This window comes from Episyrphus balteatus, chromosome 3, assembly GCF_945859705.1.
Source record: "Episyrphus balteatus chromosome 3, idEpiBalt1.1, whole genome shotgun sequence".
NCBI lineage: Eukaryota > Metazoa > Arthropoda > Insecta > Diptera > Syrphidae > Episyrphus > Episyrphus balteatus.
This window is the reverse complement of record NC_079136.1, coordinates 85195242-85339420: the sequence shown is the minus strand read 5'-3', so window position 1 is coordinate 85339420 and position 144179 is coordinate 85195242. Positions and strand designations below refer to the sequence as shown.

General features: G+C 32.1%; 2 long non-coding RNA genes across 2 annotated transcripts; one reads left to right on the top strand and one right to left on the bottom strand.

Annotated features, from left to right (window-relative positions):
- Nucleotides 1–3614: 3614 nt before the first annotated feature.
- On the bottom strand, nt 3615–4473 carry LOC129917191 (uncharacterized). Its single transcript, XR_008772602.1, has 3 exons — nt 4392–4473; nt 4039–4207; nt 3615–3984 (listed from the first exon to the last, which is right to left on the bottom strand). It is a non-coding gene; the product is annotated as an uncharacterized LOC129917191 (long non-coding RNA).
- Nucleotides 4474–37480: 33007 nt separating this feature from the next.
- Nucleotides 37481–134531, top strand: LOC129913799 (uncharacterized). Its single transcript, XR_008772093.1, has 4 exons — nt 37481–37575; nt 37640–37781; nt 132979–133388; nt 133446–134531. It is a non-coding gene; the product is annotated as an uncharacterized LOC129913799 (long non-coding RNA).
- The last annotated feature ends 9648 nt before the right edge of the window (nt 134532–144179 follow it).

Sequence of the window (144179 nt, the reverse complement as noted above, 5' to 3'; positions counted from 1 at the left end):
ACATAAGTTGTCTTGAAACAAAGTTTTTATTAACAATAACCAAATTAGAAACTAAAAAAAAACAGTCTTCATTTTAGGATTTTAATAGGCTATTGATTATGTAGTTTAGAAAGGAACTAAGACGTTCACGGGTTTTTATTGCAGAAATCGTTGAATGGGTTATAAAAGAAGATAAAATCGCGGAGTGCTATTAAATGAGAGGGTGGAAACTGAAGACAGGGGTGCAAAAGCCCCCTTTTTGGTTTTTTCAATATACCTCGTAAACCAAGCAAAATTTTGATATATTGCTTATAAAACTTTTTATAGAGAATTAAATTTCCTATTGGAATAATGTTTTCTAAAAATTGAAAAAAAAATTTCCATACCACAATAGTCGAAACAATCATAAAAAAAATATCAAAAAAATCGATTTTTTGAGTTTTTTTAGTTATACATTTTTTTTTTGGTTGAGATAGACATAAACATTGCTCCAAAGAAAAAAAGAAGATTAAATTGCCTTCAAAATGCTGTGATCACTAAATTTTTTCATTGAAAATTAACATTTTTTTTTCATTGCATTAACATTTTCTATATCTTTTTTTCAAAACTATGACCATATATAAAAAAAAATGTTTGCAAAAAAAAAGAAAAAAATGTGAATATCAGTCCCTTTTTCGATTAACAAAAATTAAAGGTATGATATTTGACTAAATTTTTGTAATAATCCAGTAAGCATTTAACATATTAAATAAATAAATAGGCATTATTATCTTTCAATTAAGCAATCGAAACCTAAAAAAATATTTAATGGAATATTTTTTACAAATTTTTAAAAATATGTTACATGAGAGTAAGGCTGGGTCCAAAAGGGTTAAATAAAAATAAAAAGCTAGAACGACTACTACACTCTTGCGCCATTATTTTATTTGTTTGAAATTTTTTTCAATATCACTTGCTAAATGCTTGTGTTCAGCCTTCAGCATTCAACTCGGTCTGCTCAGTTATTTTATTCTGAGTCCATCGATGGTGCTCTGAACTAGCTCAGAATACGTTCAGAACGAAAAAAGAAACACAAATTTGAAGCTCTAAATGTTCACAATTAAAAAAGAAATACAATTTTTAGAAAGAAAAAAAAAGTCGCTATTATGAAATTAGTGAAAAGGTCGCTTTAAATAAAAAGTCGTCGCTTGGTCGCTAAGGCTTCAAAAAGGTCGCTAATAGCGACTAAAGTCGCTTAACGGTAACGCTGATATCCAATCTTTAAGAAGTTTAAGTGAGGATAAAGAGGTGCCATTTGCCTTCGAGCAAAATAAAAACAAATTTTGAGATAAAATATAAAAAAAATATAGAATAATATAATAAATAAAAAATAAAAACTATTACTTAAATGAAAGAATAAATTGGATCCTTAGGAAACACTCGAGTAAAAAAAGTCAAAGCTCAAAAACAAAGTCAAGGAGAAAAATGCAGAATTTTGACCTAGATCCTCTTACGTGATATTCCATCAAACTAACCATTAGGTCATTAATTTTAAAGGACGAATGTTTTAAGTAAAACTGAAAACTTAGGATCTTGAAAATAATTTTCAAAATTATACCTTATGCAGAAGGCATAAAGATATGATATAGAATTCATTTATTACATACCACCAGCACTTTAAGACTAAATAAAAAATGAATTACAAATAATTCTATTTCTCCAAACAACTTTTTTTCTATAAACGTATTCCCAATGTTCACACGTATATACAATACATATTGTGAGGATATGAAGCAAACTAAATACTAACACACACAACACAATCAAATTAACTTCATTCGTAAATACACCTAAAACTAACAAAAATGTATCACCACAAACCTTCTACTGTTTTTTTTTTTTTTGTGCAACTATTATTTAATACTTAATTAAAAATTTACAATTTTTGTTATAAATTGGTGTTAAATTCATTGTGGGAAATTAAATTTGATAATATAAACAATTTTTAATAACATTTAACTTACTTCAATCAATTAAAATTAAATTCTACCATTTTGACCTAATTCAATAGATACCCAACACTTGAATAAAAAAGAATAAATTTTTTAAATAAAACCACTAGGGGAGAGTGGGGCCAAATGTAACACTTTTTTCTAAAATCGATGGTTCTCCTACAAATTTGAAAGTGGGTCAACCAGACCTTTTTTAAATTAAAGAGCCATGTTTTAGCTCCAAGATCCATCATCCAAATTTACCAAAACATAACGGTAATGTTGAAAAATAAAGCTCCCAAAAAAAAAATCGTGTTGTTTCAACTTACCCCACATACGGGGCAAAGTGTAACACATACCGGGGTAGGTTGTACCAAGAACTAAAAATAAGAGAAAATACCTTTATTTGTTTATATTTATTTATTTTTAATTAATAACAATAAAAACAAACCTCAGTCATGAAATTTTGGTGCAAATTTGTAAAAAGTGGAGCAAATCCAAGATTTCCAGAGAAACTTTGACAGTAGTCTTAAATAAAAGTTATTCGAATTCATAAATTGTTTTATAAGCTTTATAAATTCAAGTGGTGGTTCAAAAATGTGTTTCCAATTTCAAAATAAATACAAATTCAATTACAAGCATTCATATTCAGGGTTGTTAATTATATTAGGTAAACAATTTTTCAGTATAGGTAGGTTTTTACATGGTACAACTTGCCCCGGAAAAATGTTACAACTAGCCCCAGCATGAAATTTGGCACATAAAATCAATTTAAAAAAAAAGCGAAACTGATATAGACATAACATATACACGCAATTTGAGCCAAAACACAGTTGCATATAACAAAAAAACACTTAGCACTCTATCTTTTTCGGGTAAAGAGGTAGACCAAAAATAAAATTAAAAAAAAAAGTTACAAACATGCATTTTTTGGGCACCACTAGTGTAACTTCTCACCCTGTCATCTAATCTTCATCTGAAGAAAATGTGCCGGTAGATATGCAAAAATTGAGCATTTTTCTCCTTTACGCGTTTCTTAATATTGAAAGGAACATCGCTTTTTTTAGCTGTTAATTCTTACCCCTGTTACATTTAGCCCCACTCTCCCCTACATTTTTCATATAGTTTTCAATATTCCAAATGAATTTTTATATAAGCTCCCATCAACACAACACAAAACACATATACATACTTAATGAGTTGCTTTCATTTATATATAATTTTCAAAATCATTTTGCACGCAACCACAAATTTGATGATATTCAAAATTCAAAAAATATATAATAATAGGATTACCAGCTTCAACGCACATAAACAAAACAGGCTTAAATAGAACTCTAAAAAAAAAAGTGAAGAGAAGTATCCCCTCTCACCGATCGACACTCAAAAGGCATCCATTTCAAGTGCGTGTCGGTGGCACGCAAAATTGTCGGTTTTGGCATTTTTGGTTTGGTTTATAGTGTATGGCTTTTTTGAATTTCTCATATTCACACACACATACAAAAATATAACTACCATGAATATATATTTTTGAAGAGTTGAAATTTCCAAATAGGAAATATGCAATTAGAACGTCTCTCTCTCTCCCAATAACGGGAGTCCTAATACCCAAACTATCCTTTAGCCAGTTTCAAAAGGATAAAACAATAATTTTTGGAAAATGTTTATGTGAATTTCTAGCATCCCTGAAGCCGAGTGCTTTATAAAATGTGTGAGTGAGTTTGGTTAAAATTCAAAATAAATTGATTCCTATAATATTCTATAGGTATATAGTCCACGTTGTCGGTTTTATTCACACTTTTCACAATACCCAAAGTGAATCTCTATTGTTGATGGGTTAACACAGATACGTAACATTAGACAAAAACTTCTGAACAATGTAATTTTGAAATTTCCGATTGACCATCGAGATCCAATTAAAATCGATTTACCGCCACATTGAGGTTTTACCTTCCTGTATAATATGTAATCATCATTCTTTCTATACACACACATAAACACACAATTGAACAGGTTACAGGTAGGTTATATGTATCTATATTTGAGGAAGGATTTTACACTATGCCAAAACCAAATACAAAATTTATACGTGGAATCTGTATCGCCTTTCAGAGTTTAAATAACTTTGTCCTTCTCAGATAGGTATCTTGTTATTGTTTAAACTGATTGATTTCGGTGTCACACATCTTAGGAATTCATCAAAATTGCGTCTGATATGCATTTGTTACAATACAAATGTGTGCATAGTAATTGTGTGGCTAAAGAAACAATATTTGATTAGAATTGACAATCCGAATTATAAGATCTTTGAATTTGAATTTTGTGTAATGCTTGGGTAATTTCAAATATATTTGATTTGGAAGGACATTAAAAATGGAGTATGCGGTTATTATTTAGATTTTTATTAATTTTTGCTCATAAAAAGCCGATTTTAATGAATACCTTATAGTTCAGTCATGATGAAGATAATATAGATTTGTCAGAAGAAGTTGAAGTTGCTTCTGTTTTTGTTGAGCAATTGACAACCAAAAATATTGTTTTTTTTTTTATTATCTTTATTTTCTGAGAAATCTAAAATAGTACAGGTAAAATAGGCATTTAAAAAGAAAAAATGGTACAATCAAAAACTTGGCAAAAAGTTTGCTTTTGGGATTAGAACCAAGGACAAAAAAAAGTCTATAAAAAAAAGTTGGGTGGAAGGGTGTTTTTTCGCGGGAGGGGGTGAAGGTCAAAAATATATTGAAAAAAATTGTTTGTCGAATATCATCATATGACACATATTTTCAAGGTATTTTTTGATGCTGAATTTAATGACATAAAAATAAAGTCAATACGATTGCTCTACGAAAAGTTATTGCCGATTAAAAACAAGGGTGCTTGTTTTTTTGACTTCAACAGGTAAAATATAACCGAGACCCATGTGAAAAACATGTTACACAGGATTCATAAAGTTTTTAAAAATATTTTTGGTTAAAGGGTGTTTTTTTTTTTGGTGGGTTGAGTTGTGTGTGAGAAAGGTATCATAACAGCTGACTTATATTTTATTAATTTTTAAAACTTGGTGTAAATGTTTTGGTTGGTATAAGAATTAATAATCTATAAAGTATAAAAAATTATCTTGAGTGAAAGGGTGTTTTTTTTTTAAAGATATGATGAAATTCGGAATTAGTACCACAAAAACTGGGAAAAAATTGTTACACCAATGAAAATTAGTACAAATGTAGTAGTCTTAAAAATATTTTAGGTTAAAGGGTGTTTTTTTTTTTGAAAATAGGGAAAATCCGCAATAAAATCAATATGGTAATAAAGGTACCCTTATGAAATTCACTAAATATGTTCTCTTTCCCATGGGAATTACGAATAAAATAAATCTAAAAATTTTTTTCATGTGAAAGGGTGTTTTTTTTTAGGTGTAGAGGAAATATTTTGAAAAAGTGTGTAATACTAGAGTAATATTAGTGGTACCCTATTGAAATTTAGCAATTATGTTACTTTTAAGATTAGAAACAAGAATCTTAAGTGTCTATAAGAATTTCATGGTTAAAAGGGTGTTATTTTTTTAGTGAAAACAAAAATGTTTTTGGTGAAATTTGAAATTTGGTGAAAACGTTGAATTTGGGATAGAAAGCAAGAATAAAGAGTTTTTATAAAAAAAAATTTGGTGAAAGGGTGTTTTTTTTTCGAAGAGACAGTAAAATCTCTAATTGGTCCCAAAAAGCCAATGATTCTTGTAAAACATCTAAGAACTTAAGTATAAACGTTTAATTTGTCATCACAAAACCAAAAATAAAATGAATCATTGGCTTTTTGGGACCAATTACAGATTTTACTGTCTCTTCGAAAAAAATTGTAGAATTTTTTTATTTTTTTTTTTGAGAAATCAAGAATTTTAGTAGAGAACTGAGGAACCCAAATCTATAGTGTGACCACTGACCAAAACACTTTGACGCCTGTCATGAAAAGACAGGTTGCACATTTTTTTATTTGAATTTTTAGCATTGCCAATTTCGTCCATAACCTGACTGAGCCCTTCGTTGTTATTACATACATTTAGCACTTAAGTCTCCAAATATCATATTGATGTACCGCGTTGTGTTTTTGTTGGATGTTACATGTTGGACTTTGCATGACATGGGCGACATGTGCATCATGTGCAAGAAGTGCGACATGTGCAACGTTACGACAAATGCGATAAGTGCTACATGTGCGATATGTGAGACCACATAGAGGCGACATATTGCCATATGACATGCCATATGACATGTGACATAGTAACATGTTCGATATGGGCGACTGTTTTTTTCTTCATATTTTTGATCTTTTCAGTAATTTTGTAAAGCGCCTTGTGTTTAACGTTTAATCCTTTCTTACACCCTTTACTGACTCCTAAAAAAATCCAAAAGCTATTATAAGCTTCCTTTCAAGAAATTCAGTGAGACTTATACTATAATTTCAGTTTCAATCAGTATTAATTTCGGTATCATTGTATCAATTGCAGTATCAGTATCAATTTCAGTTTCAGTATCTGTATCAGTGTAAGTAGCATTGCTTCTTAATTGCTATAAACCTTAATAAAAAAATAATAGCTGCTCTTTTTTAACGTCCCTTACTTTTGCGGACACTTTGTGGCGGAATCAAAAAAAATTTATCTTATTAATTGTAGCTAATTAAATGCTAACTTGTTGCTCAAACCAAAAATTTGTAGCTCGCATAGTTTTTGAATTATTGAATTTTCCGCTAAAATAAGTCTGAAGTTAGCGGACAAAATCTGAAATGATTAAAATTAATGAGTTTAATTGCCCTCCAAATTTGTAGCTTTTTAAATGCTTTTCAATTACATTAACTTGGTTTTTGTAGCTTGAACAGTTTTTTTTGCTATTCAAAATTCCGCTAAAATAAGACTGAAGTTAACGGACGAAAGTAAGAAAATTAATATTTTTTTGATGCCCAAAATTGTAGCTAATTAAATGCTAATTTGTTGCGCAAAAATTAATTTTGTAGCTTCACCCAGTCATTTTTTATTGCAACTTAAAGTTTCAGAAGTGCACTTCCGGTTTGACGAGTCAGTGGAGACTTTTTTAAAAAATCACTTTTTTAAGTTTTTTCTTTTTCCATTAATTGTAGCTTTTGAATACATTATTTTTGATACAAACCCCAATTTTGTAGCTCAAACCGTTTTTTGAAAATATTCAAGATTTTGTTTTAAAAACATAGCGATTATGATTATATTTTAATTGTATAAATATGTATAGGTACAGGAAGTTTCAAAGCACAAAATATCCATCTAATGTATGGAAAATACCATGTTCATCATGTAAAATTCATTTTTTCATATATCAAAAAACCTACATTATGTCCAGATATAAGCTTTCTTCTCTGATTTCAATTATAATCAGATTTTCAAATTCCAATCCTTTATTTTTTTCAACTTATGGTTCAATCAACTTATCATACAAGCATGTCTTTCCTCCTCCTTCCACTTCATAACGGATCTCAATTATTCTTTATGCTAGATTAGTCCCACTGTGCACAGTAGGGATGCAAAATTCCAACATAAGGTTCTCATTTTTGCTTCAATAGAGTTTATTCCACTATTTCGAGCTTGCGCATTCCCAATCCAATGCAGCAACAATAACTATAACGTTGCAATTGCTCGAGCTGGGAATTCAATCACACGTTCTTCATTTAAATTTTCATTTTGTTGTTATTACCTGTTTTGTGAATAGTTTTTTTTTTTTTTGTATTAATTGCATTTTATTGCTACTATTTTTGTTGTTCACTTGCCCCAATTATTACAAGAGCCCTTATTGTCTCCACACATAGACAAAAGCAGGTGTGTATGTGTGTGTAATTGGCATCAATGGATTCGGCTAAATGCAGTTTTTTTTTGTTGTTGTCATTCCATGCATCGAATTATGCCATTCTGATGGGAAACCTTCTTTTTGGATCTACAAAAAAAAAAAAAAATTAAATTTTAAATAATGAAGAGTACTCCCCTCTCCTATACCCTCTTTCCATTAGTGTGAGAACTGAATATTACAGCATTTTCACCACATTTTCACTATAACGGTTAAGTTGTCTGATTTTTGTTCTTGTTTTAACGTTCATATATGTAAAGCAAGCATGCATATGCGTCCCGTTTTCGCCCTTCACATTAATGGAATTTCGCACATAAAAATTGCACTAATGGAGTGGTCTGATATAGCAGTAGGTGTAGTGGCACTGGTTCCTGGTGTTGCTGTTTCTGCATGCACTCGTGCTCGTGGTTAAGGACTTTTTTGTTCTTGGAAAAAAAAGGACCTTTTTACCTTGTCGTTGCCGTTGCAATCAATAAAATCCATAATCTCATCCGCAGTATGCTTAAAGCTTATTGGTTTGTTCCTAGTATGATGGTAGCGACCATTCGTACTTGCATGTCCCGTTCGGCAAGGGAAAATATATATAAAAGGACTTTATTTTGTTTTTAAATCGTAAATTTCCTTCTTTCAGGCCATTTACGAAAGTTTAATCATTAATCAAAAAAGGTCTCCGTTCAAGGATGTACTTTTCTTCCACCATTTTAACCAGCAGCAGCGTCAACTATCGCGTACATCCTTCTACCGACTGGTAAGTATGTCTCAGCCAGAACCGGTAAGGCATGACATCCTTTTATAATAATTTTCTCTTTGTCTTTTAATACATTTTTCATTTTGTTTTTAAAATTTTTTTTGTTCTTTTTTTTTGACATAAAAAGTTCAATCAGAGATAGCAAATAATCATTGCATGGCACAATGGGAGACAAACGATAATGCCAGTGCTTATCATTCTTCATGAAGGTGCTTCGTTTTTTAATCCTTCTTTTTTTTTCTTTATTTTTTCTTTTTTTTTGTTTTCCTTGCACTCATTTAAATTGATGTACTTGAACCTTCTTTAGCTCGATTTAACGAATTTAAGCCTTGAAGAAGAACATAAAATTTATTGATTATTTATTAGGAAGTAATCAGCTATCATCAGTACTATATTATTTGCTTGAATTGATGATGTTAAGAACTTGTGTAATGAAAATCAGGAATTATCGTGGTTGCCCCATGTGTTTTTTCATAATTTTTCATTATTTTTCAAATTTGAATGTATGTATGTAAAATCAACAAAATGCATCACTGGGCCAAACGATGCAGTTAAAAAGGAATCTTCTTAGCTCCAAAAATGAGAACTCTATACTGACAATTTTGAAAGGAAGCAGAAGGAGCAATAATAACTACCAGAAGATTCTGAGTGAGATAGAATATGAAGTCATAATGAACAGAAACTTTGTGTAACCGCATAAAAACAGGAGGGTTCAAGAAAATTAGTAACTTCATTGGAAAGATCCCTTCTATGCCCAAAAACTTCCCTAAGATTAAGAAAAATTTCGCTTTTCTTTGTAGGCGCACGATATCGTTTCACCATTTTTATAAGCGTATAATACAAAGGAGAAACATTTTTTCTTCAAGATGAATTGAATGCATAAGCACCACATTTAGATAACCATCCCGATAGTATCCCAAAAGCCAAAGTCTAAATAAATAGCTATTCCATTGTGTTCAACACGTCAAAGCCCTTTCTTAAGAAACCAAACTTTGATTTCCACTGTATCCATTGATGGATACGAAAAAGCAACGGGATCAGTCTAGGAACAATTCATAGGGCCCATCATTACCTAGAACATCCTATCTACATCTACAGCGGACTTGAACATTCTATGTCATGTATTGTTGAAACCGCGGAAGTTTTCAATTTTTTTTTTCAATTTTTTTTTCCAAAACTTTTATAAAGGCATCTACTAAAACTAGAAAATACTTAAAACTGTTGATATTTTTTAGACTGCGTTCTTATTTCTTTCTTAAGTAATGTATAACAGTTTTAACTATTTTGGTTGAGATTTTTCTTTTAATGAAGAAATAAGTTTTGAAATAAGTAACTTATTTTTTTTTTGCAATATGTATATGCATTTTGTAAAATAAAAAAAAAAGTACACTTGGGCGTATGCGTTCTTTTTTTTAACCCTCTACTGCATGAATTATGAACGAAGTGATATAAATTTTTTTTTTACAATTTTTTAGTTTTATTATTATTATTTTTTAGTTTTATTTTTTTACATATACATACATTTTTAGAAACATAAACCATATATGGGTTAATATGCAGTAAGGCGATTTCCTGCAGAAAATTAATAACCCATATATGGTTTAGTACGCATTCAAGGTATGTTTTGTAAAGTATGTTTTTATTACAATGGACTTTTCTTATTCATGGAATTTATTCAAACTCTTTGTTTTATCATTGTAGCAGAAGAACACATTCCATTTTCTACATATTGGGTACGGGTTCATTCCATAAATTTTATATATTTTGGCGTTTTTTTTTTTGCCATTCAGGGATATGGTCGATAAATACATACGAAACATATTTTTAATTAGATGCAACTAACTTCTTTATTACAAAAAAAAACACTTGAAAAGTACACACTTTTATTCACTGATTTGCACTTTACACATGCTCTTGAAACAATGAGTTTATTTCAGAATCAGGACTCTCTTACTGATAATAAAAACCGGTTACTTATACAAAAATAGACAAAGTTTTATTATAGTTTTTTCTTTTTGACATTTGGTGCAATATAACGGAAATAAATCGATATGTAATCGATAAACCATATATGGGTTAGTATGCGGTAGAGGGTTAAATTTGATTTTAATATATTTTTTTTGTGATATATAGGTACCTGAGTAGCATGGATATCACAACTAAGAAATATGAATAGCAAAGTTTTCTAAAATAATAAGTAGTAAAACTAATATGTTACTCTCATTACATGTAAGTAACATGCACTGCCTATGACCACCAAAAAAAGTCTTACAACTGAAAATAACTTTTTATGGAACAATAATGTATGCTTCTTCTTCTAAGCCAAAAAAAAAACAAAACACTTTCATGATTAACATTTTTAATATCTTTCCCCTTTCTCGATAAAAAAAATCAAAAATATTATATTTGACTAACTTTTTTTAATAATCCAGTAACTAGGCATTATTATCTTTCAATTAAGCCATCGAAATCTTAAAAAATTATTAAGTGGAATATTTTTTGCGATTTTTTAAAAATATGTTACATGAGAGTAACGTTGGGTCCGAAAAAGTTTATAAAAAAATTTCAACCCGTTTTCAAAAAGTGAATATTTTAAAAAAAAGTTTTTTTTTTTGAATCCAAAAAATGTGTTTTATTTTTTGAAATTTTACTTTAATGCTGCTTCTGTACAAAAATTATCCTTGAAATCAAAAAAATTGTTTAAAAATCTGTTATAGCGTTTAATAACGACTCAAAAAAAAAACCAGGTAAATCATCCTTTAAGTTTCATATAAAATTTGTATCTTAAGTTCAATAAATGGCAATTTCGTAAAATCAGCAAACACTCGGGTGTATACGTACTTTTTTTCAATTTTTTTTTTTTTTTTAATATGTGATATTAACAATCAATCCAATTTCAATAACCATTCACACAATCCTTCATTTTTCCATTACTATCCATCCTTCATCAAAAGCAAAAAACATTTTGAAAAATTTATATTTTCAAAATGGCAATCCTGCCCGATAAACAGGATTTGTTTCAAAAAAAATTTCGTCTCCAAATTCGAGCTTGGTATGATTGGTGATGGCACTATTTTAATTAATTTTCAATCTTATAACAGAGAATATAAACTCAACCAAAAAGCTTTTTCCAGAGAAGGCAAGAGAAGCAATATTGTATAATACCAAGGGCAATTCTCTGCTTCGCTTGATGTGGTACCTTTATCGAGAGAATTAATTTGATTATCGTTCACGCTAACGACGACATCTACTACACAAGCATACACACACAGACCTAAAGACAAAATAATTTCCTTTGCTTTTTTGGTTGTAAGTCTTAAGTTTTAACTTGGCGTGTTTACGCTTGGGGTTGTTTTCCACCAGATTGATAGTTTAATTGTTAATTTTCGTTTAAGCGTTACATTACTCTGATGAGATAACAAGATTCGGTCTTAGAGAGGCAATCAGAATAGTTTTTTTTTTTTTTTTGCTTGTTATTGTGGCTGGAAAAGGGGAAACGTCTACGATGTTGATAATAGTCAATCAGATAATGATTGAAAATAATCGATTAACCTTTTTCGGTTTTTGCTTGTCACATCGAAAATCACAAAAGGACATAAAAAGTGCATGGAATGTCCTTGTTTACATTTTGCCACTCAATATTGGAAGGTGATGCGCTCTTTGTAAATATTTTTCAATTCCTTTTTCTGGCTCCGTTACTTTATTATTCTTGCAATTGGAGTTATATACATTTATTATCTATGTACCTACCCAGATATTTATGTGCTGAAATTTGAGGACACAATTTATTGTAAAGGAATTCACATCATATAGCTTTAGAGTTCACTTATAAGGAATCTAGGTCGACTTAAAAGATATTTATCTTTTCTCTTAGCCCTGTTCATTTTTTTCATTTTTTTTTTTCAATGTTTTCATTCCTTCGTGATACAATTTTATACTCTTTCTTTTTTTGTTTATCTTTCTTCTAATGTAACAACAATATATCTTCTTTATGGAAGCTGGTGTTTTTTTCTTCTTCTTTTTAGCTTATTTTGATGTTGAACGGAAGCAATATACCAACAGAAACAGTAGCATGTACGAGTAGCAGAAGCAGTAGCAGCAACAGCAATAGATAGAAGAAAAAGAAAAAAGTACAGAAGGAGAAGAAGAGTATCTTATAGTAATTGGAAAAAGGTTGTTGGAGGTATCTATGGCTGCTTTTTCGAGAGTATACAACGAGTGCACTCCCGGGAATGTTGAAAATGCTATTAAGATTCCATTTTCAATGGCAACCGACAGTAAGTGTGGTGATGTAAGAGTGCAGATAAGAAATATACAGTTGTGATTCTTCATTTTAAATTTGTCATGCTTTCGTGGATTAAAATATATAAAAATGCATTTAGAAAATAGTTTTAGTACTCTTGTTTTTTTTTTTTTTTTTTTTTGTTTTATTTAAAATTCATGTCGAGGTTACTTATTTGAATAAAATTCAATAAAAAAATAAGGATAGTTCTTTACTAAGGATTTGCTTTAAAAGAAATAAGAAGGAAAGTCAATTTAAATGTAGGTGGCATTCTAATGGCTTTATGATATTGTAGGTTTAAATGGTTTGACTTTTGTTTCAATTTTTGTAAAATGTGGAGATCTTTGACAGATAAAATAAAGGAACAGGATGTCTTAATTTAAATGTACTGAATCACATTTTGACATCCATAATCCACTACTCATTGATTACTTAAATTTTTGTAACATTGGAGATTTAAAAAAAAAACGTCAACTTATAATTCTTTATTATTTTTATACTACGTTTTTTAAGTGAAACTAAAAAAAATAACTTGACTTCAGGAAGAAAAAAAAAAAAGTGTGTCTCAGGGCTTTTTTTTAAATAAAAGGGTACACTTGGGTGTATGCGTACTTTTTAATTTGATTTGATTTTATTTTTTTTTTCTTAGTGAAATACCTAGGTAGCTAGACACTTAAAAATGGTAAGTCCATAATAGGTAAAGAAGAATTTTTTCAAAACATTAGCACAATGTTTAGTGCATACATATTTAAGAAAAGCTTTGATAAAAGATAACAAAAACAAAATATTATTTTATTAATAAAAACAAAAAATAATAAAATAATACCTAATAACAATAAAAATTTTTCAAAACTCATTAATTACTATTTTTGTCCAGACTGTGAATTTCTACTCATGTAGAAAACTGCCTCAATTGATTCCTTATCGAACAGTGACACCTATATTTTTCTATGCCTTCTAGGTTTTGAGAAAATTGAAAAATAAAAAAAAAAAATTATTTGAAAAAAAGAAAAATCTGATAAAATTTTTTTTCAATTTTCTCAAAATCTAAAAGGCATAGAAACATATAGTTTTCACTGTTCGATAAGGAATCAATTGAGGCAGTTTTCTACATGAGTAGAAATTTACAGTCTGGACAGTAATAGTAATTAATGAGTTTTTTTTTTAAATTTTTTTCATCTATTTTTAACTTTGAAATCGATTATTTCAAAAACAATTGGTTGAAATATATTGATTTCAAAATTCGAATTAAATGTACAATTCTGCCTTTCGGAAATGGTATCACTTATAACTGTTAGTGTTGCAGTTGTTTTTTAATAATTTTTTTTTATTTTAAAAATTGTTTTTAGAAAATTACCTCTCCCTCCTAAAGGGGGGGAGATAGACCCCCTGCCAAAGTAAAAATGGTTGTATTGAACTTCTCTTCAAAAAACCGTTATCAAGTCCTGGCGCCCAAGATCGTACTACGCGCCAAAATAACATTTTTGTTTGGTGCCCAAATGTTCGAATTTCTGTGCCTGGGTTGATATCGTAAATTTTTTTTTCTAAGCCAATTTTGAACTGATTTTCATAAAAAAATACCTCGTTTTATTTGAAAATGAATGTTATTTAAGAATATATTTTAAAAACACCATGTTGTTTTGAAAACATACATATAGGTACTATAAATTGATGTCGAAATTGGGAAAATGACAAAAAAAAATGGATTTTTTGAACTTTGACAGCTTATAAATACTAGGTAGCTTAACTGAATCACATGTTTTATACATTTTTGAAAATAAATATTTATCTTCTATTTATCTAACTATAAAAAAAATCAAAAATGGGTAAAAATTTGACGAAGCTAGAATTTTTTCAATGGGTGAAGGACCAAAAAACCATTTTTTGCCCCTAACTCCAGATTTAAGGGGTGTTAGGGACTTTTTAAATACCGTTTCGTAATCAGTGCGACTAGCTCTACAAAACGTGATAGGTCTCCGCTCGCGTATATTTTGGAGTGTTACACAGTGTAATCAGTCAAATAAAAATTTTAATTAAGCCCGTATGATACCTACTCCTTTTTTACCGACTTCCTAAAATTAGGAGGTATTCAATTCGTCTGTTTTTTTTATGTTTGTTACCTCATAACTTTGGACTGACTATACCAATTTTGATAATTCTTTTTGCTGCTGCCTGCATTGTGGTCCCATTTTAATTTCGTTCAGTTCTGGCCATAGAAACTATTTGAAAAACCATAAAACCCAGTTTTGATCCATTGAAGTCGGTTTTGTTTTTTTGATAAAAATGATTATTTTCACATTTTTCATCCAAAAAATCAGATGATTGTGTGAAAAATACAGCACTTATTATATTTATAATATTTATAGTGACCTATACACAAAATTACACTAAATCTGCCTATTTTATAAAAAAATCTAAATATTTTATACAAATTAAATGAAAATAATCAAACTTTAATTGATTTGTCAACTTTGATTTGCCAAATTAGAAATTGGTTGAAAAAAAAATAAACTTACTTTGATTTTAAAAACATTTTTAGTACTTTTCTTGTGACATTTTTAGATTTTTACTGGTATTGCTTACGCAGTTTTGCATTCGAAACATGTCAAACTGCTCTGTGTAATTTTTTTTAAGTTTTAAAAATAAAAATAGAAGTATATAAATTTAAATAGGTACTGTAACTATACAATTAGTTTTATTAAAAAATGCAATTTCTGTAATTTGTTTGAAATCGTCCATATTTTTTTCAAATTTCTCATAGAAATTGAAAACAAAAATTATTTTAAAATAAATTGTAAAACAAATATTTTTCGATATGAAAGTTCACAAAATAAGAAAAGAACATATTTTTTTAAAAATTCCTAACCTTATAGAATCAAGGTTTATGTATACTTTATTAGAAAGATAGAAAGGTCTTAATGTTGTTGTACTAACTGATAATGCATTTTCAAGCATTTTTTGAGTATTACACATTGAAACAGAGAACAAATAAAAAAAAAAAACAACACAACTTCACATTAAGTTCTAATTTTTGGATTGGGGTCAAAATCGTGAAAACAAAAATTCCGAGAACTCAGAATCTCAAAAATCCAGAAGCCGGAAAACCCAGAATCCCGAAAATCCATAATCCCTTAAAAACCCTTCTTCGAATCTGAGTTCTAACTTTTGTCCGGAGGCCTCTTAAGAAGTAAAAACATAAAAAACAATAGGTACATCTGTATAATTCCGTTTAAATATTTCTGGACATAATTTAAAGTTCTTATTGTGCTTACAGCAGTTTTGTGATGTAATTGAGTTAAGTGGAAAAAAACGTTCAACTTAAATCAATAGAATTGTGAATTTTAATATTTAAGTTATAATTGTATGTTTCATTGGTGTTTTATTTTATGTTTCAATTAAAGTTTCATTGAAACACAATGTTGAAAATTTTTGTTCTTTCTTCTTTTTTGTCAGCTTTTTATTAATTATCTAGGTATGTATTATTGATGACTTGGACACAAACAAAGCCCGAGAAAAATCTCGAAATTATTTAATACACTTTGGGCTTCTTCATAAAACAAATAGTTATTGGTTAATTGGGACCGCATATACTAGTCATGTGGTCATCATAATGACCGAATTTTTGGAAGCGTGCGTTCAAGCTTGTGGGTGGGTTCTTATGTATATATTTTTTCTCTCAACTATTTATTTGAAATAATTATATTTACTAGTGTCTGACATTATGTAAATTTGAAGATATTGTTTCCTAAAGTCCCTTCTAAGCATTTTTAACTAAAATAAAAACTTTCAAAACATCCAATTTCATTACCAATACCTCCATCTACATTTCTGTTACTTTATCATCTTCTATTACAAACAGAACAGACACTAGCTATAACAAAATTGCGTAGCGCCTTAAGCAAATAACTTGAGGTGCCAAGCAAAAGCTCATTTTAAATAGGCATTGTGTGTGAAATCCTTTCAATATACCATATAGCAACAACCTCAAGTACCTTTTCCTATTGCAATACCTAGAGCTTCATTGCAAATTGAAAATTTATGTTCCTTATGTCAATGTACTGTCGCTAAAGGCATTGAATGTAGTTGATTTGTCGTCAGGACTAAGCCAATGTACAAAGTGTTATATACCAATCATTATACGGAGAAAAGCAACAAACACAAACAACAACAAGAAAAAAAAAATTCAGAACCCTTTTCCTTGAGACTATGTTCACCGTGGTAAATATTTGTCGTTGCGGAAATTAAAGGGAGTAGTCTTTCATGTTTGTATTTGTATTTTTTTTTTTTCATCTTCTTCTTCTTACTTCAATATTCAGATTCTTTCTTTTTTTTTGCCACAGACGACCTCGCTTTTCCGATTTCCGAAGAAGGTTTCAACACAAAATGAAAAAGGAGAGAAAAAAAAAACGTCCTCCGGTTGAAATAAATTATTGTGAAAAATTAAATTACGTTTTTATCTCGAACATGACACACAATTTCAGACCAAAACGAAGAAGAAGGCAATGAATTTTAAAATAAAATTAAAAAAAAATAAAATAAAAATAAATAAAAATGATGGTCGTGAAGGAAAAAAAAAAATATCAAACAGCATTCCGACAACCCAATGTCGAAGTTTGCCATTAAAAATGAGTTTCTACCTACGAGTAGAGAGCGACACGACATCGACATCCATCGGCACCCGGTTGAACTGGCCACAAGCAAAGAACAAACTTTTCCATCGTTTTATCATAAGAAACGGTTTGTGTACACTCACTCTCCATGTACAATGCACTGTATAGATACTATTGGATGGGGTGAATTGGGGTTAGGTGGAGGTTTGAAGAGATGTTTCCGTGGTTCGAATAAAATAAATTTGGAAAATTTCAAAAAAGTAGTCAGAGGTATGGGCACTGGGCAGTGTTGTTATAGGCTAAAGGGTTCTACTCCATTTATATAAATTGTTTGCCCCTTATCAACTTTTTATCTTAACTGAACGCTTTAAAGAGACTGACTTATTTTTTTATATGATAAAAAGATTGAGGCCAGATCTGTATGAATTGTTTTTTAATGTTAATTTTAAATAACATTAGCACGAACTTGCTCTTAGAGTTAAAGTTGCTTAAATTTTTAAGACTTTTTATATAGAAATTTGGAAAAAAAAATAAAATTCATTTAAAAAAAAAAAAATAAAATAAAATCTGAAATTAAATTGCCCTCCAAAACAAGTATGCAGTTTTGATTGATATATTAAGATGCATTTTTAGAAAAAAAATTTCTAAATCGTTAGAGCCGTTTTTTAAAAAACTAATTTTTTATAAATAATTTTTTGGAAAAAAAGTTTTAAAATAAAATTGGTATGCCATTCTGTAGAAATCACTAATCAACATCTTAAAACAAAATTTCAAAAAAATTCAATGTCCCGTTTTCGAAAATTTGAAAATCCAAAAATTATTTTTTTCAAAATTTTATTTTTGGCTTATATTTAAATTATATAAATGCTTCTTCACAAAAAGTTTCGTTGAAATCGAATAAGCAGTTTCGGAGATAATCGGATTTGAAAAAAAACGGTTCTATGGCAGGTACCGTTAATAATGATTTTCAAAAAATTTTTTTTTGTTGAAAGATAGACCTTAGTTTAAAACTAACATTTGAATTTTTTAAACAAAATCGTTGGAGCCGTTTTTGAGATATTTCAATCTTACTAAAATCGGTATATGACAAGTACCGTTATTTTTGGTCCAAAAAAATTAATTCCAAAAACCCCTCTGGAGAGTCGCCAAATAACGCTACATACGAAGTTTGAGATTAATCGGTCCATCCGTTTAGGCTGTAGCTCCTTATACAGACAGACAGACTGACTGACAGACAGACAGACGGACTTCCGGGACCCACTTTTTTTGCATTGTCTACCATCGTATTGTCATGGAAAAATGTTATCTCAACTTTTTTTTTTTTTTACGAATGCATAACTTGATATATAGTACCTACCTATATCGCAAGTAAAAAGTATAAGTATAGTTAGATCATAAATAAATTTTTAGAGATATTCTTAGATTTCAAAAGGACCTCTTCACAGGACTAGCCTTGACATTATTAGATCAGCTACAAGTCATATTATTCAATTTATGTAATTTTTCGGGACTGCGATATCCCATCCGGAATTTGTGTTTTTAAAGTTTCTGGGCTTTTGGGTTTTCTGGATTTTGGGATTATGGGCCTTCGGTATTTTCGATTTTCTGGATTTCGGGTTTTCTAATTTTCAAATTTTCCTTAATTTGGGGATTTCGGATTTTTGACGCAAACCCCTTTTTAGAACATTTTTTTTTTAACCTACCGTTTTTAAGGTATCCCATCCGGAATTTGGGTTTTCGAAGTTCTTGGTTTTTGGGTTTTCTGTATTTTTGACTTTTGGGATTATGGGCCTTCGGTATTTTGGATTTTCTGGATTTCGGGTTTTCTAATTTTCAAATTTTCCATATTTGGGGATTTTGGTTTTCGGATTTTTGACCCCAATCCCTTTTTTAGAAGGTTTTTTAAAACCTAAGATACTAGTTTCTGTGAACTTTGACCCCATATAACAGCTCTACAAGGTGGATTTTTCACAGATTGTAGACCACCACAGTGCTAACCTGAGTACCAAAAATCAGCCATTTATAATTTTTTTTTTTCTTTGACTATTCTACGTTTGTTCTTATTGGGTAATCAGTAAAATTGCTTAAAGTTACTTTTTTGGGTCTCCATTACCAAGATATGCTATGTGGTCTTTAGACACATTATATTTTTTCGGCTTATGGGCTTTAAGATGGATAAACATACAAATTTAACAATATGCTCTTAAATTTTGTTAATGTTAAATTATTTAACTCCTTATATTTTTAATTTAAATTTTTATTTTTATATGCGGTTTTCTCTTTGCCGTGTTAAATCACTCTCGCATACTTCTTCAATATTTCCAGCCAACAAAACACCTTCACCCACTTCTACTATATCGTCTAGATGTCTGACATTTTATATAATATCATAACAATTGTCTCAAACAATGTTAATTAATATCAATGCAAAATCTAAGCGCCCGTGTTTTATAATGTTGTCTCTCATCACCCGACCGTGCTAACAGTTTTAAAGGTAAAACAATATATAATGAGCGTGAAACACTAAACTCAAAGCATTGTGGAAAAAATATAGAAAATGAAGATGTGAAGAAATTCTAGACATCTTGTGGGTGAATAAAACATGTATAATATTTCTTTGAAAATTAAAATACAAATACATAAATGCGTGTATAGTATAAAAATTCATTAAATACAAAAAAAAAATTCAAGTCTGGGTCGATCCGTTTGTAATAAAAAGATGATTTTAATACGAGTTAGATAATCGTATCCATGAAATAAAATACGTAAATGATGATTTTGTTTCTTCTTATCTAAAATAGTGCTATAAGCAACTTTAAAGGTGTGTTGTAATAAGTTATACCTAACTTCCTTCCTTTGACCACATGAACAAACTATCATCTTACTTTCCAGCTCGACATTCAGCTCAAACACATACAAAGAAACATTTGGAGAAACTAAATTATTTTACCATCAAGCAAGTTAGTACTTACCCAAACAAGAGTTCCTGCAAAGCCTTGTGTTTTACAAAATGTAAAACAACTTACAAACAAAAATATCCAATTGCAATACGTGACTAGCTTACAGAGCCACAAATACCTGTGTGTATAAGTACACATTAGATCCTTGTTTAACATACAGAACTCTCACAGCTGATGTTTCAAAGTAGTGCTTCATCTTCCTGTGCGCGTCATTGAGAGAGTGGTCCATCTCTATTTTAGGTAAATAAGTTCGGTCCTTTCAAAGAAACATAAATTATTCTTTGTACATCCTAAGGATGAGAATATCTCTAATGAGAAGTAGAATCAATACAAAAAAGCAAAAAAAAAAAAAAAAAAAAAATACTGTTTATCCATTCATCCTTGGAGGAAGTATTTTAACTTCATATAGAATTCCACTCAAATCATGTTCAAATTTTGATATTTATACGCTCTAAGTTCTAAAGTGTGCTTCAGTTGATTAGGCATAACATTGGACTTTGATGTACATGTCTACGTGACGAAATAACAAATGTACGTACATACATAGGTTTAAAAACAAATTAAATAGGCTGTTTTTTTTTAACTAAGTTGAATTCTTGAATCTTGATGAAGGAATTAGTGAAAATGAGAATTCAAACCTGCAAGTAGATGCAAAAATCACTGAAATATTCGTGGTTTACTTCCTTTTAAAAATAAAGAATATTCTGTGAATTATTTAGAAGGGATCTATTTTTTCACAAAAACGGCTGAAACGGCCAAAACAATTTTTTTTCTCTTAATCAAGTGAGACATCAAAAGAAAGATCTCTTTAAGCTTTATTCATAAATAAAACCCAAGACGTTCTTTGAGATCTGAGTTATGTTTTATTTATGTATACCTATAAAGAAGCAGAAGTCTTTACTATAACAATATAATTTCAAGTAGGGCCCTGGCATCCGTTGGGGGCCCCTAGACTGCCTCCATAGTATGTTTCTATTTATTTTTCCATAAAAACGGTTCAACTTTTTTTCTATCAAAGAAGACCTGAATTTTTAAAAATTGTTTTTTTTTAAAATGCCTTTTTTTCAAAAACCGCTCAATTTAATTAAACTTAACTTTTTACAAAATTACCTGTATTTTTTTTCTAATCTGTGTTTTTGAAAAAAAAAAATACCCAATTTTTATAAAAGAGTTATATTTTTATTTATAAGAACTATCCATATTTATAGTCATGAGCATGTCCCGAAGATGTCATGAAGATGTCCCGACCATGTCCCGAGCATGTCCCAAACATATCCCGAAGATGACCCACAATGTCCCGAAGATTTCCCAAGCATGTCTCGAGCATGTCCCGAGCATGTCCCGACCATGTCCCGAAGATGTCTAGAGCATGTCCCGAGCATCTCCTGAAGAAGTCCCGAGCATATCCCGAAGGTGTCCCGAGCATATCCCGGGCACGTCCCGAAGATGTCCCTAGCATGTCCCAAACATGTCCCGAAGATGTCCCGAGCATGTCCCGAAGATGTCCCGAGCATGTCCCGAAGATGTCCCGAGCATGTCCCGAGCATATCCCGAGCATGTCCCGAAGATGTCCCGAAGATGTCCCGAGCTTGTCCCAAAGATGTCCCTAGCATGTCCCGCAGATGTCCCGAGCATGTCCCGAGTTTGTCCCGAAGTTGTCCCGAGCATGTATCGAAGATGTCCCGAGCATGTCCCGAAGATGTCCCGAGCATGTCCCGAAGATGTCTTCAAGATGTCCCGAGCATGTCCCATAGATGTCCCGAGCATATCCCGAAGATGTCCCGAAGATGTCCCGAGCATATCCCGAAGAAGTCCCGAGCATGTCCCGAAGATGTCCCGAGCATGTCCCGAGCATGTCCCGAAGTTGTCCCGAGCATGTCCCGAAGATGTCCCGAAGATGTCCCGAAGATGTCCCGAGCATGTCCCGAAGATGTCCCGAGCATGTCCCGAGCATGTCCCGAGCATGTCCCGAGCATGTCCCGAAGTGTCCCGAGCTTGTCCCGAAGATGTCCCGAGCTTGTCCCAAAGATGTCCCTAGCATGTCCCGCAGATGTCCCGAGCATGTCCCGAGTTTGTCCCGAAGTTTCCTGAGCATGTATCGAAGATGTCCCGAGCATGTCCCGAAGATGTCCCGAGCATGTCCCGAAGATGTCTCGAAGATGTCCCGAGCATGTCCCATAGATGTCCCGAGCATGTCCCGAAGATGTCCCGAAGGTGTCCCGAAGATGTCCCGAGCATGTCCCGAAGATGTCCCGAGCATGTCCCGAAGATGTCCCGAAGATGTCCCGAGCATGTCCCGAAGATGTCTCGAAGATGTCCCGAGCATGTCCCATAGATGTCCCGAGCATGTCCCGAAGATGTCCCGAAGGTGTCCCGAAGATGTCCCGAGCATGTCCCGAAGATGTCCCGAAGATGTCCCGAGCATGTCCCGAAGATGTCTCGAAGATGTCCCGAGCATGTCCCATAGATGTCCCGAGCATGTCCCGAAGATGTCCCGAAGATGTCCCGAGCATGTCCCGAAGAAGTCCCGAGCATGTCCCGAAGATGTCCCGAGCATGTCCCGAAGATGTCCCGAAGATGTCCCGAAGGTGTCCCGAAGATGTCCCGAGCATGTCCCGAAGATGTCCCGAGCTTGTCCCGAAGATGTCCCGAGCATGTCCCGAAGATGTCCCGAAGATGTCCCGAAGATGTCCCGAAGATGTCCCGAAGATGTCCCGAGCATGTCCCGAAGATGTCCCGAGCATGTTCCGAAGATGTCCCGAGCATGTCCCGAAGATGTCTTCAAGATGTCCCGAGCATGTCCCATAGATGTCCTGAGCATATCCCGAAGATGTCCCGAAGATGTCCCGAGCATATCCCGAAGAAGTCCCGAGCATGTCCCGAAGATGTCCCGAGCATGTCCCGAGCATGTCCCGAAGTTGTCCCGAGCATGTCCCGAAGATGTCCCGAAGATGTCCCGAAGATGTCCCGAGCATGTCCCGAAGATGTCCCGAGCATGTCCCGAGCATGTCCCGAGCATGTCCCGAGCATGTCCCGAAGTGTCCCGAGCTTGTCCCGAAGATGTCCCGAGCTTGTCCCAAAGATGTCCCTAGCATGTCCCACAGATGTCCCGAGCATGTCCCGAGTTTGTCCCGAAGTTTCCTGAGCATGTATCGAAGATGTCCCGAGCATGTCCCGAAGATGTCCCGAGCATGTCCCGAAGATGTCTCGAAGATGTCCCGAGCATGTCCCATAGATGTCCCGAGCATGTCCCGAAGATGTCCCGAAGGTGTCCCGAAGATGTCCCGAGCATGTCCCGAAGATGTCCCGAGCATGTCCCGAAGATGTCCCGAAGATGTCCCGAGCATGTCCCGAAGATGTCTCGAAGATGTCCCGAGCATGTCCCATAGATGTCCCGAGCATGTCCCGAAGATGTCCCGAAGATGTCCCGAGCATGTCCCGAAGAAGTCCCGAGCATGTCCCGAAGATGTCCCGAGCATGTCCCGAAGATGTCCCGAAGATGTCCCGAAGGTGTCCCGAAGATGTCCCGAGCATGTCCCGAAGATGTCCCGAGCTTGTCCCGAAGATGTCCCGAGCATGTCCCGAAGATGTCCCGAAGATGTCCCGAAGATGTCCCGAAGATGTCCCGAAGATGTCCCGAAGATGTCCCGAGCATGTCCCGAAGATGTCCCGAGCATGTTCCGAAGATGTCCCGAGCATGTCCCGAAGATGTCTTCAAGATGTCCCGAGCATGTCCCATAGATGTCCCGAGCATGTCCCGAAGATGTCCCGAGCATGTCCCGAAGATGTCCCGAAGATGTCCCGAGCATGTCCCGAAGAAGTCCCGAGCATGTCCCGAAGATGTCCCGAGCATGTCCCGAAGATGTCCCGAAGATGTCCCGAGCATGTCCCGAAGATGTCCCGAAGATGTCCCGAGCATGTCCCGAAGATGTCCCGAGCATGTCCCGAAGATGTCCCGAGCATGTCCCGAAGATGTCCCGAAGATGTCCCGAGCATGTCCCGAAGATGTCTCGAAGATGTCCCGAGCATGTCCCATAGATGTCCCGAGCATGTCCCGAAGATGTCCCGAAGATGTCCCGAGCATGTCCCGAAGAAGTCCCGAGCATGTCCCGAAGATGTCCCGAGCATGTCCCAAGCATGTCCGAAGCATGTCCCGAAGATGTCCCGAAGATGTCCCGAGCATGTCCCGAAGATGTCTCGAAGATGTCCCGAGCATGTCCCAAGCATGTCCCGAAGATGTCCCGAAGATGTCCCGAGCATGTCCCGAAGATGTCCCGAGCATGTCCCGAAGATGTCCCGAGGATGTCCCGAGCATGTCCCGAGCATGTCTTGAAGTGTCCCGAGCTTGTCCCAAAGATGTCCCGAGCATGTCCCGAAGATGTCCCGAGCATGTCCCGAAGATGTCCCGAGCATGTCCCGAAGATGTCCCGAGCATGTCCCGAAGATGTCTCGAAGATGTCTCGAGCATGTCCCAAGCATGTCCCGAGCATGTCCCGAAGATGTCCCGAAGATGTCCCGAGCATGTCCCGAAGATGTCCCGAGCATGTCCCGAAGATGTCCCGAACATGTCCCGAGCATGTCCCGAAGATGTATCGAGCATGTCCCGAAGATGTCCCGAGCATGTCCCGAGCATGTCCCGAAGTGTCCCGAGCTTGTCCCAAAGATGTCCCGAGCATGTCCCGAAGATGTCCCGAGCATGTCCCGAAGATGTCCCGAGCATGTCCCGAAGATGTCCCGAGCATGTCCCGAAGATGTCCCGAGCATGTCCCGAAGATGTCCCGAGCATGTCCCGAGCATGTCCCGAGCATGTCCCGAAGTGTCCCGAGCTTGTCCCAAAGATGTCCCGAGCATGTCCCGAAGATGTCCCGAGCATGTCCCGAGCATGTCCCGAGCATGTCCCGAGCATGTCCCGAAGTGTCCCGAGCTTGTCCCAAAGATGTCCCGAGCATGTCCCGAAGATGTCCCGAGCATGTCCCGAAGATGTCCCGAGCATGTCCCGAGCATGTCCCGAAGTGTCCCGAGCTTGTCCCAAAGATGTCCCGAGCATGTCCCGAAGATGTCCCGAGCATATCCCGAAGATGTCCAGAGCATGTCCCGAAGATGTCCCGAAGATGTCCCGAGCATGTCCCGAAGAAGTTCCGAGCATGTCCCGAAGATGTCCCGAGCATGTCCCGAAGATGTCCCGAAGATGTCCCGAAGATGTCCCGAAGATGTCCCGAGCATGTCCCGAAGATTTCCCGAGCATGTCCCGAAGATGTCCCGAGCATGTCCCGAAGATGTCCCGAGCATGTCCCGAAGATGTCCCGAGCATGTCCCGAAGATGTCTCGAAGATGTCTCGAAGATGTCCCGAGCATGTCCCAAGCATGTCCCGAGCATGTCCCGAAGATGTCCCGAAGATGTCCCGAAGATGTCCCGAGCATGTCCCGAAGATTTCCCGAGCATGTCCCGAAGATGTCCCGAGCATGTCCCGAAGATGTCCCGAAGATGTCCCGAAGATGTCCCGAAGATGTCCCGAAGATGTCCCGAGCATGTCCCGAAGATTTCCCGAGCATGTCCCGAAGATGTCCCGAGCATGTCCCGAGGATGTCCTGAAGTGTCCCGAGCTTGTCCCAAAGATGTCCCGAGCATGTCCCGAAGATGTCCCGAGCATGTCCGGAAGATGTCCCGAGCATGTCCCGAAGATGTCCCGAGCATGTCCCGAAGATGTCTCGAAGATGTCCCGAGCATGTCCCAAGCATGTCCCGAGCATGTCCCGAAGATGTCCCGAAGATGTCCCAAGCATGTCCCGAAGATGTCCCGAGCATGTCCCGAAGATGTCCCGAGCATGTCCCGAAGATGTCCCGAAGATGTCCCGAAGATGTCCCGAAGATGTCCCGAAGATGTCCCGAAGATGTCCCGAGCATGTCCCGAAGATGTCCCGAGCATGTCCCGAGCATGTCCCGAAGATGTCCCGAGCTTGTCCCAAAGATGTCCCGAGCATGTCCCGAAGATGTCCCGAGCATGTCCCGAAGATGTCCCGAGCATGTCCCGAGCATGTCCCAAACATGTCCCGAAGATGTCCCGAAGATGTCCCGAAGATGTCCCGAAGATGTCCCGAGCTTGTCCCAAAGATGTCCCTAGCATGTCCCGAAGATGTCCCGAGCATGTCCCGAAGATGTCCCGAGCATGTCCCGAAGATGTCCCGAAGATGTCCCGAGCATGTCCCGAAGATGTCCCGAGCATGTCCCGAAGATGTCCCGAGCATGTCCCGAAGATGTCCCGAGCATGTCCCGAGCATGTCCCGAGCATGTCCCGAAGTGTCCCGAGCTTGTCCCAAAGATGTCCCGAGCATGTCCCGAAGATGTCCCGAGCATGTCCCGAGCATGTCCCGAGCATGTCCCGAAGTGTCCCGAGCTTGTCCCAAAGATGTCCCGAGCATGTCCCGAAGATGTCCCGAGCATGTCCCGAAGATGTCCCGAGCATGTCCCGAGCATGTCCCGAAGTGTCCCGAGCTTGTCCCAAAGATGTCCCGAGCATGTCCCGAAGATGTCCCGAGCATATCCCGAAGATGTCCCGAGCATGTCCCGAAGATGTCCCGAAGATGTCCCGAGCATGTCCCTAAGAAGTTCCGAGCATGTCCCGAAGATGTCCCGAGCATGTCCCGAAGATGTCCCGAAGATGTCCCGAAGATGTCCCGAAGATGTCCCGAAGATGTCCCGAAGATGTCCCGAGCATGTCCCGAAGATTTCCCGAGCATGTCCCGAAGATGTCCCGAGCATGTCCCGAGGATGTCCTGAAGTGTCCCGAGCTTGTCCCAAAGATGTCCCGAGCATGTCCCGAAGATGTCCCGAGCATGTCCCGAAGATGTCCCGAGCATGTCCCGAAGATGTCCCGAAGATGTCTCGAAGTTGTCCCGAGCATGTCCCGAAGATGTCCCGAGCATGTCCCGAAGATGTCCCGAGCATGTCCCGAAGATGTCCCGAGCATGTCCCGAGCATGTCCCGAGCATGTCCCGAAGTGTCCCGAGCATGTCCCGAAGATGTCCCGAGCATGTCCCGAAGATGTCCCGAGCATGTCCCGAAGATGTCCCGAGCATGTCCCGAAGATGTCCCGAGCATGTCCCGAGCATGTCCCGAGCATGTCCCGAAGTGTCCCGAGCTTGTCCCAAAGATGTCCCGAGCATGTCCCGAAGATGTCCCGAGCATGTCCCGAGCATGTCCCGAGCATGTCCCGAAGTGTCCCGAGCTTGTCCCAAAGATGTCCCGAGCATGTCCCGAAGATGTCCCGAGCATGTCCCGAAGATGTCCCGAGCATGTCCCGAGCATGTCCCGAAGTGTCCCGAGCTTGTCCCAAAGATGTCCCGAGCATGTCCCGAAGATGTCCCGAGCATGTCCCGAAGATGTCCCGAAGATGTCCCGAGCATGTCCCGAAGAAGTTCCGAGCATGTCCCGAAGATGTCCCGAGCATGTCCCGAAGATGTCCCGAAGATGTCCCGAAGATGTCCCGAAGATGTCCCGAAGATGTCCCGAGCATGTCCCGAAGATTTCCCGAGCATGTCCCGAAGATGTCCCGAGCATGTCCCGAGGATGTCCTGAAGTGTCCCGAGCTTGTCCCAAAGATGTCCCGAGCATGTCCCGAAGATGTCCCGAGCATGTCCCGAAGATGTCCCGAGCATGTCCCGAAGATGTCCCGAAGATGTCTCGAAGTTGTCCCGAGCATGTCCCAAGCATGTCCCGAGCATGTCCCGAAGATGTCCCGAAGATGTCCCAAGCATGTCCCGAAGATGTCCCGAGCATGTCCCGAAGATGTCCCGAGCATGTCCCGAAGATGTCCCGAAGATGTCCCGAAGATGTCCCGAAGATGTCCCGAAGATGTCCCGAGCATGTCCCGAAGATGTCCCGAGCATGTCCCGAGCATGTCCCGAAGTGTCCCGAGCTTGTCCCAAAGATGTCCCGAGCATGTCCCGAAGATGTCCCGAGCATGTCCCGAAGATGTCCCGAGCATGTCCCGAGCATGTCCCAAACATGTCCCGAAGATGTCCCGAAGATGTCCCGAGCTTGTCCCAAAGATGTCCCTAGCATGTCCCGAAGATGTCCAGAGCATGTCCCGAAGATGTCCCGAGCATGTCCCGAAGATGTCCCGAAGATGTCCCGAGCATGTCCCGAAGATGTCCCGAGCATGTCCCGAAGATGTCCCGAAGATGTCCCGAGCATGTCCCGAAGATGTCCCGAGCATGTCCCGAAGATGTCCCGAGAATGTACCGAGCATCTCCCAAGCATGTCCTGAGAATGTCCCAAAGATGTCCCGAAGATGTCCCGAGCATGTCCCGAAGATGTCCCGAGCTTGTCCCAAAGATGTCCCTAGCATGTCCCGAAGATGTCAAGAGCATGTCCCGAGTTTGTCCCGAAGTTGTCCCGAGCATGTATCGAAGATGTCCCAAGCATGTCCCGAAGATGTCCCGAGCATGTCCCGAAGATGTCCCGAGCATGTCCCGAAGATGTCCCGAAGATGTCCCGAGCATTTCCCGAAGATGTCCCGAGCATGTCCCGAAGATGTCCCGAGCATGTCCCGAAGATGTCCCGAAGATGTCCCGAGCATGTCCCGAAGATGTCCCGAGCATGTCCCGAAGATGTCCCGAGCTTGTCCCAAAGATGTCCCGAGCATGTCCCAAGCATGTCCCGAGCATGTCCCGAGCATGTCCCGAAGATGTCCCGAGCATGTCCCGAAGATGTCCCGAGCATGTCCCGAAGATGTCCCGAAGATGTCCCGAGCATTTCCCGAAGATGTCCCGAGCATGTCCCGAAGATGTCCCGAGCATGTCCCGAAGATGTCCCGAAGATGTCCCGAGCATGTCCCGAAGATGTCCCGAGCATGTCCCGAAGATGTCCCGAGCTTGTCCCAAAGATGTCCCGAGCATGTCCCAAGCATGTCCCGAGCATGTCCCGAGCATGTCCCGAAGATGTCCCGAAGATGTCCCGAAGATGTCCCAAGCTTGTCCCGAAGATGTCCAAAAATAGCCAGATTTTTCGATATGAAAATTGCTCATTTTTGTTTAATAGTACCTTATATTAAAAAAAAATAATGACTCTTTTTTTTTTGACAAAACTTCTAATTTTTTTTCACAAAAACTTCCAAATTGTTTTACCGATTACAGTTTTTTTATATTGCCAAATATTTTTTTTACAAAATCGGCTAAAAAATTAATTTCTTCTATAAGGAATAGTAAAAAAAAAAAACACTTACTGGCTGAATACAATGGTGTAGCTGTGTCTGTAGCTAGTAGTACTCTCAAAATTTTACTGAGGGAAACAACAAAAAAAGTTGGCGGCAGCTGAGCAAAAAGTTGAGAATTCTTTAACTTGCGCTACAAGCTACAGCTACAGCTACACGATTCAATTCAGGGGCTATCCCCATTTGCTACAACGAAACTTTAATATTTAATTAGAACATAAAATCGTATTCCCTACTATTTCCTCTGCTAAAACTGTCACATAAGGTTTTATGTAGAGCTTAAATCCTTAAATTTCGTTTCAGCAAATGGGTCTTAAATACCTACGAATCATTAATTTGTTCTTAGGTGCATACAATTTTGGAAGAACCAGCATAAAATTTTACTACGCAGTAAATGATGATGAATCAAAAGGGTTAAAAATCCCGAGTTTTGTCAGAAGAAGCATTTGTACAGAATTTCACAATAATTGTAATCCAACTGTTTGCTTAACAATGCTTTTAATACCTATCCCAAGCGTTTTGTGAACTGAGTACTCCTCATAAAGAGCACCTTCCGCCTTCCTTCTTTTGCATGATCAATTAAATATTCATGACAAATTTAATAAATGAACCAACGCATTTCATACCTTTAATGTAATAATTTAACTGTTTTACTGACAACATAAGTGCAAACGAATTCCATTTGGTCTTTTTGGATTTTTTAATTATATGAACCTGCAGTTCTAGTCAACAGGACCCTAAAAATTGAAACTTATACGTACATGAGATTTTTCTAGGTTTTGACGTAAGATGAAGATTGTCCAAATGTAAGTCTATAAGCATTAACCCCGAGATTTAGGTACTATTTTCGTATTTTACTGAATTATAAGAGAATTTGCAGTACTTATATTTAACATATTGACATATTGAGTATATAAATACTGGAGAATGAACCATAATCTATTTCTTTATACTTATGCCAATTTCTATTCAAAAAAACATTTAGTGTCCCTTTGTAGTATGTATTTTCATTCTCATCTTTGTCCACTCATTTTCTGGATGAAATTTCACTCCTTAAGTTCATGCCCCCCAATTTTCATATCCCTGATGAATAATTTAGATATTTCCCTGGAGATTTGTATCAAATAAACAAATAGTCTGAATTTGACCAGCGTTCGTTGTCTTAAGAGCCTCCTTGAAGCCATTTACCTTACAATTTATAATATCTTCCTTTTCAAACACTCATCGCCATGCGCGTAGGAAGGGGGGGTCCTGGGTGGGCCAGGCCCACCCTAGAAAATCAATGGCCCACCCTAGAAAAACCGAAACATTTCAAAAACCTGTTTTCAAAAAATTGATTTTTCAAGTTCTACGGAACCTTTAGTCTGGTATTAGCTCCCAATAACATTTTTTTTTAATATCGCTTGCTGAGAATTATAGGGCTGTATGTATGTTTAAAAATTTAATTAATTTTTAAATTAAAATTAATTTTTCAATTAAATTTAATTTTTTACAAAATTAAGATTTTTGGACGTCAAATATCTTTTAAACGGTTATAGAAACGAAAATGGTGTCCAAGGCCTTTTTTGTAGAGCGTTCAATTTCATACAAGAATATGTAAAGAAACCTGCTAAAAAGCCGATTTATAAAAACATGATTTTTTTTAGTAGAAGGATAATATAAAAAATGGAATATTGCAAAGCGAAGGACCTTTCCATTAATACAAAGATTTCATATTTGGTGAGTATATTCTAGAGATGTCTGGCAATCTATCGGAGTATAAAATCAAAAAAAAAATTCGATTTTTTTGAACCAGCCTTGTGTTTATGTATATTTTTCTTAGTCAGCGATATGTATAAATACCCCGTTTATATGAGCAGTCTAAAAGGTCGGATTCAATAATTAGCTTTTTCAATTTAGGCCGTGTGTGAATTGCGTTAAATAGTAAACAGCATGTACAATTTTTGACACTATTGAGGTTAATAAAAAATTTTCAGCTGTTAAAAATTTATTGGGTTAAATTTGAGTTAAATTTTTTTTTACTGATGCTTTTTTTTTTTTTATTTAAAAGGAGTATCATGGCAGAAAAAAGGCAGACAAAATTCTAAGCAATAATCCATACAGCTGAAATTTTTTTTATTAACCTCAATAGTGTCAAAAATTTTACACGGTGTTAACTATTTAACGCAATTCACACACGGCCTTAGACCGTGTGTGAATCGGGTTAAATACTAAGCCGAGAATATATTTTTGATACTTTTGAGGTGAAAGGATAATTTCAGTTGTCAAAAATTTATCCTGCTCTAGGAGCCGGTTTAATTTTTATTTTCAGAGAATAAATTTTTTGCAGAATTTTTGGAGTATTTTTTTCAATAACTAATCAAAAACTGAAAATAAAGAAAGAAAATTGAAAAAGTAGTACAAAATTATGAGTGTATATTAGGAAAAATTTATATTTTTCAATATATTTCATTTTATTGATGATGAAAAAAATTGTTAGTTACCCATTAATGGCAACACAAAAATAAAATTCACATGACAACGCGTGTTGGAAGTTTGTAAATTGTTAATATTTATACTTTTTTTTAAATCATTATTTCTTTCGATTTGCAGAAAAAAAATATTTATCTACGTTAAAAATGTATCCAAATTCACACAGCTAAATTGAGCCAAAGATAATGTTTTATTCACCATACATTCAAATGTCAAAAATGTATCCTCTGCTAAATATTTAACATATGGATTTAGAGTCACATAGTCACCCGCATACAACAACTTTTATTTACAAATTTTTATTTTTATATGTACATACACTTCTGGCTTAAGTTTCAAGAGCACCTTAAACAAAAAAATAAAGCAAATAAAATTGAAAACTTGGTAAGGTTAGTTTTTAAAGCCAATCGCTGTCATAAATTGCGCCTGAATTCAACTTTTGTGTAGCTCAAAATAAAAGTGATGTTACTCCATCCAATTGCATTTCGATATATCAAGCTTTTAAAAAACGGAATACCATATATCACTACACAATATAAAAAGAAAAACCAGTAACTTTTTATATTGAAAGATATTAACATACGATACCATTGAGCAAAAAAACACACATTTTTCAAAAAAAAAAATGAGTTACCCCACTATTATTTTAAAAAACGCATTTACCGATCGAATATATTATTAAAAATAAACTTTTGGCAAATTTTAAGTTATTAAAAACAACAGAGAGTGGCAAATTATTTGCCAATTAAAGGCGAAAATTAAATAAAATGCACGACTGTGTCACGTAGTTGCTGTAAACTAACACTTATGTTAGTTTACAGATTTAAATTTCAAAGAAATTTTGTTGATGTTGGGGAAGAGCCGACATTCAGGGCAAAGTTTTGTTAAATATTTTTTTTTGTTATTAGACTTTTTTGAGAAAAACTAAAAATGCAGTTTTACGCCTGCAAAGTTTAATCAAAATCGTTAGAGCCGTTTCAAGTTCAAGTTATTTGGTATAACTTGAAGAATTTGTATGGGGGTAATTAAGGTAGAAAAAGAACAAAAAAAAAAAACAACTTTCAGAATTCTATAAAAATCATCTGTACCAAATTTGAAGAAAATCAGTCCACTGGCTTATGGCTGTGGAAATGTGTACAGATGGACGTACAGACGCACGGACAGAATTCCTAGATCCACTTTTTCTTAATTCTCCACCATCGTAATGTTGGTTTTGATTAACACCTCGACACGAAACCAATACTTGCCTTATATAGACCTAGTAAAAAAAAATTGCACACTCATGGTTATGGCTTCAGGTCGATGATAACATCTGGCCCACCCTAGATGAAATCTCTAGCTACGCCCATGCTCATCGCTACTTTGCAAAGACCTCAATAGGAATGTTCTTAATGTAATTTTCTTCACCCTCCACCAAAATGCCTCTACTTCTATCTCCTTTCATTATGAAACAGACAGAAAATAGTTTCAGAACTTATGTATATACCTAAGTGTAATCCGTGCAATTTATTTCACCACAAGTCATCAGCATAGTAAATACCGACCAAATTGCCATCATATATTCTTCTTTCAAAGTTAAGTTCTTTCACTTTGTAACATCTGTTTTCAAAATCAAAAGTCATCTCATGAACGAACCGAACGAAAAAAAAACTACCTCAATATACATGTTATATACCTTACATCCATCTTAATAGCGTTCGTCACATATCCTTTTTTTTTTTTTGCTGGCTAAAAACCTCAATAAACCCGCAAACCATTCATAGTTACCGCAGAGGCTTACCTTAAAAAAATATATACAAACAAAAAAAAAAAAAAGTTCAAACTAATCCGGATGTCCATCCTTTTTAACATTAAATAATAATGATTGTCCTTTGGAAAAAGGGAGAAAAAAAAAAACATTAGCCTGATATATGAGCCTTATCAATATCCTGGCCAAAGATATACCAAAGGTTATAATGGAACAGTTTTTTTTTGTCTGTAAATGTGGGAAGGACCTTCGCCCAGTGCGTTAGCTCCAAGTTTTCGATCGTTTTTTTTTTTTTTTGTTAACTATAAACCTCACTAAGACCATACACCATCGAAAAGAGTTGCCTCATTGATGCTGTTTAAAGTACCTTATAGGACTACTAACAAAAAGCTTATCAAAGGGTTCATACTTAAGACTGGGCTGTACAAAAGGTTGACTACTTAATGGATTTCCTTGCCCACTCAACCATTTTAAAGCAAAACGCAACTATGTGTCCATAGAGATTTATACAGTGCTGTGAGTACGTATAGTTTAACAATCCTTCTAAAAATGCATGGGAGAAATTTATTTTAAACAGATAACCACTTTGTTATGAAAATGTTTCTGTTATAATTTTTGAATTTAAGACTCTCATGATCTAAAACCTTTCAAGCCTATGACGAAGAGCTTCAGACTTTGAAATAAGCAGAATGGAGAAGTCTGGTACCTACATATGTAGTAGGAGTGGGAGTGTCCAGGTAGCTTATCGAGAGCTCCGTTGCCAACAGCACCAGGGAATCGGAAAAATCCTTCGACTTAAAATGACCTCAGAAATCCATGGTTTGCATTTGGGACGGTGACTTACATTTTTGTATCAAAACGAGCAATTTGAAGCGTTTTAAAGGCCTGAATGGGCCTTTAGGGAGAGGAACGTCTCGGACTTATCAAGAAAATATTTAATAATGCTTGGATTTTTTTTTTTGACGTGATAACGTCTTATAAATCGATGAACCATGTCAGCCACCACGAAAAAGTGACGCCATTTTCTCCCGTTCCACTTTAAATTTTTCGCAGTGCGCCAAAAATTTCAATTCAAATTTGTCATTTAATAGGGTAAATAGGGGTAAAAAAAATTGAAAAAAAGTGGCTATCTATACGCTACGTTGTAGAAAGTTGAAAAATTTTTAATCAATAGATAAATTTATTGCAAGACTGAAAAAAGTATTGAAAAAATTCTAAAAAATTTCAAAACCAAGTTATAAATGGTATATTAAAACTAAAACATGAGATAGAACTTTGACAAAGTAGTGATTATAGGTAGGGGAAATTATTTTTGACAATTTGAAAAACGTCATTCAAAAGATAATTTAAAAAAAGTTAGGGGTCTGATACAGATTTTTTTTTAAGTCTCTGCGTTTTGAAATATTAATTTTTGAAAAACACCAATTTTTGTCGGGGTATTTTTGGGTGAGTTTTTATTTTTTTAAATTTTTCGTAGCGTTCAAAAAATCTCAAACTCATAGAATATGTAGTCTTTAATATGTTTGCAAATGCATGTGCAAAAAATTGGTATTTTAAAATGATTTTTGACCGAAAAACGAGAAAAACAAGTTTTTTGTCCCAAGTTTTTTGACCGTTTTTAACCTTTTTTTATTTTTATCTTTTTTTCTTCGACAGATAAATTAATGAAATTTATATTGTAGATAGATAATAGACAAGACTATATCTGTGCAAAATTTAATTTTGTAGTCACAATTTTTAGATAACAGTAAAATAAAGTTCTATTTTTCAACAGGTTATATCTTTTGATTTAGAGCAGATACAAATTTGATTTAATTTTACTGAGCATCCTGATAATATTACCTTTCATTTGATATATCACACATAACTGTACATTCACTACAAGCTACACAATGTTAAATTAAAAAACTTGCGAAATACCTCAAAACACCTGTGGAGATCTGTTGATCATGAACAGTATGGGATGTACCGTTTTCTCAGTTTGGAATTTCGAATTTTCTAGGCATCGCAGAAACAAGATTGAAATTTGAAACGTCATATGAAAGGTGAAATAATGAGCTTTCACATGATATAAAAATTGATCGAGTTCAAAAAATTCTAGCTCTTTTTATAGATGTCTAATAGACATGATTGATATATCTTTGATGCCGGGTACAAATCGATTTTCGGATTTTTATTGGACTTCAGTCAGTTTTTTCTCTCTTTCGTTTGGTCCTATCGCCATAGCTCTAGAGTATCTCCTTCCGTTAGAAATGATTCGGTACAAAGGGTTTAAGTCAAAATTTTTTTAAATTATATGGTACTAAGGGCGTAAGTTGACTTAACTTTTTTGTTTTTGCATTAATTTTTAATTTTTAAATAAAAAAGTTGATCCTAAAGCGTTAAGTTAAAAGGAAGAAAAAAAAAAACGAAAAGCCATTTTTCTACTGTATTATATTATTTCCAAAAGAATTTTCACATTTGGTAATTATTCACATTAATATTTTCAACTTTCTTTTATAAATTAAACCTTGTTATCAATGTAAACAAAGATTTTTCTTGACTTAACACCTTTGGACCAAGTTTATTTTTGAAGACTAAATGGCTCTAAAGTGTTAAGTCAACACAATTTTTTTTTTTTTTAAACGGCCATTTTCTGGTCAACAGCATATGGATATTAAAATAGATCTTATAAATGATGTTTCTACATCATTACTTTTTAAAAATAATAATATTCAGATTTACCAACAAAAATTGAAACTTCAATTTCATTTTTCTCAAAACTACATTTTCTGACTTAACACCTTTGTACCCGGCGCCAAAGATATATATTTTGAGTTTAAGCAATAAGCTCTTTCAGGTAGTATAAAATTTATTATAGGATATAGGTTGTTATATCAAAAAAATGGATTTTTGGGTGATGGAAGTGATTTTTTTCAATTTTTTCATAAGAAGTGATTGTTTTTAATAAATAATTTTTATACTTTTTGCGCATTGTAAAAATTTAAAAATGGTTTTATTCTTTAGAAGAAATATTTGGCTTTTTAATAGTATAATTTTTTTTGTAAGCTTTTAAAATAAAAAAATAATATAATGAGAAAAGAAAGGAGGTATTTTTTTTTTTAGCTTTTTCTTGTAAATTATGATTGTTTGAGATAAATAAACGCTTTTAAACAAAAGCACACAACCTGTTTTACGACGTTATCACGTAAAATCATCGCCCGTAAACCAGCTTTACAGACACCCTCTTTTTTTTTGAAAAACATTCTTTTGAATATGAATCTGAAATCTGAGAATCATGGAATTTTTTCGGATTTTATGATGTACCACTCATCTTAGCCACATATTATAAAAAACTGATTTTTGACCATTTTCGGGAACGCTTGGCATGAATAATACCGCCTCATAAGGAAACTACCTCACTTGTCGATTAAGTACTGTTTGTACATTTTGTACTTTGAAAAATTTATAATTTTACTTTTTTTTAAGAAAACATAGTTTAAAAAAAACTGTCACTTAAAATCAAAAAATATATTAAAAATTTTCATTCAGAGATAAAATAAAACTTTTATACAAGCAAAAAACCAGGTCGACACGGACGATTATTACAAATTATAATTTCTAAAACCTCTGCAGCAAAATTGAGAATGATTTAGGAATTAAAAATTAAATAAGTGTATTCAAAGGATGTTCCCAAATCATTTCAATGATGGTTTTAATGATGAACTAAAAAAAGGAAGGAAAATTTTCGAAAATCAGGTACATATGTACTCATAATTTTGCTATCTACATAAATATGTACTTAATTTCTTAACATTTTTAGTCATATTTGGACTTCTAATTATGATTCTATTTTTAACATGGAATTTGTATTTTTCAAAACATTATTGTAAAATAAGATACTGAGGTTCCATTCTCTTGTTCATAAATAAATTCAAACCGTTTGGGTCACAGAAAAATGTGGGGTAAGTTTATTATTTAACATTTAGTTTGATTCCTTTTTACAATGTTACATATTTGTGCTTAGATTATTTTAAATATTTCACAAAACAAGGTAAATCGTAAATTTCCTGAGAAGCTTTACCCTTAGTAATTATATATACTCTTTTACAAAACCACTTTATTATATCAAAAAATGAATACCTACATCTCTCGAAAAAATGAATGACGAAAACGAAAAAAAAAACCGCCAACAATCTCTCCACATTACTGTTTGTTTTATATTTTATAGCTAAAATCTAGTTCGTTTCCATGGGAACATTAAATTTTCTTTGGAAATCAATCTCAGTGTTGTTGTTGTCGTTGCTGTTGGTGTAAGCCAATACTGATGAAAACAGACTTTTATTTCCAAAAAAGAAATCAGATCGACGGACGACCGACACGAGAAAATACTGTCAGAAGAGCAAGGTTTTTGAGATTGAAGACCAGAGTGTTTAATGTCCTGTCATCTTTGGTGTCATGAGCTATAAAATTGATTATTAATTTGGGTCTTTTGATTTAAATTCAATTAGTCATTAGGTTAAGCTTTCGAATGGATGGTGTGTGTTTGTTTTGTTCTGACAGATACAACAAAAACATCCTTAAATGGTTAGTGTTTTGTTGTAGTTGTTTGTCTAATGATAGATAGATATCTTTGTGTATACAAAATAAACTCAGGAAGGAAATATGAAACTATTCCAATACAGAAAGTTACCTATAGAATAATAGCTATACACAAAATATTGAAATGGCTAATTGTTTTGTCGTCATTCTAATTTTGTTTTAATTGCGTTTAAGTTAGGTGATAAATGATTACCTATGATTTGGGTCACTTTAAGCAAATCGGTATATTTTCTCTTTCGAATAATTTTCGTTGATGCCTAAAATTGTCAAAAAAAAAGCTTAACTTCGATACCAATTAAAATAAGGCCAAATAAGAAGCCTGAAGTTACCGAATGTGTGAAATATTGTATAAAAACATTTTCCACAAACAGGGTTTTAAAAAATCATTATTTTTAATGCATTTGCTTTCCATTAGAAATTTAAAAAAATATTTATTGCAAATAACAAAAAATTTGCATTGAAAAAAAAAATATTTATTGCAACTGAAAAAAATTTGCATTAAAAAAAATTCGACGAATATTAAAAAAAAAAAAAATATTTAATGCACACATTTTGCATTGAATTTTTTTTCAATGCGGAAAATTTTATATTTGCAGCAAAATTTTTTTAATGCAAATATTTTTATTTTCAATAAAAATTTTATGTTCAATACAAATATTTTTCAGTTGCAATAACATTTTTTGAAGTTATACTTCTTATGGGAGGGTGGGTATGAAAATTTACTTTTTGACAAGAATGTCAAAGGGATTATGACGCGATCACCCTGGGTAGCAGGGCTGTCGTTTCACCTTTAAAGTAGACAGTACTTTAGTATTTAAAAATGCAGTACGCCGCAGTACGGCAAACATAAAACACACAACACGTTGCAAGTTACATGTTTCATGTGGCAAGTTGCATGTGGCAAGTCGTATGTTGCAAGTTGCATGTGGCAAGTTGCATGTGGCAAGTTGCATGTGGTAATTTCCATGTGGCAAGTTGCCAGGGTTGCAAAAAGCTCACATTTCAGCTCAGCTCACAGCTCAGCTCAAATTTGAGCTAGGTACCATAGCTTAGCTCATTTGAGCTGAGCTGAAAGTGAGCTCCCCAACTTCCAACGCCTATATCTCGGAATTTGGAAGAAAATGAAAAAAAAATTTTTGATGCCGAAAGGTAGCGGGGACTCTAACCTACATTTGGGTACAACTCTGATCCCTGTAGGTCCACGCGTTCTCAAACCGGGAGAACTTAAAAGTAAAAAAAAAATAGGCACGATTCTGAAAAAATAGGCATGATGTGGCGGTTTAACATGGAAGGCGATTTTTTAAAAATCTGACAATGTGCAAAGCGTAGGCCCATGACACAAGCTATCATTTGGCATCACTCCCAAAAATTGCTCTCAAGCGGTTTAGCTTCTAGGAGCGTTCAAAGATTCGGGGATTTTTCGAAAAAAAATTTTACCCCAACTTTCAAACGCGATTTTCTCGGAATTTTGAAAAAAATCGAAAAACCGGATTATACCAATATAGGGTAGCTGAGAATATAAGCTTTCATATGGCACCACTGCCCTGTCTGTAGATCAAAGCGTTTCAACGCGGAATTTTGAAGAAAATGAAAATAAAATTTTTTGATGCCAAAAGGTAGCGGGGACTCTAACCTATATTTGGGTACAATTCCCATCCCTGTAGATCCACGCGTTCTCAAACCGGGAGAACTTAAAAGTAAAAAAAAAAATAGGCACGATTCTGAAAAAATAGGCATGATGTGGCGGTTTAACATGGAAGGCGATTTTTTAAAAATCTGACAATGTGCAAAGCGTAGGCCCATGACACAAACTATCATTTGGCATCACTCCCAAAAATTGCTCTCAAGCGGTTTAGCTTCTAGGAGCGTTCAAAGATTCGGGGATTTTTCGAAAAAAAATGTACCCCAACTTTCAAAAGCGATTTTCTCGGAATTTTAAAAAAAGTCGTAAAACCGGATTGTACCGGAATTTTTTTTTATGATAAAAAAAGAAATATTTTACTAAAAAAATAGAAATATATTTACTAATAAAAACCTATTATTTATAAAAATATCCATGTGTTAAAATAATTCCATTAATAACTAGAACCAAACATCTTAAGCTATGGTGTTTTATAAAAGTTTAAAATATCTTCATATTTCATTATACTTTCCAAATAAAAATCAATGTATCCTCTCACCCATCACAGCTTAGTTCACTTTACCTTAGCTCACCCAACAGCTCAGCTCAACCATCAGCTCAGCTCACTTTCAGCTTAGGTCAAAGGAGCTGAGCTATGGTACATACCTCAAAAGTGAGCTAGCTCAAAATTTGAGCTGAGCTGCGAGCTGAGCTCAGCTCACTTTTGAGCTTTGTAGCAACCCTGCAAGTTGCATATTGCTACTACTAGTGCTGAAGCACACACAATCCTCATAAAATTACCATATAGCATATTTTATGCGCAATTCGTTTACTTTCGTTAAGCATATACCGTACGTTCTGAACCGCACAACATGAGTAAATTTCACAGAATAAATTGAAAACTACATGGACGCAAGGAGGATGAAAGAATTAATTTATTGTTCACTTGATAAAATTGTAAAAAACGAAGAGTGGATTAATTAATTTAATAATAGAAATTAAAAATATCAAATGAAATTCATTTACATATACTGAATGAGAAGTATAACTTCAGTCGCGTGTACATGTGTACACACACTCTTTTTTTTTAATGCAAAACATTTTCAATTGCAATACAAATTTTTTCAGTTGTAATAAAAATTTTTTTTCAATGCAAATTTTTGTTATATGCAATAAATATTTTTTATAATTTGTAGGTAATGGAAAATAAATGCATCAAAAAAATGATTTTTTACAACTCTGTTGTGGAAAATTGATTTATTTTTTATTTGATATTCTGTTCATAAATCAGTCGTTATAGAAAACTGAAAACTATAGTTCACTCTTTTTTTTTGTTTTTGACACTCCATCTTATTAGACTAATAATGAAATACGAGTTGCATCTTAAAATTGGTGAAGGCAAATCGAAATTTCGTAATAACGCAAAAAGTCATTTCAAATTGAAAAAAAGTAACGTATACGCCATAGTGACCATATTTTTGATTGATAATGTTAATATTTTCTGTAAAGATATTAAAAAAGTGGAAGTGCTGCAATTTGTTGGATAGCAATATTAAGGAGAGTTACGTGATATCTACCATTTTATAAAATTGATGTCAACCAGCAATAAGCGAGTCTTCAAAGAAACGATTTTCTTCGATTTGATTTTGTGATTGAAAAATAGAAATTACATTTAAAGCTATGGATACCATGCGCTTGATGGTTACTGTCTCTTAGTAAAAACTGTCAACAACGGTATTTTCAAAGACAATGCTTTAGACATACTGTCCATCATCCTTGAGAATAGGTATTCAAGAAACTTCATACCCTTGGAGTAAATTAAAGTTCAGTTCATAATAAATGTCTTCATTTTCTGTCCTATCCTCAGTTAAAACATCAAACACACTATACTTGTCAGTCAATTATATTCAAAACAACACAAAGCTTATCCATAAAATGTTGACAATATCTTGAAAATTATAATTAATGTCAGGTTACCATTGAACATGTGACAACAACATTTTCAGTTCCACATTCTATAAGGATATTCGAGTTAATTTATTCCGACAAATTATTCTGTTAGCGACCATCCTTCGTATATGCTATATTCTACTTTGCTTCCCCACGTAAAATGATTTATTTAATCTACGCTTAATGGATTTACCATAAACTCTTCTTTTTCTTCTTATAACAAGATACTAAACATTCTGCTTACCAACACAAAGTCATCTTGTGTCGTCGTCGGTCGTTTCTCCATCTTTTGAGCATCAAAAAAAATAAAGGACGAACGAAAATAACAAGCTTTATAAAAAGAAGAAAATAAAAAAAGATTATCTATATGTTTGTCTGTATATATCTTTTATATACCAAAATAATTATATACAGATACAAGCTTAATAATCACGGCGTGCGTGAGGGCAACGATAGTGATTAATTTTTTTTGATTAAGAATACAATACCATAGCCCAACCCAGCTCAGAGCTCAAAGTTTCCCATTTAAACATATCCCCCTAGAGGAACAAACTCTCAAGACTATACTCTTCTATGAGATGGCAGGATTTTATACAAGGATGAGAAAAGATTGTCAGTTTAACAAGAATTCGCCGCATCTCCTTTCTTAGTCTTAAGAGAAAGGCGGAGGATGGCGGAGTAGAAATATGTATAATTTTAATATAAATATCATGAGCGCCTTTCATTTTAACGGCCATTCCCGTTCACATAAACTGTCGTTTGGCATTCCTCCTCGGGCGGAAATGGGTGCCAGCAAAAGACTATACACGAAAAAAATATACAAGGAAAAACCAACCATAAACAGGATCAGGGCAACCAATAACTACATTTTATTCGCAACCATAACTTATGTAGTTCCTCGGGCTAAGCAAGTTTGTGTACCCGTCATCCAGCAGACAGCTCACAAAAAAAAAAAAAAACATTAAATAAAACAGCAAACTAAAAAAAAAAACAAAAAAAAACTTCTTAAAAGGATATGAGAAAGAAATATCCTCCTTCGAAGGTTGCCGCTGTCGCCCGCCGTAGCGCGCCGCATAGCAAGACAAAAAACTTGCAAGGAATGAGGATGTCACGATGAGAGATCCGGGTGCGGCGCGTCTTTTATACACGCATTGTTAAGCCGTAAATCATTTTCTTAATCTCTCTTTCGCCAATATGCTATAAATTTATCACGCGTCGTCCTTTTTATACATTTTCATCCTCGTCGACTTAACTTCGAATCGGACTTTCTCTCTCTCGACTCCAACTCAAACTTTATAGCTACAATACTTTTAACAAAACAGTAGCAAGGCACTACCTTCACAGCCCCAAAACCCAATTCCATTTCTGTCATTTGCAAGAAGAATTTGTAAACAAGTTAGCATTGTGTGAGGAGGCAGAACTCAGGAAAGGAGGGTTGGAGTTGTTGGACACTTTGAACGTGAATTTTAAATTAAATTCAATTTGACTTAAAAGTCGAGCAATATTGAATACCTATATTTAGCAAGAAGAGAGAGATCCTTTCGAAATAAAATTCACAGGTTTGCTTGTAGGTACAACAAAAAAAAAAAAATAACAATATACAAGAAACAGTAACGTTTTTGTAATGCTTTGATGAAATCGTTATGAAGTTGTTTTATTTATATTTTTTTTTTCTTTGTGATGATATCCCCTCCTCGTTCAAAAAGGAATAATTTAAGAAAATTTTGTGTCCCTTGTCATAAAAATGGAAATATTTTATTTTTTTTTTAGTTAATTGAAAGTTTTTATATCGATTATTGTGAGCCACTTCAACTGGAACCTTTTAGAGATGTTTTGGTTTGTTTGTTTTCTTCGTAGGAACATAAATAATTTATGTGTTCCCAAATTTAAGACTACTGAAAAATATTGCTTCCGAAAGTGAACGAACTAAATTTATTTGTACATAACGCAATAATTTGTTTATGTGAATATAGATTTTTCTATGCTAAAAAAAATTATTGAACCACACAGCCTAATATTGAGTTTCAAGGTAATCCATTCAATATGTTTGATATGTTTTTTTTAACAAAAAATTATATTTAAGGTGATAGCCATAAAAAGCCGGCTCTGGCAACACTGGATAGAATCTGACCCGAGTTGCTTACGCTTGATAAAATCAGTTACCTAAAAGAAAAATAATGATGACCAACCTTAAATAAAAAAAAATCACATGTGCAATTCACACGTGGTGAAACCTTAAAAAATCATTTTTCTTGCAAAAAAAAAAAAAAAAATAGAAAAAATTTACCTATTTTTATTCTATCACCTTCAAATCCATGTTTTTTATATGACAACCTATATAAATTTAATATCATCTAAGCTCAAAATATATATATTGATCAGGTCTATGAGACATCTACAAAAAGAGCTAGAATTCGATCAATTTCCATCAAAAAAAAGCGAAAAAACACGTATTTTTATCTTCTCACGCTATTAAATGCATTTTTTACCTAACAACCTATAAAATTTTTTACACCATTTGAAAGCTTATTGTCTTAGCTGAAAATATATATATCGATCAAGTCTATGAGATATCTACAAAAAGAGCTAGAATTTTTTAAACTCGATGAAATTTCATCCAAAAAGCAAAAAAAAAACATTTATTTTTATGTTCTCATGCTATTAAATCAATTTTTTTGTTTGACAACCTATAAAAAATTTTATACCATGTGAAAGCTTATTGTTTCACTTTGTATAATGATGTATAAATCTTATTTCAAAGATGTCTACAAGAGAAGTTAGAATTTTTTAAAGTAGTCTAGATAATGATCCAGTTTGACTTCATGTATAATACATTTTCCTACTATCTATAAAATAAGCTACCAGAATATCCTCGTCTCTTTTTGGATCCATAATTTATGGATCAAGCTTTCGTCAGTGGAGGTGTTGTGGAACCTAATATTTTTACTTGCGTTATAGCTATAACAATTTTACTTCCACAAGGGTCTAACGAAGCTGTTTCGATTTTAGAAATATTGCTTGTATACCACCATAGAGAAGCCCATTTGGCCCACCCGAGAAGCTTGATAGGTTTTAGAAGAGTCATATGCAAGTTGATTGGAGAGACTTAAAACATGTGTTTAATGCCTTATAGAAACAAGCAACATTCAAAATTTGAAAATGTGTATTATTGTTGCAGGCTTTTAATTTTATTTAGAAGCTCTGAGCAGACTTGTCGAAGGCTTGTGAAAGTCTAAACGAGGTATATTCCAAATAGAATAAAGAAAAAAATATTTTTTTTTTCTCATTTTAATTTTTTATATTTTAATTTTAATTTTAATTTTTTTATTTTTTTCATTTTCTTGTTGTTTTCCCATCCAGTCAAAGTTTTCTTCTGAAATTAAATGCCCAAACACAATTATATTAAGAAAAAAACTTCTTTACTTACTTGACGCATTTTGCGGGATTTGAACCTCGTACGTCCTGATTGATAGTCCGGTACCGTACCCTTCGAGCTACCTAGGTATACTCTAAAAGAGTTTCAAATTTGAACTAGTTGAAAATAAAGCTTCCTAAGGGCTTCGATTTAATTTCCTGATGAGTTGCACTATCTTAAAGAATATGGTCACCATTTGTTTTTTTTTTTTCAAAGGTATTAGGTACTCTTTGTTATTTTCAGTTTTTTTTTTTTTATGTCTTGTAAAAAATTATTTAGTAAAATTTAATAATATTTTACTGATTGCCATCACTTGGATGCCGTCAAACCGCATTTTTCTTAAAAATTAGAGAATAAGCTTTGTTTTGACCTTAGATTAAAAATCTAAAATGTCCATTTTATATCATCATATAATAAAACGGCAAACACTTATTTTGTGGTACAAAATACGCGGCCCACAAAAACCGAAGGGACATAAATTATATACCGAACGATAGGAAATTTTATTTAGATGTGCAGAATGTATACTTTTTTTATTTTTTTTTACCGAAATAGATAAAAATAATAAATTAAAATTGAGAAAAAAAAAAACAAAAACAAATGTGCTGAACCACGCCCTCTCCCTTCTGTAAGTGGAAACTTCTAAAAGCAAAGACGAGAACCTTCGAAGACATTCTCGAATTTCGAATAAAATTAAGTGTTGCATATTCTTAGTAGTAAATAAAGTGATTTATATAGTGTGCTTATTTGATCATAAATAAAAGTTACAATTGGCACTCGAATTTTGAGTGCGGGGTCGGCTAGTTCGAATAAGTGGAGAAGATTTAAATCTTGTTTTCCTTTCTTCTCCGCTTATATACTCCAAATTGGTAAATAAATCATCTTTAATATCACTATTTTAAACCAATTACCGATATAAAAAGATTCACTTTTTCATTTATTTATTTTTAACAATGAATAAGAAAACCAAAAATGGTCACCATAATCGCACTTATCCAAATATTTCTTATTCTCATATGTTTGTCTGACAGTTTACAAAATTTAGCTTGTACTCACAACTCACTTTCACAGGGCTTCTACAAATAAAATTAGCGAACCTAACTTCGCTTAGGCAAACTCATAAAACTAAATGCTTTTTTCAATGTTTTGCTTGTGATTAAAGGGCTTCTACAAATATAAATAGAAAACCCTTAACTTCTCTAAGGCAAAAATATAAAACTAAAAGCTTTTCGCGCATGCGCCTGAAATTGAATTTCTTTTTTTCTTATACAGAGATACAAAATATAAATCGTTATATTTGAAAGTGATATAAATCATATTTTATATTATTTTCAATCAAAAACAACAATTCAACAATTTATTTCGATCAAATATTAAAATGTTGTAACTATAACACATCTTTTTGTGGAGTATTTGTTTAAAAAGGCAAAACTGTTTAACTGCGGTTTATTTGAAATTTAACGTAATGTTTTTTTTTATAAATATGTTTAACGGCTCATATATTATTGAGATAGTTTCGGTTATATACAATTATAAAAATAAATGCATTTAAGGCAATTGTATAATTTGTAGTTCAACCATACTTAAATACCTACCTAAGTCATTTTGAATCTGATAATTTTCGGACTGGATTAAAAAAAGAAATACATAGCATTCATAAGGATTTTGTAAGCAGTTCTAAAACAATTTCATTGGCAAAGCCATTTAAAGGAAGTCATTTAATGGCTTTTATTTCTTGTGCTTCTACAATGGAATTTCATGTGGCCTTATTGAAATTTAAACGAAATGTTTACATTAATGCTTGTACAAATTTTTAAATCCCACTTGCACTAGGTTTCTAGGAAGCGTTTAACGAAAGTTTAGCCTCGAAAGTTTTAATTTTCGATTCACAAACTAAATACAAGCCCTGTAGAGATAATAACTGCGAGAAATTAAAGATCCTAACCTTAAGGAAGAAAAATTGTTAGTTGGGAGAGAATGCCAAAAAAGTGGAAGTCCGTCTGTCTGTCTGTCTGTCTGTCTGTAAACGAAGCTACAGCCTAAACGGATAGACCGATTGATGTCAAACTTGGTACGTAGCGTTATTTGGCGACTCTCCAGAGGGGTTTTTGGAATTAATTTTTTTGCACCAAAAATAACGGTACTTGTCATTTACCGATTTTCGTAAAATTGAAATAAAACGGCTCCAACGATTTTGTTTAAAAAATTCAAATGTTAGTTTTAAGCTAAGGTCTATCTTTTTTTTGAAAAATAAAATTTTCGAAAACGGGGCATTGAATTTTTTTGAAATTTAGTTTTTAGATTCTGATTAGATCTACAAAATGGCATACCAATTTTATTTTAAAACTTTTTTTCCAAAAAATTATTATCAATCAAAACTGCATACTTGTTTTGGAGGGCAATTTGATTTCAGATTTTTTTTTTTATTTTTTTAAAAAACGAATTTTATTTTTTTTTTCCAAATTTCTATATAAAAAGTCTTAAAAATTTAAGCAACTTTAACTCTAAGAGCAAGTTCGTGCGACCCAGTCCCAGTCGTGCATTTTATTTCTGTGGCAATCTGGCAATTTTTCATAAGATGTTTTGGGTCCATTTCATCATTTGAAGGATTTTTCGCATGTTCTAAAAATCATACTCTAGAGTAAGAAGGTGTTGTTTTGAGATTGCAGTTTTCCGTCGATTGCAATATGCTCGGTTTGTTGCAAATTCTTAGATCAGGGGAAAGCGGAAGGCCAACCTCCTTTGTGAAATACAGGACAAAGAAATCTAGTACCATTTACCTCTCTAATTCAAAGACCGGTTGCGGGTATGATGTCGTGTAACGGTGTAGGTTCATTCTACCAACTTTCTACCAAAAATTTAACTCAGAACCCTTACCTTGTTCTTGGAGAACTGCTCATAGGTTTTTGCGAAGTAGTCGTTGAAGATTTTTTTATAGTGTTAATATGAACCAAATTAGCCTTAATCAGGATTTTCATATTTTTTTGGCTGAGAATGCAGAAAATCGAGAGTCTTCCCATCAAATTGGCATTTATAATAATAAATATCGCAATCTTTCAATATTGAAAAGGATTTATTCTATCGCACTTCCTTGAGAATGTCGTCTTGGCGTTTATTTTAGTGAGGCGCTAGTTTTTCTTTCTTGGCTAGCAAGTTAAATTAAATATTTTGTGAACTAATACAGGAAGAATGTGTTATCTTTAATTTTCCTTCTTGAGAAAGTCACCCAAGTGTCAACCCAAGTTATAACATCCGATGCATCCAACTTAGATTACCTTTTGGCGTTTTACATGATGTGTTTTTACGTATGGAATAATGTTCATCTGTTCCATTATAACTCTTAACTTATCTACTAATCCTAATTCGACAAGTGAATCACTAAAAGCATCTTATTTCTCCACAGGCTTACAATATATTGGCTACATATTAAACTGATTATGGTGCCCTATTATAGCAGAGGAAACAAACAAACAAAAGTGGTCTTTCAGGAAATTATAACATCAAACTAATTTAAATAGGTACAAAAGTTGTTCAAAGTTAAACAAGACTACTCTAAAACGAAACATTAAAGTATGAAAGCGGAAAAAAATTCTAACCTGAAATTGTTTTGCACAAATATTTTAACACTTAACGTCTGAAACTTTGAAGAAATTTACCAAAAAATTTTTAAAATGGCTTTCATTTCCAGAAAAAAAACACGTAAATTACAATAGAAGATAATTCAAACAACGTACTCGTAATTTCTCCTATATACAAATACATAAATTTATTATTAAAATTTTTGTAAAGGAAAAAAAAAAAACTTTGAACGACACACCATTATAAGTATAAAGTATTTATAAATACACTTGAGAAACAAGCTGTTTCCTTTAGAACACGTATTTGTCATGTGTCTTCGGGGGTGTTCGTTCGTTCGTTCGTTCAGTGTGACAGCATTTTCGAATGGCTTATTTTTGTTTGGCTGTTAATGTCACCGCAATCCATCTTTTTCAGTTTTTAACAAGAGAAGAATCTCTTTGCATATACAACAGCTTATGAGCTATTGAATACGTGTTTGTGTTTATGCTCATAATAACGTCTTCATTACGCCATTAAACGCGTTTCTTAACGACTCTCCAAGAAATTATCAAACAATAACTCCCCGACGACATCCCAAAGAGTCCTCTTTCTTTTCATACACAAAAATATGTATAAAACATAATACATCCTCTACAACATTCACTTATAATATATATTGAATGGAAAATCACAGTCATAAAAAGGACGAAAACAACAACAACAACAATAACGACAGCGAAAACGTACATAAATGAAAGTATAAGAGTAGTACATACAGGGTGTCCCAAAAGTAATGGATCAAACGAAATATGCTGATAGGTGAACTTAAGGGCTCTCAGAATTTGGTAACTTGTTCATCCCAAATCCTTACGGTTTTCGATTTAATGCAATTCTTGTGAAATTTCGAAAAATCCTTACTTTGCAACAGTATTTTGCTTCCTGCGCCCATTATTGATTTTTGTTTTTTAAAATTCTTTTACAAAAACATTGGCAGATAATTAGGAACAATTAATTGATCAAAATGTTTTTTATCCCATACGCCATTTCGCTGCAAATTAACTAACAGTTTCAAGTTTTATAAAAAATCAATTTCTAACTTTTATTTGAGAGCAACACCGCAAAAAAAATTTGTACGGTGTGAGAATGGTTTATTATTTTAAAAAGTTGCCCTGTTATTCTAGTTTTTAAAAATGTATAAAAGTTCGCAAAGTTGCAGTTAGATCGCATAATATTACAATTTGAATTTAACAAAACAGGGTTTTTCAGAACAAAAAACAACCAAAAATAAACACATTTTCTCGAACTGTTATTTGTTTATTTTTCTTTGAACAAAAGCCTCTATTTTTGTTTGTATTTTTGCTCTGAAAAACCCTGTTTTGTTGAATTCAAATTGTAATATTATGCGATCTAACTGCAACTTTGCGAACTTTTATACATTTTTGAAAACTAGAATAACAGGGCAACTTTTTAAAATAATAAACCATTCTCACACCGTACAAATTTTTTTTGCGGTTTTGCTCTCAAATAAAAGTTAGAAATTGATTTTTTATAAAACTTGACAATGTTAGTAAATTTGCAGCGAAATGGCGTATAGGATAAAAAACATTTTGATCAATTAATTGTTCCTAATTATCTGCCAATGTTTTTGTAAAAGAATTTTAAAAAACAAAAATCAATAATGGGCGCAGGAAGCAAAATACTGTTGCAAAGTAAGGATTTTTCGAAATTTCACAAGAATTGCATTAAATCGAAAACCGTAAGGATTTGGGATGAACAAGTTACCAAATTCTGAGAGCCCTTAAGTTCCCCTATCAGCATATTTCGTTTGATCCATTACTTTTGGGACACCCTGTATAAAGAAATTGAAGGGATATGTGCGTATATGGGTTAACCTTCATTTCTTAATTTAAGCGGCAATTTAAGCACATTTAAGCCCTTCTTAACGTTTTTGGCTTTCAAACACATATTCGGTTCCAAAAATGTGTCGTTTTTGGTCGTTTTCAGTTTCTAGGAGCGTGTTGTAGCCCCAAAACCATCCGGTGCTCTATCAAATGCATAGAGAGAGAATATATGTATACAAAGATTGTCAGGCTTCAGGGCTAATAAAAAACATTTGTAACAGGCAATTTGATTTTTAATGGGCCTTAAATTACATACCAACCAATGTTGTTATTATTGTGATGGTAGTATATTCTCCGTGAAATATTTCATGATACTTTCCTACTCATTTTACTAGACCAAAGTGTCAATATATGAGTTGGGTACGTTTTTGATGGTAGATCCTAGAGGATGTATGATGTATTATTTGTCTTAAGAACTCAGTTAACCAATTAAAAAGTAGTTTCAAGTTTGTGCAATTGTTATTTGAGTTGTATATATGTTATTTGAGTGTATATAGGCATTCAGGTAAAAAAATATACAATTTTATTTTTAAAGATTTTCTAAAATTATCCTCGTCTAAAAAACAGGTATTTTCAAAAATTTTCTCCAAATCCATTGAAAAAGACATCAAAAGAAATGACTTTGAAACTCTATTCACAACTTAAAACCAACAAAGTTTTTAGGAGTTCGTGTTGCTGAATTATTTGCAACCAAAATATTTTTTTTTTCTTCTCCTTCATTCAGAAGCAAATATTTTCGGATCAAAGTCTCGAAACAAGTTTTGATTAACAGATACGAGTTCACAATGAACTGGCCTGTCTATTTATGTAAGCAAAATACAAATTTATTTTTTTCGGATTTTCGAGAAAAAATACATTTTCAAAAATTTACTCCAAATCCATCCAGTGAGACATCAATAGAAAGGTCTCTTCAAGCTCTTTTCATAGTTGAAAACCTAAAGTTCCTTGAAGGTCTGCTTACTGAGTTATTAGCATCAAAATATTTTTTTTTTTAAATTTTCGGAGGCAGATTACTTGGAACCAAAGTTTTGAAACAAGTTTCGGTTTACAGAAATTAGTTCACAGTGGACAGATTTTCGTGAAAAAATCAAGGTTAACTTACTTGTCAAAAAAATATTAATTGTCAAAAAAAAGTACATATTCAAAAATTTCGTCCAAATTCTATTCATAAATGAAACCCAAAATTTTTTTTGAGGTAATGTAGGCTGATATAAAATTGTGCGGTCGATAAGAGTGCACAAAGCGATTTACTACGAATTAAAAGGGATTATAAGACTGAATTTATTCTTATTCTAGAGAGATCTTAGCGAGTTTGATCTGCTGTTAAAATTTTTTTTTTTTTTTTTTTTTTCAAAAGTTTTGATAGCAGGCATAAACCTGAAAATGGGCTTTTTGAATTATTAAACATTAAAATTTGTGCGTCTTGCATTTCGAATCGAAAAGTTCCGAATGTAGTTCTAAAAATAACCAAACAAAAACGGTATGAGATTCGTTTAAGTTAAGCGTTCAGCCTTAAAGCTTAAAGAACGCTGCTGATGTGAAATGCAATTTTTCGTCGGTCTCCACATGGACAACGAAATGCTTGCGAAATCTGGACCGAAAAATACTCAAAAATTGCAAAACATAAATGAAAAAAAAAAAGCAAACACGCATCGCAGAAAGACATGCAATGACAAAATGAACAACAAAAACAAACAAAAAAAACTCAAAATGTCATTTTTCCACACACAATGAATGTCCCCGGCAATTGTTTGTGTGCGAAAAAGAAGTTTAGACTTTCAATTTCGTTGTGCCGAACAGCGTACAGCGTACTACAGAACGAAAAGTTGAACGAAATTTTTGGTTTACCATTTCGTTGTTTCATTTTTGTATGGGATTTTTCGTTTCTTATCAGCAGCGTACTAGGCTTTAATTTTGACAAATTGAGGCTATCCTCTCCTTAAAATAAAATGTACTGTACGAGTACTTCGATTGAATAATTTGCCTTAAAACAACTGTTCATTGTTTTCCGCTAGCCCAGAAAGTTAAAATAAAAATCGTTTTTACTTAATAACAGTTTTAACTTTTGAATTAAAAGTCTTCCTAACCTCAGGCAAACGAATCGCAAAGTTTTGTAAAAAAAAATTGCATTGAAAATATAATTTTTTTTAAATTTTGTTTTAAAATTGTATGGGAATTTAAAATACCTCTATTAAAATAGTAAAGACAAAAAAAATAATTTTGGCGATATTTTGGAATTCGTCCGTTTTCAAGTATTAATCAGCGGTTTACAATATAAAAAACATTCAGTTGTATTTATTAGATTAAGCCCTGCTTTTTCAATCGTCAGATAGACTATCAGAAGAATAAATGTCACTATAAAAAAAAAAACTTTTATTCCTAGGAATAAGCTCTAACTTAGGTTTATCTAACTATTCAAAAAATTAGCCCTAAGTGATATTTAATAATAATATTTAAATTGCCTTAGATAAGGTTGCTTACATTGCTTCTATAATTGGCTGGTCATTGATGATTAACAAATCGATAGTTGTTTCAAAAAATGCAATAGATCTAGCAAATTTAGTAATACTGTTATATTCTGTAAGCAAACAAAATTCACCAAATTTTATCAGACGAATGTATTGAACTGGAACATTGCAAAAAACTAAAAAGATTTGAGAAATGATATCCTTCTTTAACATTTTGCCGATGACGAATTTTATCAACAGAATTGACCTCCACACAGCAAGGCCACAGAAAGCTTCCCTATTTAAAACATATTTTATTCACTTCATCATATAAAAAAGTAGAAGATATGGCTGCTTCTTTTATTTGCTGGTAAGCAGTGTCTTGCCCTTAAGATATTATTTTTGTGTACCTACTAGATTCAATTTCTTTTAAAAAGCTTTGAATATAATACTTATCCGGATTTTGTTTCCATACAAAACTCTACAGCTCAACTAATATTATCGAACGAATCAAAATAATTCTAATCCAGCATAGCGTTCGCTAAAAATATGACCACATACCCAAAATATGGTAAAATTGTTTGTTTGAATACCAAAAATTTTGTTTACTTTTAATTTTCGTTCGTGTTCTAAAACTTCAACATTTTGAAAATAATCTTACTCAAGAGATTTCAGTATCACATAACAAATTCTTTTTTAAGTTCCGAGTTCTTGGGGGGGGGGGGAGGTCATGACCCCGTGACACCCCCCCCCCTTGTATACGCCGTTGGTCTAAAGTGCGCACTCTTGTACCACCTTACCCTATGTTTGCTAAGTTATATTTTATTTATTTAAACAGGTTTCTTAACTAGGTTAAAAATTTTCTCGTGCGGCCCAGGCATCCGTTGGGGCTCAGGCCTTGCGGCGGTGGTTCTGCGTTCCATTTTCCTCGTGAGGCCCCTGGTCAAAAAATAATTTTTTTTGGGATGGTCAGCAGAATTTGTCTAACTGGATAGTATTGCACTTTTCGCAAACAAAGTAGGTAGTTTTTTTTCAGTTTTTGTTCACACATCTATTCACATCCCTTACCTTTAAAACAAATAAATATCTATTGTATTATATTATATATCTAGCTTTTGATTTTAAGTCAGTTTCAATATTTCCGCCAAAGTGCACCTGTTCGCTCATCAGTACATATTTAAAAATAATTAACAAGGGTTTGGCGCGTGGCGGTCTATCGAAAAAATGTTTTTAAATTGTATGCAACACATCTCCTCAACCGCATCTGCCTCCTCCTCCGTTGTCAAATTTATGGAGTGGAATGCGATTAATAAATTTTAATGATCCCGTATCCTCATTACCTTGAAAGTTATTGGATGTAAATGTGTTTTCCGTAGGGGTCGTAGAAAACAACTTTTTTTTTTTTATTTTTTTGCTTCGGAAAAAGTTCAACATATTATAATAAGAGCAGGATTTGATGGAAAGGGGTGGCTCGTTAAATTCCAGGCATCACAGTACAGTCCCTAGGAGGTTTTTGTTAAATGGAGAAAACTTCATGCAGCCTGTCCCTGGAGATGATTGGTTTTTCTTATAAAATTTTGTACGTGCTTGTGAAGTTTTGCAACAACGTACATTTGAGAGTTTGTTTGAACATGCCCTTGGGGCAGTAACGAACGGTGATGGCGGTCGTGGTTTGGTATAGTTGTTAAGAGAGAGAGAGAGATAGTGTAAGGGAATGTTGAGCAGGTATCAATTATTTTACCCATCTACTCTCGGTTCGCGTCCAGTTTTGTGGGATAGTCATTAGGGTAGAAAGAAAAAATAAATATAGAAAATAAGAAACACGACTAAAAGGACTTAAAGGGGAAAAAAATAGGTTAGGTTGTTATAATTTTTCATTCTTAGGCATTCGCTAGATAAATTTATACTGATGGCCGGCCTGTCTTGCCTTGAAGAGGTAAAAGATATATAAAGATGAGGCAGTTTTGGCAGTCAAATTGGCCTTTCGGGAGAAACAAGATACACGTCTGAAAGTTTTACTTAAAACACACTGGATAGGCTTTCTTTGCTGCAAATTTGTTTATCTCTGGAAAAGACGTTAATGAATGTTTGTTTTTATATACCTAATCCCAGCAAAAGGGGGGAAATGGTATTTTTGTTGGCATTTCTTTTTGGTTGGTGTGTGTGTGAAGGTATTTTCTTGTTTTTTTTTTTTTTTTGTTTTTTTTCTTGTTTTGTTTTGTTTTTTTTTTTTCAGGGTTAGAGAAATTTTTTTCTGGATCACATAAAACTTTTATGGAATTATAAGAAAAGTTAACATAATTCTTCTTAGAATTATGACTGCTGATAGAAGTTAAGGAATATTAGGAATTCAGTCAGGAAAGCAACTGTCAGTGTTAAGTAGAATGGAAAATAATTGGAGCAGATGGAAATCTTTGATGAATGATTAGTTAATACAAAAAAAATATTGAAAACAATAGGTATAATAAAAATGTTTTTTGATTCAGTTTTAGCGAAAATGATGTTTAAAGAAGGAATTTAACTTGAATTTAAAAAAATTAAATTTTGTATAGGTAGGACTTGCTTCCTTCTTAATAGGTATGAGAATACCCGGCTGGTTTAAACCGGTTTCGTTAATTTTTTTTGCTTCAGCGAATTTGTTGTTCGTTTGTTTTGCTTTCCAGGACTGGGAAACTTTACATAACCTAAACGAAGCAACGAATTCCGCTTAGACTTTATAAATTGCCTGGCAGTACAGTTTTTTTTAACTTAACAGTACAACAGACAGAACCAGAATCTTAAATCCTTTTTCGGGTTGCCAGGAAGGATCCAATATAAACAGTTTTGTTTTTTTAATAAAAAGGATATTGGCTGGCACGCTCTATTCTCAATGCAGCCGTAAATGGGAAAATGAAACTAAACTCGGCAAGTATTAGTTCAAAATTAAAAAGGAATTAATACCCTAACCTAACCTAAGTCCGATCTACTTAAGTGGATTTTTAAATGGCTCAAAAGATTTTGATACAAAATTCAAGTATTAGTTTTTAGGTAAGGTGTATCATTTGATGAAATTTTTTTTCGAAAATTACTACCATAATGTCATAGAATCGTTTTTTTTCTAATTTCTGAAGTTCTCCAAAACAACAAATTCAGTTTAAAATTTTTGTATACGAAATCATTAACATAAATTTAATATAAATAAAATAAAACATTAAAAAAAATGATTTTTTTTTTTTTGAAAAATGAATTTTTTGAAATTTTGGATTAAGTTGTTGATTATGGTTTTCTTTTAACTATTCATAAAACATTTTTTTTTTAAGAAAGCGTCTCCAACGATTTTAAATTTGTTTTTTTCCTAAAATGCCTTAAATTAAATTGCATACTTTCTTTTGAGTTCTAAAACCAAGTTTGTACGACCCAGACGTGCATTTTATTCTAATAGAAGTTGTATAAATTTATCATTGTTTAAATATTTGTATGAATAAATAAATTAAATAAGTGAGCTAAAGCTTATTTTAAAGTAGAAAGTAGATCTTTTAGTTCATAATTTAATTTTAGATTATAAGAACCTTCTTTCTGCTTGGAATACTATGTGTGTCCATTAGGGTGGGTAAAAAAAAACCTAATTCTTTTTTTTTTTTTTTGATTTTGTACTCCGAAAAATCGGTTGCTAGACACCTCTAGAATATACACACCAAATATGAGCTCTTTATATTAATGGGAAGGTCCTCCGCTTCGCAATTTTCTATTTTTACATCAAGCTTTTACAAAAAAAAAATCATTTTTTTATTAATTGGCTTTTTAGCAAATTTCTATACATATCCCTCTGTCGGCACACGGGTAAGAATTTGGCAGGACAAAACTAAAAAAATTACGACTTTTCAAAAAAGTGGTCACAAAAAAGTCTCTTTATTAGGGTGAAAATATTTTTTTTTCGGAATTGTGAAAACAATATTCGAATTCATAGGAAAATTCTACATCATTTTCATATATGATTCTCTATAAAATATTGAGACCGAAAAAAGTTGTAGTGACATGAAAAAGTATGAACCAAATTCGCACCCGTGTGCCTATCACGTCACAAAAAAGAGGTGTGCCTACAGAGGGATATTCTTGTAGGAAATTGAATGCTCTACAAAAAAGGCCTTCTAAACTTTCTTCATTTATCTAACCGTTTAATAGATATTTGAGGTCCAAAAATCGAGAAAATCTTTAAAAATTCGTTTTTTGTTCTTAATTTTGTAACAAATTGAAAAATTGTGGGAAACAGATTGCTCCACAAAAAAAGTCTTATTAACTTTTTTTATTAATCTAACCATTCCACAGTGGGTCCCGCCATAGGTCAAAAATAAAAAAAGTAAATGTCAATTTTTTAAAATCCAATGATTAAACAACGTTCTACAATCTCCCATCGAACCAAAACCAAAAAAAATTTGACGGTTACCCTTTTTTTCATTTCTTAATAGCCATTCAAAGTCGGTATATAAAAAAAGGTACAGTTTTTTAATCGCTGCAGTAATAAGGTGTGAACTTGCGATAGTGATAGCGGGTGTTAAAAATTGTGAACAGTATTAAATTGTTATGGATATTAAACGAGAAGGTTAATACTTTCTAAAAACATAAATTATATTGTTAAATAACATTAAGGCTAACTGTAATAGGGCTCGTTAGCGAAGCAATTTTAACCATTTTTATTTAGCTCAATTTTCATTAAATTAGAGATTTAGTTGGTTTGCCTTCGAGTGCCCTCTACAATTTAAGTTCTCAAATGAAGAATGCCGTCCTACCTTTCGAAATAATAGCGTCGTTTTTTCCCCTTTTTTCCCCTTTTCGAGTAATACGAGTTTAAATGACGATACACGGAAAAAAAAAAATTACAACGTAAAACTAAAAAAATTCCTTTTTGGCACTATTATTTTTATAAAAGACTGAACTAGAGGGTAAGGGTAAAGTGCTCGACTGACAGGCAGGTCCATTTCCGGCATTAACCATTTTTTTTTATATTTTCAAAAAAAAATTTTTTTTTACCTTTTTTTATTTTTCTTGAAAATAACCAAAATTTTTAAAAATTGACTTCATGCATTTTTTTGCAATAATAAATCATATAAAATGATAATACAGGTGTTTCATTAAAGAAAAAATGGTCATTATATTTTTGACCGCACTTTGTATGGGAGGTGACCCACTGTGCATTCTAAAGATATTCGAGGTCAAAGTTAAAAAAATTTACTAAAACATTTTTTACTTTTGAAAATTTTGCAATATACTGAAAATTCATTATATTCAAATTAGCAAGATATGTTCTTGTTGGGGTTTAAACGTTCTACAATTAATTCCTTGACATCAAATAAATTGCTTTAACCGTTTAGAAGAACATTTTTCGAAAGGAAAATACTAATTTGAAAGGAAACACGTGTACTTCGATATATTAGAACAGAAAGTAATAGAAAAATCTGTACGTTTTAATTATAATAAAATTCAAATTTACAATGAAGAAGTGATTTAGAAAAGCAGAGTGTTTCTGAGCAAAGTGAATTATTAGAGTTTAGATACAATTTATTCTATTGTACGATAATAGATTATTATCACGAAAATATATTATTATATCATTGATTCGCTTATTTAGAGATTTTTAAGATATTAACTTTTGTTGGAACAAAGCAGCTACTAGTACACTGTGACGTATGAGTGATATTTATTCCTTACAAAAATTAGGTTTTACAAAACAACGAAATAAAGTTATTAGTACATATATGGTTTTTAAAGTGCAAGATACTATGTTTCAAATTTATTTTAAATTACATTTGGCTTGTGGTAACCGCCTGTATTTTTGTAATCAGTGAGAGAATGCCAACAGAATGCGACTAATTTTATGTCTAATACCCTCTTTTTAGTAACTTTTCAATAGCTATTTAAAAATATAACGAAAATTTGAAGAATCGAATTTTCCGCTGTAAAACAATAAGAAATAATTAATTCTTAGCTACGAGTACCTACCTAATTAATATTTGAACAACCATGCCTCTTTTCTTCGTACATAAACATTCCCAAAAAAGAACACATGAATAATGACTTGAAGAGCAAGAAGAAGAGAGACTTTTACCCTAGCTCTAACCACGAAAAATAATAAAGTATGTAAAAGTTTGCAATGGTATGGTAGGTATTATTGCGTAAAATGCGAACACGCAGCAGACAACAAATTATTTCCCATCTCTTATAGTCTTCTCAATTCGGGACACTGTTTTTGTGTATTTTTGCGTATGACAAAAGACTGAAGTGGTGCAAATGTTATTAAAGCACCTTAAGCACATTTCTTCTGCGTCTAAAGGAGGAAGTTTTATTTACATGTAAATATTTTCCAAGACATATTGAAAAATGCTAAATACACGGATAAAAAATTGTCTCTAGCTTCAATTTTTTTAACCAAATTTTTGTTTCAACAAGCTTGTTTTTGTTTAGGGTTACATCAAGCGAAAAAACAAAATCGCTTGAACCAGCTTAATAAACTCTAAATCTCAGTTGTTAGCTGCCACCGATGTATTTTTTTCTGTGTACTTACTAAAAGGAAAAAGTATCATTTTCCAGTAGGTAACTTTGAAGTCAGTTTATAACTCATTTTCTGATATTAAAATGGGGTTCTGTTTAAGAGCGCGAAAAATTTAACAACCTTTGCCAACTGAGACGGAACATTTTTTTGCATGGTTATGTTCCTTTTTTTTTAATGAAACTTTTAAGAAAATAATTAAGGCAGCATATAGGTAAATATTTTCTCATTAATTGAATCCCTCAAACAGTTATTTGTGGTCTAAATACCTTTTTGACAATATAATTTGAGGTAGTAACATAAAAGTGTTTATCAATAGCTCCACACCAGTTCATGCAGATGGTAATACCAAGCTTTAGTGGTTTAATATTGATGACAGTTTTTAGGACACTGTGGTTCATTATTTCTCCTACCGCTGTTTCTTAAAGTAGACGGGTTCAAAGGCTCTCCTGCGATAATAAATGTTTTGTGCAGGAATATATTAATTTTTCGAAAAAGGGCCAACTCGTAGTAGCAGCAGAGTCATTCAATATTTTCACGTTCCAGGTGGCTTTGTCAATACTTTCTCGAAGACAACCTATTGGTTAGAGCATACCTTCTTGATTATGCCTTTATTGAAGTTATACTTCTTATGGGAGGGTGGGTATGAAAATTTACTTTTTGACAAGAATGTCAAAGGGATTATGACGCTATCACCCTGGGTAGCAGGGCTGTCGTTTCACCTTTAGAGTAGGCAGTAATTTAGTATTTAAAAATGCAGTACGCCGCAGTACGGCAAACATAAAACACACAACACGTTGCAAGTAACATGTTTCATGTGGCAAGTTGCATGTGGCAAGTTGTATGTGGCAAGTTGCATGTGGCAAGTTGCGTGTGGCAAGTTGTATGTGGCAAGTTGCCTGTGGCAAGTTGCATGTGGCAAGTTACATGTGGCAAGTTGCATGTGGCAAGTTGCATGTGGTAATTTTCATGTGGCAAGTTGCCAGGGTTGCAAAAAGCTCACATTTCAGCTCAGCTCACAGCTCAGCTCAAATTTGAGCTAGGTACCATAGCTTAGCTCATTTGAGCTGAGCTGAAAGTGAGCGCCCCAACTTCCAAAGCCTATATCTCGGAATTTTGAAGAAAATGAAAAAAAAAAATTTGATGCCAAAAGGTAGCGGGGACTCTAACCTACATTTGGGTACAACTCTCATCCCTGTAGGTCCACGCGTTCTCAAACCGGGAGAACTTAAAAGTAAAAAAAAAAATAGGCACGATTCTGAAAAAATAGGCATGATGTGGCGGTTTAACATGGAAGGCGATTTTTTAAAAATCTGAAAATGTGCAAAGCGTAGGCCCATGACAAAAGCTATCATTTGGCATCACTCCCAAAAATTTCTCTCAAGCGGTTTAGCTTTCAGGAGCGTTCAAAGATTCGGGGATTTTTCGAAAAAAAAATTTACCCCAACTTTCAAACGCGATTTTCTCGGAATTTTGAAAAAAATCGAAAAACCGGATTATACCACTATTGGGTAGCTGAAAATATAACCTTTCATATGGCACCACTCCCCTGTCTCTAGATCAAAGCGTTCCAACGCCCATATCGCGGAATTTTGAGAAAATGAAAAAAATTTGTTTGATGCCAAAAGGTAGCGGGGACTCTAACCTACATTTGGGTACAACTTCCATCCCTGTAGGTACACGCGTTCTCAAACCGGGAGAACTTAAAAGTAAAAAAAATAGGCACGATTCTGAAAAAATAGGCATGATGTGGCGGTTTAACATGGAAGGCGATTTTTAAAAATCTGATAATGTGCAAAGCGTAGGCCCATGACACAAGCTATCATTTGGCATCACTCCCAAAAATTGCTCTCAAGTGGTTTAGCTTCTAGGAGCGTTCAAAGATTCAGGGATTTTTCGAAAAAAAATTTTACCCCAACTTTCAAAGGCGATTTTCTCGGAATTTTGAAAAAAATCGAAAAACCGGATTATACCACTATCGGGTAGCTCAGAATATAAGCTTTCATATGGCACCACTCCCCTGTCTCTAGATCAAAGCGTTCAGCTCCCAGAAGTTTTTTCGCGCGCCCAACTTCCAACGCCTATATCGCGGAATTTTGAAGAAAATGAAAAAATTTGTTTGATGCCAAAAGGTAGCGGGGACTCTAACCTACATTTGGGTACAACTCCCATCCCTGTAGGTCCACGCGTTCTCAAACCGGGAGAACTTAAAAGTAAAAAAAAATAGGCACGATTCTGAAAAAATAGGCATGATGTGGCGGTTTAACATGGAAGGCGATTTTTAAAAATCTGATAATGTGCAAAGCGTAGGCCCATGACACAAGCTATCATTTGGCATCACTCCCAAAAATTGCTCTCAAGTGGTTTAGCTTCTAGGAGCGTTCAAAGATTCAGGGATTTTTCGAAAAAAAATTTTACCCCAACTTTCAAAGGCGATTTTCTCGGAATTTTGAAAAAAATCGAAAAACCGGATTATACCACTATCGGGTAGCTCAGAATATAAGCTTTCATATGGCACCACTCCCCTGTCTCTAGATCAAAGCGTTCAGCTCCCAGAAGTTTTTTCGCGCGCCCAACTTCCAACGCCTATATCGCGGAATTTTGAAGAAAATGAAAAAATTTGTTTGATGCCAAAAGGTAGCGGGGACTCTAACCTACATTTGGGTACAACTCCCATCCCTGTAGGTCCACGCGTTCTCAAACCGGGAGAACTTAAAAGTAAAAAAAATAGGCACGATTCTGAAAAAATAGGCATGATGTGGCGGTTTAACATGGAAGGCGATTTTTTAAAAATCTGATAATGTGCAAAGCGTAGGCCCATGACACAAACTATCATTTGGCATCATTCCCAAAAATTGCTCTCAAGCGGCTTAGCTTCCAGGAGCGTTCAAAGATTCGGAGATTTTTTGAAAAAAAAAAATTTGCCCCAACTTTCAAACGCGATTTTCTCGGAATTTTGAAAAAAGTCAAAAACCGGATTGTACCGGAATTTTTTTTATGATAAAAAATTAAATATTTTACTAAAAAAATAGAAATATATTAACTATTAAAAAAACCAAGAGAAAAGATCACGAAAAATTATCTGTTTTATTTATAAAAATATCCATGTGTTAAAATAATTCCATTAATAACTAGAACCAAACATCTTAAGCTATGGTGTTTTATAAAAGTTTAAAATATCTTCATATTTCATTATACCTACTTTCCAATTAAAAATCTATGTATCCTCTCACACATCACAGCTCAGCTCAGCTCACTTTACCTTAGCTCACCCAACAGCTCAGCTCAACGACAGCTCAGCTCACCCAACAGCTCAGCTCAACCATCAGCTCAGCTCAACCATCAGCTCAGCTCACTTTCAGCTCAACTCAAATGAGCTGGAGTTATGGTACATAGCTCAAAAGTGAGCTAGCTCCAAATTTGAGCTGAGCTGTGAGCTGAGCTCAGCTCACTTTTGAGCTTTGTAGCAACCCTGCAAGTTCCATATTGCTACTACTAGTTCTGAAGCACACACAATTCTCATAAAATTACCATATCGAACATTTTATGCGCAATTTATTTACTTTCGTTAAACATATACGTACGTTCTGAACCGCACAACATGAGTAAATTTCACAGAATAAATTGAAAACTACATGGACGCAAGGAGGATGAAAGAATTAATTTATTTTTCACTTGATAAAAATGTAAAAAAAACTAAGTGTGGATTAATTACTTCATAATAGAAATTAAAAATATCAAATGAAATTCATTTACATATACTGAATGAGAAGTATAACTTCAGTCGCGTGTACATGTGAACACACACTCTTTTTTTTCATTTAGTACTTTTTAGTACACATCTTATTAGTCGGAGAGGCGACCGTCGAGTTACTTAGCTCATAAGGTTAGAGGTTAAAATTGGTGTCAAATGAAAGATAAGTTGATACTGAAAATAAAAAAATAGGGTTGCCACTTCTAAAATGGGAACTTCCATGTGGCAACCCTATTTGAAAGGAAAAATTGTCACATAATTAATACATTCATATCTTTGTTATTTGGCCAGATAAAAGTTTTTTTTTAAATGCCAAACGAAAGTCAAAATATTAAAAAAAAATAATAAAATAATATAAAGAACGTAACCCTACAAATGTGGCAACCCCATTCAAATGAATACAACACTGACAAAAATCTTCTTTGAACAAAACAGTATAACTTTTTATGCACTAGAAAGCTAAACTAAACACCATATTTTAGATAATACTCTCTTCTATCTAAAAAATGTCGGGTGCCACCTCGCAAGTGCAGACAAGTACTCGGCAACCCTACTCAAATGCTAAAAAACCCAAAAATCACTTGTTTTTTTGGCTAAAGTGTATAATATTTGATAGAGTTAAAGGCTATAAAATACATCCTGTATAGCTTAGACTCTCTTCTATCTAAAAAATGTCGGGTGCCACCCCGCAAATGTAGACAAGTACTCGGCAACCCTACTCAAATGCTAAAAAACGCAGAAACCACTTGTTTTTTGGCCAAAGTGTATAATATTTGATAGAGTTAAAGGCTATAAAATACATCATGTTTAGCTAAGACTCTCTTCTATCTAAAAAATGTCGGGTGCCACCCCGCAAATACAGACAAGTGCTCGGCAACCCTACTCAAATGCTAAAAAACCCAAAAATCACTTGTTTTTTGGCCAAAGTGTATAATATTTGATAGAGTTAAAAGCTATAAAATACATCATGTATAGCTTAGACTCTCTTCTATCTAAAAAATGTCGGGTGCCACCTCGCAAATGCAGACAAGTACTCGGCAACCCTACTCAAATGCTAAAAAACAAAAAAATCACTTGTTTTTTGGCCAAAGTGTATAATATTTGATAGAGTTAAAGGCTATAAAATACATCCTGTATAGCTTAGACTCTCTTCTACAGACATTTTAGTAGTTTTACTAGGAAACATCCACAAATTTGAACATTTAGAAATATTTTTGACAACAATAGGCAGTGATATTAGCAAAATTTATTGTTTAAATTGCACTGAGGTTGCTAAAAAACTTGGTGATACATTGTGTAAATCTTTGCCCGGCTTCCACGCCTTTACAGGCTGCGATTATACGGCAAGTTTTTACCGAAAAGGTAAAAAAAAGCCTTTTGAAAAATTAATTAAAAATATAACGGTTCAAAAATTATTCGCGAGTCTAAATGATCGCTTGCATGTAGAGGATACAGAAAAAATGGAAATACTTCAAGAATTTACATGCAGTTTGTATTCTCTAAAATGCAAAAGTGTCAATTTGGCTCGGTTACTTTTGTTTCAAAAGGTTTTTTCCAATAAAACACACGATAAAAAATTCATGAAAAAAGTTAAAAATTTTGATTCGAGCATGTTACCTCCATGTTGGAATTCATTAAAACAAAAAATTCTTAGAACGATATATGTCACAGAAATGTGGCAGAACGCCACAGATTCATCCTGTCCTAAATACAATCCGACCGAATGCGGTTGGTTGCTGAAGGGCGAAAAGTTAGAGCCACTTTGGTTTGAAGGTGATCCTACGCCAATATTAGTGGAAGAAATAGTTTTAAATGAAGATGAGGAAGAGGAGGAAGACGATTTTTCTTCCGACGAAGAAAATTGATTTAAAAAAAATTTTTTTTTTGGGATATCGCACACATGCTAGCAAATGTTATTTTTATATAATTAATATTTCTTGTTCACATGTATTATTTATAATTCTTAAAAAAATGTAAAAAGTAGATTAAGTGTTTTTGAAAAAATAAATGAATGAAACCTGGCAACAATAAAAAATAATCTATTTATAACAAACTAAAAAAAATATATTCATTATTATTTTTTGTCAATAAAATATCACTTTAAATATCAAAAAGTTACTTTTTTTACCTACCATTGGTAAGTTTTCATAAAAATAATTATTTAGTTATGTTATAGCCTTAACCTCTATCAAATATATTATACACTTTGGCCAAAAAACAAGTGATTTTTGCGTTTTTTAGCATTTGGATAGGGTTGCCGAGTACTTGTCTGCATTTGCGAGGTGGCACCCGACATTTTTTAGATAGAAGAGAGTCTAAGCTAAACATGATGTATTTTATAGCCTTTAACTCTATCAAATATTATACACTTTGGCCAAAAAACAAGTGGTTTCTGCGTTTTTTAGCATTTGAGTAGGGTTGCCGAGTACTTGTCTGCACTTGCGAGGTGGCACCCGACATTTTTTAGATAGAAGAGAGTCTAAGCTATACAGGATGTATTTTATAGCCTTTAACTCTATCAAATATTATACACTTTAGCCAAAAAACAAGTGATTTTTGGGTTTTTTAGCATTTGAGTAGGGTTGCCGAGTACTTGTCTGCACTTGCGAGGTGGCACCCGACATTTTTTAGATAGAAGAGAGTATTATCTAAAATATGGTGTTTAGTTTAGCTTTCTAGTGCATAAAAAGTTATACTGTTTTGTTCAAAGAAGATTTTTGTCAGTGTTGTTTTCATTTGGATGGGGTTGCCACATTTGTAGGGTCACGTCCTTTATATTATTTTATTATTTTTTTTGTACTATTTTGGCTTTCGTTTGGCTTTTCAAATTTGTTTTTATCTGGCCAAACAACAAAGATATGAATGTATTAGTTATGTGACAATTTTTCCTTTCAAATAGGGTTGCCACATGGAAGTTCCCATTTTAGAAGTGGCAACCCTATTTTTTTATTTTCAGTATCAATTTATCTTTCATTTGACACTAATTTTAACCTCTAACCTTATGAGCTAAGTAACTCGACGGTCGCCGCTTGGACTATATCACATTGAGTTTGAGAATCGCATAAGGGGTGAATGTGAAGTGATAAAATGGAAAAACGCTGTGAAAATTGAAATGATATTATTTGTATCACTTCACAGCTTCACAGATCGGGAATTGACCCCTAGAATAGTTTTTTGAGAGCCCAACCGGGTATTTTGACGTGGCCATAATTTTTTTTTTTTGAGTATTTTTTTATACTTAGAAGTGATTTTGATGAAAAAATTTGATAATGATGACGACAGTAAAAATATGCATATAGTTATTTAAACAAAAATTTATGCCGATGAGTTTAAGTATAAATTTACAAGATTTGCAATTTTTTTCGTTGTTTTTTTAAACAGTTGTATTTTTAAATATGAGCAACACCCTCACATTCTAACATACATATATTTTATTTAGCTGCTGGATATATGTATAACAATCTCACATTTCAAAAATTTGTACCCTAAGAAAAAACAGAGTCTTTGAAACGATCCTTTTAATAATAGATTTTTATTCCATTGAATGTATTTTATTATTGAAAAAAAACTCTCCAGCCTCCAGTGAAACCTTGTAAATTACGTAACAAAATAATGTTCTTAATTTAAAATTTATCAGTGCAGTAGTTTTTAGGAATACCGATTTGGAAAACTATTTAAAGAACACTGGTATAAAACGTTCATAAGTGAAGTATGAAAATACTCCCAACTTAAAACTTAGACAAAATATTCTTGCATTCAGTTAAAATACTTAAAACAAATACAAAATTTAATACCTCATAAAAAAAGAAAAAGGAAAAGTATCTTTCAGTATTCCTTAAAAACCATGACGTTTATTAGAATGAGGTTTTTAGTAGTTTGATATACAAATTTTATCAGACCATTGAATAAATAAAAAGTTAATAAGAAAAAATGTCTTTAGTACTGCAAAATTTTATACAAAATCAATTAAAAAAAAACTTAAAAAATTTCTTTTTTATGAATTTCGGCTTATATTTAGTATAGATCGTATTAATATTGAATAGTGAGATATTTATTTTTAAAAACTAAAGCATATTTTCTCACAATTTCAAAAAAGTTAAGCAGTTTCTAAGTAGACAAAAATCTAATTAATATCCCTGTACATTTATCTTTAAAACTTACCTTCTCAAAAGATATTTGATGTAGCAACATGAGTACAAAAACAAAATTAACAATAAATTACTAGCTTAAAAAAAATTATAGCATTTGGTACCTATTTGATGATAAATATGCCCAACAAATTTTGGCCAGGATTTGTACCAAAATACCGCACAGCCGCAGTGCGGCGAAATTTTCCATATAAAATGAAAGCATGCGGCTGTGGTGCGGCGGCCAAGAAGTGTTATTTTTTTTTTTTTTCTTTAAAAATTCAATTTCTATTTTTACTGTCAGTCTGTTGTTAATCTCAAAATAATTTCGAAGAAGATTAAAACATTTGTAAAAGTACGAAAACCTAGTCACGGCTACCAAGCAGCTGTGCTTCGGTGGCGGTGCGGCGGAATAGAAATTTTTGATCATGGTGCGAATGGGGTGCGACAGTGCGGTAGAATAAAATTGTTTTGATCAGGATGTATCTGTTCTGCGGTCGGTGGTGGGTTTCGACTCACAAAAAGCCGTGCGAAGGTGCTGCGGCGGTGGTTCGGCTGAACTCCGTTTTTACTCCGGCTCAGTTAGTTACAGGGTGTCATAATGTTACATACCTTGAATTTTATTTATAACGAGTCTATATAATGTGTCATATGTATTTCCACTACGTCTACATTCTACGTTGCTGTCTTGAAGGCTTAGCTTATATGTATCAGGTTCAAACATCATTACCATCTTCTACTCCTCTTGTTGGCGTTCGTTGGCGCCAAACCAATTTCCATTTCCTACATAAGGTAGTAGGTACATCCTGCTCCCGTTATCTTCCTGTTGACATATTCCTGTGCACTTTAGGACGTTTGACTCCTTGGAGGAGTTTGGGAGCATCCCGCTTGCAATGCCCATGCCCACACTTCTGATGGCTGTGAGTGTCAATTTCGAGAAACAAAAAAAAATAAATGACAACAAAAAAATGTGTGCACTGTACATTAAAATGCCATTGCATGGTAATTGAAAATGTCACTGGAAGACAGTTATGATGGCGAATGGCGGACGGATGTAGATGGCGACGTAGAAGAAACTCCACTTATACTTATACAAACATATAACACTTTCTATACATATTCTATCTACTCCTATACTTTCGACTCTTGATGGAGAAACAACTTTGTTTACAATTTGTGTGCAAGGTCTTGCAAATATTTAGTTCACTTATCTGCTTCCCCTGACACTGGCTCACGATTGTGAAGGCAACTAAAGGAAAATTCCCATCATATATAGAGAAGAAGAAGAAGTTTCCTTTCACATTTCCATTTTGTTTAAAATACTAACGGTTTTTATATAGTGTTCGGTGTTCCTGTCGTGGTCGTCGTCGTTGCCGCCATCGTTGTCATTGTCGTTGTCGTTCCTCCTGAGTTGCAGAGCGAGTCGGAGAATGTGCGGTATCGTGTTTCGTCCTGAATATCAAAAAATTACCATTTTCGGAAGGAAACTGTGTGCACTCGAAATGGGGTGAAATTTTTTAAAACAATTCACGTAACAGGAAGCAATTTCGGGAGTTAAAAAAAAAAAAAATCTAACGGAAAGATTAAAATGGAATACATTCCATGTTGCGGTATTACCGTTATCCATTTCAGTGGCACGTTTAATAAATGCCCAGTAGCAACAACAGAGAAAGAGAGGTATGAAGGTATGTGGTTTGGGTAATTTGACCAACACACTAAAAAGAGACAAAAAAAAAAAAACGAAAATGCAAAATGATAAAGAAATTATGTTGGCACTTTTATCTCCTACTCCTATACTCTTCTAACTTTGTTTTCGGTAGCTATACGACAACACATTTAGGAGCTTAATAAAATATGCTTTATTATGCTCTTTTAAGGGTGCAGAAAAGGAAAGATTGGCGTTGTGACGCATATTTTAAGGGAAAACCGTAATTGGATTCGCTTCCTGAAAATGAAGACGTGTTTGAGTAGATTCAAGTAAATTTTAACTTTTTTTTTTTTGTGTAGAAACCAGGAACTTGCATACTAAATTTTTCTTAAAACTGGGCTAACAATTTGTTTTATAGAGATACATAAAACTTGTCTTTTGTGAATTTGACATTTTGTCATGGTGGGATGAGGATCTGTCTCCTGTCACTAATTTGAATGATATTTTGAATATTTGGGCAATTAAATGGAAGTTTTATTAAAGTGGTAATAATTTATGTTTTCTTTTGATTCAATACAGTCAAAAATAAAGGTATTTTTTTTAAATAATATGCGAATAATGTCGCTAATATTTTGGAATAATTTTATATAGAAGTGACACCGTTACTGTGGTGTATACGTATTCTAATTGGTATTTATTTCTAATTTTTTGGCTTTTTTTTAGCTGCAAGTGCAGGAGAAGAGTACCTACACTGTTCAAAATTCTAGATTATTTTCTATGAACATTTAGTTCACATTTTAAATCAACACCAAAATTTTATTGAAAATTAATACTTTGAAAATATTATACAAATCTAATACAAGTTTTATTGAAATTAAAAATATTTGTATTAATATTGTTAACCCTCTACTGCATACGAAGCCAAATATGGTTTTGTCTCTTTGTATGCACTTTTCTCTTCTCTGTCACAAAAAAATGGTAAAGATTAAATACAATCCTCTTCTTTGTGTTTCTGAGAACCCATAGAGATAGTTTTTTCGTGTGTCCGACCCAAAATAAAGGTGTATTTTATGATCACAGGTGAGTCGATCAGTCGTGTGCATTGAAATCGAAAGTGTAGAATATATTCATACTTTAAGTGTTAATTACTGCGTTTGTAAGGAAAGTAAAGTGGAATTAAAAATTTATTTTTGATCGATTGAGTATCAGAAATCGTTAATTCATTAAAGAGATGGGAAATTTTTGAAGCTTCACTTCAGCGATATATCGTTTTTGTTAAAAATAGTTTTTAAAGAGCTAAAATCAACAAAATCTAATAAATTTGTTTTTTAACTTTTTTGAAAGTGTTCCATTGGCCCATACTGCCCATAATGTCTCCAAAACTTTCGATTTTGATTTTCTTGCATATTTGGAGTTAGGGCATTGTCTCTGATTTGTTCTCATTTATTTTTATAGCCTAGGACCTACATAGGTCTTCAAATATCAGAAACTTCAAAATGTTCTTTTGATTTGTTTCATTTTTATATGCATATTGCAATATTAGATTTAGTGTTTCCCTCTATAACTAAGAAGTTAGAAAAATGTAGTTAGGGCCTTTACCACATTATGGGCAGCATAGCTATAAGCAGCTGCTGTGATGTTACAAATCTACTTGTTTTCCCTTAAGAAAATCAACAAGATAACTGGGCTTAAAATTTAGATTGGCATTCTATGAAAGAGGGTTTACTTAAATATGCTTTACACATATATAAAGAACAATACAAGACATTTCTTAACAATTATTGAAAAATTGTTATTATCCTTGGGTAACTTGTTAAACTTATTTTATTTATTTTATTTTAAAATTGAAAATTACTGCAGCAAGAACCTTTTAAAAACTTGCCCCTCTAAACAACAGTTGGTTGGATCCACCAGCAACAACACTGTGTGCTATTGCAACACAACAAACTTAAAATTGTATATTTATTGCCATTGTTATAAAATTCGAACCAAATTTGAAAATGGCTTACAAAAGAAAATCCATTCACTCTTATTACGCTTAACAGCAAACAAATAACGCTCTTTCAAGTAACTGGGATTAAGTTTAACTTAAGCAGAAAAGTATGATAGAAAAAATAAAATCAGAATAAATGAAAACAAAAAAAGAAAGAAACTTTTTAAATTAACTTCAGGAAAAGTTTTTTAACAAAAAAAAAAAAATATATATAAAAAAAATCATATAAAAAACTCCCAGACAAGAAGGAAGAGAAACCGTCAATGCACTTTTTGTTCCGTCTTTTATATTTTATACTTATTGTACATAAGAAGGAAAAAAAATTGCTGAAGCAAGATTTCCCGCCGCACTCATTCTTTACAAAAGATTTTTTATTCCCTTTTTTCGCCATTTTTGCATTTTACTATATACCAAACGACTGACGTTATCGAGTGATGTTGTTGGCCTTGTGTACTTCATATTCGTCATCGTCATCATCATCATCATCAGTAAGGACACGAATAATTGCCTTAACTTCTCAGCCCATAGTCGAGAGCTATTGCAAGATTTCTTCTTGGGCAGCAGCAAACATTATTATCCTTGGAATTTTCCCAATCGATTCACCATAGTTGTTGGGAAATTCATTTCAATAATGTGAAAGGTACTCATTTAAACTCCGTGTCATTGGATTATGATAGTTTATTTATTGCGTTAAAAGGCTTATAGATTATATCTTGAATGTATAGCTTAAAATATAAATCAAGTTTCATGTACTCAATACAGACTTATGTATTAATACTTTGTATACGACTTTTGTGTGATTTGGTACAGAGGCTCTATGAAGCCAGAACTTCGAACTCAAAATTTTTGAACCAAACTGGTCAAATTCCTTTGTTCACCGAGGCTATTTCCACTGCACCATTTATGTTTGGGTTTCGTAGAATGTATGTTTTTGTTCATATCGCTCATTTACTTGAACACTGTCATAATTTAAAAAAAAAACTTTTTTTGTTGTAAAATTTTAATTTCTAAAACAGAACTAGTGCTCGTTCTCCGTCAGTTTTTATAGCTAATAAATGACTTTCTGAAGGATTGAAGATTACTTTGTTCCAATAACCTCTGCATTAATAACGCAAAATTCGTGATTTTTTAGTTATGATAGTATTGAAGTAAATGGGCTAGATTGGTTCCAAATCAGGAAAAAAAATGCCCTAATTTTTTCAAATTTTTATTCCTAACTTTATTTAATTAAGGGCCAATTTTTCAATAGTCAGTTAAACAGTCAGTTAGCACTTATTCCTCAAATAGAGAAAAAATCAATTTTTCAACAGCCGGATATAGCTTATTCCTTTAATAAAACATTTATTAGAGGAATAAATCTATCTGCTTCTTTCAGAGACGAATAAAAATTATTCTAAGGAATAATCTCAACAAAAATAGTGTGTCAATTGTCAAAGCTGTTTTAAAGAAAATATTGATGAAATGGATATTTTTGAGATTATAAATTATTAAGATGCTTTTTTTCACAAATTTAAAGACCACTAAATTAAAGACCACGTTTAAAAAATATAAGTGAACACAAGAAAACAAAATTAATTATAAACAAAAATGACGTTTAATTTTGAATATTTTTGAATTTGACATTTTTTTTGTTATTCTGTAGAATAGAGTTTTTTTAATTGAAAAATTCAATTTTGTTATCTGATTGCTTATGAGCCTAATAACTTTATTCGTCGAACAATTAACTGACTGTTTATTAGAAGATTGAAAAATCGGCTCTAAGAAGTTTTTGTTTATTTCAATTTTTATCATTTCCTTTTAAAGGAAAAAAAAATTACAGTTTATGGCCTCTCCAAAAAAAAACAGTGGCACCCTCTTTACTTTTATACTTTCATACGGTATCATACGTATAATACTATCATACCCATACCTTTCTATTATACGTATGAATGATCATCTGCCATTTACCCAACACTGGACACAGAATATCGCCCCTGCTCTAGTTACGAATTCTTATCAAAATAGGGCCAGTAAGGTTTAAAGATAATAATTTGAATAAATTAGGGCATTTTTTTTCCTGATTTGGAACCGATTTAGAGGGCATCGCACTCAATTTTCGCAAAAAAGAAAAATAAGGACCACCCTAATGAACATATTATTCTATTATTCTATTTGCGGCTGACCCTGACGAAAGTAACCTATAATTACGGTGACAATCCGTCCCGGTTTACCCGGGACTGTCCCGTATTTCTACTGCTTGTCCCGGGTTTTTATTTAAGAAACCCGGGACGTATAAGTGTCTCGTATTTTGTAATTTGTCCCTTGATTGTACCGTATTTGCACATTCTCTGATTTTTGTATTCAATATTTCAAATACTTTGTACGGAAAACAAAAACACAGAGTGGCTGGAAATTAAAATCTTTCTAATTTTTCAGATAAAGCATTAAGCCTTGTACGCTGCTGACGCAAAACGAAAATTTTTCTAAGTCTCCAAAGTCAAAATAAACTTTTGCTGAAAGAAAAATTGCCTGCGGACAAATAAATTTAAGAGACAAACGATTGAAAACTCTCCATATATTCTAGCACAGGTAAGAATTTCGTTACCTAAGCTGCGTATTGTGAACGAAAAGCTAAATTTTCGTTTACAATTTCCTTGTGCTGGTTTTGTATGAAAATTATCTAGACTAGGCTCTAGTTTTTTTTTTTTTAATGTTCGTCAGTTATTTAGTTCCAGCTTCTGTTTGTCAGGTTGCTACACCAGGTAAAATGTTTTCGAATAAAGAACAACATATGGAAGAGTAAAGAACCCAGATAAGTTTCAAAACTTTTAAGGACATGTTAAAAGTTGTGTTAAAGATCATACAATTTTAAAATCATTTAAAATAAAATTAAAATGTTAAAAAACAGCTCTCCCGATTTTGACTACAAAATATTTTTTTAGAAGTTATTAATAGACATTATATTATGAAACCATTTTCTTGATTTCTGATTTCGTAAACGCTCCCATAAAATCGTTTAGGAAATCTTGATATCAAAATAAGGAAAAATTATGAAAACCCATTTAAAAAAAATTAATTTTTTTTTTTTTTGAAAAATCAATATTTTCAAAACCATCCAACTAATTTTTATCTGTCCCGGGTTTCGCTTATAGAAATATGGTCACCGTACCCATAATATTTACTCCTGTTATACTCACCGATCTATAACAATACACTGGCACTGGATAGTGGATAAAAAGGCACTTTTAAACTTCAAATTGAAATAGAAAATGACTGAGAGGAGCTACAAAATTAGTTTTTGCGCAAAAAATTTTGTTTTACAAAAGAAAAAAAATTTAATAAATAAACTTTTTTGAAAATTTTGACCGTTACATAATTATGAAATTGAGTCTTATTTTAGCGGAATATTGAATAACAAGAATATTTTTGAATTTCGCATTTTTTTTGGATTTTGAAAGGTTACTTTTGAGCAAAAAAAAACAAAATCTTGAATATTTTTAAAACGGTTTGAGCTACAAAACTGGGGCTCAAAAATATCGTATTCAAAAACTACAATTAATGGCAAAAGAAAAAACTTAAAAAAGTGATTTTTTTTGAAAATTTCTCCACTATGGCCTGGTCAAACCGGAAGTGCACTTCTGAAACTTTAAATTGAAATAAAAAAGGACTGGGTTGAGCTACAAATTTAATTTAACTTTTGCTCAACGAATTAGCATTTAATTAGCTACAATTTTGGGCATCAAAAAAATATTAATTTTACTACTTTCGCCCGCTAACTTCAATCTTATTTTAGCGGAATTTAGAATATCAAAAAAACTGTTGAGGCTACAAAAACCAAATTTATGGAATTGAAAATAAAAAGCATTTTATAAGCTACAATTTTTGAGGTCAACTTAACTTAATAATTTTAATCATTTCAGATTTTGTCCGCTAACTTCCGACTTATTTTAGCGGACAATTCAATAATTCAAAAACCATGCGAGCTACCGCCAAAGTAAGGGACCTTGTATAGCTGTGGCTGGTTGGGTAGTAGCTTGGGAAAGTGGAAGTGTTAACTTTTTTCCATAATGCTCGAAATTGTTTGAAAAATTTCGTCAAAACTTCAAAAGTCATGATACCTACTAGCTTGAAAAAAAAAAAATCAGCTTCAATCAAATGATTCAGAGTTTATGATAATATTTGTCTAGTTTTGTCTTGTTTGCCGACCATCGATGAAGTTCAGTAAACCCTTAAGCTGCTCCAACATTTCCAAAGTTTATCCGTTTTAAGTGACAGTGAGAGGAAAATCACATTTTGAATGGGAATCGTACTCTCGTTGTATTAGGTGGTTCACCTTTTTTTCTCTTCTTTTTCATTCACTAACCCCCACAGGAATATGTTTGCGTGTTCGGAGTTTGTTGATATAATTTTTCATTACAAGGGATTTCCTTATACACAAACTCTATATACACATGTATAGTATATATTTGAAAATTGCTACATCTATATAAATTTTCTATATGGAAGGATGCATGCGCTGCTATACCTATATAGAAAACATAGATGATAATCCAGCACAAATTTATCTGCAGCTCGTCCGTTAATCGTGAACAACCACGGGCAATGGATCTTAAGAATGCCAACTTGGTTTCAGTTTACCATCATTATTATATATGTACATATAGGAAATTATATATGTAGGTATGTTTTTTTTATCCAACCTTTGAATTTACTCATAGTATTTCAACATTATATGGGTGGATTGATATTATTAAAGTTAGTTTTGATAGTAGTTGTGGTATGCTGTGCTCACATTTCACATTTAGGTTTCCATATTCTTTAATTAGTGCTGCCCTGGTATTAGCGAGGATGCACGAGAAGTCTGAAAATCATGAAATTGCAAACATCAGCTTTATGTGAATAAAACGCGTAGGAGATACCTCGTTCGTGCAGTGCCAAGCTAATGCAACACGTGCAACCGTTGAAATGAAAACCTTGGAATGATATTAAAATATTATTCACCCCGATGTGCACAGTGGAACATTTGTTAACACAAATGATGATATGGGATTTTTTTCAATTATAGAACTTCTACTATAATTATTGCAAGCCAGTCATTTAGTCATCCTAGATCGCAATAATTTAATAATATAAAATAATTTGCACCGTAGCACAGTGGCCCGTTTTGACTTTTTTGCTTGCAAAATTAATATCTTCTAAACAAATAAAGATATCGCCACAATTTTTTTTATCTTGAAGGAAATTTCCAAGGCTGTATAAATTGTGAGTTTAAAAAAAAAAACTTCACAGGGTGTTTCAGAATTTGGTGCTAAAGTAAGAAGTTTTAGATAAGGTTGTAAACATAATGGTATTTTGATATACAATCGTCAAAAATCAATTTCTGAAGTAATCTGAGTTAAGTGGCACAGTGGGGAAAAAGGAAAGGAACCAATTCGAGTGAAACAGTGGGGAGAAAAGTATTTTTTTTTTTTTTAATTTTTATGCAATTTTTTACTTTTCTTTACAGAAGAGTGCATGTATTTCAGTGATATATTACAAGTCAGACAGTGGAAAAAGATAAAAGTAACAATTTAACATATAAAAAACACTAGATTTCTTTAAAACTATCATCTAAGTCCGGGGTAATTTGTAATAAACTCATCATTTCTGGAGAGTATTGTTCTTTCAAATCTTTTTGGTTTCTTACATGCCTTAAGGAAGAAATAAGTGTATCCGAAGAGGTTGCAAGCATGTTAAATAGGTCTTCATTCTGCCGAATCCTTGAAACTTTGTACGTATTTTGATATCTGTACTTCTTGTAGTCTTTAATTTTGCACTCCTGGGCTTCTTCTGACAGTTCTCCAAGTGGAAGTGATTGATATTCGATTATATTTTGACTATGGACCAATATTTTGTGAAGAGTAGGCATGAGTAGTTTTTCAGAACACTTTTTTTTAGAAGCTCTGCTGTTTTTTTAGTATACTCTCCAAAGTATACTCTCCAACGCGTAGTATAAGACCAAGTAGGTATAAAACCAAGTTTGAAGGTTCGAAAAAACTATGCTAACTGCGTGGGCGAAGAAATAGTGAAATTTTTGGACTTTTTTTTTAAGTTTTTGGGTTACACTTTCTTAAAAGTCAAAGATTTATTAAAACATCAGCGTAAAAAGAAGGTCCAAAAACTCTTAGCTCTTCAAAAGTTTTTATTTCTCCCACAAAGTACCTAAGTAGATAAGGCAAAGTTATGTAAGTGGCGGAATCAAAAACAAAAAACTCCAATTTTGTAGCTCCAGCACTTTTATAGGTAATCAAGGTTTTGTTTCAAAAAGTTAGCTAAAAACAAAGGTTTTAAAATCCACAAAAATGCGAAATTCAAATTTTTTTTGCAGAAACTTGAGGTAACCTAGACACAGATGAAACGCAAAAACCTAGAAAGGTCAAAATTTTCAAAAAAGTTGCATTTTTAATTTTTGTTTTCTATTCTCGAAATTGAAGCTTTGCGCTCAAACGACTTCAAGGAACTTTTAAAAATTTAATTTTTTTTTTTGAAAATACGCTTTTACAATTTTTAATTTGTTTTTTTTTTTTTTTTTTTTAATTCTTTGTTTTATAAGAAATTAAATGGCATATCTCGTTTCAAGTTCAAAATGATTTAAAATAATTGGTCGAGTGGAGGTAGCAGGCTATGAACAATGAAAAATCTTCATGTCTCAATCATATTTTCAATGACTCAGGCATAGTGTTTCTTCTTTTTTGCTTACCTTACTATTTTGTTAATAGAGTCAGCATATCATGTTACCTTGTACATTTATTTAAAAAAAATTGGTTTAGTTTTTTAAGTTTGCTTCCCAGATATACAAGCGTGTGGGTTTAATCGAAACAAAAAAAAACCTAAAGGGAAATTAAACTAGAGGTTCACTGTGGCGTATGTGTACTTTTTTAAAAGGAAATTTCAATGATTGTTTCAAACTGTACAAAAAGCAAATCAGTCAATCTTTTTTTGTCCAGCTATTGTTCCACTGTTCAAAAAAGGCACACTGAAGTCAAGAGATTGGATAGTGTTGCTCAGGAGTACAAAACCGAATGACGGATTTAAAAAAATTTTCATTTCCACACTATATAGTCATTCTAGTTGTAAGGAGAAGTTTTCATCTATCTCATCCTCTCTCGGGCGCCAGTTAAATTAATGCAACCTCATTCATCACAAAGAAAATCCTATCCCTTTCTGTCGCTTTCTTCACATTATTTTGATTCTAATGGTAACAACTCTACCAGGCGCTCTCTCGCCTTTGTATGTCCTTCAACCCGAAGGATGCATCCCGATCCAATATTTCAGTATACCTACATATTTATATAAAAGGAGGAAAGATTTTTTTTTTTTTTGTATTGGTTTAATACTTACTTTGAGCAAGCCGTCTAGAGTTATACGAAAAGGTATCCTTTTTATACTTTATCTAGCTATAGATACTTACATATGTACATGTTTCAACACTGACACTATCTTACAACGTTGAATATTGAATGTCTTGTTTCGTTCGTTCTCTATACACGAAACAAAATTGAGATAGTGTATGTGCTTCATTTCAAGAGTGAATATTCGCTGTACTTAATCGTGATCCTATAACAAGCGTTAATTACGAAATTCTATCTTTATGAGCCAAGACGATAAATGGTAAAGATGGCACAGTAGTCTGAGCAAGGATAAGTTAAAAAAAAAAAACAACTCTTTCATCTATATGCCATGGGTAGTGTCATAAATAATCTCACAATCTACGGATCTACGTCTTGAGAAAAAAAATAAAAGGAGAATAAGAAGGATCCTTTCCTATTCTTATAACATACATAAGAGAGGCAATCATAAATCTTGTCGAAGGCAAATTTTTTTCGTTCCTTGTTCTTTAGATATATTCAAGCTCACCATTACCATCACCACACTGTAACACTTATATGTCCTTTTGTTCTTCCTCATTGTCATCCCTCATATTCTTTGCACTTAAGTAGAGGAAAAATTGTAATGTGTCTTTATTCTTTCTTCTTGAATGCTTGAAAAGAATGTGCGTCGCCTTTTTTTTTTTTTTTTTGTTTTTTTTTTTTGGTTCTTTTCTGGGCAAAAAGGATATCTTCTCATGTGCAAGGAAGCGAGTGGTGGCCGGAATATAAGAAGTCACCAATTGATTGCTGGCCATTTGTTTCCGTTTAATTTTGAGGGAGTTTTGCTACAAGTGGGTATTTGGAGATTTTTATTTTTTTTTTTTTTTTGGGTTCTTCTTCGAAGTAGTACGAAGAACGAAAAAATATATAAAAAAGGAATGATTTGTGCTTCATTGGACAGCGGTATCATAAGGCAATATGTTAAGGTAAATTGGAGGAAAGGATGTTGTTTGTTAACTGGGCTTATAAAATATATATATGTAAAAGTTTTTTTTCTATACCACGAATGTATTTGAAAACGATATATGTGTTAGGAAAAATCATTACAATATGAGAGAAAAGAGGGAAGATTGGTCAGCAAAAATATTTATGTACATATCTCATCGAAAACTTTTGTAAAGGTACCTATAGCTTTTGATGTATCAGAAGGAGAAAATTGGTTGAATTTTACATACCTATAAAGAAAAAAGATTAGGTAAATTTATTTATCATATTTAAGAGTCACGACGGTAATGGAGAAAAGATTCTATGAAAACAACTGAAGCGTGATAAGTTTGTCAGGTCGAGCTTATCAGAGTTTTGACTATTAAGAGCCATTTGACCATTTTTTCGTTCCTTCGGCCGAAGATTTTCTTTCAGCCTAATAATTCGACCTAGGCTTCGGCTTCGGCTGAAAATCGACCTTCGGTCGGACACTGTACACTAGTTTACAAAATAATCATTTTTAGCAAAAAAACGAAACCGACTTCCATGGATCAAAACTGGGTTTTATGGTTTTTAAAATAGTTCCTATGGCAAAAAGTGAACGAAATTAAAATGGGACCACACTGCCACCAGCTATCCAATACAAAAAGAATTATCAAAATTGGTTCACTCAGTCCAAAGTTATGCGGTGACAAACATAAAAAAAAAAAAATACAGACGAATTGAATACCTCCTCCTTTTTGGAAGTCGGTTAAAAATAAAAATTTTTTGACACCAAGTGCTGTTATACTTTTCGTATAGATTTGAGCCAACTCGAAAATCTTATCTAAAAAAAAATTAATATATACATTAGGGTGGGTCAAAAAAAAATTGAAATTCTTTTTGAGTGCAAGGAATTTTTTATAGAACGTTTAAGCCTCTACAAGAATATGTCTTGCACGTTTGATTATTATAATTTTTCAAGTTGTTAAAAAATTAAGAACAAAAAACGATTTTTTAAAAATTTTCTCGATTTTTGGACCTCAAATATCTATTAAACGGTTAGATTAACAAAAAAAGTGTACAAAGCCTTTTTTGTAGAGCGTTCAATTTCGTACAAGAATATGTAAAGAAATTTTGCTAAAAAATCGATTTAAAAAAAAAAATTTTTTTTTTTAGTAGAAGCTTGATGTAAAAATGGAAAATTGCGAAGCGGAGGACCTTCCCATTAATATTAAGAGCTCATATTTGGTGTGTATATTCTAGAAATGTCTAGCAATCAATTTTTCGGAGTACCAAATCAAAAAAAAAAAGAATTTCGATTTTTTTGACCCACCCTAATATACATAGGTTTTCGAGATAAGATTTTTCAAAGTTTTTTGTTGTTGTTTTTTCCAGCCTACTTAGTATTCGGGCTATATCTTGAGTGATAAACAACTAATCTGAACAGAAAAGCCGGCAACTGAAAGCTGAGTAAATAAGCAACAAACTTTAGAACACCTTTTCTGGGTCACTTAAGATGTTAAAGTGCAATGTATTAAAACTTTTTAAAGTTTTTAAAGAAAATTTCTGCAAAAAAAAACTTTTTTACTAAAAAAAAATAATCAAAATCTTTCGAATCCTCATAGTTTTAAATTTTTTGTGTATAGTATACTTTCTGGCAAAGTTAATTTTATGGGAGGTACACTGTTTTGAGAAAACTGCAGTTTTATTGCAATTGCTTTGAATATTACGTATGCAAAGTTTCATCAAAATCGTTAGAGCCGTTCTCGAGTTATTTGGTATAATTTAAAAAATTTGTATGAGAGGTACACTTTCTAAGTTAGATAAAAAAAAAAAAAATTAAACTTTCAGAATTCTATAAAAATCATCTTACCAAATTTGAAGAAAATCCGTCCACGCGTTTATAGGCTGTGGAAATGTGTACAGATGGATCAGTATTAGATCAGTAAGCCAACAGTAGGTACATAAATAGGTATTATTATATCAAATGTCTGGTGGACTTTAAACTATCTTTATTCTTCCTGCAATAAAATTGTGTTCAAAATAAAAAAATGGCTGAAGTAAACTTTATTTTCGTGTCATCATTTACTGTTTTATAGCCTTAACTTCATTTACAACAAAAAAAAAGTGTATTTCGATTGCTCTTCGTAAGTTGCACAAAAGTGACATGTCTCGATAGAAAATATACTTTCGAAAATGCAATTATAAATACTTTTTTAACAAATTTTGACATTTCCCACACACATAAACCAGTAACTTTTTGTAACTATATATATAAATATTGCTTGTGTGTGTGCAATTAAAGGAAGAAAATAAAAAAAAATATCTAGGTATGTATAGTTGCATATGTATGTATGAAAGAAATAAAACTCTTTATATACTTCATAAGAAACTGTTATTCGAAAAACTTTCTCGTAACCGAAGTAAGTTTTTAAGGAAAAGTTTCTATACTAATTAATTAGCAAGCCATATGAAATGGATGAATTGAAGAATTATGTGAAGTTTTGTTCGCTTTCAATCAATACAGAACCACCACCATCTATGCGAAGGAACTTCCACAATGGAAAGTACATGCACCACATTTTGAAATAATATACTATGTCGTATGAACATGTTTAATTTTTGCGATAGTTACACAGGTTGATGATTTTTCGAGGCGCTCTTTTTCACTTCAGAGTTTTTTGTTTTGTTTCCAAAATTGAAAGGAGCGTAAATAATTGAGACTGATGCCAAATTTACTATAATAGTTGTTCTGATACATGACCATTAAAAAAATTGTATAACTGTTTTAATGCAAAGAAGAAAAAAATTATTTATTTGTTTGCTAATTTGCCAGTTTAAAAAATAAAATAAAGATTGGCTCACATTAATAAGTTTGGAATTCAACACAAAATCGAAAACGTACCAACATTTTTGATAAGGTTGCATTGGGCCAATGCACATAGGTGTATTTAGTCAAATTAGGCGGACAAAACACGAAATTTCAAATTTCGGACAAAATACGAAATTTCAAACTGACACAAACGTTAAAATTCAACATCCTACAAAAATGAGATAACTTACTTAGCATTGTTTTATAGTTTTAAAATTGATTACCACCCCAGGTGACTAACAACTAACACTATCGCTTTAGATTTCAGAGTTTTCAGCCCAAAGATAAATTAAATTTTATTATAATTTAGCGACACCCGAGTCGAACTTTATGTACGAATTTAGTACTCAAAGTACCTAATATAATCTATTTAAGTACTTTTCGTTTTAAAACAGACCTAAATATGAACTTTGTACACTTAGTAAACTCAGTAACTCCTGAGAAACCTTCACGACTGATAATTAACGACTTTTAAAACTGAAAACACTTGTTTAATCCTAAATAATCTATTTGTGTTCAGAATTTTTAGACCTTGCTATGCACTTGTAAATCTCTTTAAGCTTGGTAGATACTATTAGCACTCAAACACTTTGTAAGTGCTAAATGTTCTTCAGGTGTCTAGAATATTAACCCCTAAATATGTACTCTTTTACCTAGGTTGAGACTATCAAAACTCCAATTACTAGTTAAGTCCTTAAAGTACAAGTTCAGACAGGAAACCACCTTGGTCGTTGTCTCGTGAACTTGTCACTTTGAAAAGGGCATTCGAAGTAGGTCATTTGGCAAGTGCGGGTCGGTGCCGGCGTGTTGACCAATTTCAGTCTCAGTGTTAGTAGCAAATTTTATTTAACTTGTTCAATTCTGTAAATATAATCAACGAACAAGAAAAAAATTTTCGATAAACAAAAAACTCGTGCGTTATTTTTTTTTTTTTATAAATGAAAATGATAGGTGTAAAATGGCGAGTTGGTGCTTACAATAGTATCGGCAATATTAAAATCACTTGTTATTCTTTATTTGTCAAAAAGTAAATTTAGTGTTCAAAATTATTCGTATCGTGTGCTCTTTTTAATTTCTCTATACAGGACAAGTATTGGTTTCGTGTTAAAAAAATTCGAGATTTTAATCAAAACATACAATACGATGATGGAGAAATCCAAAAAAGTGCTTTTTATCATGACATCCGTCGGTCTGTGCGTGTCGATGCGTTCCTCTATCGGTGCGTCGTCGGTGAATCTGTACATGCAGCCTAAACGGGATTTTCTGAAAAATTTAGTACGGATGATTTTTTCGTAATTTTGTAATTGTGTTTTTTTTATTTTTCTTCGGAAAACTTAACCAAATCTACTCAAGTTCAGACATGCAACAAACTTGCTCATTGTCTGATGCACACATTAAAAGCCATTCGAAGTAGATTATTGCAAGTTCGGGTCGGTATCGGTTGATTTTTTTTTTTTTTGTGAAAAAAAATCAGAGTACTCTATATTAGCTCTGTTTGATGAATACTGCCTAAAACACAAATATTTCTCCTGCTTTTAACATTTTTAATCCAATTCTTGTTTGGGTACTCTAAAAATATTTCTGTTTGAGGCAGTACCCAAACAGACCTATTATATGTATAGAGTATACATACGTAAAATAAAAAAAAAATCATGTGTGCAATTAACACGTGCATGGTAGAAGTGAAACCTTAAAAAATCATTTTTCTTGCAAACAAAAAAAAAATAGAAAAAATCTACCTATTTTTATTCTATCACCTTCAAATCCATGTTTTTTATATGACAACCTATATAAATTTTATATCATCTGAAAGCTTTTTGTCTAAGCCCAAAATATATATATCGATCAGGTCTATGAGACATCTACAAAAAGAGCTAGAATTTTTTGAACTCGATCCATGAAAAAAAGCGAAAAAAACACTTGTTTTTGTCTTCTCACGCTATTAAATGCATTTTTTCCCTAACAACCTGTAAAAAATTTTATACCATCTGAAAGCTTATTGTCCAAGCTCAAAATATATATATCGATCAGATCTATGAGACATCTACAAAAAGAGCTAGAATTTTTTGAACTCGATGAAATTTCATCCAAAAAGCAAAAAAAAACATTTATTCTCATGCTATTAAATCAATTTTTTTGTTTAACAACCTATAAAAACTTTTAAACCATGTGAAAGCTTAATGTTTCACCTTGTATAATGATGCATAAATCTTATTTCAAAGATGTCTACAAGAGAAGTTAGTATTTTTTAAAGTCAACCATGTCGAATTTCCAGACTGAGATTACGGTACACTGGTAGCTGGTCATCGCCAACAGATCTCCACAGGTGTTTTGAGGTATTTTTAAATTTTTTTTCAATTTAAGATTGTGTAGCTTGTATATCACGTAACGTTATGTGTGATATATCAAATAAAAGGTTATGTTATCAGCATGCGTATTAAAGTTAAATCAAATTTGTATGTGCACTAGATCAAAAGATATAACGTGTGTTGGAAAAGAACATCTTTTTACCGTTATCTCCGAATTTTGAATATGAAATTAATTGACATTTTGTACAAATATAATTTATTTAATTACCTATCTACAGTAAAAATTTCATTCATCTATCTATTAAAACAAAAAAGTTATAACAAGTTGAAGTCGTGTCGCGTTTTCGTTTCATCTTTGTTTCAAATCACTACGATAATAAAGAAGTTTTCACTTCAAAAAGTTCTTAAGTTTGTGAAACAAAATACATAACAAAAAAGTGGAATGTAAAATGTGCAAGAAAAAAAATATGCGTCAAAATAAATAAATTCTTTTATTGATTATTACCTACTAAGTAAATGATGATGAACCATACAAAAAGTGGTTTTCGTCATGACTTTCGTCGGTCTGTGTATTGGTTTGTCAGTTCGTTGCGTGCGTGTCGGTCGGTGCGTCCATCTGTACATGAAAATGCAGCTTAAACGGGTGGACGGATTTACTTGAAATTTGGTATGAATGATTTTTTCATAATTTGCAAGCTTGTTTTTTTTTTGTGATATTTATATCTCCTTTGGAAAGTTTACCTCCAATACAATTTTTTCGAGCAATTGCAATTTTTGTAATTGAATTTACTAAAGAATATAATTAATTCTAACATGACTGGACATGTTGGTAAATTAATTTAAAATACATTAATCTTTTTGCTAATATTTTTTAAATATTATTCAGTGTTTTATGGGGATACAATACAGTGACACAGTATTGAAACTTATACTTTTTTTTATTGATTACGCCTGAAAACTGACTTGTGAATTGTTCTTACTATGTCTGGGATCACCGACGCGGATGAATTCTAGCTGCAAGGCATTTAAGGCAGGCAATAGAGTCGCATTTTTTTTTAATGAAAACTATTAAAAAAATATTAAGTAAGCCTATAGAGAAGAAAAGGGCCTATAGAATTTTCGGAAATATAAGTAGAATAAATAGGACTTAATGCGTTTTCGTAGAATATTTAGGTTTTAAACAGGCTTTAATTGAAATTTTTTTGATCCTAATTAACTACCCAAAATGGGATTTTTTCCGATAACCGACTATTTGAGGTCTTAAGTAGAAGCTATTTCCTTTAGAAATCTAGTGATACTTATGACCTATTGAATCTAAACAAAGAATGTTTAGGTAATATTTAGGTTTTAAATAGTGCCAAATGTTCGACTCGGGCAGGGCTTAAGTAAGTACATTATCTTCTATCTTCGTGACCTTTTTTGCTACAAAATAATAATCTCCAACGTGGGCTTGAGATCAATTTTGTTACTTATGTATCTTAAGCTTTCCTCGACGCACAGTGGGCCCATATGTACTTAAGCGTCTCAAAAATCTGTAACTTTATTGTCTTTTGTGATAATTGCTTCAAATTTGGAACATAATGCCTTTGATATATAACGAATCATTCAACTTACTTTTTTTTTAATTAAAATTGATTTTAAGCTTTTAAAAATTAGTCAAAGTTAAAAAAGTACGATTTTCGCTTGATTTGGGTATTTAAAAATATCTGTAACTTTTTTGTCTCCTAAAATAATTAAACCAAATTTGGAACATATAATCTTTAATGTATCAGAAATCATTGAGCGTAGTTTTTTTCAAATGCAAATTATTTTTGAGCTTTGAAAAGTTAGGCAAAGTTCAAAAAGTACAATTTTGGCTAGACTATGGCGTTCCAAAAATCTGTCATTTCTTCGAGTCTGAAAATAATAAACTCAAATTAGGAACATATTACCTGAAATGTTTAATAGATTATTTGACACACTGTTTTTTTAGCTAATATTTTTATTTAAGTATTAAACGTTTATTCAAAGCTAAAAAAAATACGATTTTGACTAGACTAGAACGTCTCAAAAATCTGTATCTTTTGTACCTTAAAAGATTATTTTCTCAAATTTTGCAAAATAAGATAAAACTGGTTTCTTAAATTTATAAAGGCCTTCCTTTCGTGTCTTAAAATTAGTTAATTATTTTTATGAGTATAAAATAAAGAAAAAATACATTTCAATGTAGTTTGTTTGTGTTACGTTATTTGAAAATAAAGCTATTTTATTGAAAAATTATAAGAAAAATATTGATTATACTTATTTTAAATAAAGTCGTTTGTAAGGTAAAGTGAAATAGTAGAAAAACTACGCTTTTGAGAAAAGAGCAAAAAAAAGAAATCACAAAAAAAAACTTTATGTCAATTTTCACGAAAATCCTTCTTAATTAAATACTTTAAACGGCTCTTTTGAAAATCTTCGAGTAAAATCAAAATCAGTAAATTAAATCTCTATGTAACTTTTTCCATAGATGAAATTTTTTTCAACAATTACAATATTAAATTCTAACATTTTTCTAATAGTACAGACTTTTTCTAATAGTACAGATATCTTCAATTTCGGGTGCATTATACTAAGTCTAAGAGCCCACAGCAAATTTTGGGAGTGGAGGTATAACCAAAATTTGAGTATGCAGTTTTATAGCCTTATGCGTTTTAATAACGAATTCAAAAGTCTGGCAGCTTTAAATCGCGGCTTTATATGGTTTCCGAGGGGTTAAATATCGCGAGTTTTCCAATTAATGTGAGTAGGCTAAATTAACACAAAATCACGTTCTGAATATAAGGACTGATGCTATGTCATTCCCCCAAAGCCTGAAGACATCAATCTTGACAGTGCGATCAATAGAACTCAAGATATGTATTGAAACAGGTCAGGATGCACCAAAATACGTTTTTTTTTGTACTATTTCTTCGACAGATATATCGTTCTCTATCAAAGAAAAGCAGATAAAAGCAGCCAATTCTTTTTGTATCTTTTACTACATAAACCAAAGAACGAAATTGTGAAAAAAAGTAGACAGCGGAAGACAGCGGAAACATTTCAAGCTCAATTCGAAATAAAAAAAATTGCAAACAAAAGCTTATTGTGTGAAAAAAATAATATTAATTAAAAATATATTTTTAAAAAATTTTATTTTCAGCAACATAAATAGCAGTTAAAATAAGCTTTCCAACGACATACAACACTTATATAATTTATTCAAATATAGTTTTGAAAACGTATCGTGAAGATTTGCTTTATTTTGTTACTCAAACAAAGTATTTTCAAGTGGAGACTTCAGATACAATTTTGTAATAGAGAAACTCATTTTAAAAATCAAATTTCAACGAAAACATATAGATTGACTTTCCCTTGATTAATTTCCGTAAAGAAATTACTAAAAATTAAAATTTCATAAAAACCATTTTCGAGACGCAAATGGTCCTTTGGGCCCATTGTGCGACGTTTCGGTTGTGATTACAACCTTCTTCTGGACTCTATCCTTAATTTAAAATATACTAATAGAAAAGATAATATAAACCTATACTTACAAGGTTTGAGCGTAAAAAAATTTAAGAGGTTTCTAAAAATTTGTAATTGCAGCTAAATATTCTCTTATTTATTATTTTTGTAATATTTTAAAATTCAATTATTGAAGTCTTGAAAAAGACGTTCAATCGATCGAAATTACAAAATGATGAAATCTAAATTTCACATTTGATAAGAAATTCAAATTTTGCCCTAACGTATTTCTATGAATAAACTGACTAAAATTATTGCTCAACCCTTCGAAATCAGATCTCCTATAAACCGTATTATCTGTATTTAAAATACGTAACATTTCTAGCAACATACGTTTGCTAAAGTGTTTTTCTGTCTGTAATATGTCCCCGTTATTAAAATCTGGTGTATGTGCTTCATCTATGCAATGTAAAGCTAATGCTGTTTTTTGTGAATATCCGCTATTTATATCTGATGTTTGACCAACTAAACGATTTTTAAGTTTTTGTATAGAAATTCCTACATAAACTGAAGGACAGTTAGTTATTCCATCACCTAAGCCCAAAGAGCCCCCGCACACTACAAACTTTTTATCGGCCGACATTTTAGACGGTCTCTTAATCAGAATGAAAATGTATGAGAGTGCGCACACTATAACGATTAAGTATCAGCCGATCAAAAAGTTTGTTTGATCGAAAAAAAAAACTTTGTTTTGCTACAAAATTGCCTTCAAACTAAAATATTTCCTATCGACCCGACTAGGAGCTCAACTCGACTAAACTATCGGCCGATAAAAAGTCTGTAGTGTGCGGGAGCTCTTTATCTTATAGATACGGTGACCATCCGTCCCGGTTTACCCGGGACTGTCCCGTATTTCTACAGCTTGTCCCGGGTTTTTATTTAAGAAAACCGGGACGTATAAGTGTCACGTATTTTGTAATTTGTCCCGTGATTGTCCCGTATTTGCACATTCTCTGATTTTCGTATTCAATATTTTAAAAACTTTGTACGGAAAACAAGAAAACAGTGGTTGGAAATTAAAATTTTTCTAGTACGCTGCTAAAGCAAAACGAAAAATTTTCTAAGTCTCCAAAGTAAAAAAAAAAGATTAAAAACTCTCCACATATTCTAGCACAGGTAAGAATTTCGTTGCCTAAGCTGCGTACTGTGCAACGAAAAGCAAAATTTTCGTTCACGATTTCGTTGTGCTGGTTTTGTATGAAAATTTTCGTTTTGCCTCTAGACTAGGCTTTAGTTTTTTTTTAATGTTCGTCAATTATTTAGTTCCAGCTTCTGTTTGTCAGGTTGTCACACCAGGAAAAATGTTTTCCAATAAAGAACAACATATTGGAAGAGTAAAGAACCCATAAGTTTCAAAACTTTTAAGGACATGTTAAAAGTTGTCTTAAGGTACAATTTCAAAACTATTTTTTAAATAAAAATGTTAAAAACAGCTCTCCCGATTTTGATTAAAAAAATATTTTTTTAGAAGTTATTAACAGACATTATTAAAAAACCATTTTTTATCCGTCCCGGGTTCGGCTTTCAGAAATATGGTCACCGTACTTATAGACGATATTTTGATTTTTGAAAAAATTGTTTTTTAATCAAATTTTCGAAAACCGGACATTGATTCTCTCGGTATCATTTAATTTTTTTCTATGAATACAAAACATATACCCTTTTATTGCAAATACCAATTCTACCTACATAAACCTAACCGCAAGTAAAAAGTCGCACATAACATGGTAATGCCTTCATAGTCGGAATAATTGGTGAAACTTTTTACTTCCGTTGGTATTGCTAGTGGGAGAAAGGGCTTAAAGGATTTGTATCCATACAAATTTTCTATTTGGATTGCATTTCAAAATTCTATTTTCGTTTGAACATTATACCCAGAGCTAGAGAATATAGAAGAAATTGTATGAAAAGTTTTACGCTTTAAAATCTGTTCTAGAGTCTCAAGGGGTAGAGTTACTACCTATACCAACATATATACCAACCTCAAAAGTACTTCTCTATATATTATACAAATATTGAAGTGCATAGAAATGTAAAAGTGTGAAGAAGGTGTAAGTCCATGTGTATAACGTTGCACTAAAGACTTTGCCAATTACAACTTTGACTCGTCCACAGGATGATGATAAAATTTGTCAAAAACAGTTTTCAACATAAATGAACGAACTTTAAAGCTTGTTGTTTGACCAACTTGGACCATGATTCAAACAGAAGGAGTTTTTACTCTGGGATTATGGGAATAGAGCATAGTTTATTAAAAAAAGAACAAAAAAATAAAAGAGTGAAATACAGAAACTGTTTTTTTTTTTTTTGTTAGTTGGATGAGAAAATTGAATATTTCCATTAGTGTTTTGGAAGTTATTTGTTTTCGTGGGTATCTAGGTTGTTACACAAAGCTTTAATAATTAAAAAACCATTGAATAATATTTTCCAAAATTATTTGTTGTTGTTGGAATCACCTTATATAACTTTGAAAGTGGGATTCAAGGAAGACTTTTCTTGAACTTTGGATTGGAATTGTACTTGATTTAGTAAGAATTTAAAAATTTAAGAAGGTTAATAAAGTTTAAAAGACTATTTAAGTTTTAAGTAACGATTATTTCAGTTAGTATGCATGAAATATCTAAGGTCTTTTAAATGCATATTGCACGGCACCTATTACAAGAAATAGAAGAATATGAAAGATTTTTGTACAGTGAATTGAGAAAAAGATGATTATTAGATATTGTTGGGTTTAAGAAGATTAAACAAAATGATATTTTAAATATTTCTATTATGTTTAAAAAAAAATTGTGTCTACTATAATTCTTTTCTGGAGAAAATTGATTGATCGATTATTAGGAGCGTAGAGCATTTTTTGGGTTGGGGTCGAAATTCTGTATGGGCCAAAATTCGGATTCCAAAATTCTGTATTCCAAAATTCTGTATTTTAAAATTCTGTAGATTCAAAATTCTGTATTTTAAAATTCTGTAAATCGAAAATTCTGTAAACACAAAATTCTGGATTTCAAAATTCTGTATTCCAAAATTCTGTACTAAAAAATTCTGTAAATGATAAAAGAAAAATTGTTTTGATAATGAAAAAAGTGCGTACTTTTTTCATTATCAAAACAATTTTTCTTTTATCATTTACAGAATTTTTTAGTACAGATTTTTGTTATTTTCTATGCAGAACCTTGAAGCAGTTTGCGTTCGACAGCTTAAGTTAAGTGTTATGAGTTAATCGTGATATAAAATGAATTCAGAAAAATGGAAAATATTAAATTAGTAAATAAAGGAAAGGATAAATTGTGTGTCGATGGTTTTATGTTTAATAACGAAGAAAGAACAACTTACGAAAAAAAAAAACATGGAAAATGAAATATTTTTTTAATGAAAAATCTCGGAAAATAGGGTAGGTACTTAACTCAAATTAGTCATGCACTTAATAACTCCATTTGAATTTTGTCGAAAAAAATTGAATTTTTTGAGAAAAATGAAATTCAAGCCAGCAAACATGAAAATCTCGGAAAACTTATCGGAAAATGGAGCGCTTAATTCAAATTAGTCGAACATTCAATTATTTATGTCCAATTTTTTCGAAAAAGTGGAATTTTTTGAAAAAAAAAAAAAACAAATTCAAGTTAGTAGAACATGAATTTGAATGGAAAATGAAAATGAAAATATTTTTTTTTTAATGGAAAATCTCGGAAATTTTTTTCGAAAATTGGGTACTTAACTCAAAGCACTTAATTATTCAAGATAATTAAAAAAAATAAATTATTTTTGTAAAAAAATTTTTTTTTGGAATTTTTGTTTGGCACCTAAATATTAAACCAAACCCGAATTTTTTACTAACAGTTTAAGGCATTTTCTGTGAATTGCTCTGCTAACTTTAAATCGAGTTAGCAGAACATTAAGTTTTTCCAAAAGTAGGGGAGCACTTGATATAATTTTGGGGTACTTGCTCTGCTTACTTGAGGGACATGTTTTAATGTATAGAGATTTAAGAATTACAGAATTTTTAAAAGCAGAATAATGGATTTGCAGAATTTTGAAAAACAGAATTTTGGATTTGGATTTTTGAAATACAGAATAATAGAAAAGCAGAATAATGGAATACAAAAAGTCCCCTTTTTTTAGCATTCAGATTGCTTGGGGCACCATAAAATGAAATTGTTTAAAAATTTTAAGTTTACAGTTTTGTTCGTTTATTAAGATCGCTTCTTTTAATTACTATTCTAATTCGAAAATAAAAAAACAAAAATTAAATCGCTCCACCCTAATACATATGTACCTACACCAAAGGGCTTTTTCTGTGCTAGGTAACAGTGCTTGTTCACTCGAGTTTACTGGGGCTTGACGAATCTAATAGTTCAAACCCAAGGAACAGTCACCCTTGGTGGCATACAAAAGTGCTGATGAATGAAGTACAAACTGCTCCGAGAGGCTGATTGCTTAAAGCCTACCCTAAGTAAAAGTCCTTTTCCAAATTTTAAATTGTTTTGTATATTTTTGCTTTGAAACGAGATTTCTCTCTCTATTTGTCGAATCAAAAAAGCCATTATTTTAAATTCTATCTCCATACTCAATATTTAATATATTGCTTCAAGCTATTGATTTTAAATTCGATACACTTTAATTTAAGTCAAAATTTCTTGAGATTCTTTATTTTATTTTATTTTATTTCGAACATCCAAATACGAACAATGCGACACAATCTATATATATTATTTATCCCTTGTACTAGTTCACCCTTCAAAGTTATTGAAGTTCAGCTTTATCTATATACAAGTACATGTTTACACACATGGTCTAAATAGTAACAATAGTAGATACTTCACTCTCTTCCTCTCTATATCGGTCTTTTGTTTCGATTTTGTGAAACCCTTCGACCACAGGATACAAGAACATAGTTTACCTGCAGGCAAGATATCGATCAGTGCCCAAGCATACTACTTACCAGTAAAAAGCAGCACCAAATCACACTCTCAGAGGCATAGGACATACAAAACACACACATTCTCATGGACGATGAATAAGATTCATATGCACCCTCCCAAGCTCCCAACCCCAGTAGCAATAGTAACACACAATATGCTCGAGGAGTAAAAGCAACCGGAAACTTCCCAAAGAATACTCTGAATAGAGGTTTCCTTTTCGCCACAAATGCATCTCTTGTGTGTGTCTATAAACGTCCGGGCTGCACTTGTTTCCTGCAACTTTGAGCAGCATTTCCCCTGCAGTTGATGCATTACAATTGATAATAATCAAACATATTGTTGCTTATGAGAGGCATTCAATTACACATTGCATATAAATCGAAGGCACCCCAGAATACTATATAATAGAAAACATGGCTGTTGGTTTGGAAAATGGTTGATGGAGGCTCTATTCTATGGCTAGCATCATCGTTGTCGTAGTGTCATAGAGAGGGGACAAACATGGGATAGACGTTTGGCAATAACTATTTGTATGGACTCATGAACAATATACATTGAATTTTGTTGTTAGTACAATTGTAACATCGTCTTGCTTCCCACACACAACAAAATATAAATGCTGCACACTTTCATCCCACATCATTAAATTGCACTCAATGGAATATCGTTTTGTTGTACAATGGGGTACGTTTGTATTTTTAAAGATGCATATATGCAATAAAACAATAGAAGGCAATCTGTAGAATCTAAGGTAATATTGTTTAAATGAAAAAACAAAACTTTACCTTTGTCAAACTTATAAGTAAAATGAACTTTATTTTAAAAAGATGTAAAAATGTCTGGGTAGGTACATTATAAAATAAATAAATAAATTGTTGTATAACGACCCTATTAAGGGACAAGGCCTAGTAATTTACAGCTCTTAACCATTCTTGTGTAGGTGTAGGCAGCTTAAAACGAGTGAAAAATCAAGGTGCCCTCAATGATTCTTTATTTGACAAATTACGAAAAGTAGTTGAGAAGTTATGATAGAACAGATGAATAGTCTTTAATACTTACGTATTATACCTGCCGTGATAAGGTACACTCAGAAAAAAAGTTGTAATTTTAGGAACTTTATAACTACTTTCGATCAATAATTTTCGTAGGTTAATTTAAACCCAACGACTTGCAATTCTTGCAACAAGAACGCAATTGTTAACTATTAAGAAGGAAATTTTCTTCTTGTTTTAAGAATGAAAGTTGTCAAAATTCCAAGAATAGAAATTGTCCTAAGAACGCAATCGTAAAAGAGGTTGTCTGTAAAGCCGGTTTACGGACGATGATTTTACGTGATAACGTCCTCAGAAAACAGGTTGTGTTCTTTTGTTTAAAATGAGTCAATTGAAGCGTTTACTTTTTTCAAACAATCATAATTTACAAGAAAAAGCTAAAAAAAACCTTTTTTAAATTTTTACAATGCGCAAAAAGTATAAAAATAATTTATTGAAAACAATCATTTTCATAAAAAAAAACATGAATTTTTATCTTCTAACGTCATAATTTCCATTTTTTCCCTAACAACCTATAATAAATTTTATACCATCTGAAAGCTTATTGTCTCAGCTCAATATATATATTTATCGATCAGGTCTATGAGACATCTACAAAAAGAGCTAGAATTTTTTGAACTCGATCAAATTTTATTAAAAAAAGCAATAAAACATCTATTTTTATGTATATACCATGTGAAAGCTTATTATTTTACCTTTCATATGACGTATCAATCTCATTTCATAAATGCCTACAAGAGAAATTAGAATTTTTTAAAGTCAACCATGTCGAATTTCCAGACTATGAGATTACGGTACTTCCCACACTGGTGGCTGTTCGGGGGGCAACAGATCTCCACTGGTGTTTTGAGGATTTTCGCAAGTTTCTTGATTTAGCATTGTGAAGCTTGTAGTTAGTCCTCCGTTATGTGTGATATACCAAATGAAAGGTATTTGTATCAGGATGCTCATAAAAGTTTAATAAAATTACTATCTGCTCTTGGTCAAAAGTTATAACCTGTTGAATTCTCAAATTTTATTTTACTGTTTTCTCAAAATTTAGCTTACGAAAATGATTGAAACTTCGCACACATTTAGTCGTAGTCATGGTCTATAATTATTGCATATACTTTATTCCTGTATCTATTAAAGAAAAAAAGATAAAAATAAAAAACGATGAAAATCGTTTAAAAACGGTCAAAAAACGTGTTTTTTAAAAACTTGTTTCTTCCGTTATTCAGTCAAAACTCACTAAACGATTTCAAGTTTTTGCACATGTATGCATAAGGCCAACCTACATGTCCTATTAGTTTGATTTTTTGAACGCTCCGAAAAAAAGCTAAAAATCAAAAATTACCCAAAAATACACCTAAAAAACAAGGTGTTTTTCAAAAATTCATATTTCGAAACGCAGAGTGTAGGAAAAAAATCCGTATCAGACGCTTAGTTTTTTTTTCCCTCATCTTTCACCTGGCATCTTTAGAATTGTCAAAAAAAATTTCCTTTACCCAAAATCATCATTTTATCATAGCCCCAACACGTGTACAACGTTCAAACGTTATAGTTTAGTTTCAATGTTTTCTTAAATTATTCTTATCTATCTATAACAAAAAAAATCAATTCTCTACGACTTCACGTTTAGATTTTAGCCTAAATTTCATCTTTCCGTTTTACCCCTACTAAATGACGGAATTTTTAAAAAACCTTCATTTGGATTAAGCTTTAGGTTATTATCTTTCAAATAAGCTATAGAAGATTTTTGTATCTCTAATAGTTTATTTTTAATTTTTAATTGAAATTTTTTGCCGCACTGCGAAATTGCGAGAGTGTAACATTAGAAAATGGCGTCACTTTTTTGTGGTGTCTGCCATGGTTCATCGACTTATAAGACGTTATCACGTCAAAAATAAGTTCTTTCATAAAACGTAACATTTTTAATTGAAAAAGATTACATTATGCCAAAATGTTTCTTCGAAAACAGCAAAAAATGGGTTTTTGAGATTTTCTAACGGTAATATCTAAAAAACGTGTATGCTGATTCGGAATCAGCATACAAAAATCCTTTAGAAAAGTATAGTTTTATTTAAAGGAGGATTTCCTTGCAGACCAGTGATATTGGTTCAACAAAAAAATGTGAACCTTTCAAGAATATAAAATCCATTCCCTGAAAAATATTAGAAATATTAAGAATTTTTAGAAACATTTATGTATATTTCATTTAACAAAGTCAAAATATTTTATATGTATGTAAATAAAAAATAACTTAAATCTTCTCAACTGTTGAGAGTGATACTCCTAACACATTTTGAAAAATTTACAATATTTTTAATGTAAAAGCAGTTTTTAGAATCTTTTATTTAAAATGATTGAATGGCTTACCAAATGGACAAATCTTTTTATACGTCAGATATATAAAAGGTTTGCAAGTTTTACTAATAATTCTCGATGGCGTTATGATCGTGTGCAGCATCAAATTAAAAAAAAAATTAAAAGTTTCTTGAAAGGGAAATCAAAGAAAAGAATTAAAAAAATAAAAAAATAAAGACAAAAATAACCATTACACACTTCAAGAGACATCATTTTTAATACATTTCATAGAAGAGTTTTTCTTGAATTGATGATAGAAAAATTATCCGATCCGTTTTGTTCGCTCTTCGAACTTGGAAAACTTTTCAAAAGTTATTGAGCATTTGGATCTTTAAAGCATGGCAATGCTAAAGAATGATCAATCGATGGACAATCCCCAACTTAAAAATAGTTCAAGGGTAAATGTTTTTTATCACTGTTTATTCACTAACATATAATATAACTCCTTTCCATTATATCTAGTTATTTCTTTTAATTAATGACAATTTCATACTTTTGAAAACTTTAAATTTAATAATGACAAAAACTCCAATTTTTGAAATGTAACAGATTAACATTTAGCTTTGTCTTATTTTAAGAATAAAGGTTGTCGTGTCAATAATTGTTGTCTTATTCCAAGAACTAGTTGTTGATAGCTCAACATTTTGTTGTTAAACGTCAAGAATGCGTTTTTTAAATAACAGTTACCCCCTGAATACAATGGTGTAGCTGTGGCTGTAGCTTCAACTTGTAGCGGAAGTTGAAGAATTCTCAACTTTTTACTCAGCTGCCGCCAACTTTTGTTGTTGTTTCCCTCGGTAAACAACAGTAATACACTATTGTATTCAGCCAGTTAAATTGTGAGAGCACGACCCACCAACGCAAAAAAAAACATTTTAGCTTCTTAAGTCATCAATTTTCATATTTGATACCTTAAATATAAATTGTTAAATAAAAAATAATAATAACACTGGTCTGCAAAATTTAACTTTTTTTTTCTCATTCAAATAATTTTTTGATATAATGAAAGAATCTAAATCTGGTTTCAGAAAAATTCTATCAGGTACCATTTTTGTAAAAATGATTTTTGAAAAATGTGGGTAGTTTCTAAAAAATCAACCTTTTAGATTTATTTGAACTCGTGCAAAATTAAAACTATTTGTAGCATTGAGCTCAAATTTGGAGGACTTATTCCTCGTAATATGGCCTATCGATTGACACCAAATATGTCCTTTTACATTAATGTTTACTCATATTTTAAAATACTGATTTATAAAAAAAGCAGAAATATCGAAATTCTTTACTTTTTAGTAAATCCAACACGAACAAAAACACCTTAATTAAGGAAAATATAAAAAAATATCAACGCTCATTATATTTAAAAAGTCAAATATGTAAAGAAAACCATAATAAAATACATTAAACAAAATGTTTACGTGTTTTGTAATTTTATATACTATTTATCTATTTAGAAATATCTTATTTGTAATAAACCATTCGATAAACTGCCTTGTAAAGCTTCAGATTTGTTTCTCCTAGAAACAAAAGTATACTTTTCTTATAGTTTTTGATGCTGTGTTAGAATCCGCAGTCAAAAAAATTCTATCAATTGAGGATTTTAAGATATTCGCATTAAAGTATCACAAAATCAAGTTTTTTCTTAGAAAATCTCAATAAAAACTACTATATCTCACAAACAAGAGCTGACCGAAATTTTTTGAGTTCAGATTCAAAATCAGTACACTAAAGTCCATTAGAAAAGTATATTTTTGCTCTAGGGAGAAAGATATATTAATTTTAAGAGATCAGTTTTTTTTTATGATAAGATATGCCAAACCTACTAAACTTACTTAAATTAAGATATCTCGGAGAAGAAAAGAGATATTGAGAAGATTGAAACTGAATTTGAAAGAAAAAAATAAGTTCTTTTATAAACCGTAACAATTTTAATTGAAAAATATTACATTATGCCAAAATATTTCTTCGAAAACAGCAAAAAAAATGGGTTTTTGAAATTTTCTAACGGGAATATCTCAAAAACGTGACGTGCTAGATCAATTCTGACTTCGGATTTGGAATCAGCATACAAAATCCTTTAGAAAAGTATAGTTTTATTTAAAGGAGGATTTCCTTGCAGACCAGTGTAATTAAGACAAGAATATAATAAATTGTTTAACTAACAACTTTTCGGCTTTGAAAAAGCTTAAGAATATCATGTATTTGATTTCAACAATTTTTTACTTGCGATATAGGTACTATAGGGCAAGTTTAGGATTCGTAAAAAAAATCGAACTCGAGATAACAATTTTACATGACATTACGATGATGGAGAATACCAAAAAAGTGGGTCCGGCAATTCTGTCTGTCTGTCTGTCTGTCTGTCTGTCTGTGTGTCTGTCTCCATCTGGAGCTGCAGCCTAAACGAGTGAAGTGATTTTCTTCAAACTTGGTAGTTAGCAGTTTTTGGTGATTCCCTAGAGTGGAAATTGAAATTTTTTTTTATGACCAAAACTAACGGTACCTGCCATATAACGGAAATAGAAAAGTTAATTTTTTTCAAAAACGGCTCTAACGATTTTGATCAAAATTTTTGTGTGTAGTACTACACATAAGAGCCAACTTTTGAAATAAAAAAAATATTTTTTGTACCGTTATTAACGGTACCTGTCATAGAACGGTTTTTTTCGTTTCTGAATATCTCGTACAACATTAACCCGATTTAAATGAAAATTTTTATACAAAAGTGTTTAAGTAAAGATAATATTAAAATTTTAGAAAATTTTCAAAAAACGCATTTTTGTTTTTTTAAAAAATATTTCAAAATTTTTTTTTGAAAAATCAATTTTTTGAAAACGGATCAATGAAAAATTTTGAAATTTTGTTTTTATGTGTAAATTAATTATTTCTTCAAAATGGCATACCAACTTTTTTTTTGAAAAATGTTAAACATTTTTTATATATAAAAAATTATTTTTTTAAAAAACGGCTCCTACAATTTTCGAAAATTTTTTTCTAAAAATACCTTTTTATACAAGAAATAAAATGGCATATTTTTTTTTTTTTTTTTTTTAAGATAATTTAAAACGGTCTTTTAATTAATTATAAAAACAGATTTAATTTTTTTATACTACTTATGAAATTTCTTCAAAATATCAAATTTTAAACATTATAGTTACTTTAAGCATAAGAGCAAGTACGTGCGACCCCAGTCGTGCAATTTATTTCTTTATCAAGCGATTAAATTAATTGTTAAAAAAATAAAAACTCGTTGTTGTGACAACAACTTTTTGTTGTTCTAACAAATTTTAGCTAACAAGCATTTAACAACGTAAAATTCTTGGTTTAACAACGATTATTTTCCTGAGTGTAAAAAAAAAGCATCTCGAGTTTTATATTATTCCTTATCTGAGACCAAATGAATGCTGTTGTTTTTACATTAGCTTGTACCAGGAACTTTTATGCCTACCATTCTTCGTAGTTTGTGGTCGTATTGAAACGTTCAATCATTATATAGCCCTATTCTGAAAGTCAAAATGAATCGTATTGTTAATTTTGACTACCTTTTTCGGTCAATCAAATTCCAATCTTTGTAAATTTTTTTTGACTTTTCGAATTGAATGTTCCGCTGCACTGAAGGGTTAAAAACTGAATACGATGTGGCATTCGCGTAGTTTCGCCATCGCAATGGAAAGACTTTTGCTGATTATAAGGCTTTCACCGCGAGTCAAATGCTTTCCACCGCAAGTCAAACTGATTTTACTGGCAATCAGAGCTGGTAAACTTAATGACCAATGTGCATTTTACATTTTAGCTATTTGCAGGTCCCATTTATTTCCTATATAAAGGGTTTTGATTAGCAGATAAGGAGGATTGATTTTGATGTGACAGTTTTCGATATAGATAAGTATCTTTTCATTCAGTCTATCTATTCATTCATTTTTTTTTTTTTTTTTTTTGACTTTTAGAAATGAGTGTATTTTGCATTGAAAAGTATTTATATAGGTACATTAATGGACATCTTTGCCAGCATTTTAAATATTATTAATATCATAAAAGCAATGTCAGTGTTTATTAGTTTCGCCAGACATAAGCTACATTGATAAAAATTAATTTATATACCTAACCTGATGTGTCAAAAAATTAATTCTATATCAACAAGAAAAGAGAAGTTTTCGATATGAATTATTCATATTTATGGAAACTGGATAATATCTTTGATATAACCAAAAATAAATGATTTCGTACAGAGACTTTTGTTTTTTTTTAATGAAATGTAACACCTCTTTCGTACATTTATTTTACAATATTTATTTTTTTGAATCTGGTCCTTTTTTTAAGCACTTTAATGTCGTTTTTAAAGACTGGTGTTTATCTGTGCCTGCTAAAATATTTCGTTCGTGATTGCGATTTTTAATACTAAAATCTACGAGTACTTTGGGCACTTAAAAAGTTATATGACAATTTATTAGTACAAATTCAAATGATAGAAATTTTTGGAAATACGAGTATATTGCTCTTCAACAACCTGGATAAAATATTTGGATGAGCGAATTATATATTTAATTAAAATATCAGCTCCATTTGCTCAAAATAACAATATTTACTGCTTTACCCCAAGAAACATATGGTTCGCGATAATGAGTGCAAGAGGCTCCGCAACCTATCATTTGTTTATCTTAAACTTTTTCGCTCCACAAATTCTATGTTTTTCAAGAATATCTACCTTCATGTGAATAAGGAGTACAAGTCTTTATGTGCTTCAAAAAGAAAGGATCACAATATAAGTCTAGCGAAAAAACTGATGGGTTGTAAGAATTCAAAGGCTTTCTGGGATAATGTTCGTGAGCTAGGAGGACGTTCTCGGAATTCGGTGAATACTCTCGCAGCTGAGACACTTGCAGCACATTTTAAAACTCTTTTGTCGGCTGACGAGAGTCTCCATACCTTCGCTTATGATCTACCCAACTTTATTGTTAATGAACTGGATAGCCCAATCTTATTTTTACTTGCGATATAGGTACTATAGGGCAAGTTTAGGATTCGTAAAAAAAATCGAACTCGAGATAACAATTTTACATGACATTACGATGATGGAGAATGCCAAAAAAGTGGGTCCGGCAATTCTGTCTGTCTGTCTGTCTGTCTGTCTGTCTGTCTGTCTGTACCTCGAGCTACCGCCTAAACTAATAGAGCGATTTCTTTCAAACTTGGTATTTAACAGTTTTGGGTAATTCCCTAGAGGATCAATTAAAATTTTTTTTTTAGGACCAAAACTAACGGTACCTGTCATATAACGGAAATAGAAAAGTTAATTTTTTTCAAAAACGGCTCTAACGATTTTGATTAAAATTTTTGTGTGTAGTGTAGCACCTAAAAGCTTCCTTTTGAAATAAAAAAAATATTTTTTGAACCGTTATTAACGGTACCTGCCATAGAACGATTTTTTTGATTTATGAATTTCTCGTAAATGACAAAACATATTTCGACCAAAATTTTTGTACAGAAACATTTAAACTATCGTTATTTAAAAAAAATAATTAATTTAAACACAAAAACGGAATTTCAAAATTTTTTTTTGAAAAATCAATTTTTTGGAAACGGGTTAGTAAAAAATTTTGAAATTCCGTTTTTGTGTTTAAATTAATTATTTCTTCAAAATGGCATACCAACTTTTTTTTCGAAAAATGTTAGAAATTTTTTATATATAAAAAATTATTTTTTTTAAAAACTGCTCTAACGATTTTCGAAAAAAAATTTCTAAAAATTCATTTTTATACAAGAAATAAAATGGCATACTTAGTTTTTTGTAAAAGATCATTTGAAACAATATTTAATTATTTATAAAAAAAGATTTTATTTTTTTTGTGCCACTTATGAAATGCCGTGAAAATATCAAATTTTCCCTTATTTAGTTCAATAAAAAGCTTTAACATTAGAGTAACTTTTACCATAAGAGCAAGTACGTGCGACCCCAGTCGTGCAATTTATTTGAACTGGAATCAACTCTACAAAAAATGAAAAATAACAAAGCACCCGGTATTGATGGAATTCCAGTTGAATTTTATAAAAATAGTACTGAACAATTCAAAAACTATCTTCTACTGTACTTCAACAGATTGTATGATGAATCCCATACGCCAACCAATCTAAATAAAGCAATTATCTTTGCTATTTACAAAAGTGAAGATGCAAATCAGCCAGCGAACTATAGAGGTATATCTATTCTAAGCTCGTTGAGGAAGATCTTCAACTCAATTCTTTACGAAAGGCTGATCAAATGGATCGAGAACAAAAACCTTCTCAGTATTTTTCAAGCCGGTTTTCGTTCAGGGTACTCAACGCTTGATCATATTTTTGCATTAACAAGTATTGCCAAGAAATCGATTGATAAAAAGAAAAAATTGTTCACTTGTTTCGTCGACTTCAAAGCTGCATTTGATAAGGTGAATCTCTCGGAAGTTCTTGCAGCTGTACTTTAACTTTCTTATTTCATCGAGTGCTTCTGTATGGGATGGATCGGATCTGTCAGATTGGTTTGAAACGACAGCAGGTGTGCCACAAGGCTGTATTTTTATGCCCAATCCTCTTCGCCTCATTCATTGATGATATTTCGGATGTTCTTCCTGGAGGAGTATCTTTTGCTGATATTCAGGTGAAAGTCTTACTCTATGCTGAATACTTAGTATTGCTAGCTGACAACCCTTTCACTCTTCAGCTGCAAATCAACAGATTAAATACCTTCTGCGAGAAATGGGGGTTAGTTGTCAATACCAGCAAAACAAAAGTGATGGTTTTTGAAGCTCGTCAAACAAGAAGGCTTCGGGAATAGAACTGTTTTCTGAATAATGTCACTATTGAAGTTGTGCAGGAATTTAAGTATTTGGGAGTCTTGATCACGCACAACCTTAACTTCTCTAAGCATGTGAAACATAAATGTAATGAGGCTAAATTGGCTCTGAGCTTAATGTGGCCCAAGGTCTTTGCGAATAAAGAAATCGATCTGGTGTCGAAGTATCGTGTATTTCACGCGACTGTGAATACATGCATGTGCTATGGTGTCCAGGTCTTCGGATACGTTTATATGGAGGTGTTTGAAGCATTATAAAGATATTTTTTCAAGCGCTTATTTAGATTACCAAATTCAACGCCAAACTATGCCATTCATGTAGAATCTGGTTTATCGCCACTTTACACTATCCTGAATCTTAAATCAAACTCCGATTATTTGATAAGAGTGATGAAAAGAAGCGGAAGAAGTCTTCACAAATCAATGATGGTAAGGTTGTTGCAAACGAGGGCCTCGCCATTTAAGGAGTGGAATGAATTAGCCATAGCCCATGAGCCTAATCTTTCCATCAATGAAACAAATGTCGATGAATGGCCGGGGATTTTTGCTAATTGCAAAAATTGATGAAAAGACTTACATTCAACATCTATCTAGAGCAACAGAAACAACTTCTAGAAATACATATAAGAACCTTGATCACCAGTTGCCCTCAGAAGTAAACTATTTTTAATAAGAATTTTCGGTTGAAGCTATAAGCTACGTATTCAGAACACTGTTAAACTTAAACTTTAAACTCGATTTATTTTAAAAAATTTAAAAAAATGGTATAGGAATTTCCGTTTAGGCCCTATAGCTCGATATACAGATGAACGCACAGACCGACGAACGGCATGACGAAAACCACTTTTTGATCATAGTAATGTTGGTTTTGATTAAAACCACGAAATTTTTTTTTGACATGAGAAGTAAATTACAATGCAATAATTACTAGTATACAACCGATTTAAAGGTAAGTGGAGGGGCTAGTTAAAATGCTATTCTAATATTTACTCTGAAAGGACCACGCACATTTTGTAATGGTTTTTATGTTAATGCATAAGTTGTAGATCTTTTTATTACCTACAACTTTGCCATACAACTTTTTTCCATATAACTTGTAGTTTTGCCGGAAATCGAGATATACCATTTTTTACCATTAAAAACTCAACCCACCCACTTCCCGAACTCGGCTCGCCCGTAATTTATTTTTCCTTTAATTTTTATCATATTCACCTCCTTTTCCAATGGGTTTCATCGTACTATGATTTTTTTTTGTTTCAAAAATTATCGACCCTGGTCTATTCTTGCTGAGGAGTACTAAAATTTATAATTTTACTTCTAAACATTAGATCTATCATTCGGTTTGAAGCCTATTTGAAGCCTAACATTCGGTGACCCTTGAAAGAGTCCTTAGACAAGGACGAAGTTATTAGATTGCAGGACAAGTTAATTTATTATTACCCTACAAAAACAACTGATTGACAAAAAAAAAAAAACAGCTTTCCATTACTTCTAGTTTCAATATTCAATCATTACGACAAGGAAGGAAACAGTGCATAACTCTGTAATTCATCATTCAATCTTGTTGTTTAAAATGTCTGCAGGTGTATAGCAATTCTAGAATTCAAATCAAGTACATAATCAAGCTACAAAACAAGTTAGCAATCAAATATTCAGGAAACAAGAAAAAAAAAAATACTTGAATGAATATTTCGCTTTCTTACCACAAGGGTCACTTCATCTTCTCCAACCATCGCACCTTCTTCGGCTCGTCGAAAGTCCTAGGAACAATGATTTATGTGGTGAATTGAGTGCTTGACTCTCCGACTGATATCGCACAGGAGCATATCTGTGCGTGGTTCACTATTGAGTAAGGCAATAATTTTGCCAATGCCAACAACCAACCCCCCTCCCAGAAACCACCCATATCGACATAATGTTGTAAGTTTATTAAATACGAACGCAATTGCTGGGGCTTTTGACATTTAAGCCATGAAAAGTGTCCTTGTATAACTAAGGGATGTCATTTGGGGATGCGACACTGTTATATGGAAATCTATAAGTCGGTCTTGGTTTTAAGGTTTACATTGTTGGCTTGGTGGAGGCGGTCGGTGTGGTGGTAGTGATTATTATATTATGATGATGATGAGGATTTTTTTTTTTTTTTTTGTAATATTGCTTCACTCGCTTTTGCTCATTTATTCGTTGTAACAATATCCTGCAGCTCAAACGTGATAGCTGATGGCCCATAAATATGGACGGTGTCTTTATTATCCTTATGTTTTAACACTGGGAAAATCATTATTCGTTCCACCAGATACGAGTAGGTATATAGTGCTACCATGGTTTGTGGGGAGAATATAAAAATGGAGAAGATGAATGTTCTTTTGTGTCAATTAATTAAAGTGGCTTTAATTAGGTTTAGTCCTTTCAAGTGATTATATTATGTTGAAAAGAGTATTTCAATGAAAGCCTGGCTATATAGGGTGTCGTTTATTTATTTATTGAATTTATTTTTAATTTTATTGCCTTGAAGGAAGAGATCAGATCCAAATTATATAGTGAAGAATTTTATTTATATAATATCCAATATCAGGCTTAATGAAATGTCAAAGCGCTTCTCGCTGTGTTTGATGAGTCTTTGATGTCAGGTAATGCTCTTTTTGAAAATGTTAATCTATTTTAAAAGTTTATTCTGTCTAGTGTTTCTGTGGCAACAATGAAACACCAGTTTTTGGAAATTTTTCAGAGGAGAAGTTTGAGTGTTTAATTGGTACCATTGTAAAAGTAAGTGGAGAATATTGGTATAGGGCCAAGGCCAAGCTCCTAGAATCAATGCTGGACCCATTTCCAGACAAACATATGTATACAGGGTGTCCTGTAAATTTTTAATTCGTACCCATTTTTGACTAAAGCAAAAAAACACATTTTTTTAGAAATTTTACCTGGTGCAGGTTTTCCCAAATATCATCAAATCTATACGTTTTCTGGCAAACTTGTGAACAACATTTTTGTTCATTATTGTTTTCTTCATAACAATAAATTTATAAAACACTATGTTTATTACACATTTAACGAAGAAAATCGGCCCCAAAGTCAAAAATTATCATGGGTAAGAAAAAAATAATTCCATTTAAAAATGAATATCTTAGCAATTAAAAAAGATAATAACATTTTTTAAATGCAGATACAAAGAATAGCATTTCTTCTAAAAATCAAGACATTAATGAAGTTTTTATAATAAGTATTAACGGAGTTATTAACATTAACATGAGTAAAGGCATACCAAAGTAAGCGTTTTCTTAAATCATCGCTAAAGGCTATCAACTTTGCAGATAGAGAGTTAGGTACTGTACAAAATTGTTTTTCTTAGAATAAACCCAAGAATCATCCTTCAAAATCTCCTTATCTCATTCCGGGACACCCTGCAAACCATAATGTTAAGTGAGAGGCCCTGACCCAGGCTCCCTAGACATAAACGCTAGCTACCTCATTGAATTCCATGAATAACACATATTGCGAATTTCAGGTTTATAGAATAGAGTTACATTTTCATATGAAGTTAGAGCGAATTACTCTCCATTCTAAATTTGAAACATTTTTGTTTGTTTCATTATATTTCTGAGTTTATATTCCAAACTTTAAACAGTTTTTCAAAACAACATTGTTTCAGTTTTTTGTGAAGGTTAAACAACTAATTGACGGTTTAAGCTGAAATGAAAATAAATAAATGAATAAATAAAAATAAAATGAAAAACTGGATCGCACGTACAAGTACCTACCTACTTGCTGTAGTGCTTAAGCTTTTAACGAAAAATATTATGGAAATAATTTTAAAGGAAGAATTTCATAGGTAAATTTAAAAACATATAAAATTTGTTTTTATAATTATAATTTAAATACCGTTTTAAATGATTTTAACAACGCAACTTTTTAGTATTAAAAACGAATTTTAGAAAAAAAAATGAAACATTTTTCCAAAATAAAATTGTTTACTATTTAAAAAAAAATACCTAATAACTAACACTTAAAAATAAAATATTCTAAATATTTTTAACCCTTTTAACCCCAGGTAGAAAGTAGGTACACCAGCTTCTAACGATGAGCCCAACTGTTGTATGTACCTGTGCGAAACGCATTTTGGACTAAAAACATTTTTAGATAGAATTTTATTCATAAATTCCACAAAACATAAACAAAAAATTATGAGTTTATTTTCACTATTTTAGTTTTTCTGTTTTCTTTCACTTTAACGTAAATAATTTTTTTTTTATACACTACTAGAAAAAATTAAGGGATCAAAAAAAAATTCCAAATTTTTGGGCAAACTTCAACAGGCCGTAACTTCGAAAGAAATGGTCGTACAAGAAATCGATGAAGAAGGAAATTGTAGCTCCAAGTGTCTAGTTTTTGGATTAGAACTTTAAAAATTTTTAACCTCTGCGGTTTTTGAGTAATCGTAGAAAAACCAGCAACAAAAAAATTTTCAAAATTTTTTTATTTTTTTTTTGGTCTACGGGTGTGGAAAAAATTTTCTTAGCTTAACCACTATAAGGATCGGATACTTTGTTCATTTAGCTCTAATTTGGTTTTTTGAACACCTCGATACGTCCACTTCTCGCCGAGTATCGGTCTTCAAATGGAAAAGGATCCTTTTGTGTTTGATTATCGATATCTCAGCAACCAATGATCGCACAGAAAGTTAAAGGTGGGTTTCAAAAACTTGAATGAATTCTCCTTAACGGCTAGCCATTGCTTTTCCAAAAAAAAAATTTGTTCTTATTTTCACATTAATTTGAAAATGCAACAAAAAAAGGGCTTTTGGTGGTTTTTTGGAAAATCGAGCGCTAGATCGAAAATATTGAGGAAACCACTAATGTTGAGTGTGCCTTTTACAGTTCAATATGTTCAAAATGAACAAAGTATCCGATCCTTATAGTGGTTAAGCTAAGAAAATTTTTTCCACACCCGTAGACCAAAAAAAAAAAAATAAAAAAATTTTGAAAATTTTTTTGTTGCTGGTTTTTCTACGATTACTCAAAAACCGCAGAGGTTAAAAATTTTTAAAGTTCTAATCCAAAAACTAGACACTTGGAGCTACAATTTCCTTCTTCATCGATTTCTTGTACGACCATTTCTTTCGAAGTTACGGCCTGTTGAAATTTGCACAAAAATTTGGAATTTTTTTTTGATCCCTTAATTTTTTCTAGTAGTGTACATAAATACAAAAAAGTGAGAAAAATTCAAAAATACTGTTCTTTGGTTTTTATTTTGTACTTTATACAGAAATACATAATTTGATTTTTACAAAACTTCATTTAAACTCATGATTTTGAACTTTGGTATTTTCTAAAATAAAAAAAAATTATTGATATTAAATACATAAAAGTTAAATAAAAACATACAGCACAGCTCTTTAGAGAAAAATGAAAGAAAAAAAACAATTTGTTGTTTTTTTTTTTCATTTTACCCAATAATAATTCAATAATTTTTTTTTATTTTAGAAAATACCAAAGTTTAAAATTATGTATCTGTCAATAATTATAATTATTAAATGTAGCTAACAAAAAAATATGTTCATGTACCTAAGTTTAAAAAAAAAATGTATAATAGTGTAAAACATTTTTAATATCAAGTTTTAAATCAAAATAATGTTCGGTAACTTTTTTGATTGAAAAATAAGGCTTTTTTTCAAATTAAAAAAAAAAACTAAAAGTTGAGGTGAACATAAAAAAACAATATAACTGAATTTTTTTCTGACAATTTTTGAGGTTACCTACATAGGTAGGTACAATTGAGTAAAATTTGTAAAACTTTTTATCACCAATTTTCTTTTATAGGAGGGTTGGGTACGATTGACCGCATTTTAAAATCTCGTTCTTAAAATTTCGCATCTTAAAATCTTGCATTATGAAATCTCTTATTATGAAATCTCACAGTTAAAAAATCTCTCTTAACGAAAGCTCGCAACATTAAAACTGAGCAAACTAAAATCCCGAAATTTATAATCTCGCACTGAAATAAAATATTTATTAATTCGGGCGCGCGAATCTGTTGCTTACACACTTTTAATTACGCTCAAACCTAATTCTAATTTTATGCGAGATTTTGATATTACAAGAATTTAATGTATACTAGCTAGATTTTTTTCCTAAAAAGCGAGATTTTACTTTGCAGGATTTTGAAAATGAGAGATTTTGTTATGTGAGATGATAATGTTAAATCCCATAAATTCAAAAATAGCTTCTTTAATCAATTTAATTAATTTACCAGAATGTTGTTTTTTCTGTTGTTATTTATATTAGTTTATTTAGTTTCAATGTTAATATATGTATATTTTATTGTGATTAATTGACAATTATTACTCTTATATTGAGTTTAAGTTAAATGATTCCATTGTTAGTATTTAAGCTTATTTCTAATGTTAGCATTTAACATATTAAATAAATAAATAAATAAATAGATGTATAAAATGCGAAATTTTGTTTTGCGTGGTTTTTTTTTCAAAAATGCGAGATTTTATTGTTATAAAAGATTTTAGTTTGCGATCAATCGTACCGCTCCCTTGATAGGACTTTTACTTTTCACAGAAATCATAAAAAAATGCGATTTTTAACAGCCACCCTTTTTTTCCCACCCACCCCCTTTCACTCAATTCGTTTGCGGACAATTTATTTTTCCCTTTTTATATATAATTTATCCTAAGTTTTTCCACCGACTTCTTTCTTATAATAATTTTTTAACTTTTGTCCTCTGAAATCCGTATTGGCTCTGGTCTATATGGCATATCTTTATCGCATGTAAAAAATTAAGTGAAAAGAGGCAAATTTTTTGCTTCATTCATATTATACCTTGACTTTTTTTAAAACAAGTATAAATCACAAAAAACCTAACTCTGGGAGCACCACAACTTCACCTAAACATTAATCCACCAACAAAACATCTTCACAATAAAGCAGCATGTCTTATGTTGCTCATCTTATGTTAAGTTCTCTGTTAATATTAGCATATAAACCAATAAGCCTTTAATCCGAACCGAACCGCTATTCAAAATTCGATTGAATATACTAAAAATTTTCCAGATGAAATCCTTAACTTAGGGCACTCAGCTCACTTACTCATAGAAACATCATAATCTCTCTTCTATAGCATAGTATTATATGTATGGTTGTACAGTCATTGTTCAAGGGGTCGTCGTTGTTTATTCAATCGAGCCAATTGTCTGCTCTTATCAAAAAGTTTATCGGCTTAAACATCCGCATAAACTCCCAATTCCTTCCCAATCCCTATCCTCATGCTCAAGCCCATTTAAGGTTCATGCATGTATACATACACTTAAATATTCTAAATACACAATAACCCATTTCCGAGGGGAAGACATGGCATAAAATTTAAAGATTCTTAAGGGACCCGAATAAAAACCCCGCGTCTACTTAAATAGTCACAACACAATCGACTTTTTATCCTTCCCCAAGAAACAAGTACCTTCATTCCTTTGTATATGTTCTTTTTATTCAAAACCCCCAAAGAAAACGATGTCAAAATGTGGTGTTTTTTTTTTGGGTGGGGGGAAGTTGGAGAGCATATAGCTATCTTCTTGTTATCTGCAACTAAGATCTTTGCTAAACACATTGTTAACATTGCGTATTTTTGGTAAAAATAATACTCATATACGCCTTTAAGTTGTCGTAGGCGTTTTAAGTACATATCTTTAACATTCTATTTGTAAATTAATGTTTACTTACATGATATTGTATCCTTTTTCTTCTGTAAAAAAAGGATTTTGTTTGGACAACTAAATTGTTGCAATTAATTCTTTATTAAATTCAGACTTAAAGAATGAATCTGCATGAATTTTGAAATCATATGTGGAAGTAACTTATTTGACAAAAATGTCAAAAAATGACGAAACAAGTGACAATAGGAAATTATTAAGGAAGTGAAAATATACAAAGGTCTATTGAACTTCCTTGACATCAGATTTATGATTTACTCAAGTTAACTTTATGCCTTAAAATTCACGAAGAATGTAATACTTACAGCGGGATATAAAACACCTTTCATGTTGAAAAATGGTTTCAGAAAATGAACGAGAAAAAAAAAATTGATTAATGTTGTTTTGAGAAAAATAAAAAAAAAGGTAAATTACGAAGGTGTGGAATAAAAATTAACGATTGAAAGAAATTCAATTAAAAAAGTTCAAAAGAATTCATTAGTTTTATTTTTGAGGGTGATTTAGAGGCTTACCAACTTGTGCTTAAATGTTTTAAGATATTGGATTTGAACAAGCTTTCCCAGGCAGTTACACCTGCCTTGAGAATTGCGACTTTTTTCTTCTTTTCTTTTTTTTTTTTTAAGAATGAGCATAAATCTGCACTATTACATTACATCACGGCTGGATAGGGGCATTTTAACAAAAAGTTTAGGATTCGTAAAAAAAAAAAAACGAACTCGATACAACAAGGAGACATGACATAACGATCATAGAGAATGCCAAAAAAGTGAGTCCTGCAAATTCTGTCTGTCAAGCGATGTGCTTCAAACTTGGTAGGTAAGAGTTTTGGATTTTTCCCTATAGGGTAAACGGTACCTACTTGCCATATGACCAAAAAATAAAGTAGTTTTTTCTCAAAAACAGCTCTAATGATTTTGAGTAAAAAAATGATGTGCACTAGGGGAGAAGGGGGTACATTTGACACTTAGTTTTTAAAGGTCTGTATTTTCGAAAACTGTTAATGTTTTCCAATGTTTTGTTTTGTATTTGATTTATTGACTATTCAAGATTATACTAACAGTAATTTTTTTTTGTTTTACAACATTACAACATTTAAAAAAATTATGTTTTCTAAAAAAAGTCATTTTGTCAAAAGTGCCCCGATCCCGGGGCACTTTTGACTTTAAAAGGGGTACATTTGACAATGGTGGATTAAACCCCACATCGTGTGCATTACATTTTTAAAACTATCAGCGGATCTTACTCGTCTATTATTTAATTAGAAAAAAATAAGTTTTTGGTTTTAAACAACCTAGGTACTAAACAATATAACGAAAAAAATAAATCAAAAAATTTATTTTCTAAAAAGAAGAAGAAAAAACAAAAAAACATAAAATATTTCAAAAAATCTCTTTAAATCTTAATCAAAATTTATCGATGTCGATTTACTTTTAAATAATTTATTAAATAAATAATTCCCCAAAATCAACGTAAAAATGTGCCAAATTGCAAAAGTCAAAGGTGCCCCGAAGGAGCTTCATAACTGTTTTTCTTTTTTTTCAATAACTAATACTATTTTTTTTACAAAGCTGGTTTTAATTTACTTAACTTTAAGCATAGTGCTATCAAAATATTGATTCAGCATTGAAAAAACTTTTAATTAGGTTCAGAAATCGCTTACATACCGGTGGTCAAAAATAAGATCAGAAATACAGAAAACACGAAAGCACGTGGTACTCCGCGAAAAGTTAATGAAAGACTGCGAAATTTCGCAAAATTTCTTTAAATCAAACTAAGCTTCTTTCTTCATCCAAACTATTGTTAATTAAGGGCACGATCATACCGAAAAACGCAAAGTCAAATGTGCCCCGGTGTCAAATGTACCCCCGCTTACCCTATTGCACAAATGGTCCCGCTTTTGAAATGAAAATTATATGTTTTGAACCGTTATTTCCAGTTCCTGACTGTCTAATAAACCATTAAACCGATTATAAATAAAATTTCTCTAGGTATATTAACGTTTTAGTAGCCTTAATTGAAAAATTAAGAAAAATTTTCAAAAATACCAATTTTGGTTTTTTTTTAATTTTTCAATTTTTTTATTTGAACGTGAATGATGGAAAACTCTTGGTCTAAAGTCAAGTCAAGCTAAGAAGACTGATGTCGCTATAGTTGGTGCATTATTAAGGTTTTTGTTTCTCCGCAGGATCAGACAAATTGCATTCTGCGAAAATGATTACCTTCATCAACGAAAAAAGACTGGTTGACTTCGTAGCAATGTAGGGCATCCGCATTAACAGTTTTGCTGTTCTAGCTTTTTGTATAGTGGAGTAACTAAAGCAAATTATTAGGGAACCCGGCTGAACAGCTCTGATCTTGATGATCTTTTTTTTCAAATGTCGGTAATTAAAAATACTTTAAAGTCTATAGGTTAAAAATTGTCGATGTTGCCGTATTGTTTTTTTCAACAAAACCATTTTTTTTTGCTTAAATTTCATAAAATAAATTATACTAAAAGGCTCTCCAGGTAATTTAAGGAAAAAAAATATATAGAAGTAAAAAACAATCTTCCCTCGTTTAAGCGATAAATGCAATTTTCTCACAAACTGACTTCAAACACAAAAAAAAAAAATATTTTAAACACCACGGCAACACCTACAATATTTGCATACACGTTTTTAAAAAGCCAGAATCTCATTTATATCTGTAAAATTTAAATCCACTTAATTTATTCAAGAGTTTTTGAAAGAATGGTCCTCAACTCATAATTTTGAAAAAAAAAAAGGTATTAAACATTTTTAAATGACTTTTTTACAAATTTTTTTGTAATAAAATATGAATTTTTTTTTGAAAAATTTTTGGCCATAAATAATATCAGATGAATTCCGAAGAGGAAAAGGTAATATTTATTACCATTTAAAAAAAAAAAAAAAAAAAAAATTAAAAATTCCTGCAATTTCATTGGATTTTTTGTGATAAAAACTGAATGTTTTGCATTGAAATAATTGATTTTCTTAAAGACTATGGCAAATAAGAACTTTCAACTTTTGCTATTTAACTTTCAACAATAAAGGCTATTGAAAAAAACTAACTAAAACATTAATGTTGAACATACAAAAAAAATAAGTTAAATTTTTTTTCCAAATTTCTATGAAAAAAACTTCTTCGAAAATGAAATACTTTTTAATTTTTTTTCAAATCATTATAAATGTGGCCAAAAAAAATTGAAAAAAAATGCATTTTATATTACTAAAATTTTTTAAAAAGGACACATGTTAAAATTTGTTCAATAATTTTTTATTTCAAAAATCTGAGTTAAATTACAATTTTTTCAAAAACTCTTTCTTCCATTTCCTTAATTTTAATTTTACAAATACATATGAATAAGTTTCTAGCTTTTTAAAAATGTGTATTTAAATTTTGTAGGTGTTGCCCTTGTATTTAAGTATTTTTACTTGCGATATAGGTACTATAGGGCAAGTTTAGGATTCGTAAAAAAAATCGAACTCGAGATAACAATTTTACATGACATTACGATGATGGAGAATGCCAAAAAAGTGGGTCCGGCAATTCTGTCTGTCTGTCTGTCTGTGTGTCTGTCTCTATCTGGAGCTGCAGCCTAAACGAGTGAAGTGATTTTCTTCAAACTTGGTGGTTAGCAGTTTTTGGTGATTCCCTAGAGGGGAAATTGAAATTTTTTTTTTATGACCAAAACTAACGGTACCTGCCATATAACGGAAATAGAAAAGTTAATTTTTTTCAAAAACGGCTCTAACGATTTTGATTAAAATTTTTGTGTGTAGTACTACACATAAGGGCCAACTTTTTAAATAAAAAAAATATTTTTTGTACCGTTATTAACGGTACCTGTCATAGAACGGTTTTTTTTCGTTTCTGAATATCTCGTACAACATTAACCCGATTTAAATGAAAATTTTTATACAAAAGTGTGTAAGTAAAGAAAATATTAAAATTTTAGAAAATTTTCAAAAAACGCATTTTTGGTTTTTTAAAAAATATTTCAAAATTTTTTTTTGAAAAATCAATTTTTTGAAAATGAATCAATGAAAAATTTTGAAATTTAGTTTTTATGTGTAAATTAATTATTTCTTCAAAATGGCATACCAACTTTTTTTTTGAAAATTGTTAAAAAATTTTTATATATAAAAAATTATTTTTTTAAAAAACGGCTCCTACAATTTTCGAAAATTTTTTTTCTAAAAATACCTTTTTATACAAGAAATAAAATGGCATATTCGTTATTTTTTTAAGATAATTTAAAACGGAGTTTAATTAATTATAAAAACAGATTTAATTTTTTTATACTACTTATGAAATTTCTTCAAAATATCAAATTTTAAATTTCTAGAATGAAAAGCTTTAACATTATAGTTACTTTAAGCATAAGAGCAAGTACGTGCGACCCCAGTCGTGCAATTTATTTTTTTTGTGTTTGAAGTCAATTTGTGAGAAAATTGCATTTATCGCCTAAACTATGGAAGATTGTCCTTCACTCCCATATAGTTGTTTTCCTTTAATTGTCTAGACAATCTTTAGTCATTAGTAAATGTATGAAATTTAAGCTAAATTAAAAAAAAAAAAAATTTTTTTGTTTACAAAAATCTTCAATTAAATTTTAAAAAATCAAAACGGCAACAGCGGCAATTTTTAAAGAATTTTTATTTAGTTGAGTGACTCTTTTTGTCATTTCTTAAATTATTACTGAAGATTCTCAAAAGAGCAACTGTGTTTTCCAACCGTTTACTTAATCTCCTCGGGGGAGATATCTGGTGGTGGGATAGAACTTTTAAACATCACCATGACATTGTAATCTTCAACACAACAGACTAACCAATTGTTTTGTCTGGTCCCTATTATTCTATGCCACGGATAGATGCCAAAATCTACAATTTTAACAATTAACTGGTAATTTTCGAATGCAGGTTCGCTTCTCGAAACGATTTGATATTGATGATACTGGAAGAATTCTTCACTTTGAGATTAAAAGGCTCAAAACTAACACTTTTTCTCGAAGAATTGATTCAATGAAAAATCCGTAAAACTAATTAAATTAATATCAATATATTTCGAAAACAGTTTCCATTTTTCAATTGTATATTCATTTTGAAAAAAAAACAACATTTTTTTCTGAATATTTCAAAAACATTTGCTTCAAAAATTTAATTCGTTCAACAAACAACTCTCATCTAACACATATTGCATAATGATATTGACAGTTTTCATCGTATCGGTATAGAAATAAATATAACACCCTATTTACATCTGTGCAAGTTGCCAAGGACAACAAACTTCTGGCACTTTTGATTATTCTTCGCGGTAAGCTCGTAGAATTATTCTTCGTTTGTGGGGACTTCGTTCATGTTAAAATTGGAATGCATGTATTTGTTCAGTCGGAATCTCGGAATAACTAGTCTTTTTTCATTGATACTAGCAAAATGACTAAATTCATAATATAAATAAATACAAAAAAAAAATACAAAAATCACAATTTCAATCATTCGTTCCGAAAACGGTTTGATGAAACCTTCAAAAATTCTCGTTAAAGTCAGCATCGAAGTTAAATTTTTTTTACGTATTTTCCAAAAAAATAATGCGATTTAACCTTTATGTGGTTATTTTTGAGATAAAATTCACCAAATATATAGTTTAGCTCAAACTTATACCTAAATAATTTATATAGTTTTAGAATCGTTTTGAAACGTAGGTACTTAGGTAAGTGATGTGGTTTCTAAACAAGGAAGAACAATAACCCAATTCAATAATTAGCTAACGCCCAGACTTCTAATTAGGTTAAATAAACATCTCTTTACACATTTAGTCATAGTTCCTTCACCTTTCTAAACAGGTATAAGCATATCATTCATAAGGAATATTTGTTTAGATAATTTCACTTGAACTGAGGCAGGCGTGTGAGTTAAGTGTACAACATACAACTCAATAACCCCCCTTTAAGAACTATAATCACGCGTATCTGTGCTTATGGTCTAATTAGCCAATTTAGTAGTTTGCCACAATACGTGGACTGTGACTTAATTAAACATCTTATAAGTCTCTTACGCAATTGTTTAATAAATTATATCCTACCAAAATAGTTGATATTTTTCTTGCAAGTGGCAATCGTTATCAATTGAATAAAGGATTAAAATGAAAATGCTAATTTTGAGAGCGTGCCAAGTTTAAAGGTAGATGTGAGTATATAAGTAGGTAAGTTTGCGAACAACGATGTTTTATAAAACTTTTGTTGTTAAACATCTTTTCCATTTAGAATATAACAATTGTACAGGAGGTTTATGTTATTTGTTACCAGAGTACTTGTATAAAAAATATTTTTGATATTCCTTCTGTGATGCAATTTCTTACAAGAAACGCAGACTACAATCACTTTACTGATTCATGCCTTTGTTTCGAGAGGATTTTTTCAGAAGAAATAATAAAAATGAAACAATATCCATGTTGTCTATAAAACTTTCAGTGGAAACTTTCTAGACAAATCCAAAATGTATAAGGATGCGAAATTCGTTTCTAGAGAAAACTTTTATATATAAAAATGCAATATAATTTAATTGCCATTGTTTCAAGGGTTTTGGTATGAGTAAAGCATGATTTTTCTTAAATTGAAATAATTATTTTGGGATATTAATTTTTGAATTAGATATAGAAATATGTACTTTTATTATGAGAACGGGTCAAAAATCCGACTGGTTTTCAAAATTCTGATTTTTTACACGAAAATCCAAATCCTGTCGTTCAAAATTCTACTTTCTAAAATGTTGCTATTTAAAATTTTGCTTTTCAAAACTCTGCAAAAAAAAGAAGATTCTGCTGATTCTGGTTTGTTCATAGGTAGTGCGCTTAGTTAAAAAAATTATAAAATAAAATGCAAGTCAACTTGAGTTTGAGTACCTACTTTCCAAACTATTTGATGTTTATCTGTCGGAAATTTTTTTTTTTTTCAAAATCCATAGACTGCCTTTCTTACAACTCATATCCATATACCGTTGTAAACTAAATATAATCTTTGATTTGTGTTCATGTTTTTTTAATATTTAAGTTTTTTTTGATAAAAATTAACAAATTGTTAATAATTATTTTTCGAAAATATTTAACATCAAAAACCTTTTCTCAATATTTTTTTAAATTTATCAAAAAAAAAATAAAATATAAGTAAGTATCTAATCAAACAAGCAGAAAATTTTGCGGGAAGATGATTTTACAAAATTCTGCAAAATTTTTTTAAAAAAAGTATGGAAAATGTTGAAAAGCTCGCGCTTTTTTTTAACTTTTTCAGTTTACTAAAACAGAATTGTAAAAAGCAGAATTTTGAACAAAGAGTTTTGACTTCGGCATATTTTTGACCTAAAGTCTATGTAAAGTCTGATTTTTGCTTTCATTAATGATCGAAATTTCTACAACAAGAGCAGACCAATATGGTCGTCAGGACCACAGTATATGGAAATTTGAGTTTTATTAAAATTTGAGTTTTTAAAAACATTCAACTTCAGGTTTAGTTTTGAAAAAAAAAAAAAAAAAAAAAGTTTAGTTGGAGTAACTAAAGCTCAAATATTGGCAATATTGGGGAACCCAGTACACCTCCAACTTTTATGATTTTTTTAGGAGTGATTTTGCGAGGAATAAAAATCCGTTTTGTCATTTCTCAGAAAATCAAAAAAAAAAAACTTAAAATCGAATTTCAATTTTTCATACGATTTTCAGTTTTCACCGTTTTTCAAACTCCGATTTGTGGGATCTGTTTTCATTTAACTTGAACTCAAATTAAATAAAACTTTGTAATGCGGAGAACCTTACCTATACTTAGTTTGAAAAAAGTGAAATGTAAATGAGTAATGTTATAAGAAAAATTAAGAAACTTCTCAAATAGTCATTTCTAATCAGCATGCTAAATACTCGTAACTGGTCATTTATTACACTAGTTTACAGCCAAGATGTGACACTAAATCCCATTTTTGTTTTCTTTTTTTTACGTACTTTGACCTCAGGACCTCGCTTTAAAAAAAATTACGATGGATACGTTTTCGAGATATGATTTTTCAAAGTTTTTTGTCATTGTTTTTACTGTCATACTTAGTATTCGGGCTATATCTTGAGTAATAACCGATCAATATGAACAACAGACCTGGCACTTGAAAGCTGAACAATTAAGCAAGAAACACTTAACTTTTTTGGGTAACTCCTAATGTTTAAGTGCAATGTATCAAAACATTTTAAAAAAATCGATTTTTTAAAGAAAATTTTTACAAAAAAGATTTCTTACTGGAAAGAAAAAATCAAATTCTTTCGAATCCTCATAATTTAAAATTTTGTATGTGTAGTCTCTGGCATGGATAACAAGACACATTTTTCCTCAAAATCTATGGATAAGTTATAAAGATATGACCAGTTTTGTAACCATCAAAATGTTCGACTCTTTTTGTTACTTTTTGAGTTATTGTCTATAACTTGATAAGCAAGCTGAATTCGAAAATTTTTATTAAGTAATTTTTTGTAGATAATTGAATTTCCTATCTATATGTATCCTTTTGAAAAAAAATTTAAAATTAAAATATTGTAAGAAACTAAGTAAAAACTATTCAAAAAAGAGAAAAAATTTCAATTTTGTATGGTTCTTACTAAATACTCTAGTTTTATACTTTGAGAATTTATGGATATTGAACATGTAAAGGAGAAAAGAAGATCCTTTATATCATAATGGTCTCAAAAACTTAATACATCTAAAATTGGATAAAATATGGACTTTAAGAATTTTCTGTGTTTTGTACTTTTTGAACCATTTTTCTTTAACACATTTTACAAGGAGTTTTGTATTATTTTATCTTTATAACATTACAATTTACACCTCGATTTTCTAAAAAAAAAAAACCATATTATATGATATCGTTTATCCTTAATCCTGAAACTATTTTCTAATTTTCTAATATGTTTCAAATGAAAATAGATTTACTATTTGTTTTAATGTGTTTAATATTTTAGTTTTGAAAATACTTCTTGTATTAAGTGGTTTCATGGTTTAAATTAATGATAAAGAAATTATTTTAAATAACAAATTCATACAATAAAACCATTTGTTAAAACATGTGTTAAAGAAAAATGGTTCAAAAAGACCAAAAACAGTAGCTTTTAAAGGCCACATAGAAAGTATCTTCTTTTCTCCTTACATTTGTTCAATCATCATCATCATATAATAAAACGGCGAACATGGTTTTTGTGGTACAAAATACCGGGCCCACAAAAACCGAATGGGCATAAATTATACACTGAACGATAGAGAATGGCCTCTATAAGTGCAGAATCTATTTATTTTGGTTCTATAGATAAGGCTTTACAGATGCAATTGTTGTATCTATAAAGCATTATAGAAGCAAAATTGTTAGTAGGATACTAAGGTCCAATCTTTTGTAAACACTTTTGATACAAATGAAATCTATCTTCGTCCTTTTCTCTCTTGAAAGAATACAAGCATTTGACAGTTCCTTTACCATTTTACCAAGTTTTCACTTTTAAGCCCTAACTACATTGGCTCAAAAAGTGAAAAAGTACAAACATTTTCAAACGCATTTTTATATGGTTTTTCGGGGTAGAAAATTTAAAAAAATTATGCAGAAAGCTTATTTTTTCGCCTAGAAAACAATTTGTTAACTCTTTTTTTACAAAAAAATGGCGCTAGCGAGAAAAAAAATATTTTCACTTTTCTCGACAAACAATTTTGGTTCTATAAAGCTTTATAGATGCAATTGTTGCTTCTGTAAAGCATTATAGAAGCAAAATTGTTAGTAGGGTTGTACTTTTTCAAAAAGTGGTGAATGTAGTTAAGCCTTTAGACGTTTATATTTTTGCATAAAAGGCACTAATATTTTATCGCACACCAAATGCCGCATGACAAAGCGTTTTTCTTATAAGGTTCAGGGAAAACTAACAAAAACGTCTTTTTTGTTTCTTATCTACAATAACAATAAAAATAAGGGAAATTTACAGTTTTAATTTTTTTTTTATTTCTTTCTAGCGCTTTTTGTTTATTAAAGCAAATATTAAGCTTTCTGCATCATTATTTTTGATTTTAAGGTAAGAAAAACTGTCAAAAAATGAGTTTGAAAATTTTCACTTTTTTTCTCGCTAGAGTAATTTTAAAAATGAGTTAACAAATTGTTTTTTATACAATAAAATAAGTTTTTTATACAAAAAAATAAGCGAAAAAAGCCATTTTTTGCAAAAAGTCAAAAAGTGATAGAAATTTCAAACTCATTTTGTAACAGTTTTTACGACCACAAAATTAAAAATTATGATGCAAAAAGCTTATTTTTTGGTTTCAAATAAAATGTTTGTAGTTTTTTCCAAAAACAAATAGCGCTAGAAAAAAATAAAAAAATTAATTTTGTAAATTTCCAACTTTTTCAATTTTTAGGTCATTGTAGGTGTGGCTTTAACATAAAAAAAAAACGTTATCGTGCGATGCAGTTGGTGTGGTAAAGCCTTAAGAATTGATTTGTTTGATTAAAAAATGTCGATTCTCACTTTCAAAGTGATGTTTTGCTTAAAACTTCACTGCCACACAGTACCACGGATTACCTTTTTACTACTGTATACTGTGAAGATCAACACCTGAACGCACCTTTAATAAATGTGAACCTATCTTTAATCTCTTATTAATATCTGAACGCATTCATTAAAATTTTCACAAATATCATTCCAACTTGAAGTGCGATAAATAACGCCCTCTCCTTTCCGGAAATTTAAACTCCGGCAAGCTAAGCTAAGACGAGAACCTACAAAGACATACAATGGTGTGAATGACAAATTTGAGTGAAGTTGGTGGAGGTTGAATGATTGAATGATGGAGTTTGAACGAATGGAACATGAAACAGGTTGAACTGAATCGCAAAATGCAAGGTGCAAACACAATGCATTAAGGCGATTACACTTTGCATTTCCTTTTTCGATACTTTTTTTTACGTAGTTGAGCGTAGTTAAAACGTAGTTAAACGTGTAGTTAATAGCAAGAACACAACAACAAATACTATACAAAATAATGAAACTATTTTGGTATAATTGTGTTTAAAACTGTGCAAATAAAAAAAAAATAAAGAAATTGGCACCCGAATTTCGAGGGCGGGGTCGGCTAGTATCTATAAATGCTCAAAGGCATACAAACTAGACTATTTAGTTAAACCAACAAAAATGTCAGTTTTGTCTCTTTTTTTGCATAGTTTTTACTAGGTTTCTTACAATATTTTAATTTTAAATTTTTTGAAAAGGATACATACCGATAGGACATTCAATTATCTACTAAAAATAAGTTAATAAAAATTTTAGAATTCAGCTTGCTCTTTAAGTTATAGACAAAAACTCAAAAAGTAACAAAAAAAAAGTCGAAAATTTTGTGTTTTTTTTTTGTATATGATTGTTAATTAAAAAAAAAAAAAAACAGTTTTGAAGGACTTTGAATCTAAAACCTTTTCGTTTCTTGTATTACAATGGTACCTAGGTTAAGACTAGAATCGATTACTAATCATTGAACGTAGTCGGACAGTTACCCCATTCCCCCAAGTTGAATCAGATTGACTAAATAAGTTTAAAAGAACTCAGACAATAAATTGCAAACATCTAAAACTCGTTATTTCTTGTGTAATCGCATATTTGCATGTTTTTCTATTTTTACAAAACATTGTAAAATATGTTCTTGAAGACAAATTCAATGATTTCCAATTTAAAGGTTATGTACATATTTCTTTCCCATAAAAATTGACTCAATTTAAACCAAAAAAAAAACCATAAGTAGAAAGTAGGTATTTCATCTTTCTATCACGTTTTTTCACTCTTTTATTCCATAAACCGTAACTGATGCCCAAAAAAATGTACAAGTCAACTTTCACTCTCCAGACACCTGTCACACTTTTGACAGCATTAATAAATTGTATCTCAAGTGAAATGGATCCAATTCACTTCAAATAAATTTACCAATTTCCATTCATTTGCTTATGGAGCTATGCGAAGAGGCTGCTTGGATGCTGTTGTTCTGCTGCCTTGCCTATAATAGTATCTACAACTGCCTGCGTGGCCATGAGCGATAAGTGTTTTAGAAATTTCTCACCGCATCTCTGTCTGCTTATACTCGTGTACCTGTTGAAGCTCTATTATAGAAGAGTAAAGTGAGTAAATCATACAAAAAGTTACCTTTTTCACGATTAATGTAGGAAATATATCTATGCTGCTATTGTATTCGTAGGCAACGTTCGTTCGGGTTCAAAGGACCTCTGCTCTAGCCCCCAAAACATATTACTGTAAGAAGGCAAATTTAAACGTCGGCGTCGTCGTCGGTCGTCCTCGCTATGAAGTATAATTTAGTGCTTTATTTCAGGTGAATACGAAACGGATACAGAGTACGAGCACGAAGACGTGGCACATACGCAGTGCCCTGCTTTTGTTCCTCGCCATACACAATATGCCAATCGGAGAGGGTATTCATTGTAGACTATGCGGATGCGGAAGTGCGGAACTACTACAAATTTGCTTTTGACTTTGGCTTTGGTTTCTATAAAAGGCAAAGCTTGCTTATTGCACAGATAATGGAACAAGCATGACAGGCAAGTTAATTAATTACATTTTGGCTACTCGACTTGGACTCTTCTATGTGTGGTGCTGGTTAGCTGGCTGTTCCATTATATGCTGTCCAATAGACGTTTTGTGTGGAGTGCTTTCGGGGGTCTTGTTAAGTACAAACAGTCACGTATATCTCTTGAACAGCACATAACTTGTTCACAAATAGGCTTAAGGTGTCCATTTCCAAAATATGCGTAGAGATAAAAACGTATGAACACGTTTTTTTTTTTTTTTTTGCTTCAAAGTTCTCTGGTTGCCTCTGTCTGACAGGCGTGTTAAAAATATGCAAAGGATGATAATTCGAAAGGATATCAGTTTTGCTTTCCGCATCGTTTTCTTTTCAAAGTGGATATATGCCAAAAATACTTCAGACAGGGGATCGGGACATTAAAAATCCATATCGATATCATAATCGACTGTTTGTGTTATGAATAAAAATGAGCTCTCTCTAGAATACAAAAAGGTGTAAGGTGTAGGTAAGGAAGTTTCAATACAGTGATGTTTCCCCAAAGTTGCAGCTGAATAGAGTTTTCCAGATCACTTCCTTTTCCGTAGTAGCAAAAAAAGGTAAACCAAAAGATATGAAGATTCAAAAGAGAAGAAAAAATATGAACAGACATTCGGAAAGCGAGTCAATTAGGGTGCGGATATGAAAAAAAAGGATTTATAGTAGTTTCCTAAAGGGATTTGAAAGGTAATAATTCTCGTCTTCCTGATTCAAAAAGATACTATTTTGGATATTAAGTGGTACTCCAGCCTCAATCAAAAAGTGTTTTTTTTTTTTCAAAATAAGTTTATTTTTCTTGACTGACATTTTGTGAAAGGTTGTTGTTTTTAACAAGTTGAAAGAAATATTGATTTATGATTTGCCAATTTTCCAATTATACAATGAAGAGCTTTTCAATACTTATGTGTTTTAACGGTTCCTGCATTTAAAAGAAAAGTATAGTTGAATACAATAACTGCAACGAAGGAATCGGACTTTCGAAAAAAAAAACCAAGGCTTGCCTGAAAAAATACATTTTCAAAAATGTCCTCCAAATCCATCGAGTGGGACATCAAAAAAAAGGTCTCTCCAAGCTCAATTCATAGCTGAAAACCAAAAGTTTCTTGAAGATCTGGTTGCTGAATTATTTCCAATCGAAATTTTTTTTTCACTCGGAAGTCGATATTTTCGATTCAAAGTCTCGCAACAAGTTTTGATTAACAGATACGTTTTCATAATGGACTGGCCTGTCTATTTATGTAAACAAAATCACAACAAAAACATTACTGTTAAAAAAAGAGCCAAGTTCTCTTATATTGAAATTATGCTGGCACAAAAAGTACTGAGATGTAAAAGTGTACCAAGTTCTAAAGTTTGGGTTCAAATTCGTATCAATAAAATTTTGATTGTTCTCTTGACAATTTTTCTTAATTATCGATTTTTAAAGTTATTTCAAAAATTGCCAAGTTAACAATCAAAATTTTATTGATACGAATTTGAACCCAAACTTTAGAACTTGGTACACTTTTACATCTCAGTACTTTTTGTGCCAGCATAATTTCAATATAAGAGAACTTGTCTCTTTTTTTAACAGTAATGTTTTTGTTGTGATTTCACTACTTTTTGCAAGGTATGGCTGTAGAATATAAAATCTCTATATTTGATGAAAATTCAGTGAAAATGGGTGGTTGCCACGCCCCCTGCCTGAAATTCTCAAACTTTAAATTTTTTCCTTTGTGTAAACTACCAGCTCCACCATTCTACCAAATTTCAAGATTCTACGACAATCAGAAGTGCTCTATAATATTTGATGAAAATTCAGCGGGAATGCCGGTTGCCACGCCCCCTGGCTGAAATTCTCAAATTTAAAATTTTTTCCTTTGTATAAACTACCAGCTCTACCATTCTACCAAATTTCAAGATTCTACGACAATCAGAAGTGCTCTATAATAATTTATGAAAACTCAGCGGAAATGGGCGGTTGCCACGCCCCCTGGCTGAAATTCTCAAGTTTTAAATTTTTTCCTTTGTATGAACTACCAGCTGTACTATTCTACCAAATTTCAAGATTCTACGACAATCAGAAGTGCTCTATAATAATTTATGAAAATTCAGCGGAAATGGGCGGTTGCCACGCCCCCTGGCTGAAATTCTCAAGTTTTAAATTTTTTCCTTTGTATGAACTACTAGCTCTACTATTCTACCAAATTTCAAGATTCTACGACATTCAGAAGTGCTCTATAATAATTTATGAAAATTCAGCGGAAATGGGCGGTTGCCACGCCCCCTGGATAAAATTCTCAAGTTTTAAATTTTTTCCTCTGTATTAACTACCAGCTCTACTATTCTACCAAATTTCTACGATTCTACGATAATCAGAAGTGCTCTATAATTACGGTGACCATATTTCTAGGAGCAAAACCCGGGACGGTTAAAAATTCGTTGAAAATCTCGATTTTTCAAAAAAAAATTAATTTTTTTTAAATTACTTCATAATTTTTCCCTTTTTGAGGTCTAGATTTCTGTAACGATATTTATGGAAAATTTTCTTTGAAATCATTGAAACGTTTACAAGGAAGTCAGAAATGAAGAAAACGGTTTTATAACAGGTTCTGTTAATAACTCCTAAAAAATATTTTTAATGATTTTATTCGGAAAATAAGAAAAACTTTTATTTTCCAACCACTGTTTTCTTGTTTTCTTTACAAAGTAATTAAAATTTTGAATAAAAAATCAGGGAATTTGCAAATACGGGACAATCACGGGACAAATTTCAAAGTACGGGACACTTATACGTCCCGGGTTTCATAAATAAAAACCCGGGACAAGCTAAAGAAATACGGGACAGTCCCGGGTAAACCGGGACGGATGGTCACCGTATCTATAATATATGATGAAAATTCAGCGGAAATGGGCGGATGCCACGCCCCCTGAATTGAAAATCTCAAATTTTCGATTTTTTCCTTTGTATACACCACAAGTCCTATCACCGTGTAAAATTTCAAGTTTCTACGATATCGGGAAGTTCTCCATAATTTTGATGATCTGTCAGTGAGTCAGTGAGTCAGTTACGGTTTTTGCGATTTTTGAAGCCCTATATCTCAGAAACTACTCATCGTAGGAGGCTGAAATTTTGTGAGGGGTTTGGTTTTTACGAGCTCAACAAATGTAGTGAGTTTGAAATTTCTAGCATCTTTGGTGTGGAAGTTAGAGGGGGGTCGAAAATGGCCTGAGTTGTTTCCTGTAAATAAGGGTGTAGTGCCAAAGTTGCTAGAGAACTTGGCTGGGCACTACCGTGCCCCTTGATACAAATTTATTTTTTTCGGATTTTTGAGAAAAAATCCTGGTTAACCCCTTGCCTAAAAAAATACATTTTCAAAAATGTCCCCCAAATCCATCGAGTGGGACATCAAAAGAAAGGTCTCTTCAAGCTCTATTCATAGCTGAAAACCAAAAGTTTCTTGAAGATCTGGTTGCTGAATTATTTCCAGTCGAAATTTTTTTTTTCATTCGGAAGTCGATATTTTCGGATCAAAGCTTCGAAACAAGTTCTGATTAACAGATACGAGTTCGCAATAAACTGGCCTGTTCATTTATGTACCTAAACAAAATACAAATTTATTTTTTTTCGGACTTTCGAGAAAAAATCAAGGTTAACCCCTTGCCTAAAAAAAAATAAATTTTCAAAAATTTCCTGCAAATCCTTCAAGTGAGACATCAAAAGAAAGGTCTTTTCAAGCTCTATTCATAGCTGAAAACCAAAAGTTTCTTGAAAGTCTGGTTGCTGAATTATTTAAAATCGAAATATTTTTTTTTTGTCATTCGGATGTCGATATTTTCTGATCAAAGTCTCGAAACAAGTTTTGATCAACAGAATGATACGAGTTCGCAATAAACTGACCTAACTATTTATGTAAAAAAAGACAACTTTATTTCGGATTTTCGAAAAAATATCTCTTGCCGAAAGAAATGTGTATATTGTAAATTTCCACTAAACCAATGGACAGGTCTGTTTAATCTCTAGGTGTTCATAAATAAAGCTTAAATTCAATAAAATTTTTAATTTTAATTTCGTTGAAAAACGATTTGAATATTTTTTTTTTTTTTTTGTAATTTTTTTTCATATACATTTATGTAACTGCATTCAGCAAATTTGTTTTAAAAATTTAAGCATCAAGTTCGCGGAACCTTTTCTTTCGTGTTATGAATTCATTTACTCATGTAAATTTATTGTTATCTCATATAAGCTTCCATGCTTTAACAATATATTTGAACAATTAAGTGCAATGTTCAACTGGCTAATATTTTACATTCGACAGTGGATTTTTGTTTAATTTCATTTAAGTATCGATTTTTCAAATAAAACATATTTACAAATCTCCCCCTTCTGTAAGGTTTTATTATATGATGTATGAATGTGCTACTGAAATTCTATAAAGAAAAATATATCTCCAATATCAGAATTATTTCAGAACAACAACGATTAAAATAAAATAATTTCAGTTTAACTCTTTTTTATTAGAGGGTGACCAAGTTTTGTAATGTTGATATAAGAACATTTAAAAAAAAAATATGAATACGTTTTTTATTTAATACGTTTTTTTTTTTAATTTAAAAGTACTGAACCATATTTTCAAATATCTATATTTATTTCATGTCCTGTCCTCAAGGCTAAAGGCTCCCCTGAAATGATTTCTCATTGTAAGCCAGATTTTAACTTATTTACACAACAGGTTTCATTTGTATAGTCGGATAAAAAAAATATCCCACATTGACAAATCCCTATAAAATGGATTAAGGTAACACCCTCATTCTTTAACATTTCTTGCAGTTCAAAAACAGTCCTTCTATTCAAATTTAAAGTGGCCACCCTGTTGACATGTTAAAAAAAAACAAAACAAAAATTCAAGTTTCAGCGATTGTTACACAGCTGGACAAAGCCCGGTGGCGCGGCGGGTAGCTTTCTGGTATCAAAATTTATTGAACGCCACACCAGAGTCGAAGGATATCTGGTACGGGGAGTAGGTGCCACTGCCTGGGTGAGAGAGGAAGTAAAAGTAAAGTGATAGCGATGAATGGTTGTACAGGATTTTTTTTTTATTTCCACAATTGAAAATATGTTTGGAACATTTTTCAATAAAAGTCCCGGCGGGCAGCCAATGTATCCCCTTTTTTTTTAGGGTTTTCTTTTTTTTCGTTGCTACTGCTGCTGTGATAAAGAACGAAGTCGAGGAGTATTGGAAAATTTTATTTGCCTTGTATTACATGGGAATGTTGACAATTGAAAATTATTACTGAAATGTTCGAAGTTGGTGAGGAGTTTGGGTTGGGGGCAGGATGCAGAAGGAAAGGCGAGGTCAAATGAATTGTAGACACACTATCAAAACATGTGTACGTTGTCGATGACCACAAGTAAACAAAAATTACCCAGTCGTGCTGGTGACACCAGTATGAGAGTATATTTATATATGTAACGCAGTGTATCTGAGGAATGTAACGCCAATTAATGTTACAAAAACAACAAAGTTAATTTTCATGTATGTAGGTGTTTCATAACAGAGGCGACTTTGTGTAGAGGAATAGCAGATAAAGGGTAAAAGTTGCATTCATACCACGTAGTAAAATGTTTGTTTCAATTACAACGAACAACTGGCGAATTGTGATGGGACTGAAAGACTGAAAAAGTCAATACTAGTCGAGGTACTTGGAGGGAGTGGATCTATTTTTTCACAAAATATTTGGTTTGACACTTTAAATCTGCAGTAGGTATCGTGTATCCAGTCCAAGGGAATGTTGGACTTACCAATGATCTACTCAAAATTTTGCTTCATTGAATTTTATACACAAGCACTTTTATTTTTTATTTTAACTTGTGAACTTGCGATATAGTTGTCCAGGAAGGAAAGGAAATCTAGTACCGATAGAAAAATGTTATAATTTATATTTGACTAGATGCTTTCATCATTGAAAAATACTCAGAAATAACAACATAATTCCATTGTTGCGAAATAAAATTCAAGTTACAAAATCTAACTTTTCAATTCTCTCAAATTGGCTCCCGGAAATTACGCCATAGGAAATTACACCAGATTTTTTTTTGGAAAAAAAGCCAAAAAGTTTTTCATACAAAATCTGGCTTTTTTTCCTAGGCAAAAAGTGCAAAATTTTTCTGGGAATATTTCCAGAATTTCTGGCATTTTATCCAAAAAAATGTCTGGTGCTTTTTCCATTTCATAAAATGGAAAAAAAGCCAGACAAACAAAATTGGAAAAAAAGCCAGAAACCATCGGGCGTTTTTTCCTTTTTTGTTTTTGAAAAAGAGCCAGAAAAAAATACTAAAATAATTAAATTTAGTTTTTGTAACATCGATAATTAATTTTCATATGCTTGATTATTTTAAGTACTATCATACTTTAAAGTTACAGTTTTTGTTAATTTTTGTATGGTTGGTTTAAAAAAAAGACAAAATTATACAAAACATTTGTTTGTACTGCATTTTGGGGGGAGCGCGTCGTAGAGCGCGATTGCACCACGGCGGGGTGTTGCACCGCGCCGCGAGTCCGGCTGCCATCGGCGGCGCGCCGCGCGGCGGGTTCGCGTTGCGCGCACGCGTGGCGCGGTGGTGCCCCCCCCCCCGTCCACCGCACGGCGCGCCGCCGATGGCAGCCGGACTCGCGGTGCGGTGCAACACCCCGCCGCGGCGCAATCGCGCTCAGATTACAGCTAGTTTTATTTTTACTTATTTTTTCAGTTTTTTGTTAGAATTAAAAAAAAAAACTTTTCTGGCCTTTAGTCCAAAATGAAAATGGAAAATAAAACAGAATTTATTAATTTTCAGACTCTTTTTCCAAAACGAAATGTGGAAATTAAGCCAGAATTTCCATTTCATTTTCCGACTCTTTTTCCATAACTGCCTGGCACAATTTCCAATATTTCTGCCTTTTTTTTCCAAACTATTTTCTGGTGTTTTTTTTTCCAATTTTGACCAAAAGAAATATTCTGGCTTTTTTTTCAAAAAAAAAATCTGGCGTAATTTCCTATGGCGGAATTTCCGCGAGCCCTCAAATTTCACTTAGAATATTTGAAAAAAATCTTTTGATTCATTGTAATCATCACAACTTATACCACTTTCACAGGTATTTCAGGGTGTTTCAGTATTTAGTCCAAAACTTTCCTTTTCTCTCAAAAAATACATTTTCACATGAAAAATTGAAATAAAATTTGTTGATTCTTTATTTGTATGGCAAATAAAGCCGCAGTGACAAATATTCTGACGTGATTTCCGGGCGCCAAATTTAGCTTACGGGTTTTATGGTACGAGTAATTAGTAGTAGATGCAACGAAAGTTAGATACAAGCAGTTTTCAACAAATTTATTCATTTTTTGCTTTAAAGGTTCAATTAGGTATGTCTTCCAATTCCCTAAAGAGTATCTTTAACATGTCACTTTACCTAACTGTCAGTACCGGTTATAAAGACAGGTCTAAAGGGGAGGGGAGGGCCGCCGAACCCGTTCCTATATTAAATCTTTCTCTCAATCACTCAAAAAAAGCTCAATTTTGGAATGATTTATTAAGACTGAAACAAATGTGTCCTTAACTTTAATCCTATTCGATTTAATCTGTTCCAAGAAAGGCCCCAATTCATTTCCTTCAGAAGAATTTAAATAATTAGTTTTCATATATATTTTTGAGTATCTATATATCGCACCCTCAGTGCAAAAGAGCGAGAACTCAAAAAAGTTCATTTCAAGAAAACGCTTCTGCAAAATACTGACTCTTAACTTTCTCTTATAACTTTCCATGCGACAGCAATTTCCATAATGTCAAAGAACTATTACAAGAACAATTATGTTTATTTTGTATTTTTAATAAATTTATTTTTTTTAATTTTTTTTAAATAATAACAAATGCAAAATCTTTTTTCTATTTTCGCTCTTTTGCATGGAAACATTCGGTTATAAAAGGAGAACTATTTTGGTTTATCGCTCTTTAGCACTAAGAAAAAAGAAATATTTTTGTTTTGTATTTGTTTTGCATTGGAACCAAGAATTGTTTGAAGTGGATTATTTTGGAATGTCTCTGTTTTGCATGGATTTTTTTTTTTTTTTTTTCAAAATGAGAAAATCAGTGTGATTTATGGGACTATTTTGGATAATCGCTTTTTTTCATTGAAATTACTGAAGAAAAAAGGTGAGCATTTTGTGTTAGCTCTGTTTTGCACTGGAAATTAGGAAAGAGTTTGACTTTTAATATAGTAGAAATTGGATAAAAACAGTCATAATCTTGCGAATTTTTCGTTCATGTAAACAACAAGCCCTTCAAAATAAAGATAATTTAAAAAGCAACATTTCCTCATCTTTATCTAAAAAATGTCATTTTTTGAATTATCGTTCTTTTGCACTGAGGGTGCGATATATACTACAAGCCCAGTAATTTTAGGCATTTTTTACCCCAATCTGCAGAAAAATTCCTACTGGGCTTGATTTTGGTATAGACCTTCGTTACGGAGTTGTTATGAAGATGTGAAAAATCGACATTGATATCGCGTCCGCGTTAGAAGTTATAGAGGTCAAAAGGTCACGAAAATCAGTTTTTCGCATATATCTCGTGACCTGTTGCTCGGAGGTCAATAGGGGTCTATGGAAAATCTGTTCGTCATAAAATTATCTACAAATATTGCCTTATGCAAATTTTTGCTTTTCTAAAATTGGTACATGGATTATACCGTTATAATTGATTTAATAAGAGTTTTCTATCGGCTGATCAAACTATGTACTTTTATGTAATGAATTTCAGCAAATAGTGAATAAATAAATAAAAAAAACTAAGCTGCCCAAAAACCTTATCTAAATAAAAATTCTTTTTTAACAATTTTGCTCTGTGTGAAATATTAAAACTGTATTTTTCTTGTCATTTCAATTGCGAGCTAATTGAAACATCACTTTGCTAAGAGAGAGAGAGCAAACGGTAATTGCTTCGTCTCGAAAAATTCTCCATCATTTCTAGAAAATCCACTTAAATTCCTACAGGAAAGAAGCCTTTACTTGCCTTCTTTAAGATCTCAGAGTTAATGGTGACTTGTACAACAGCAATAACAACAACAACAAAATAAAACACACAAAATAATATAAAGAAACAAATAATTTATACTCACATTTTTGTTTCAGTACAACGAGTACAAAGAAAAGTACTCAAGCAGAAATAAAGGATATTTTTGCAAAAGAAGTGAAACAATCCTTCTAGAGCCTTGCCAGCAAATAACTACCATCTTTTCTCTTTTAACTCAAACCAAACCATGCCATGGGATTTATTTAATCTTTAATGCCCGGAAATAAACTAAAACCGCATTCTGTACACAAAAGAGAGAGCGGCAACCACCACCAGCAATATAGCAATAGCATACCAGCAGCAGCAGGAAAGGTTTATCTTTTTTCTAGGAATGCAGATGATTAGACGAGGACTAAAGCTATATCGCACCACACACCGACCCGACCGAGCGACCGCCGGTCCCGACCGTCTTTAGCTATGCACGCAATCCTTGCCATAGCAACCGTCATTACAATAAATTAACTGACAGGTTTGTCTTTTCCATTTTCCTTTTTTAGCTATTTTCAGTTTTCTTATTTTATTTCAGTGTTTTCCTTTTAATTAGACACATTAACCCAAATACAATACGGCCAATAATAGTGAGCTAGGGTATGCGGAAGAGGTACCTAGTTCCTGTGTTCTGTGTAGTTGCTAGTTGCCATTTTGCCGGATGAGACTAAATGCTAAACTAGGCTGAACTTAGATAGAAATACAGAGAGAGATGGAAAACTTCTTTGGCATTTGCCCGGATATGGACAGAATGGACAGGGACACATACTCGTACACAAAGACGATACGAGTCGTTCGGTTCTCTGGTCAATCGGAAGAAATTAAAGCAGTTTTGTTGGCTAGGCTGGGCTGATGGGTTAGGGCTGGGCCATGTTTCCAAAATGGCATCAACGCCTTGTGCCTTCTTCTTCCTTCGAATTCGAAACTTTGCAAATACCCATCCATGAGTTCAAGGAGTATATGAGCAATAAATACGGATCAACTATTGTTATGGCCAGAAGAGAACCGTATATGGGGCTGAAGAACATCAGGAAATGTGTATGGGAGTGTGCTGGGAAACCGACTAACCGGCCAACCGTTACCGTTGTTGTTCATTGCAAAAATGTGTGAACGAGGGTAGGATATTATGTGGCATAGTATGTATGAACCGGATGTAGGAGGTATTGGTGTTGGATGGGGGAACATGCGGCAATGGTGTGTATCGTGTATGTACGGTACGTAAGCAATACAGTATAAATAATGCGTGGCAGTTGGGTATACGATTTTACCAATTTTTTATGTTTAAAATTAATTGATTCTTCCTTGTTGCATGGTAATTATGGATGGTTTAACTTATCCGTAGCATAATTGGACACTAAATAATAACAATTGCAATATAAATAACTGATGGTAGGTACGGTAGGTGTTCTTAATTTATAAGCTCTACATATATGAACATGGTTGGAATGTGTATTCCGATTTTTTTTTTAATTGTATAGGTATTGTTTTTGTATTTTTTAATTATGTTTAAGAAAATACTGAAGAAAATTTGGGTTTAAACGGTTCCTAACTGTTTTCTTTTTTAAATTTTCGTTCTTAGGTGACCTTTTTAGTAAAATGAATTATACTAGGGTTTGTGGGCTATAGGTCTTTTCTTGAGTTAGTTTTATTTCAATCAGTCGACGCACATAGGGGTATTTGCCAATTTTACGCGGACAAAATTATTTTTCCGGTTTATCTTCATCAACAAGGTAAAAGCTTGCATTTTGTACTGGAATAAAGTGTTTTAAGTGTTGATTTCAATGAAAACATTTTTCTTCCTAAACCACTTTTTGATCAAAGAAAAAAGTGTCAAGATTGGATCCCAATGGTTTGTTAAATCACTTATAAATGGAGTTCTATTTATGGTATCGCCAAGATAAAGGTCTTAAAATCTAGGAAAAATCATAAGGATTCAGATTCTGTAACTTAAGAAGTTGAATCTTAAAAAAAAAACTTAAAATTTGGATGCTGAATACAAGGTAACCATTTTTCAAAACCTAAAATCTTTAAGAAGGGCAAATGTGTCGAAGTTGCACTTAGTTGCACATTTTTTTTTACAGATTCAATTAGATAAGAGTTTAACCTTTAGAAAACATTTAATATTATCACACAATAATGTGAAATTGTATAACTTATCTCCTTACCAACACAGAAATTTAGTTTTTTTACGATTAATTTCTATTGAGATTCAACATATCACACAACATATACAATATTTAGATACAACATCTAGTAGACAGTTTCGTATCTCCTTATCAATATTCCATAAATACTTTTTTCTACATCCCCTTCAAAAAAAAGTACTTACTTAAGCACAGTCGCTAAATTACAAAAAAAAAATTAATTTTATCTTTGGGCTGAAAACTTTATACTCTAGACCGCTGCTGTTAGTCACCTGAAGGGATAATCAATTTTAAAACTATAAGAAAATGCTAAGCAAGTTATCTACTTTTAGTAGGATTTTGATTTTTTACGTTTGGATCAGTTTAAAATTTTGTGTTTTGTCCGCCTAAATTGACTAAATACCCCTATGTGCGACGTTTCGGGTATGGATATACCGTTCTTCAGGACTCTATTTAATTAATATAAATAAAAAGTCTTAAATATATAAAACCAAACTAAAATATCTATACTTACAATATTAAAAACTTTTTAACCTCTTAAGTCTTAAGGTTTAACAAAAGTGGTTTGTCAAAAACTGTTTAGCTTTTTGTATCAATGATATCTTGAAAAAGACGTTTCACATTATTGAAATTTCAAAACAATCAAATTAAAAATTTCTATTTGATAAGAAATTCAAAAATTTGATAAGAAAACAAAAACAAATCCTATCTAAAAATTCAAGTTAAAAATGTTGATAAAATCTAATCTAACATATTTCTTTGGACAAACTTACTATCAAGGGGCACGGTAGTGCCCAGCCAAGTTCTCTAGCAACTTTGGCACTACACCCTTATTTACAGGAAACAACTCAGGCCATTTTCGACCCCCCTCTAACTTCCACACCAAAGATGCTAGAAATTTCAAACTCTCTACATTTATTGAGCTTGTCAAAACCAAACTCCTCACAAAATTTCAGCCTTTTACGATGAGTAGTTTCTGAGATATAGGGCTTCAAAAATCGCAAAAACCGTAACTGACTGACTGACTGACTGACTGACTCACTCACTCACTTACTCACTCACTCACTGACAGATCATCAAAATTATGGAGAACTTCCCGTTAACGTAGAAACTTGAAATTTTACACGGTGATAGAGCTTGTGGTGTATACAAAGGGAAAAATCGAAAATTTGAGATTTTCAATTCAGGGGGCGTGGCATCCTCCCATTTCCGCTGAATTATCATCAAATATTATAGAGCACTTCTGATTATCGTAGAATCTTGAAATTTGGTAGAATGTTAGAGCAGGTGGTTTATATAAAGGAAAAAAAATTATATTTGAGAATTTTAGCCAGGGGGCGTGGTAACCACCCATTTTCACTAAATGTTAAAATTTGAGAATTTTAGAATTTTAGACAAGGGGCGTGGTAACCGCCCATTTTCTCTGACTGTTCATCAATTATAGAGATTTTCAATTCTACAGCCATACCTTGCAAAAAGTAGTGAAATCACAACAAAAACATTACTGTTAAAAAAAGAGCCAAGTTCTCCTATGTTGAAATTATGCTGGCACAAAAAGTACTGAAATTTAAAAGTGTACCAAGTTCTAAAGCTTGGCTTTAAATTTGTATATATAATATGCTTATTGTTTGCTTGGCAATTTTTCAATTAGCTTTAAATATCGGTAATATTAAGAAAAATTGTCAAGAGAACAATGAATAAGTCTTTAACAAGTTTGTTGTTACGACTTTGGACTTTGTTTGTTGGGTCATTTATTAAAATTGTGTAAGTAGGTATTCCTGTCAGCCATCATATCATTCATTTTTTCAACATAATTTTTTCTAAGATATATAAGATAATCCATTCCTAGCTATAAGCCACTTATTTTGTTAGACCTCAAAACAAGAATCCGAAAAAACCAGAGATTTTCCCCGCATTGGCCAATCTGTATGTATATTTCAAGCAAACAAGAATATGTGTGTTTAATGTTTATTATCTTTCATTTGAGAGACCCCAAGAAAACATATAGGTTGGAAATTCTTTCAGAGACCCAAAAATGGACATATTGTTTTATTGGAGTAAATCCTGCATTCTGCGAAAATGATTTCTTTTAACCCCTTTTTCAGGACCCATGTAAAAATGTGATTTTTTAGGGACCTTAACAAATTTACAGGCGACTCTACGTTTATGTGCACCATACTTTATTTAAAAGTCGGTTATTGGCAACAAGACAGTTATATCTTAGCAGTTTTTTTTTATTATTTCGGCAGTTGTTTAAAATTAAGGCTTAATAAAGGTCCTAAGAACGAACTTGAGTGTCTCAAATGCAAAATTGATAAAAAAATTTAAAAACCTCCTTATAAAAATACTTTTTTACAAATTTTGTCCAAATCCATCGAGTGAGACATCTTAAGAGAAGTCTCTATTCATAAACCAAAAGTTTTTTGACTGTTACTTTGGAACAGCCTGTATAACAAGATTTTTTTTTTACTATTTAAATCTGAAAGTATAACGTCTATAAATGATGTATGAGAGAGAGATCAATAATAAGATTTCCAATCAGATATTTGTTCTGGAAATTTAGTTTACGACAAGTCGTTCTCGAGATATTTAAGGGTTTTTGCAAACCAATGAAGAATATGAACTCAAAATTCGTATTTTCATTTTAATTTTTACTTTTTGAAGTACCTTCAAAAATCTTTAAACAAAAACAAACAAATTTACCCCCACAAAAGCTGTCCCATTTGTGCCTTTGACATTTTTTTAACTTTCAAGTACCCCACATTCATGAAAACAAATTCAAAAGTATTCTTAGAAAAAGTCGACCGCGTGCGTATCTGTTTCAGGATGCATAAGAAATTAAAACATGAACCGTTTTGTTTAGCATTAAAATAACGAGCTACAAACCCCTGAGAGGCATTTGTAATTGAGTTTTTACAGTTAAGAATGTAAATACCAAACCTACTTCAAAATATATAGCTTTCTAGTTCAATGAATCTGAACAATACCCTCTCGTTGACACCTTAAATTGTGCCGCGACCTTGACAGTTTATATGCGTGTAAATATAGGGTACGTATAAATATTACCAGCTTTTCATTTCCAATTCCTGTATTCTGTCCTGTTTTATGCCACTGCCATAAATACTCTCAAGGGAGTGTAGAAGTTTTCCCTCCGCTGCTGATGTCGTACACCCAAGGTGTTTGCGTTTTCGCCACCAGTAATAATAAATTAACATTTTAACATGTTTCAATGGGTGATGATACTGATACTTCAACTCTGGCCCTTTTCTACTCCTACAAATATCTTCGGATTCAGAGTTAGCAAAATAAAGTGTGCTTCTATACCTATAAATGTGTGTTATATATAGCTTTGGAAGCATATAGTGTAGCACGAAATAAACCACCGAAACTAGACTTGCAAATTGTATATATGCAAAACATATGCATTAAATTGGACTCCTGCTGCAGTCACAGTCGATTGCCTTTTCTTTACTTGAGTCCCGGTCCCGACAAAACAGTATAGTCGACGATATAAAGGACGAAATTTCATTTTAGCCAGAGCCTATCACCCTGCAGGCGTTTATCATGTTAAATGAATTGTAAAAGTTTTTTTTTTCGATTCCTGTTGTTCCTGTGCTCCTTTGCTATTCACCAGGACAAACCGGGTTCTATTTTAATAGATAGGAAACGGCTTCGATGTTTGTGTCCTTTTTTTTTTCTATTTCTATTCTAGCAGAGCATATACGATCAATGTATCCTTTCACACCCCTACGTGTTTGGACTTGTGCCAAAAAAGAATTCCCTGTCGTCCGTTCAAATTATAACCTCTCAGACCCGCCTCTGCTCTTTTCTATTCGCGATGTAGGTATAGACAGTGTTTAACGACATCACATGGATAGTGTTTAATGGCAAAGTCTGATACTGTAAATAATGTCCTTGGACCGCGTAAGTTGGGATACCAACTTTGATTCAGTTTATCAGATGTTTTATACAACTCTTATACTTTTTCATCTTTCTTTTGTGGTTGGCATGATAAACTATCGTAAATCGCTCATGTGTACTTCAACCTTGACTTCGTTTATTTATTGATTGGTATTTATATTTTCACCAAGTGTTATGGTTAAAAACAAATCATGTAGCTATTATTCATTTTTCCTTTATTTTTTTTTTGTTTTTATTTTAATTTTTGTTTAATTATTTTATTGAAAATTATATGTTTTAAGAATTAAGATTTTAAAGAGTCTACAAAATTATCTTCAGTGAAAGGGTGTTTTTTTTTTTCAAGAAAAGATGAGAATCAGAATTATAGTACCAAACAACTACATGTGGCAAAAATGCGACTCAACTGAAAATTGGTAAAATGTTTGTCTATGCCACAGACGTCCATAATTATGGACAAAAATAGTATAAAATGAGTTTAAAAAAATTTGTTTCCCCTATTTTTAACTTTGAAATCGATTATTTCAAAAACTATTGGTAATATTATATTGATTTAAAAATTAGAATCAAATGCACAATTTTGCCTTTTGGAAATGGTATCATTTATTACTGTAAGTGTTGCCGTTGTTTTTTAATAATTTTTTTTTATTTTGATAATTTTTTTTAGAAAAATGCCCCTACCACCTTAACGGGGGGAGATAGACCCCCCTCCCAAAGAAAAAAAATCTTTGTATTGAGATCCTCTACAAAAACCCTTCATCAAATCCTGGCGTCCAACTTATCCTTCTACGTGCCGAAACAACATTTTTGTTCTATACCTAAAAGTTCGAATTTCTGTATCTGGGTTGAAAGCCAATTTTGAAGTGATTTTCATAAAAAATACATCGATCAATTGGGAAATAGATATAGTTTTAGAATATATTTTTTAAATAGCATGTTGTTTTGAAAACATATACTTTAAATTGATGCCGAAGTTGGGCAAATGCCAAAAAAAATTGAATTTTTGAACTTTGACATCTTATAAATTCTAAGTGGTTTAACCGAGTTACATGTTTTATACATTGTTAAAAAGGTATATTTATCTTCTATCAGAAACTATAAAAAAATCGAAAATGGGTAAAAAATAGTCTAAGCTAGAATTTTTTCAATGGGTGAAGGCCCAAAAAACCGTTTTTTGCCCGTAACTCCAGGTTTTGGGGGTGTTTCAAATACCGTTTCGTATTCAGTGCGACTAGCTCTACAAAACCTGATAGGTCTCCGCCCGAGTATATTTTGAGTGTTACACCGTGTAATCTAAGCATTCTTTAAAAATATTTCAGCTGAAAGGGTGTTTTGTTTTTAGGTGAAGAGAAAATATGGACTTATTTTAAGACAAGATTCTTGCAATATACCCACATTTTCTCTATGATGTTACATTCGAAATTCAAACCAAGGATAATAAAGTGTCTATAAGATTATCATGGTGCTTTGTTGATTAAAAAAGAAAACAAAAATCATGTGTGCAATTCACACGTGGTTGAAGTGAAACCTTAAAAATCATTTTAAAAAAATCGAAAAAATATAACTTTTTTTTATTCCATCACTTTTTTTATATGACAACCTACAATAAATTGTATACCATCTGAAAGCTTATTTTTTCAGCTCAAAATATTTATATCGACCATGTCTATACAGCATCAACAAAAAGAGCTAGAATTTTTTTAACCCAATTAGTTTTCATAAAGAAAGCAAAACAATCAATCTCTTTTCTCTTCTAACGCCATTAAATCCATTTTTTAAAAGACAACATATAATAAAAATTTTATATCATTATTATTTCACCTTTTATGTGACGCTTCAATCATATTTCTACCATGCCTACAAAAAAAGTAAGAATTTTTTAAAGATAACCATGTCGAAACTTCAAACTGAGATTACGGTACTTCCTCTACAGCTGGCTGGTCAGGTCATCGGCAACAAATCTTCACAGGTGTTTTGAGGTATTTTTCAAGTTTTTCAATTAAAGATTATATAACTTGTAGAGCACGTACCGTTATGTGTGATGTATTAAAAGAAAGGTAAGGTATGAGCATGCGTATTAAGGGGGGAAATCCCTCTGGACGACACCTTTTTCAATATTTTTTTATGAAAAACTGAAAGTACTTATTGAAATTTGGAAAAAGACAAGATATTACTGACATTATTAAGTATTGATAAAAAATTTTTTGAAATGAAAAAATAACAAAATGGCGGCTCTGGAGCCTTTCAAAGTTGACGCCTCTAGTTTACGCCGTGCAATGTACAGGTCCAGGAAATCATCTTAAATCAAAAAGGAAATTTTTTTCAGTTAGATGATATTAGTACGCATTGCATGAACCTAAATTTATTTTTTTTAAATGAAAAATAAAAATTAGAAATCAAAAAAACGAAAAAAAACATGTTTTTTTTAAAAAGAATTAGTTGAAAAAATATTTACTGTACAAATTTTATTCAACTTTTAGGTTCATGTTGTGGCCAATAAGTTAAGGAGTAATTTGCTTCAAATTTCAAGTCGATAGCTTCATTAGTTTTTGAGTTACATTGCACGGCGCGGAAAAAAACTAGTTTCGAAAACAATGCGTTTAAAGTTTTTGTTTTCGTACTATGGTAGGTTCGGAGCGCATTGGTTTCGGGACTATCTAGGCACTTTTGAGGCTTCATTTAAGGCTAAGACCACTGAAAATAGTTTCTTCGGTTGATAAATAAATTTATTACGCAAAAAAAAAAATAATGCAAAAATAAAAAATTCCAGAGGGATTTCCCCCCTTAAAGTTAAATAAATTTCTTATGTGCTCTAGATCAAAAGATATAACGTGTTTAGAAAAAGAACATCTTTTCACCGTTATCTCAAAATTTTGAATATGAAATTAATTGAAATTTTGCACAATCATAATTTATTTAACTACCTATCTACTGTATAAATTTCATTTATCTATATCTATTAAAACAAAAAAGTTATGATCAATTGATTTTTCGTGTCGCTTTTTCGTTTCATCTTTTTTGAAATCACTACGATACTAAAGAAGTTTTCACTTCAAAAAAATTGGCGGGATACCCAAATGAAACTTAGTAATAACGTTAGAGGATCCAAGAATTAAGAAACTTCATACAATTATATACTGTGTAAAAAGGTGAGGTTACTCATTCTAATAAGATAAAAGTTAATTTTTTTGGGTGAAGCGTGAATTAAACATAATCGCAAAAATTAATGTCAAAAATGGTACCCTATTTCGAAAAATCAACTGTAACTATAAAGGCCATATTATTCACTAGTTTAAAAATACATCTGAATGTAAAATTGTCAAATGTTAAAAATAAATCCAAATCCAAAATAGTTATCCCGATTTTAACTATGCAAATAGTTAAAAAAATAGTTAAAAATGACTATTTTTTTCTCTGTGTGATAATGAATACTATGGTTTTGGATTTATTTTTGACATTTCAATTTCTTTACATCCAGATGTATTTTTTAAACTAGTAAATAATATGGCCGTAAGACTAATGGAAAAAATTAAAGCTGATCTAAAAAAATAATACGATTTTCAGGTATTTTTTAACTATATAGGAATTTGAAGCTAAAAATCACTAGGTTTTTTTTTTGTAAACAGGAACCATATTTCAAAGAAATGTACATCACGAAATCTGAATGAATATAATTTAACAAAGCTTTTTAAATTTGTTGGTTCTTTTTTGATTGACTTGGAGACAAAATTTCTTATTTAAATTTCAAATGTTTTGTCTTTAATCGTCGATATCTTAGCACTCAGCAAGAAGTCTATTCCTTTTTTTAATAAATATCTAGATTTTTAGCACACAAGAAATCCCAAAGATTTTTTGAAGATTTCATATTCATTTTAAGATTTCGTAATCTAGTTTGTAATTTTGATTACGGTGGCATCGGCGAAATCTCGAACAAAATTGATTTTAGCGGAGACACATTTATAACACATTGTTATTTTTTGCATAAAATTTTAAAGACCTCGAGTAAAAAAAAAAAAAGAGTTAAAGGTAATGTAATGAGTTTGAGACTTTTAAAAACCATTTGGGATTTTTTGGCATAACAACTTTTTTTTTGAAGTTAAATTTTTTTTTAAATTATTATTATTTTAAATTTAAATAAAATGCACGATTGAGGTCACACGTACTTGATTACATAAATTTAAAAAAAATTGATATTGGGGAAGAGCCGACATTTAGGGAAAAATTTTGATAAATAATGAAAAAAAAAAAAAACATTTTTTTATTTGACTTTTTTGGAAAAAATAAAAACGCAGTTTTATTGCAATCGCTTTGAATATTACGTCGGCAAGGTTTAATCAAAATCGTTAGAGATGTTTTGGAGATATTTGGTTTAAATTGAAAAATTTGTATGGGAGGTACACTTTTTAAGCGAGATATAAAAAAACAAAACAAAAAAACTTTCAGAATTCCATAAAAAATCAGCTTTACCAAATTTGAAGAAAATCCATCCACCCGTTTTTACAGATGGCGGACGCACAACCGCACAGACGCACAGACACACGGACAGAATTGCGAGACCCACTTTTTCGGACTCCTCCACCATCGTAATGTTGGTTTTGATTAAAACCTCATTTTTTTTTTGACACGAAACCAATACTTGCCCTAAAGAGCAAGTAAAAAACAAATTTTTGAATGGTTTTGACCCTGAAAAAGGAGTTATTGTATGTACGTTAATGTTCATCTCACAAAAATTCAAAGTAAAGAAAACCTTGAAGCCTCTACACATACAAAGTTTTACTTTGCAATTAATTCAAGGACGGACTTGTTTCAAATAACCTTTTAAGTAAATACATTAATATATATACGATGTAGTAAAAATAAGCTCAAAGTATCATAATTTTCAATGATATTTATGTTCCCTCTCCAAAACTAGCAAGATTATATAAACCTAAATAGATGCCAAAACTAAATCGCAAATTAAAAAAAAATTAAAAATAAAAAAAAACTATTTCATTTAAAATTCAGCTACTTCACCACCACCAACCACCACCTCAAGAGATATATAAATGAAATTTTCCCCACAATTTGAGTTTCAAAGAAGATTATAACGAAATAGTCGTCGTCGTTGACTTGAAGTAGATACCTTACACTCGACACTCAAGGGACGACTTGCCTAATATGAAACGTTTTCTTGATTTTCAATTAGCTTTGATTTAAAATCCACCTTGACT